Source organism: Talpa occidentalis, unplaced genomic scaffold, assembly GCF_014898055.3.
Source record: "Talpa occidentalis isolate TD23 unplaced genomic scaffold, MPIMG_talOcc4v2.1 talOcc4.10, whole genome shotgun sequence".
Classification (NCBI taxonomy): domain Eukaryota; kingdom Metazoa; phylum Chordata; class Mammalia; order Eulipotyphla; family Talpidae; genus Talpa; species Talpa occidentalis.
In genome coordinates this window covers 53,994,330-54,118,706 of record NW_023600993.1, presented here as the reverse complement: position 1 = coordinate 54,118,706, position 124,377 = coordinate 53,994,330, and the positions used below count along the sequence as shown (strand labels likewise).

The 124,377-nt window shown below is 40.9% G+C and overlaps 1 protein-coding gene and 1 long non-coding RNA gene across 2 annotated transcripts in view; both read left to right on the top strand.

Annotated features, from left to right (window-relative positions):
* Positions 1-8,329: 8,329 nt before the first annotated feature.
* Positions 8,330-92,364, top strand: RYBP (RING1 and YY1 binding protein). Its single transcript, XM_037492770.1, has 5 exons — positions 8,330-8,556; positions 9,263-9,388; positions 87,506-87,682; positions 87,774-87,872; positions 88,319-92,364. Exons 1-5 carry the CDS (start codon positions 8,525-8,527, stop codon positions 88,569-88,571), a joined length of 687 nt encoding a protein of 228 aa, XP_037348667.1. The 5' UTR covers positions 8,330-8,524; the 3' UTR covers positions 88,572-92,364.
* Positions 92,365-122,778: 30,414 nt separating this feature from the next.
* LOC119253092 (uncharacterized) overlaps positions 122,779-124,377 on the top strand; it is a 7,175-nt gene continuing 5,576 nt past the window's right edge. Inside the window, exons 1-2 of the long non-coding RNA XR_005126986.2 lie at positions 122,779-123,034; positions 123,413-123,610. This is a non-coding gene — a long non-coding RNA (uncharacterized LOC119253092). The remainder of the gene's footprint in view (positions 123,035-123,412; positions 123,611-124,377) is intronic.

The window sequence follows — 124,377 nt, the reverse complement described above, 5'->3', positions numbered from 1 at the left end:
GGAGAATAGGCAGAATGGCCCTATGGGGTAGCCAGACATGGCAGGAAACAGCAGAGGTTGTATGCCTGGCGCTGAGTTGGGGGTGGATGAGGTGAGCTGGCCTTGAAGGCTAGGATCAAGACTCTACATTTTAATTTAAGTGTCATGAGAAATCATCAGAAGAGTGATTTTTGTCATTTACATCATAAAAGGATCCTTCTGATTGCTGTTTGGAGAAGAGTTTTTAAAGAATCCTGGTACTCAAAAAACTGATCATTTACCAACGATTTCTTGCTCTCTACCTCCTAGGCACATGGTAGTTGCATTTCCTGTCACTGAGTAGGGCCATGTGGCTAACCAATGACTGAGCAGAAGACACACATGCAACCTCAGGACCAGCAGTTAATCACAAGGCGAGACCCCCCAGAACTCATTTCCCTCTATCTTAGAGATGAACAATGTCCAAGGTAGAGCCTACTCGGCAGCCCAGACTTGCGGGGAGGTGACATGGGACAGAACCACAGCTGACCTGCAGTGGGCATGCTGCTCAGCTAGAGATCACTGATGATCTGGATAAATAACCAAGATTTGGGGATGTTAACCACACCATAACCAAGCAGTAGGAAACAAGAGGGGAACAGGGAGGTCAGTTAGGGGCTAAAGGGTGGTTCAGGCTTGGACAGGGGTGACAGCAATAGAGATAATGAGAAGTAGTCAGATTCAGGGTAGATACTGAAGGTCAAGTGCAAACTGATGAACCGGGTGACATAGGATATAATCTAAAGCAAGGAGGCAGGGATGACTCTGAGGATTATGCTGTAATTGGGTGAACTACTGAAAAGAACATTCAGGAAAGCATAGGATTACCCACAGTGCCAGGTACACAGCAAACTACAGAACGCTAGTTTTGTGGTTATTACGATTAGAGGGCCAGACAATATGAAATGTAGCGGCATAGAGAATTTTTCAATTTAGAATAATCAAAAGTCAGATATGTTAAGGTGTGATTTATATAAGTTTTTCTTTTTGGGGTACAGGCAGGTCTGCATTTTAACAAAAGTGTTTTGTCTTCTAACCACCTTCACAATCAAGATATAAACTCCTTCCATCAACCCCCCAATTCTTTTTTGCTGCCCCTTCCTTTGAGGTCAAATCCTTCCTTTACTCGTAAGCTCCCAATTCATCTGTTACATTCATCCCTATACCTATGCCTTTTATAGAATGTTACATAAATAGAATCACATAGTATGTGCCCTGTGAAACTACTTCTTTCACTTGGGACTACACATCCGAGATTCAGCTGTGCACATGCACCAGCAGTCTGTTCATGCTTGCTGAGTAATACTTGAGGGTACTCCATGGTATGGGTGGATTATGCTTTATCATTTACCAGCTGAAGGGTTGTTTCCAAAAATGGTGACTAAGAATAATGTTTCTATGAATATTTGAGTACAGGTTTTTGTGTAAACATGTGTTTTTATTTTTCTTGATAAATCTTTAGCAGTGGGATTGCTGGCTCTTATGTTTAAGTAAACATTTAGTTTCATAAGATACTGCTAAGTCATTTTCCAGAGGGACTGTACTGCATTGCACTACCACCCATTGTGTGAAGGGCCTCCTGCCCTCCCCAGCACTTGGGATTGTTAGGATTTTTTTATTTAAGCCAGTCTAATGTGCAGTGATATCTCATTGCGGTTTTAATTTACATTTCCTTAATGAATAATGTTGTTGATCATCTTTTATGTGCTTATTAAGCATTCCTATATCTTTTTTGGTGCCATGTTCATTCAAAGTTTTTGCTTGTGTTTTCATTAGGTTATCTTTTTATTTTAGAGCAAAAGTTCTTCATATATTCTGGATGAGTCCTTTATCAGATATGTGCTTTGCAAATATTTTCTCCCAGTCTTGACTTGTGTTTTCATTTTCTTAGTGTCTTTCAAAGAGCAGAGGTCTTAAATTTTGATAAATTCCAAGTTATCAACATTTTCTTTTATAGTTTTTATTTTTTATCAGAGCTCAAAAATATTTGTCTTCCCAGGGCAGTAAAGGATTTCTCCTGTATTTTCTTCTGGAAGTGATATAGTTTTAGTTTTATACTTAGGTCTGGATCTATTTTGAATTAATGCTTGCAAATGGTGTGAGGTATAACCCAGAGCTGTTTTGACTTGTGTTATTTCCTACTGTGCAGGCAGCAGATCAATAAAACTTCACATCTCTGATAAGCACATGTACAGGTGACATTGTAACTGATTGCAAAATCTGGTCAAGGTTCAAACACAGATGATCAGGGAAGCTCCACCTCTCTGACTCTAGGGCTGCTTTTTCAGAAGTTAATCCTTTCTTTAGTGTGACTCCACAGATGTGCCCAGTGAGGCCAGCATAAACCTGTCTTTATGTGAAATAAGCTGGGTTCTTTCTAGTTTCTGAGACACTGCAGAAGTCAGATGCTTCAGGAGACAGTGCTCTCTCTCAAACTACTGAAGGCACATTCAGTACAAAGTAGGGCATTAAATCTTAGCAATTAGAAATCATAATTAGTGCTAGCTCCCATCCTTCTCGGGTACTTTTTTCAATCACCAACTAGCACTGTTTTATGCTTCCTTTTCCCCTCAATAATGCTAGCTTTGAAAGTTTCATTAAAATCATTTCGATCTTGGTGTCCTTAAAACTTCAAGAATAAAACCGGGGAGGAGAGATGGCTGGGCAACCAATACAGAATTGTCAACTTGTGAATTGTGGCCAATTGTGGATATTTTAAGGGAGGCTACTATCTCATACAATTGCCACAACTCTGTGTGAGAGATGGGGCATTTACAAAACTGCCATAAGATATCAGTTCATACCCATGAGAATGGTTATTATAAAAAAGACAAGAGGGGCCTCCCTGGTGATGCAAGTGGTTGAGCGCAGTGCTGTGGAGCTGTCCACAGCCTCTGTAGCGCGAGTTCAATCCCAGCCGGCCGGCGAGAATCCCACATGGCGAAGCAGACCTCTCCTGTCTCGCCCGCTGCTCCCCTCAGCAGTGTGCTTCAGTCAGTCTGCCTGTTCTGTTCCCTGCTCTTTCTCTAGTGAGTCCTTTTACCCTCCTGGGCATCTGGCCTGTACCCCAATTCTAGTATAAAAAAAGTAAATCTTAAAAAAAAAAGACAAGAAACAACAAGCTTTGGTGAGGATGTGGGAAAAAGGAAAGCCTAGTGCTCTGGTGGTGGGAATTTATATTGGTGCATTATCTGGTGCATTAATATGGAAAACATTATGGAGATTCTTCAAAAAACAGAACTACTATATAATCCGGCTATTCCACTCCTAGGGTTGTACCCCCCCAAACAAGAAAATACTAAATTGAAGAAATATATGCGCTCCATGTTCATTGTTATTTAGAAAACTGATGTAATGAATCCAGTGTAGACCAATGTTACTTCAATAAAAATTTAAAAACAAATATTTCGAAGATATTATCAAGTAAAAAACAAATATAAAAAACAACATTAAAGAGAAAGTCCCATGTGTTTTTAAAATTTCTTAATATATAAATATATATTATGAATGAAGGGAGGCAATTAAATAACACTACAACGTGAAAAAAATGGGAAGGACAAAATCTCAGAATAAAAAATAGCCCTTCACAAGAATCAGCTGTTGCTAACTTAATTGAATATAGGAAAGTATTCACATATTTATCCATTATTTTTCTCCCTTGACTTCAGGTGGGTAAAAACTTCACCTTGAACTATACTCAGACCCTGAAGTGCATAACATGGGTGAGACAGGAGGAGGCATTTGGAGAAAGGCTTTTTTCTCTCCCTTGTTTATAATACCTTTCGCAAGTAGTCCTTGCTAGTTCTAGTCTTAGTATTTAGATTTCCCACTGGGAGTAGTGTTTGTAAATTTAAAACTAATAGAAAGCTAATTTGATAATATTCCAGACCCTTCCTTTGTCTGGCACCAGTAGTTATTTTGCTCCTTTTTTAAGCAAAAGAAAGGAGGGAGGCACACTGGAGCTGTCCTTAGGCCAATCTAACTTTTCCACAGCCCCCTTCTCCCTCTACTCCTGCTTTAAATACCCAACCTCCCACCCCCCACCCCCAAGGCTCTGCCTCTCCCAGCATCTCCTTTATTGAGGCTGACTGCAGACAGTCCCAGGTAGACATGTATTCTTGTTAAATTCATCAGTGACTTTTCTGGCATGAGGGATAAAGATCCCACTACCCACCAGCCTGCCCTGCTGCAGAGGGGCTCCCCCAGGGCCACTTCTCCAGGCTGGTTTTTCCTCTCCCACAGAGCTCTGGCCATAGCACAACAGTTTGCCTTCAGCTTCTCTACGGAGTCACACCTGAAACATTCTTCCCTTTTCATCTCCTAGGCAATCTTTACTTTTTTGAGCCCCCACTCCTCCCCACTAGTTGCATCAACCCCTCCCCAACCCCAGTATCCTCTTCCCTTGCATCCTGAACTTTGTCTTCCTAGCAATTGTCACAATCATAATTATCTGGCTTCTCAAGTAGAATATAAATACCAAAAGATTAGGAATCAAGTTTGCTTTGTTTACCAGATCTTCTAGTCCCTGGCACGGGGGCATGGCAATTAGTTGCTGCTCTAGAAATTATTGTTAAATGTGAGAAATTCTCTTTAACACATGCTACCAGGCACTGTTCTGGCACTTGATATGTATTAGTTGGGGGAGGGGGCAAAAAGAGAAAAAAAAAATCCTTGCTATTATGGAGCTTATATTCTACTGGGGCAAAGATCTGTCAAACAAGATACACAAACTGTATGTTAGGTTAGATAAGTACTAAGGACAAACAAACAAAACAGTTAAGGGGGACACAAGGCATCATCACTGTGGTTTGATCTATGCAATTTTTAGATTGGGTAATCAGGGAAAATCTCACTAAAAGATGTGACTTTAGAAAAAAGATCTGAAGGAAGTAAAGCAGTTGAAACTGTAGCTATCTGGGGAAAGCATTCCCAGCAGGCAGAACAGCAAGTGCAAAGGCCCTGTGGTGGGAAGATGATTGTTTCAGAAATAGCAAAGATTCCAGTATGCCTGAAGTGTGTTGAATGAAGGGAAGGAAGTCTGGTCTTTTAATCTGCCCTACATATCTGTGGTATTACCAGACATTTCTTGGGGAGAGGTTCTAAGCAGCAGCTGCTCTAAAAGCATGGATTTCAAATGCTTTTTTAAAGCAGTAGAACCATTCTTTCAAATGAAACATGAAATGGAAGTTCCAGATAAGAAACAGAGTCTCTCTGTCAAACTACCTCTCCTCCTTTCACCTCATGCTATTCCAAAGAAACACCCTGGAATAAAATAAGCTCCCTATCCTGGAGCAATAGAAACCACTACTCTAGAATCATAGTGTGGCTCTGTCTAGACTCACGTTGCACTACAGCCAGAAGTTGTCTCCTCTGGCTCCAGTAAACTACAAGGAGACTTTCAGCAGATATTTACCTCTAATGTGTGAATGAAATTAGAGCCTCTGTAGTTACAACCACATGGTGCTGTGTGGGTCTGATATGTTCCTAGAAATTAGTTCTCCATTTTGGAACTTATTTTTACTTATAAGCATAAAACTTTTCTTTTTGAAAGGTGAAACAGGACAAAGACATAAAAATACTTTTAAAAAAACCAATCTTCCATGGATAAATAAAGCTGTTTTTGCAATGAAATACCATACATGGAAGCAAACAAACAAAAATGAATTAGTAACATAGGTACCAATATGGAGCAATTTTACAGATGATGAGCAAAAGGTACCAGCCATAAACGAGTAAATGCCAGATGACCTGGGTATATGATGTTCATGAACAGCAAAGATAATCTTTGCTGACAGCATTAGCAGACAGACTGAGGGGGTATCCCAGGACCCCCAAACTTGCACACTCTGGTGAGGTTCTGCCATCTGCTGCATAAAGACAAAGCATACTCCTTGTGCGAAAGAATCGTAATAGATCAGTGTGTAGACAGAGGGAAGAAGAGAAAGGATATAGTTTCCCAACGAAACACTCAAAGTTACCCATCCCCTCATAGATAAATGCCCTGCCAAACAAAGTTGGCCTAAAGTGGGGCTGCTGAGGCCTGAAAACTTGCCACAAGACTAAGGTACCTTCTGGCAGGGAACTGCAGGAAAGGAGCAGAAGGGGCCAGGCAAGTCTGGGATGAAAGGAGCAAAATCAAAGTACAAATCAAGGTAACAGCTGCCATTGTCAGCTGCCCCGAGGGTTTTTTACTCACATCTCTTCCAAGAGTCTCTATATGTCTCAACTCCATGTGTCTCTTCCATGTCCCTCAGTCCCTGGTGCAAGTCCAAAGCCAAGAAGCAAGCGTGGCTTCTTCTTCACATGTCTCACTGCTCCATGTGTCTCCTCCAAGTCTCCTCTTCAAGTCTTTTTATCTTTATCATGATTCTCAGATCCAGCCTTCATTGTGGTGAGGAGAGGAGAGAAGGGAACATGGAATCTCCCCTTTCTACAAAGATTACTCTCTGTAACAATTCCTCTCCATAACATTAGGAGTTGGAATAGTGCTTACCTTCAGGGAGGTGGGTATTCTGTATCTTGATCTGGATAGAGGGCACAATGGTGTAGCGTGTGCGTGTATCTGTCTATAAATTCACTGAGCTGCACAGCTCAGAGCATTTGTGCATTTTATTCTAGGTATAATAATGATAATAATAAAAGTCTTTCCACTACCCGTTGCTCCCAGTTACCCTCCTCAGACGACACTCCTCCAGTTGGGAGTTTTTCATGTCCCATTTCTTTCAGTGCCTCCATGCCAGGGGCAGAATCTAAGCAGACACCAGTGGCTGTGGTTGCTGGTTCTGGGCTATGGTTTTCGTGCATGCTCCTTGGTTTTGTCTGGTCCCTTTGGCCCTGTCACCCCAAACCATCCTCTTCCTTTTCCTCCCTCCCTACAAGAGATGGCAGGGTTGGAAGCAAGTCTAGTTTGCTGACCCTACCTCAACAGAGTTGTTCCTCTTGGCCCTCCAGGGTGTGTGCTGATTAAGCTTATCCTATACACATTCCCTCTTGCTTTTATTCTCTCCCTTCTGATTCCTGGACCCCTAGTACTTCCTGCTTCCTGGGCACTCCGTCTCAGTGAGCTTTTCTGGGCTCACCCTCTGGTATGCTTTCTTTCGACAGAACGGTCCTGAGGATACCCCACTTCGTATTTGCATATAAATAAGGCCTATCTTAGTGGATGCTGAGGGCCTGTTTTATCTCCCCTCACCCCTATCCCCCAATTTCAAGTATCATCCTTTGACCCTGTCCCTATCCCCATCCAGGGCTTCAGCACCACCTCGACTTTTATCTTCTCAATCTGGGGTCCTCCCCTACCACGACTCCCTGCTGCCTTTGGGTAGAGGGGCCTGAGTCACTTTCAAGTCAGTTTGGCAAATCTTCAGGTATCTTCTAAAGCGGGGGAGGGGAGGAACAAGCCAGGCTCAGTCCTAACCGTCCTCAACCTGATACTTTGTATTCGTCCTTCCTAAGTGCCAGGCGCTGAGCTGCCTGCTTTTCGAGCTTTGTCTCTAAATTTTCAAAACAACTCTAGGAGGAGAGTTATGTAGCCTCATTTTGGTGATGAAGCAGCCGAAGCACAAGGTTAGGCTGCTGGCATGGGGCCGCCAGGATTTGAACAGCAACTTCCCTAGGGAAACGCCCTATTTAGACTCTGGGGGTGCCCAAGCAGGAGTCGGCGAGTCAACGCCCTGGAGCTCAGGGTCCGGCCTCGGGGGGCCTTTAGCGGTGCCACACCCTTTCTGCACAGCCCCCTTCCGCGTAGGGGGCCTGGGAAGGGGCTTGCGCGGACGTATCGGCCGGGGGCAGGGGCTTTCGGTGGAGCCTTCAGCTCCGCGTGGCGGCGGCGCGGCAGGGCGCGGGGGAAAGGGCCGAAGAGGCGCCGTCAGCCCGGGGGGCACCGCAAGCCTCGAGGCGCTGCGCTCGGCGCGGCAGTTCCGAGCCTCGGCGGAGCGCGCAAACTGCGCGGAACTACTTCCCCGGGGCGGTTTCGGGGCCGGGATTCCGAGGACAGCCCCCCGGGCGGCCGCGCACGGCCCGCAGCCCCCCGCCCTCTCCCGGGCGCGGCCACGTGCGCCCCGCCGAGCTCGCACGCTCCGCCGCTCCGGGCCGCGGGGCCACCGGCAGGCACGCGCGCCCCCAGCGCGCACACACTCCCGGGCACGCACACCGCCGGCCCCGCCCACGTCCGCCACGCCCCGCCCTCCCCCGCGCCCCGCCCCCGCCCTCGCGGCACCGGCCGCCGCCCTCCCATTGGCCGCACGGCCGTGACGCGCGGCGCCGGGCCCCGCCCCTCGTCAGTCACTCGGCGGAGGCGGCGCTGGCGGGGACTAGTCTCGTCCGGAGACTGGCGGCGGCGGCGGCGGCGGCGGCGGCGGCCGGAGCTCGAGCCCCAGCGGCTGAGGGCGGCGGGCGGGCGGGCGCGGGGGAGGGAGGGGGGCCGTTCCGCGACGACTCCCCGGACGGCGTTTCTCCTCCGAGCGGCGCGGGTTTCGGCTGGGGGGGGCGGGGGTACAGCCCATCCATGACCATGGGCGACAAGAAGAGCCCGACCAGGTACCTGCTCCGCGCGAGGGGCGGAAGGGGAGGCGGGCTGGGGGCGGGCGAGCCGGCGGCGACTAGGCCCCGGAGCCACCCGGGGCGGGGGGAGGCGCCGCTAAGATGGAGATCCGGGGGCGGGGGGAGGCGGCGCGGGCGGCGGCGGCGGCGGGAGGCGGTGTCGCTCCCGCTCGGGCCGGCGGCCGTGCGCGCCGCAGCCATGGCGGCTCCTCCTCAGCGCCCTCCGCCGCCGCCGCTCCTCCCAGACAAAGGGAGATTTAACCAGGTGGGGAGGGAGGGCGGGCGGGCGCGAGCCTGCGAGGGGAGCGCGGCGGGGCCGGCCCGCTCCCCGCGCCGGCCGCGGGCGGCCCCTGCGCGCCCTCCGGAGCCCGCACGCGGCGCCCCGCCGGCCCCCCGGCCCGCGCTCCGGCCCCGGGTCCGCCCGCTTCCTGCGCCCGCGCGGCCCTTCCCGGGCGCCGCCGCCGCCTGCGGGCGAGGCGCCCGGCCCGGCCCGGGAGGGGGCCGGGGGCCGGGGGGGGTCCCCCGCGCCCCGCGCCGCCCCCCTCCGGCCCCCCGAAAGGGCCGGCGGGTGGTCGCCCGGGCGAAGTTTCCTGCGCTGGGCTCCGCGGCTTCGCGGCGGCTCACCAGCGCCTGTGTTTTGCTCTCCCCGCTCTCCTGCCCCGTGTCTCTCCCCCCCTCGTCCCCTCGCCTCGCTCCCCCGAAGGCCAAAAAGACAAGCGAAACCTGCCGCAGATGAAGGGTTTTGGGATTGTAGCGTCTGCACCTTCAGAAACAGCGCCGAAGCCTTCAAATGTAGCATCTGCGATGTGAGGAAAGGCACTTCCACCAGGTACTTGGAGATCTGTGTTACCTTTTGTTAAAGGACTTTTTTTTTTTTTTTTAAGGTGGGGGGAGAGGGTGGCTGTACTTTCTGCCTTTCCAACTTGTTGATGGCCGCTTTTTTCTGTCTTTGAGGGGGTGGGAGATGTGTCTGTGTGTGTTTTTTTTTTCCGGTTGTATTTCACATTGGGTGCAAAGCCTCGTGAGCACTAAGTGATTTATGGGAGGGAATTTTTCCAGGTTTTCGTCGTGTTTTAAACAGACATGGGATTTATTATTTGACATTTGTATCTGTTGGCTTACTGGTATTGGCTCAAAAAGAGAGGGAACGGTGCGTTTGCTCCGGGTTGTAGGACATGAGACCTTTTTATTTTTGCCATGTGCAGAATGTTTTTAATTTGCCTGTCCTGAATTATTTTGCTCTTCGAGAAACGTGGTGGTGGTAGTACAGCAACTCTGGTTGTGCTTTTCCTGTCTTGTGCTGCAAATGTCTGTTATTTTCTTGCACTTGAAAATAAACACTGGGGTTTGATAAAGTGCGTTTTTTGGATGGCTGAGCTGTCAGTTTGTGTGTGTGTGTTTTTCCCTTTCTAATTAGTTTATGCAGAGTGGTGACTGGAAGACGATTTTGCAAAATGGTGAAATGAATAGTGCGACTATATTGAAGTTTGTGTTTAAAGCTTTATTGTGTTAAAAAAAAGAATGTTGAAAGAATTCCTTTTCCTTTACATGAAGGTAGTAAACTGCATCTGGTATCAAAACGAGTTGTACTACTCCAGATTTAACATTTAAACGAAATGTCAAAGCTCATTTTGTGGTCTTCTGGTCATCTTTTGACTTTTATCTGGAATTTGTTGCTGTGATGTTAAGAGTTTCAAGTTGAACTATTTTCAGTGTCTCTTAATGGGTAGACACTGAGGGGTGTGTGTGAGAAAGAAAAAGTACCTAGTGGAGTCTTTGAAGACTTTAAAGTTCATTGCCAAAAGTCTCATAGATTGCTGGTTTTTGAGTAGGTGCCATTCTAATAGGACTGTGTGGTAGTACTCCAAAGTTCTGACTGGATGTTCTTGGACTAAATGAATGTGCCTTGTTAGGGCTTCTTTGCTTTATTTACACCTGGTATTAAGTGAGGTATAGGACAGCCTAAAAGAAAATAACTCTGGGATTAATTGGTCCAATTAATGGTGGAACAATACCATGAATTCCACTAATTCTTTAGAGATTTTTGAATAAAAATGCCCAAGAACACTCAATACTGCCTCATAATTAATTTTACTGTCACAGAATGAATTTAGTTTAAAAAAAAAAAAAAAAAACCTCATTGGGAACTTCATAGATTTTGTTTTGCTGTCTCAAACAGGGAAGTCCATCAAATGGCATGAAAATTTAGAAATGTGTGTTATTTGAAGCAATAGTGATTATATTTTATTTATGAGTAATGTTTTTTACATGTAGAATCCCTCAGAGGCCAACCCTCTTTATTGTGGTTTTGGTTTGAGTGTTACCGTAGATGATGTTCAAGTAAATGACTAGGAAACTCCTAAGAACTTGAGAACTGTACTGGTGAAGAGAAACAAACCAAACTCAAAAGTTTGCCACTGATATATTGCTGGGAATAATTATCTCATAATGAAATGCCTTTTAGTTTCTGTATGTATAAGAAAATAATTTTGACTCATCATTTTGGAAGCACGTGCAAGGTCTTAAATTTAAAAACACTGGATGTTTAAAAGTTGTTTCAGAGCCACGGATGATGATGACGGCATACCATTTTTAAGTCAAAATTGTAAAGTTGCCAATAACGAGTATTTTAGAGTCTGTTCCAGTACAGGATCTCACTATCTTTGAAGGGCTGGCTAATTTTGGGATGTGCCCCTTGTTGAGTGGGATTTGAACACAGACTTCAGAGGCCAGAGAACTTAAATCCATCAATTCATGGTACTCTAACTTAGACTAAATTTGTTTCATCTTGCCTAAAATATTCAGTTTTTTGCTGTTTTAGATCCATTCTGGAAGTTGTTAATTGGAAGGAAAGTAACATTTCAACGTTCTTAGCTGTGAATGGGTTTCATGTAATTTCAGTTGTTCATGTTGTCCTATCCAGTGCATTAGTTGGTTGATTTCTCTGTGATACTAGTCACTTCTGTTTATTTTCCTCGGACCTTTTTTTGGTAATTTTCTTGAAACCTCAAAGGTTTGACGTTTTCTGCCTTGAATATTGGTATTGCCATGGTATTGATGGCAGTAGCAAACATGTTGGGTTTTAGACACTTGAGTAATAGACCAAAAAACTGTAAGTTTAAAATCATTCTTAATAAAAGGACTTTTTAAACCTGTTGACTGGTAAAGAAATTGGGTATTAATGCTCTGAACTGTTTTGTATTATAACCTATCTGGTTGCCTGACCATTGGTCAGTTTAACATTTGTTCATTATCCATGTCATTATTATCACTGTCATCCACCATTCAACTAGGAAAAGAGCTTATTAGCGATTGTCCAGTAGGACACGGAATTGTACCCTTTGACGGTAGAATTGATACGCCTCAATTTGAGTAGGATAATAATTGCCACTCATCCAAAGAACATTTATTAAGTTTCTAGAATGTAAAGATACTGCTCATGACATTGGGGAGGGGGTATTAAAAAGATTGGTTAAGACATGTTCCTGAATAACCACAATGTAAGTTCCAAAGATTCTAAGAGAGGTTTACATAAAGTGCTGTGGGGGGTTGTGACTTGGGAAATCAATTACAGGTATCTATCCGTGCCCATTTATGCTGGATAAAGAGGATTGATTTCCACAAAATCACCTGTCAACTTTTCTGCTATTTCCGTGTGTACGAGATATATTTCGTTTCCAGAAGGAATCATAAAAACGATTAGAGGTCTTTTTCTTTCTTGCTAGAGCAGTATAGACCAAATGAAAGGGAGACCAGAAGCTCTTAAGGAACATGTTAGAGAAAGAAGGGACACTTAATAGGCTTCCTAGAGGTTCCGGGGAAGTAGAGCTATATTTTGATTGTGTTATCAGTTATGTGTTGGATGTCTCTGGGTCTTAGATACGTTCCTTTCTGCAGCTCCACTGTCCTACTCTAGGCCTTGCTGGTTATTTTTTCTTAATAGCTTTTTTGAAGTATAAATTACATACCAGAACAATCCATCCATTGTAGTGTACAATTCAGTGATTTTTAGTAATTTTAACAGTTGTGCAGCCAGCATCACAAAGCAGTTTTAGAACATTTCCATCACCTCATACGGTTTCTTTACACCTGTGCTGCGCTATACTTTTTATTTCTGTCTTTAACACAAGAGCATGGAGGAGTTACCACAGGTAGACAGTTTTCCTCTTTTCTTCCTTTGTACCCTAAGCCTTTCACAGTGGAAAGTAAAGGGCCTTGTATTTAAGGTGGTGGTGGGTGTGGAAGAAACACTATCCCATTCCTAGGTGATAGCTAAAGTTGTATTTCCCAACCCACTTTGCCAGTCTCATGAAAGAGTATGCCAGCTTTTCAAAGGAGAAAAAGTGCACATTCACAAGTTTACCTAAATGTTCTGTTAAGTTGAAGTTGTGGATTATTGGACAGAGTTGCTTCCTAGACTTGGTGATAAATCTGTTATTTTTGGTAGTTATTTCTTTGAAGGCAGTGATGACTTTATTGTAAATTTAAAAATTTCCAAGACATTGCTGCAACACTTTCAGCTACTGCTTAAATCACACTTGAAAAATTGGAAATTTTTGCTTTGGGTAATTACATTTAGAACTTTTCTAGTCTTTATCATGTTCACATCGTGTTTGATACCATGTTTTATTTATTTCTTGTTACTTGAATATAGTGTACTGTTTTTAAAGCTTTTGTGGACTTGTGAACCTGAGGATTCACTTTAAATGTGTAATAAGACTGTAGAAATGACTAAGTTATGAAAGTCAGTATTCAGGATGTTGAATTCAAAGTTGGTATTTGGTCGTTTTGTGTATAAAAGGTTTTCCTTGTTCAGGTATTCTTCATTCTTTGCAGTTCTAACTGTACTTTTCCCTCCCCTTAAAATTAGATATCCTGGCAACTAAAATCTCTTGAATAATCATGAAGGACTTTAGAAGTTTTAAGAAAAAACACAACGTAATTAGTGACACATGAAAGTTTTGATCTTGGCTAAAAGCTTCAAAAGCACATTATTCTGTGATTTTTTTTAATCTTCTCAGTATCTTTTTATAAAAACTTTCTCAAGTTTTATTAATTTTTCAGTCTTTCACATGACTATATAACTTTGGGAATACTACTTCACACCTCCTGTGCGCACGTGCTTCACAGCCCCCACCAGACTGCAGTGCTGATGTCCTAGCCCTTTCTTAGCCCTCCCCCCCTTTTTTTCTCCCCCAGTCCCGCTGGTCACCAGTGTATTTTCAAAGTCTAAGAATTATTTTTGCTGTACTTGTTCTGTTTTTTTTTTGTTATTTATATTTCTGTAACAGAATTATTTCACTTAATAAAATCGCCTGACAATCCATCCATTTTGTCCCAAAGGGCACTATTTCATTTTTTAAAAATAGCTGAGTAGTATTCTATTGAGTGTGTGTGTGTGTGTGTGTGTGTGTGTACGTGTATGTGTGTGTATATATATATATGTTTATCCCGTAATTTCTTTATCCAGTCCACTGTTAGTGGACATTTAGGTTGGTTCCATGACTTGGATATTGTGAATTATGCTGCTCTGAACAAAGAGTGCATACATCTTTTCATATTAGTGCTTTAGCTTTAATAATTTTGGGGTAAATACCTAGCCAGAGATAATGCTGGATCATATGGTATGTCTGTTTTCACCTTCTTAAGGAATGTGCATACAGTTTTCCATAGAGGCTGTACCAAATTATATTCCCACCAACCATGGATGAGTGTTCTTTTTCTCCATACCTCAGCAACATGTATTTTTTTTTTTTTTTTAAGATTTGTTTATTTATATAAGCACTCAGTACAGTCAGAAGCGCGGGAGGGTGAGAGAATTCACCAGAGCCAGAGCGGGGAGCAGTGCAGGCAGACTGACGAAGCACACAGCCTAGGGGAGCAGCGGGTGCCAGGAGAGGTCTGCACGCCGTGTGGGACCCTCACCCCGTGGCTGGGGATTGAACTGGCGCTGCAGAGGCTGCTGGCAGCTTCGCAACCCAGAGCTCAACCGCTGCGCCACTGGGGAGGCCCAGCAACATGTATTATTTCCACTCTTTTTGATACAGGCCTTTCTCGGAGGGGTGAGGTAGTTTTGATTTGTATTGCTCTTTTAATAAGTGACACTGAATATATTTTTTCATGTGACTGCATGCCACATGAAATGTTTTTATTGGAGAAGTGTCTATTTAGGTCTTTTTGCCTGTTTGTTTTGTTGTTGAGTTGTATGAGTTCTTTGTATATTTTAGAAATCTAACTCTTTGTCAGATGCATGATGTGCAAATATCTTCTCCCCATACATAGGGTTGCCTTTTTGTGTTGTTTTTTATTTTTGGTGGTGGTTTCTTTTGAAACTCAAAAGCTTTTTTGTTTGATGTAGTCCCATTTGTTTATTTTTGCCTTTATTTCATGTCTTTAATCTTTAACAAGGGAGCTATAACCATATATGAGAGACTCTTTAACAAATCGTATTGGGAAACTTGGATAGCCATATGCAAAAAAATTAAACTAGAGCCATACTTAACTCCATATACAAAAAAAAAGTAATTCAAAGACCTGAGGTCTTATATCCATAAAATATTTACAAGAGAACATAGATGATAACATTAGTGGACATCAGCTGTAGACATGTATTAGAGGATGGGTTGCAGCTGTGATGTTTTTATGATCGGAAGACTCCCAGAAAGCAGAGGGACTACCAACTTGGAGCAGAGTCAGGCCTTTTCTTCTGGTCACACCTCATGGTAGTTTGCTTAGATCACGTTGGTTTTGTACTGTTCATCTTATGTAAAAATTCTCCATAAAATGCATAGAAAAATTACCTCTGTCTTCCAAATCATCAGCCTTATTAAAACTTTCAGCCTCAGAGCTGGAACAAAAGCTGGTATAGTTTTACTTGTTTTAAAGCTCACGTTTACCCAGAAATAGAAGGATTTTGTATTTGCTATTGGGCTTACTGATTTATTGGTACTGACTTGAGCTTTTGTATACTTGGTGATCTTAAAGTAATTTACCTGGGTAGTTGTGGTCATGTGACAAGTTTTTATTGAGCACATAACCATCTGGGCTCTATGTATCCAGTGGTATAAAGATAGAGAAGGTCCCTATTCTCATGGAGCTTAAGACACTTTGAAGAGGAAGAGAAAATAAACAAATAAATAGAAAATAAGAAAAGTTAGTGACAGAAATTAGAGCCAGGAAGAGAATGAGAGAGTGATGAGAACTAAGTGGGGGACTGCTTGCCTGACAGTGTTAGGAGGCACATGGAAAACAGTAATGCTGCTTTCTTTCCTTTTTTTTTTTAAAAAGATTTATTTATTTATGCATTCAAGAGCTGGGATACTGGCCAGAGGTGTGGGGGGGGGTGAGAGGACTCACCGAAGTACACTGCTGAGGGGAGCAGCAGGCAAGTCAGGAGAGATCTGCTGCGCCATGTGAGTTGCTCCCTGGCTGGCCAGCGATTGAACTCGGGGATCGAACTTGTGTTGGAGAGACTGGGGATAGCGTCATAGGTTGCGCCACCAGGGAGGCACAATAATGCTGCCTTCTTCTGGAGCAAGGGGAGAGTTATTTCTGCAGGTTTACCTGAACCATTGAGCTCAGTTGGTTGGGACTATTCAAAGTTGGAGCCTTGGTGCATAGGCTACTCAACTTATCCTAGTTGCATGTCATAAGCTAAAACCAGGCTAGCTAATTTGTGGGTATATCTTACTTGTTACGAAGATTGGGGGAGGGTTGATTGGATTCGGTTAGGTGTTCCATGTGGCCTACATATATTGTGTTGATTCACTACATGCTGAAGAAATTTTAAGATTAATAAAAACTTCCTCAAGTGACTGTCACCAAAATAGCAGCGTTATTTCAGTTCATTAGTACTTCAGGTAATAGTATTTCTTTTAGACTTGGACCAAAATATTCTACAATCTTTCTGGCTCTCATTTTCTCCTTGGCTCATCACCAGGGCCTTTTTGTTTGTGGCATCTTCCTTTATGTTTCCTCCCAATAGTGCTTCCCTCATCTTTTTATCTGTTGGTTTTTAACTGAACTTTTTGAATTTTAGCATACATGTGGAGAAGGGCATGGATTATATGACCTGGAAAAACGAGTACACCTATGTAACCAGCATCCATATTAAGAAACAGCACTAGAACTCCAGAAGCCCTTTGTGCACACTTACAGTCTTTCTCCCCACCTGCCCCCATTCCTAGCCACTGTTCTGACTTTCAGCATTCAATGAGTTTTACCTGTTTTAGAACTTTGTATAGTATATATACCTTCGGGTCTTTCAATTGTTATGTTTGTGAGATTCATACATATTTTTGCGTTTCTTGCACTCTTTGTGGGCACATGTTTACACATTCCAGCTCTTCGGCTTCTGTATATTATCTACACACTTGACACGTCTTCTCCTCCCCCCATTAGAATAAGTTGACATGTCATCCTTTGAAAGACTAAAAGCTGGCTTCTGAAACTTTCGAGTATATAGAGAAATGTTTGCCTCTCATCAGTAGCATTGGTCATAGTCATTTATATTTCAAGGTGTTGGATACAAAAATGAAAATTTTTACTTTTAAGGAACCTAACAAACTTATTGAAAAGATCGCCTCTTTAAAAAGCTAATAATATAAAGCACCCAGTGATGGAACTTCATGGTAGGTATGAAATGAATGAGTGTAGTAGACGCAGTCTATAGGGTGCATTGGGAAAGACCTCACCGAATCTCGAATTTGAACCAGGTCTTTTTATGATAATTGAATGTGGGATTTGTTGTTGTACCATCTGATACAAGCTAATTTTGCCCCTTACCATTGTAACGTTCACTTTCTGCATATATGGCAGCTGCTTCTTTCTATTTCTCCCCACAAACAGGATACTCCCAGATACTGTGCCGTAGCCATCCTGGTGCGTGCATGCACATGATGAGCAAATCTCCACTTGGATGACTTAAGTTGTCTCCTGCTTATCATTGCATTTAGAATAAATTCCAGATCCTAGTATTCTAGGGGCTTCTTATTTGGTCTTACACTGTTTTCTTTGAAATTTCTGGAAGCCACTTCTCACCACCCCATCTTAACCCACCCCATCTCCCCTGGATGTGTATTTAATACCAAACTGCTGGGTGTTTTCCTTTTCATACCTTCACATCTGCCTTTCTTCTGTGTTTTCTTCTGAAAGCCTTTTCTTTCCTTGTGTCCTAGTTGACTCTTAGTTGTCCTTTTAGGGGTCTCATGATGCCTCTCTCCATCCCCTTTCAATCATGTTTACCTTGTCATAACACATAAGCTATATTTTGATTGTCTCTTGAATGTTTTCACCCTTTTTTTGTGAGCAGAAAACTCTTAATAACTTTTCCTACATCTGTTAAAGTACCTAACCCTTGGTCGGGGCTCTGTAAATGTTTATAGAATAAATGAAGACTGGGAGTTTGAATTGGAGTCCCCTTTAAAACTGTTCCAGTTAAGCATTCTAATAACTTTTCTTTTGTATTATGACTGGCATGTTCTGCGCGCAGCGTTAATTGGATTAGCCAAAAGTTGCCTTTATGAAGTGTTGTCTTTAAAAGTAGTATTTCTGTTTTTGTTTTCTGAAACTGTTCTAGAAATGAAACACAGAACTCCAGCCTTAGTATAGGCAGTGCATAATTTCTTGGAGTGGTTTGAGCTTTGGAACATTAGCACACTTAACCTAAATAACAACTGGGACAATTAGTTTTTTTAGATGCCCATTTGTTAATTTCAGTAGCCAAAAGTGATATTGAAAATTCTGGTCATAAAGAACCAGTCATGTCATGCACAACCAATTTTGAGGTGTGATAAGGAACTAGAGGAGCGTGCTTGTAAGCTGTCACGTAGAAGCAGTTTGAAAATGGCGACAGAATATTTTGAGTGTTGTTGGAAGTGTTATGCTATATCCACTTTGTAAATGTTCTGCCATAACTTGATTAATTGTATTTTGTACCTGGTGTACATTACTACTCTGTTGAGTAATTTGGGATTAGTTTCTTCTGTTCAAGACTTGACTCATTCACTTCATTTATTTAGCTAAAATTTCAGTTCCATGAAGTGATTGACACAGACTATGGTGACAGATATGAATTCTCAGGAAAGGTTATGCAAATCAACTACTGTGTTAGGCAGAAATCACATACAGTTGAATCACAATGTAAACAGGTGAAATTTTTACTTTTTAAATTGGATTAGATACTACTCTTTTCCCTTCCTTGCTGTATCATTTTGGGAAATCTATTTAAATTATATGGTGATTGAGGGAAAAAATAGTGGAAGGAATATGTAAAAAAGCATTTTCCTTAAACAGTGTTCACAACATTTTTCTCTACTATTTAAAACAATACAGTTTAAGGTGAAACTTTGATAGCAGAGGGACAAGAAATTAAGGGTGGGTCTCCCTGGTAGGGGTTAAAGACAGGGCTATCAAGCTACTGCCAACCGCTACAGCACAAGTTCAGTCCCTGGCTCGCCAGGGAGCAAACCCACATGGCGCTGCATACCTCTTCTGTCTTGCCTGCTGCTCCCCTCAGCAGTGTATTTTAGTAGATCTGCCTGTTCTGCTGCCCACCCTCTCCGGTGAATCCGGTCAGCCCCCCGTACCGCTGGCTTACACCCCAGCTCTTGTATAAATAAATTAAAAAAAAAAAATTAAGGGTGATGTAGGATGCCAGTTTGATCAGTATATTGGGTCTTATAAACACCTAAATGGCATGGTGCTTTGTCGAAGGGTGGGAAAAAAGACCTGGTGAATGTTTTCTAAGACCAGATCAGATTTCATAAGTTATGAGGTCTCTTCATTGTTCTCTTCATTCTTTTATAAAACTAAAATTTGTCCAGTATTTGAGTAAGTCCTTCAGTAATATTCATGGTTGTAAGAAATAGGAATTCAACTCAAACTATGTTAAGTCAAAACAAAAGAAAACAAGGAATTAACTGGCCCACATAGCCAATAGTTAGAAGGGATACCGTTTGAACTCAGAGGACCAACAGAAGAAATTCTGGAGTCAGAGCCCTCGTCTCTCTCCAGTTCCTCGACCATTCTGTTGGCTGGAAGTTGGGATACTGTGATTGGCCAAGCTTACCACATCTGCAAGATCTGTTACTTGAAGGGAGATAGGATACTAATAGATGGATAGAAAATAATTATCATAGTTTAGCTTATGCATTAATACTCTTTATGTATAGTTCTTATTTTATTTTATTTTTTTAAAAGGTTTATTTTTCATTTATACAATAGCTGGGGTACGGGCCAGAGGCACTGGAGGGTGAGAGGATTCACCAGAGACAGGGCGGGTAGCAGAACAGGCAGACAGACTGAAAGCATTGCTGAGGGGAGCAGCGGCTGTGACAGGAGAGGTCTGCAGTGCCATTTGGGAATCTCCCTGGCCGGCTGAGAATCGAACCCACACTGCAGAGGCTGAGGACAGCTTCACAGCACTGTGCTCAACCCGCTGTGCCACCGGGGAGGCTATGCCTATAGTTCTTAAACATTGAACAAATTTAAAAGTTCTGATGTTCTGTAGGTTAGTCGTTTATCATTGTATTTGGCCACTGTCCTTTATTGTAATCATTGCTTTTTACAAAAAATTTTTACAGAAATTCTGTAAAAATTTTTTACAGAAAAACAAGAAGTCACACATAATCCTGCTAACCAGAATTTTTATTTTTTTGAACAATTTAGTCACAGGCCCCACATATTTGAATAACTAGTTTTCTAAGTGCTCTGTTTTAAAATGCTAGTTCATTGAGTTTTCAAAGTGATGTAGGTGACAGTTCCATGTGAAAATGGGAAAATTGGGCATGTGTGATATGAAACAAATAGTCTTACTTGAAGACATGTATTCTGACCTGCTTATATGGTTCATTTGGATTCTTTTCTTAGGGAAAATTTTTGTGAACACCATAGTTTTAAATTCCTATTTGTAGAAAATAAGGTAAAACCTGTTTCAAGTTTTCTGGATTGTTTTTAATTTGGGGAGGAATGAAAATACATTGTTGAATACTTAATATATGTAGCACAATTAACTTTGCCCCAGTTCTCTTTTATGAGAACAATTATGTATCCAGGGCAACTCAGATATAATGTTTTTACACTTAGTTTTATACTTTAGTGGCTTATACTAAATTTTAGGGTGATGGTCTAATAAGTCCCCAGATAATGTTGATGCTGCTGGTCTGGGCAGTACACTTTTGAAAACTGCTTGTTTAACAGCTTTCCTAATAAAGTTGAAGATAGCTTTGGATGTTTGTTGTGGAAAAATTGTATCTTGGCCTTTCACAGTGATTAAGGGAAATAATCAATATTCTAGGAACCATGTTTTTAATGAGAGCTGGCATTAGAGGTGATTCCTTAATTAAATACATTGTGAATTATGGAAATGCTTATAAATTGGGGAACAACATTAACTAAACTTATGTCTTTCTTACATTCTAAAATCAGCTATTTTGTATTTCTAACACTTGGATTAGATTTCAAATATGTGTATTAAAAAACTTTTTGTAACATACATTAGAGATGGAACCATTATCATTAGAGGTTTTTAATAATCAGTAAACCGACGTTCTAATAAAATGTTGGCAGAGAAAATGAACAGATAACTTACAGAAGACCTACAGAGTAAACAATTAAACATGAGAAATGTATACATTTCCCATTCAAATAACAATTTTTTTTTTAAATCAAAGTTTAAAGGTTCAAGAAAACTAGTGAGATTAGGAAATGTTCATTCTCATTAACCCTTAGTGGATGTGTAAGTTGATTTGAATTTTCTGGAAACATTGTGGCAGTTGGTATAAAATGTTTTTAAAATATTTATACTCTATGACTCAACAACTTGTAGGGATTTATGAGATTTGCATGTAAAAATTCCTGTGTAAATGTATTAATTGTATCATGATTAGCACAGAAAATTGAAAATTACCTATATGGACCAGCAGGGAATTATTGAACTTCATGGAATAGCTATGAATGTTTTAGCTCTTTAAAAATGTTTGGGAATTTCTCATACATTGCTAGTTGGAATATAAATGGTATAACCACTCTGGAAAGATAATTTGACAGTTTCTTACAAAACTAAACATATATACCATATAACCTAGTAGCTTCACTCCTGGACATTTATCCTACAGAAATGAAAATATATTCACCAAAACCTGTTCACAAGTGTTCATGACAACTTTTTTTGTAAACACCTAAAACTGGAGATAACCCAAATGTCCTTTTGTAACTTGATGGGTACATTCATACCATAGAATACTACTCAGCAATTGCCAAGGAATCAGCTATTGATAAATGCAACAGCTTGCATGAATCTCAGTGACATTATGCTGTGAAAAGTCAATCACATTTTGTAAGATACCATTAACATTTTTGAAATGATAAAATTATGGAGCCAATAGGTTAGTGGTTGCCAGGAGTTAGGAGTAGTGGACAAAGAGAGTAGCAGGAGGGACGTCTCTGTGGTGATGTACTAGATCTGTCATGATTGTGGTGGTAGTTGATGGCCTAACTATTTTGAAAAAAAAAGTTAAAAACATTAGAAAGCATTTAATAAAACTGTCATTAGAAAAAAGCAAATTTTAAAATATAAACAATATAGCTTCCATACTTATAATGACTGGTCAAAGTATTACTTCTCTTGGTAGAATGACTTTTTTTTTTTTTTTTGGTGTGTTTCTGTGATTTCTGTATTGTGCTTGGATGAGTTGGTATCACTTTGTGGCTGGAAGAAACAATTTTCATAATAGGAATTTTGAAACATTGATATTTAAGTGGGACCACATGTTTACATTAAGGGATTTAAAATTTTTGTTTAAAATTGGTTACACTAAGTATTAAAACAGCTGTAAAGATTGGAAAGTGTATATACTTAAATTTTTTTCTTATAGATTTAAAAATATTTGGTGCTTTTTTTTTTTTAAAACAAGATATTCCTGTATAATGGTCTAAATCAATACTGTTTGATATAATATGCCTTGTAAGTCATATGTAATTTTAAACTTAGTAATCACATTAAGCAGGTGAAATTAATATTAAGTATATAGTTTATTTAATTCATTGTATTCAAAATGCTATCATTTCAAGATGTAATCAATGTAAAATTGCAGTGAATTATTTTATTTATTTTTCATACTGAATCTTCAAAGTCTGGTGTGTGTTTTACAATTACAACACAATGCAGTATAACTCACTCCAGGCTAGCCATGTTTCAGGTGCTCAGGAGCTGCATGTGGCTACCATATTGAGAGTAGTAGTGGTAATTGAGAGCCAGGGCTTTGGAGGCAAACCTGTTTAGGTAACACTAGCTTTGTCACTTGCCAACTAGCTTTGTCACTTGAACATATGATTTGAACTTAGGCTGTAGTTTTTTTCATTTATAAGATAGGAATAACCTCCCTAGGGGTACTGTAAGAATTGAAGGAGTATGTAGTATACTTGGCATAGGACCTGGCACATAATAGATATTGTAAACAATATATAATTGTTGTAATATTATTGTAATACGTTATGTATTGGATTGAATGACTAGACATTCTAAAGACATGACTGATAATATTGCTGCTTGTGATAATGTGATAAGGGAATACCTATATAAGCAGTATGTAAGCTAATCTTTGTTTTCCAGAGTTAAAGTTTTTTTTTTTTTTTTAAGATTTATTTATTTACTTATTTATACAAGCACTGGGTACAGTCAGAAGTGCGGGAGGGTGAGAGAATTCATCAGAGCCAGAGCGGGGAACGGAACAGGCAGACTAGACTGACGAAGTACTCTGCTGAGGGGAGCAGTGGGCACGGCCTGAGAGGTCTGCGTGCCATGTGGGACCCTTGCCTGCGGCCGGGGATTGAACTGGCGCTACAGAGGCTGCGGGCAGCCTTGCAGCCCACCAGTACTCAACTACTGTGCCACCGGAGAGGCCAAGAGTTAAAGTTTTTGATCTTCACTTTCAAATTATGACTGAATGAATAAGTATTTTGAATACTCATGTGCTCAGAATGCACCAGGCATTTGAATGCTTAGACTGTGGTATTAATATAACGTTCTTAAATTTATTAGCACAGTACCTTACATTTTGTATGTTAGTTTCATGTCTATTTTCCCAGTGTATTATTCACAACAATCCTGAGAAATAATCCAGTTTTCACAGTTGAAATAAATTGAGCTTAGAGTGAAGTAACCCACTCGATTTCATACCCAGTTAGTAGAATAGACGAAATAGAAAGTTGACTCAATTAATGGACAAATGAGTATTACCAAAGTGTTTCAGCAGCATTCTGTTGATTCTTTCCCTTCCAGTTTTGCCGTTGTGGGGAGCATACATCACCCTCTCCCAAGGTCATTTGAGTTAGAAGAGGCAGTAATGTAATGTCACTTGAACAGCTACCTTGGCTCAGAATGATGGGATTGTTAGACTAAACAGATCACCCAGTGATGTAAAAAGTTAACATGAGATTTATTTATTTTGCATGTTGTAATGTTTCTCTTTATAGAGTTGAGTGTTTTTCATTCTGTCCTTTGGTTATATATACCCATAAAAATGGGCCAAGAATATGCAGCATTTAATGACTACTTTAAAATCCGATTCTTTGAAGTGCTGTTTACTATTTGACTTATTCAGAAAAAATCACACAACTCTTGGAAAGAATATTGTATGCGACCATTCAAATCAGAGTTGAGACACAATTATTTTGTGAATGATGATTTTCCCAAGCCAGTGATCCAGTAGAAGGTACTTGTCTACTGGTAGACAAGTTTTGTCTCATTAGATGTTTAGTCTCTTATGTTCTAATATGTAGATTCTGCTTTCACTGTGTATTTTTTTAAGATATATTTATTTATGCATACAAGAACTGGGGTATAGGGCAGAGGTGTGGGGGGTGACCTCTCTAGACCTTCACTAGAGACAGAGGGGGGAATAGAACAGGCGAATCGACTGAAATACACTGCTGAGGGGTGCAGTGGGTGACTCAGGAGAGGTTTGCTGTGCCATGTGGGTCACCTCCCTGTCTGGGCATTGAGCTGCGAACTGCAGTGGCTGTGGATAATTTCATAGTGCTGTATCTTAACCCTTGTGCCACCAGGGAGGCCCTTCACTGTCTATATTGCTGGTTTTTTTCCAGTGTCTTTTCCAGGACAGTGTCCAGTTTGTTGTTGGGTACTCTGGGACACAATGTATGGCAGTAAAACTATCAGCTCATCTTGACAAGTGCTTTTGGTATGCATCATTGAAGTACATTTATAAGAAGGGGAATTCTACTTTGGTACTCGGGATAAGAGTGATGATAGAGGGAGGTTGGTAGAGTGTTCTTTGCCCCTTGTTTTCTAATCTGCCTTTACATACTTGTTTTTTCCTTTGGCTCAGCATAACTTGGCCTGATGCAATGCTTTTCTTCCAGTCTGCCCAATCTCTCCCATAGTATGTGGACTGTAAATCTTATACAAACAACCCATGAGAATCTTACACAGAAAACTCATTATTTTTGATATCTGAGAATTTTAATAATGTGAAATTTGGCATTTTTTTTTCCTTTATTATAGGTTTGTGGAATGTGACTGTCCTGATTGGTTTTAGCGATGAATTTCATGGGATATAATCATGTTTCAAATTCAAAGATTTCTATTTTGGAAGGGGATTCCAGAGATTTAGAAGGGGAATTCTCTAAGAGTTTTATTGTACACAATTTTTATTGTAGTACTATGAATAGAAGTTTTAAAATAGCACATTGTAAGACACTTTATGTGTACAAATAATGTTTGCTAAGGTGGAATTTAAGACTGGGTTACAATTAAAAATTGAAACTCCCTAAAACTCAGAACTAGATGATTTTATGTGTCCTCCAAATACTGTGATTTATGTCAGTTTTGGCAGTTGGTAATACATTGATTCTTAAATCTCACAATGCTACACTATTTGTCTAAAAATATATAGAAAATAATATGCAGTATCTCTCCCACCCCCTCAGGATGTATCCGATAGTATATATTTCAGGTTCTTTGAATAGGAAATCTTTTATTGAAGTCTTTTGGCAGTGTTGAATTTTCATGTGTAGTAGAACAGTTTCCTTTCTTAAATTAGACTTGTTTCTGTTTTGAAGTCCTTCATTTATGAGTTAAGAAATTCATGTCACTGACTTTCCCAATCTGATAAACTCATTTACACACTGATCAAAACACTAGGTTCAGTTAATCTCCTATTAAGGATTTTTAAGGCAAGGTCTTCCTGTCAAGACAGCTGGTGTGAAAAATACGGTTTAAAAATTTTTTTTAAAGATTTATTTATTTATGCATACAAGAACGGGGGTACAGGCCAGAGGTGTGAGGGGTGAGAGGATTTACCAGAGACAGAGTGGGGAGCAGAACAGATTGAAATACACTGCTAAGGGGAGACAGAAGAGGTATGCTGTGCCATTAGGGTCACCTCCCTGGCCAAGGATCGAACTCGTGCTGCACTGGCTGCAGATAGCTTCATAGTGCTGAGTCTTAACCCCTTGTATCACCAGGGAGGCCCGAAAATTGTTTTTTGAAGTACAGACAGGTGTACTACAGCCCTAGGGGTATTCTTTCTTAGTCTTTGTTGTATCATTTAATTAAAAGAACTACTGATTTTTTTTTGGGGGGGGGGCAGGGAATAGCTTGTATTACCTAAATAGTAAATTGAGTTGTCCCCTAAGGCAAAACTTAGTTTTAATAGAACAGGTGTATATTGGACATTTTTGTGCTTAACATTTGTTAAGAACTGTTTTTTGAGTAAACTCAGTGCTTGCTGTAAGTGTGTAGCACACAGCGGGAAGTAGCATCATTAGGTAATGGGATACACCTTATGAAAGGCTTCATTAGATATCTGCACCCATCCCAGTAATAATGCTGATAAGGGCCAACGTTTAATGGGCATTTCACATGAAGCAGGTTAAATCTATTCCATGAAGTCTTATTGAAACCTAACAAGGCTATGATGTATACATAGATGTTTCCCCATTTTACAGTTAACACAAGGAGGCTTAAGGCTCACACTCCTAGCCGCAATTTATACAGCAGAGTTGCACTTGACTTCTGTCTTCCAGCTTCAAAGGTGTGGTCTGTTTCCCTTTAGTCTTTTTCACCGATAGTGACATTACCATCTGTACAGATGCCCATTCTATAGACATCAGTTTAGATATTCATCCATAGCAGTTAGACACCAAATTCTGTTTGTTTATTCCTGTGGTTGATTCCTTGACGTAGATCCATGTTATTTCAGACAAACTTTAACTGCAAGCCTCTGTAGTTCAGATCTGCTCCTGGACTATTGCAGTGGCCTTGAAACTGGTATTCTAGGTCTTTAATGGTATTTCTAGAAAAGACATAGATCATTGTATCTTGTCTGCCTTGTCTTCTTTTTTTTTTTTAAGATTTATTTTTATTTTTTTATTTATACAAGAGCTGGGGTACAGGCCAGAGGCGCAGGAGGGTGAGAGGATTCACCAGAGACAGAGCGGGGAGCAGAACAGGCAGACAGACTGAAAGCACTGCTGAGGGGAGCAGCGGGCGAGACAGGAGAGGTTTGCCTCCCCCTGTGGGATTCTCCCTGGCGGGCCGGGAATTGAACCTGGGCCGCAGAGGCTGTGCACAGCTTCACAGTGCGGCACTTAACCCGTTGTGCCACTGGGGAGGCCCTGCCTTGTCTTCTTAAACATGATGTACATGGTCCAGATGGTCTAGCTCTGTCCAACATGCCAGCTCATCTCTGACATTTCTTGCCATGTGCCTTCCTGTTGAATTTAGTATTCTCCAAGTATGTACTTTCATGCCCCAGTGAATGAAGACTTAACTTACTGTTACCTAGTAGGTAAACATCATCGACTCTTTGGTAAGCCTGCCTTGATTTTTTTCTTAAGTGCTCATTGAAGCATTTTGTGTATAGCTCTAGTATAGCATAACATCATTTTGTATTGGAATTTTTAGTTTTGTTGTTGTCCCAAATTTCCATTTAAAGCCTGCTTAGGCAAGGGGCAGTGACATTGTTAAATCTTGAGTCGGGCATGGTCTTACATTGCTGTTGGTTTCGTATTCTTCAGTGTATCTTTCAAGTTGTAATCTATTCGATCTCATTTTTTTAAATACTTGTGTCATATATTGGTTAATTTTGTCTACAAATGGGTATATCTATTTAAAAAAATCTTGGTAAATGACATGGAAATACTTACACACTAGTTTACTTCCAGTCTTTAGTTTCTAATTTTACTTTTTGCATAATCTGTTGTTACTGTTAAGATGGTTCTTTGATTAGCGCTTTCTCAAGTTTGTGCCTGCAGAAGCTCACAGTTGTGATAACAATTGATTGTGAAATAGAACTCTGTTGAGGCAGTGTCTGTTTAAAAATGTGATCCTTCTCTGGAGAACTCCTAAAGAATACCTTCCTCTTAGATTCCATTCTGTTCTGGGGTTCCCAGTTTGCGGTTTTAAAAACCAGTATCTTGAAAGGTGTATAAAGTTTGTAAAGCCTTTTGTGACTGGAAAGGTCTAGGCTCAGTAGATGAGAGGAACAGGTGAGTTGAGATAATCAAAATCATGAAGTCTGTAGTTTTCTTAGATACTTTGCAGCTGAATAGGGCTCAGAATAGATTTTCAACAGGAGGGCGAGGGAATTTTTCCCACAGATTTCTATAATTTAGATTCTGAAATTATATCTTTTTCAATAGTGAAGTCCTAGATGATCTTTTCCCCTTTCAGCTGGTAGTATTTGTAAATAAAGTCTGAGGGGTTTTTTTTTTTTGTGTGTGTGTGTGCTTTCAAGACCTCTAATAATGAAAGTCATATTTATTTTGATAATTGACATGTTTTGGTAAAAAAAAAAAGAATTTTTTACATTTTAAATCAACCTATTACTGTTGCCGAGAATTTTATCATGATAGCATGAACTTTGAGACTATATTCTCAGTGAAGAGAGACTAATGCTGACCTGCAAAGTTGGTTTCTAAGTAAAATGTTACATGAGAACTTAAGATCAATATCTAGTTTTTAAAAAATTTACAAACATGAAATGTCATATAATAATGAGTAAATACAATTCACAGCAACCAGGATGATCCCTAGATGGAGATACTTGTTAAATTTCATGTTACTTTATCCTAATAATTAAATCAACTAACTAATTATACTCTCTTCTTACAGATTTAAACGGTATATTTTAATTAACTTTATTCATGACATGCTCATATAAATTGGTATAAGTATATTGCTTTCTTTTTCTCAGTGACCATTATCTCTAAAGTGTACTTTTTAGTTGAGTTTTGCTAAAAAGAGTTTTTGTTCTTCACTTTCTTGGTAATAAGCAATATGGTGAAGTGTTAAAAACCTTTCATGCTCTAACATAATGAGAAATGTATCTTGGAAATTTTTCTGTCATAATGAACTTTTCTAACACAAGCACTAATGAATCAGATTATAGAGCAAAGAGGTAAGAGCTAAGCTTAAAACTGAATTGGTGGTGGTGCCTGATACTCAATCTTTGATTTTTAAAGCTCCTTTACCTCTGTATGCAATTTAGTAAACCTATTTGGATTGTGGAAAGTAAGATATATAATATGTGGTTTCCTTGTGTTATTTATATTTTCTTTAAGAAAAAGTCTTTTGGACTAATGAGTGTTTCTTTAGAGTCAAAATATTTATATTTTATTTTTCAACATTGCTTAGTGTGCAGTTAAAACGGACTTTCTGTAATTATGCTCTTGAGCATATAATATGACTTTCAGTTTAGCAATATTTTGCATTAAGTTGTGGAATACTTGTTATTGTATCTGAAGGAGACCCATTTTTAATTCTTGAGTATTCTTAAAATCAGGAAAGCAGTCTTGTTGGCCTTCTCTACTTCTGCTCTATGGCCAAAAACAACTTAAGAGCAATTAGAAGCCAATTTCCAGTTGACTTATATGATTCAGAATTTCAGGTAACCTCCAAATCTATTTTAAACAATAACTTAGATCTTTTATAACAGCATTACCACCAAAAAAAAAAAATAAAGAAAGAAAAGAAAAGAGCGCTTCCCCGGGTTAAACAACACACTATGAAGCCATCTGCAGCCTCTGCAGCACGAGTTTGATCCCCAGCTGGCCAGGGAGCAACCCACATGGCGCAGCAGACCTCTCCTATTTTGCCCGCTGCTCCCCTCTGCAGTGTATTTCAGTCAGTCTGCCTGTTGTGTTCCCCACTCTGTCTGGTGAATCCTCTCACCCCCCACACCTCTGGCCTGTACCCCAGCTCTTGTATGTGTAAGTAAATAAATCTTTAAAAAAAAAAAAAGGAAATAAAAGAAACAAAGGCATAGACAAACCTGAACCCTGGAATTAAACAAACCAAGACTTCTGGCAAGCAAAAATTGACTTTTCTTTCCTTACCTTTGGCTTTTCAAGATTCAGGGACTTAAAACTAATGAAAGAAGTCATACTTCTTTTGTCCAGTCCTGTGAAAACTTCTAGATGATATATGAAGCAAGAAAAAGCTAATTTGATTAACAAGACATTTGAGCAGACTCAGCCTAACTTTATTTCCTTTCTTTCTTTCTTTCTTTTTTCTTGTGCTGGGCATTTTTTTTTTTTGTATTTTTTAATTTTTTTTTTAAGATTTATTTATTTATACAAGCACTGGGTACAGTCAGAAGCGCGGGAGGGTGAGAGAATTCACCAGAGCGGGGAACAGAACAGGCAGACTGATGAAATACACTGCTGAGGGGAGCAGTGGGCAGCAGGAGAGGTCTGCGGGCCATGTGGGACCCTCTCCGGCTGCCAGGGATCTAACTGGCGCTGCAGAGGCTGCGGGCAGCTTTGCAACCCAGCGCTCAACTGCTGTGTCACCAGGGGAGGCCCTGTGCTGGGCATTTTACCTTTAGACCCCATATTAGTGCAGAGATACAGCAGAAGGGTGGGATAAGCTCTACACTAGGGAATATGAGAAATAGCACAGTGATTCCCAAATTACATGAAGATGTAAACAAATTAGATTTATGCTTTCTACTAGGCATCAGGAAAATCACTCATCTCTTGGGGGAACCTTGGTGGAACAGATTGTTTCTGAAGAGATTTAAGTTATAATTTATAGGGGTATTTTGTCGGTATTTAATGGTAATGATGGCGTTGATACTAAATTTATAGGTAAATTGTTAGACTCTATTGCCAATTAAAATTACTCAAGAATTAAGGTAGAGCACTTCAAAAATGCCTATAAGCTAGTGAGGAAATAGTTTTTGCTCTGTAAAAATACATCTGTTTGTAGCATTTCTAGACTACATCTCAAATAGTACTAAACAATCAGATTTTATCTCCTAATTTTAAACGATCGCAAATAGTAAAAACTGTCAGAAATAAATATTTTAAACTAATGTGTAATTTCAACATTGCTTAATCCACAGTATTTAAAAAAAAAAAAGTATCAGACTGTAGGGCCCTCCCCGGTGGGGCAGTGGTTGAGCGCTGGGTTGCGAAGCTGCCCACAGCCTCTGCAGCGCCCGTTTGATCCCCGGCTGCTCCCCGGCCACTGGCGGAGTGTCCCACATGGTGCGCAGACCTCTCCTGCTGCCCGCAGCTCCCCTCAGCAGTGTACTTCAGTTCTTCTGCCTACTCTACTCCCCGCTCTGGCTCTGGTGAATTCTCTTACCCTCCTGCACTTCTGACTGTACCCAGTTCTTGTATGAATAAATAAAAATAAATCTTTTTTTAAAAAAAAAAAAGTATCAGACTGTGAATAGAAAAAAGAAAAAACACCAGTATTTTGTCATCTTGTGTTTAATTTTTCTAGTTGTATTAAAGTTAATTGGCATATAAGAAATTGCATGTTTAAAGAATAACCTGGGAAACCACCACAATCAAGATAATGATTATATCTGTCACCCCTAAAGATTTTATCTTGGCCTTTGGTATTTCCTCCTATACCCCTTTCTGTCCCCAGCAGCCACTAATCTGCGCTCTGTCACTACAGATTAGATTGAAATTTTATATGAACGTCATCATTCCATGTATGCTGGTTTTCTTAGAGCTGGGTCTTGTTTCTTTGAGTTATTATGCTTATTTTGAAATGCGTCTGTGTTTATTCATTTAATAAATGCATATTCTGCTATTTATCCATCTACCTGTTGATGAACATTTGAGTTGCCAGATAAAGCAGCTTTATACATTCCTAAATCTCTCTTTTTGTGCTTTTTTTTTTTTTAAATATTTCTTGGCTAATTATAATTGGTGGCTATGTTTAACGTTATAACAAACTGCTGAACTTTTTCAAAGTGGTTATATACTTTCAATTCCCAAAGCAATATGTGAGAGTTCCAATTGCTCTTCGTCCTTGCCAACCTTGATGTGGTTAGTATTTTTCATTTTAGGCTGGTAGATGGTGTCTAATGACTGATTATGGTTTTAACTTGTAGTTCTCTAACTATTGATATTAAACATGTTTTCTTGCTTGCCATCTGTCTGTTTTCTTTGCATTTTTATTTTTTTTAATATCTTAACCTACTTTAAAATTCTGTTGACTTATTTTTGTTGAGAGTTCTTTATTCTTGACTTGGGTATATGATTTAAAAGTGGTTGTGAAGATCAGACTTCAAATTTGACTTTTTAAAATAACCTTTATTTTGTGTCATATTTAAGAAATCATTGCCAAGCCCAACATATTAAGGTTTTCTTACATCTGTTTTCCTAGAAGTTTTATAGTTTGAACTCATACATTTAGATTATTAGTCTATTTTGAGTTAATACTTGCATATAAATTTGTAAAGGTTTTTTTTTTAATTTTTTTACTTCAAGTTATCCAGTTGTTTCAGTACCATTTATTGAAAAGGTTACTCTTTCCTGAACTAGACACGTATTACTCTGATTCTGAACTCTTACTTTTGTCAAATTAGTAGTTACTCTATTTGTCCTTATCCTGCTACTACTGTCTTAATGTAGCATTATAATATCTTGAAATCAGGGAGTGTAAAATTGTTTTCATAGATATGTTGCCTATTTCTGTGCATTTTCGTATAAAATTTAGACTCGGCTTGTCAGTTTTTACAAGAAAGCCTGTTGGGATTTTTATTGGAATGCATTGAATCGATAGATGAATATTTGAAAAACTTGATATTTTAACAACATTGGGTTCAGTATAGACAGTTCTCAACTTCAGAAATTGCATTTCAAAGTTTGAATTTTGATCTTTTCCCAGGCTCGCAATATGCGGTATAATATAAATACACTTCTGCTGGACAGTGGTGGGAAGCTGCAGCTCACATGACCACAAGAGCAAGTGACCATACTGTATAGTGTATTGTGTTGCCACCGTTTTTGGATTTGGTGTATTTTTGCATGTGTCATGTTTACAGTGGCCATCTGTGTCTGAGGTTTTTTTTAACACTATTATGAAACAGGTTTTGCATTAGATTTTACCCAGTTGTAGGCTCATGTAAGTGTTATGAGGGCATATTTAAGGTAGGATACATTAACCTATACTTTTCAGTAGGTTAAGTGTGTTAGTATTTTCAAGTTAAGATTGGTTTATTGTGACATAATTCCATTGTTGATTGCAGAAGATCTGTGTTCTAATCCCTGAACATGGTATATCTCATTTACTTAGGTTTTGTCTCAGCTGTGTTTTGTGGTTTTCAGTGTACAAGTCTTGTGTATCTTTTGTCAAAGTATCATTTTTGTAGATTCTGTAAGGTTTTTTCCCTAGTTATTAACTGTGGAATTAAGATAGTCTACTTAAGATAGTCTACTAGTAAGATAGTCTAAGACATTAACTGTGAATTAAGATAGTCTACTTCTTTTCTAGTTTGAATGCCTTTTATCTTTTATTGGCTTATTGCACTCATTGAACCTCCAGTACAGTGTTGAATATAAGTTGTAAGAGTAGACATCATTCTACTCATTGTTCCCGATTTTTAATGTAGTAAAGCGTTCGGTCCATTTATCAGTAAGTTCTTAGCTGTAAGGTGTTAGCTGTAGTCTTTTTTTTTTTTTTTTTTTTTTTTTTGGTAGGTTGGCATAATTCCTCACTAATTTGCTTAATTTTTGATTAAGGAATAGATACTGTAGTTTATCAAATACATCCTTATCTATTAAAACAGTCATAAGGGTTTTTCATATTTATTGCTGAAATGATTTATTTAGAATTTTAATGGCTGATTTTAGAATTTTAAACCAACCTTGCATTTCTGGTATAAAATCCCACTTTGTCATGCTATATTTTTATGACAATAATCCATGTTGGATTAATGTGCTAAGAATTACTTGTATCTGTCTTCATGACAGACCACTGTTAATAGTTTTCTTATCTTGTAATACAGTTGTCTGGTTTTAGGTTCAGGCTAATGTGGTCTCATATAAGAAGTTGGAAAATGTTCCCATCTCAATTTTTTGGAGGAGTTTGTTTGAAGAGCATTATTTTTTCCTAAAATGTTTTTTAGAATTCACTAGTGAAACCTTGTGGGCCTAGAGTTTTCTTTATGGGTAGGTTTTAACTGCAAATTAACTTAAAAAAATACTTGGAATATTAAAATTATTTCATTGTACATGAACTTTGTCAGTTTGTGTCTTTTGGGAAATTTAGATATTTGTCCATTTCATTGAAATAAAGTTTATAACCTTTTCATATCATCTGTTTAATATCTGTAGTCTGTAGACCTCTCATTCTTCACTGGTTATTTGTATCCTTCTTGATGAGTTTGACTTAACAGGATTTTATTGATCTCAGCAGGCTTAGATATTGCACAGATTTTATTTGTTTTGTATATTATTGGTTTCTGGTTTCACCTTTAATATTTACCATTGCTTGTTTTGAGTTTCTTTGCTAGTTTCTTAAGATAAATTTAGGTTACTGATTTGAGAGCTTCCTTTTTCAAATATAGGCATTTGATGCTATAAATTTCCTTCTCAAGTACTACTGGATATCCTTGTTTTTAATTTCATTATGTCACCTTTTTATTTGGTGCATGTACATTTAGCAATCCTTTTGTCATTATCAAGAGTCTTTTATCCCTGGTAATAGATTTTGTTTTCATCATCATATATTAATGTAGCCATTGCAGCAGCTTTTTTTTTTTTTAACTAGAGTCAGCATGGCATACATGCATTTGTATTTTTATATCTGAAATTTTTTTGTTTTAATAGGCAGTATATAATTGGGTTTTGTTCTTCTAATCAAATGCCAGCCTTTGCCTTTTAACTGTGGAGTTAGTCACATTCACATTTACTGTGATTATTGACATGATTGGTTTTAATCTACTGTCTTGCTCATTTTCTATTTTTTACAATTTTTTATCTTCTTTTTTGGTTTAGTTATTTTTAAATGCCATTTATGTCCCTTTTTAGCTTCTTAGGCATGACTCTAGTTATTTTAATTGTTTCTTTATTGCACATCTTTAACTTACAGTCCACCTTCAAGATACTATACTTCTCTCTCTATATATAGTGTAAGACTTTTATAGTGGTATACTGCTCCTTTTCTCCACCTACCCTTTTGTGCTACTATTATATCTTTTACATACGTATGTTGTAATCCCCCATAAAAAGTTAAAATTTTTGTTTTAAGTAGTGAATTATCTTTTAAAAGAGATTTAAAAACTTAGTAAAGTAGTCTTTTATATTTTCTCACCTGCTTACATTTCTGTTGTACTTCATTCCTTTGTGTAGGTCCAGATTTCTATCTGGTAATATTTTCTTGCTGTCTGAAGGACTTGTATTTTACATATCTTATAGTGCAAATCTGCTGTTGGTTGATACTCCCCTCTTTCAAATGTCTCTTTTTTAAATATTTCACTTCTGGTAGCAGCTTTATTTAGTTTACTTACTATACAGTTCAACTCTAAGGTGTGCTCTGTAGTGGCGTTTCTTCTATTCAAGGAGTTATGAATCAATGCCATATTTCATTACCCCCAGAAGAAACACCATATGGTGTAGCTTTCAAACTCGAGTGTGCTCCCTACCGCACCCACAACCACCCCCATTTCTATGAAACCTCATATACTTTTGTCTCTTAAAGATTTGCCCAGCCCCAGTTATTTCATATAAATGAAATCATACAGAATGTGGTCTTTCGTCACAGGCTACTTCCACTAGCATAATGTTTCTGCTAAGACTCACTTTAGAAGTGTGTTTGTTATTTAAATGATTAGTTTCTGTTTATAGCCAAGTAACCCATTTTATAGATATACAACAATTGTTTTGCGGTTCATCAATTGATGGGTGCTTGAGTTTTCCTTTTGGTTCTTATGAATATAATGCTGCTGTGAACATTGTGTAAACATTTTTGTGTAGCTAATGTTTTTATTTCTCCTGGGTATATGCCTAGGGTAAGAATTAGTGAGCCAAATGATAACTCTTATGTCTAACCTTTTGAGTTTTTTTTTTTAACTTTGCAAATGTCAAATGTCCCCTCTTTCTTTCCCACCAACTGTGTTATGAGGCTTTCAGTTTCTCCCCTTGTTTGAAAGTTTGTTTTCAATGGATATAGAGTTCTAGATTCAGTCTTTTCATTTAATACCTTAAAGAAGTGGCTGCTGGGCCTCCTGGTGGTGCAAGGGGTTAAGCAGCACACTGTGAAGCAGTCCACAGCCTCTGCAGCACGAGTTCGATCCACAGGCCAGCCTGGGAGAAACCTACATGGCGCAGCAGACCTCTCCTGTCTCGCCTGCTGCTCCCCTCAACAGTGTATTTCAGTCAGTCTGCCTGTTGTGTTCCCCAAGCTGTCTATGGTGGATCCTCTCACCCCCTGCATCTGTGGCCTGTACCCCTGCTCTTGTTGCATAAATAAATAAATCTTAAAGAAGAAAGTGGCTCCATAGTTGCTATGGGATACATGGTTTCTGGTAAGCAGTCTGCTGTCATTCTTAGTTTGTTTCTCCACAATAGTGTCTTCTGCATTTAAAATTTCTTGCTGTCATTTTTTTAAGCAGCATATATTTTACCTAGGTGTGGTTTCTGTGTTTCTTGTGCTTGGGGTTTATTGAGTACCATTTTGCTTTCTATTTACATTTATACTCTTGGGGGGAAACAAGTATGCTGTGAGAATAAGTGACTGGTTAAGGTTAGTAATAGAGTCTAGATTGGACTCCTTGTCCACATCTCCTCCTTAGTCCTCTATTTCTCTAACAAATCAAGCATTAGGAACATAACTGGTGTGTTACTCTGGACTAAGCAATGTAATTACTGTGCTCTATATTTTAGGGTTTGTTTATTATTTCTTGAGATTCAGAACTATGACAATAGCTGTAGTTTTGTGTGATATTTCTCTATCACATCCCTAGCACATTCTTTTCCTTTGAAAGATTTCCTTTGTTTTTAGAATCCTTTCAATTTTTAGAATTCTTATTCTTGACGGCTTTCTTTGTAGATAATAGTGGAGTACCTGGAGTACATTGGCAGAGTTGAAATCTATACATATCTTCATTCTTTTGGTAATTTATCTCATTGGTTGTACATTTGTGTGCATTACAGATTGTCCTGTAGAGTTGAGGTTTGTTGAAGCTGGCTATATATTGAGACTTTTGGAAGACCATTTAGAAGTCCAGGACGAAAAGAGATTTTTTTTGAATGTTCAGCTGAAATGTCACAGTATTTTAGAGTAAAATACTTAAAAAAATTTTAGAATTTTGGGGACCTCCCTGGTGGTGCAAGGGGTTAAGATGCAACCTATGAAGCTATCCGCAGCCATTGCAGCACAAGTTCCATCCCTGGCAGGGAGCAACAACTCACATGGTGCAGCAGACCTCTCCTGACTTGCGAGCTGCTCCCTTCAGCAGTGTATTTCAGTCAATCCTCCTGTTCTGTCCCCCACTCAGTCTCTGGTGAATTCTCTCACCCCCCACACCTCTGGCCTGTACCCCAGTTCTTATATGCATAAATAAATAAATCTTTAAAAAATTTAGAATTTTGAAGATCAGATTTGCAGAATGAGGTGTACTGGGGGGTCCCCCCAAACTAGTATGGTCTAAAAGGGTCTTGACAGCTGCCTCATAGACAAAGCAGTGTGTATGAGCTTTAATAGGATTAGTGTGGTGTGTGTGTATGAGAGAGAGAGAGAGAGAGAGAAGAAAGGATAATAGTTTTGCAATAAAACACCCATTCCCTTGTGGGTAAATGCTAAACCAAATAGTTTGGCGTGCAGCAGGGGCCACTGAGGCCTGAAAGCTTGCCATAAATCTAAGCCACTTTCTGGCAGGGAACCATAGGAAAGAGGTTTTGAAGTAGGTCCCAGAAAGCTAGGACAGAAGGGCAAAACCCAAGTACATTGGATTGCCATCGTCAGCCTCCCTACATATCTTTCAATCATGTTTCTTCATGTCTTGACTCCATGTGTCTTTTACATGACCTGCAGGTCCAAAACTGAGAAACAAGAAACAAGCAGGACTTTTAAAGATTTATTTATACATACAAGAGCTGGGGTACAGGCCAGAGATGTGGGGGGTGAGAGGATCCACCAGAAACGGGGGAACAGAACAGGCTGACTGACTGAAATACACTGCTGAGGGGAGCAGCTGGCAAGACAGGAGAGGTTTGCTGCGCCATGTGGCTTGCTTCCTGGCCGGCCAGGGATCAAACTCGTGCTGCAGAGGCTGCGAATTGCTTCGTAGTGTGGCGCTTAATCTGTTGCGCCACCAGGGTGGCCAGCAAGCAGGACTTTTTCTTCACATGTCTCTGTGTTCCACGTGTCTCCTCCAATTCTCCTCTCCATGTCCTTTAGATCCTCAGCTTGCTTCCCAATCCACCCTTCATTAGGTGGGAGCACGGAACATAGAACTTCCCCTTTTTATGGAAATTCCTCTCTGTAACATTTATATATAGTAAAGTTAACCTTTTTTGGATGAATTTTGATTAGGTTAATCTTGTAATTACAATCAAAGTACTGTATTTCGCATTTTATTTCTTTTCTTTTCTTTTTTTTTTTTTTAAGATTTTAAATGTGTAGGCCAGAGATGCGGGGGAATGAAAGGATTCACCAGAGACAGAGTGGGGGGCAGAACAGGCGGAGCTACTGAAATATACTGCTGAGGGGAGCAGAGGGAGAGGTCTGCTACACCATATTGGGTCAGATCCCTGGGTGAGGGATTGAACTTGTGCCAAGTGGCTGGCGATAGCTTGATAGCGCTGAGACTTAACTCCTTGCACCACCAGGGAGGCCTGTGGTGCCTTTAAATAAACAGTCACTTTAAATTATGAAGTCAATTAGCACCACACTTTCAGCTTGGTATTTTTTCAAAATTATTTTGATTATACTAGGTCATTGTTTTTTTCTTTATAAATTTTAGAATCAGTTTGTCAAAACCTATGAAACTTAATTGGGGCTTTTGATTACATTGAATCTATACATTAGCAGTGTCCAACAGCAATAGAATGTTTCGTAATGATAATTTTTCTATGTCCACTGTCCAATATACGGCAGTCATTAATGACATGTGACTGTTGACTGAATGCTTGAAATGTGGATAGTAAGACCAAAGTAGTGAATTTTACATTTTAATTTAATTTAAATTCAGTTGTAAATAGTCATGGCACTAAGGGTTACCATATTAAGGAGCACAGCTGAAAACATTTTCAAAATACTGACTTCTTAACAATATTAAATTCCAGTCCACAAACATGGTATAACTGTGTTTGTTCTATTAGGTTGTTGACTCTCGGTGTTCTGTAGATTGCAGCATAGATATCTTGTCGTATTTTGTTAGACTTATTCCTGAGTATTTCGTGTTTTTTAAATTCTACTGTAAGTAGTATTTTTTTCTTCTTTAATTTTAATTTCTAATTGTTCACTGCTGGTATGTAGAAATAAAATTGAATTTGGTGTTGATGTATAATGAATGTTTGGTGTTCATTTATTCAACAAAATTTTTCCCTGTGCTGTGGGATTTTCTGCATATAGTCATGTAAAGCATGAAAAAGGCAGTTTTGTACTTCACAGTGTATTTTATATATTGTTTCCCTCTTATTGCATAGGCCAGGAACCACCGTGACTTTAAAAGTATTATTAATATATGTTGAATTTTATTAATGCTTTTATTACTGTATCTAGTAAGATGACCATACAGTTTTTCTCTTATCTGTTTACATGATTATTTTGATTTTTCAAATGAACCATCTTTGCATTCTTGGTTCAAACCCAGCTTAGTCACTGTATCTTATTATTTTTATGTATTCTTGGATTCAGAGGAGTTTGGATCCATATAGTTGATATATATTGATCAATATATTTCTTATATTGTCTTTGTTTAGTCTTCGTATGGTGGTCTTAGAAGGTTGAGTTGATAAGTGTTCCCCTATTTTTTTCTTCTGTATAAAAGATTACATAGAAGTTTTTCTTAAATTTTGTAGAATTCACTAGTGAATCAATCTTTGACTGTGTTTCTTTTTTTAAGTGATTTAAGTGAACTTCGATAATTTGAAAAAATTCCTTGAGATATATTTCCTGTAAGTTGTCAACCTAAGCATAGAATTGCTTGTACTATTCTTTTATTATCCTTTTGCTCCTACTAAGACTTATAGTGTTGTTTATTCTCTCATTCCTGATACAAGTTCCAGATAATTTGTAACTTTTCCCCTTTGACTTAATATACTGTCCCCACTTAAAACTTAATAAAAATACAATTCTTTAATAAAATTGCAAAAAGGTATTACGAACTCACCACTTAACATTAATACACTTTAACATTTTGCTCCACATTTACTTTGGATAGTTTTAATTAAAATGTCTATACAGAGATCATTTAGCAGGGATTTAAATGGTGAGTACTCTCTCACTATTTCTCCCACTCTGCCTTTTCAACCACTACTACTGAAGGTTGGTGTGTATAATTACTATGCATGTTTTCCTATTTACATTACCTATTTGTGTGAATCCACCATCACTATAAACTTTGTTCAGAAAATTTGCATTAATAGTAGACTGTAACTGTCCTTTTTATTATCAGCATTTTTGAGAGACAACCATGTTGATACCGTATCTGGGTTGCATATTTTACTTTTTAGTATTTGGGTAAAAAGAAGTTCATCTATTCTTAAGTAGGTTGTTTTTCTTTATTGCAAATAGCGCTGGTGAACATCTTTGTACACATCTCCTTGTGACAAGTACAGGAATTTCTTCAGGTGAAATTGCTGAATGTTAGGATATAGGTCCCTTCAGTGTTGGAAGCCAGTGGAAAACTATCAAACTGTTCTTCTTTATTTTATTTTTCATAATTTTTTTGCCAACAGCGTAATTCTAGTTTTGCTACATGATACCAACAGAGTTAACAAATTTAAATTTGAGAGTGGATGGATGAAATCTAAAGGGTTGGAAATGGTATTTCACTGTTTCAGTTTACATCGTACTAGGAAGGTTAAACATTTTTTCATACGTATGTCAGCTATTTGATATTCTGTATTTGTGAAAACTGTTAACTGGAATATTGTGAAGTTTTAATCTTCTGGATTTATGTTTCTCTGAGTTAAATTTTGAACCATTCTTTTCTTTTGGTTCCTTTATGGTGTCTCTTCTCATGTTTTCTGTCCATTGTCTTTAGTTATCTTTTGAGTTTATGAAAGGATTACATTATATGCCCGTCTTACTTTTTTTTTTTTTTTTTTTTTACTGTATTGTTATAACTGTCGGGTAATGTTACCATTTTTCAAATGACTTCATTACAACTGCTTTTTTTGAATAGACAGGAGGGCTTCCCCACATCCTCCCCAGTTGTCCTTTATCTAACAACTAACAACTGTCTGTTCCATTTGAAGACTTGCTGGGTCCATTAGTAAGTCGCCAGATTCAGACTTTGTAGGCTTTAGGTGGGGATAAAAGACCAAGATGAAATCTGGCTTCCAACAGATTGAGGTAGAAAGCAGAATGGGAGTTTGTTGTGATAACTTCTTTTCACAAACCAGAATGCTTAGGTATCCTGTGGGAATGACTTTTGTAATATGTAAGGATGCTAAGAACCCAGGGTAGTGATAATAGTGTTCACAAATGAAAGGGTAGTGATAATAGTGTTCACAAATGTTACCATCTGAAAGAGATGACTCTGCATATACCACACTGTAGAAAATACCTTTCTGATTAATGAGACTGTTCTTGTCCTCTATAAAAATTTTAAACCTATATCCAGAGATTGTTTTATGCATCCTGGTGTAGAAGTTTTAACTACTGCATTTTTTTCTACCTTTTTTATCCTCTGATGTTTAGGAATCATAGTTAAATATGGAGTTTGATAACTTTTCTTAGTTCTACTTCCTTTGAAGATTAATGCCCCATAAAAAAGAATATCTTGCAAGATTTAAACAAAATGCAGCTATAGGATATACTGTGTAATGGTATTCTGTAGAAATAGTAGTGTTGTTGCTGTACATTAATTTTTTTTTAAAAAAACCTTAAAAACCATTATTTGGAAACAATTTCGGATTCATACACAACCTTAAGAAATATACAGAGAAATCTCATGAACACTTTACTTACTCTGCTTTTCCCAGTGGTAACATCTTGCATGACTCAGTACAATACCACATTCAGGAAACTGATAATTGACATTGCTATAATCCACAGACTTAACTTGAATTTTACTTAAATTTATGTGTAATGTGTGTGTTTGTGTGTGTATGAGAGGGCATGCATATTTAATTCCGTAGACTGTTATCACATGTTGTTGTTTGAGTACCGTCGGGTTAAGATACAGAAGAATCCTAAAAAGTATCCCTCCTGTTATTTTATAGCCAGTCACTTTCCTTATACCCTATTGTTCATCTATTTTCTCTATTTCTGTAATTTTCTCATCTTAAGTCTGGTATGTAAATGAAATACATATGTAACCTTTTGAGATTAGATTTTGTTCTTTTAAATTCCTTTTAATTTAGGATATCAATAGTTTATTCCTTTTTATTGCTAAATGATATTTCATGTGGTGTGGATGTACTTCAGTTTAACACTCATTTGTTGAAGGACATTTGGGTTATTTCCAGTCTTTGGCTATGAACAAGTAAAGCTGCTATAAACATCTATTGTGTGTGGATTTTTGCGTGAGCGTGAGTGTGCCTTTCCCTAGGATAAATTCCCAAGAATAGAGTTTCTGGGCAATGCATTGTTGTTTTGAACCCTATAGATAAGACTGGAATGTTTGAAATTTTTAAATAATAAGCCTTAAATGGAAAACCGATGCCATTTTGAGTTTTCTTTAATCCTCGTATTTTAAAGCATCTACTGGCTATTGGTGTTGAATAAGGAATAAGATGTGAGAATATTTTGAAAATTTTAATAAATTAGCTCTGTACTAAAATTTTTAGAGGGTTGGGTTGTTAAATTTTTCACTTTTTACAGCTTCATTGCATCATATTTTACATACTATACCATTCACCATTTAAACAGTTTAGTGAGTTATAATGAATTTATGAATGTGTATAGCTATCACCACAGTCAAGTTTAGGAACATATACATCATCTCAAAAAGTGGCCTCCTACCTGTTTGCAGTTACTTACTCTCCAGGACAATGATTGATAGGTACTTAGTCTTGATAGAAATTTTGTGTCAGTGCATAGTCTTTTGTGTCTGGCTTCTTTCACTTAGAATAATGATTTTTGAAATTTGTCAACAACATATTATTATTGTGTAGTATTTTCTTGCATAGATAAAACCACATTATATGCCCCAGTTGATGGATTACAATTTTTCCAATTGTGACTATTATGAATAATGCTACTAATAAACACTTGCTGAGACATGTGAGTAGAAAACCTAGGAAAAAGATTGTTGAGTTGTATGGTAATTGTAAAATTTTTGAACTTCTCAGAAACTTATCAAACTCATTCCAATGGAGTTACACTAAAATATTACTAGCAACAGTGCATGAGGATTCCGGTATCTCCATGTCCTCACTAACACATGAAATTGTCTTATTATAGTCTTTTTAGTGGGTGTGTTGTGGCACCTCAGTGCATTTCTCAATAACTAATTTTGATGAACATCTTTTCTTTTGCTTATTAGCCATGATAACAGATCTGAATAGACAGTTAACCAAAGAGGATATCCTGAAGTTGAGTAGCTACATGGAAGAATACTCATTCATCATGGCTTCTAAATACTTGGGATGCAGATAAGAACCACAATAAGATAACACCTCATTCCCATGAAAATGATGTATATTAAAAAGACACCCAACAAGTGCTGGAGAGGATGCAGAGAAACAGGAACGTTATTACTCTGTTATTGGGAATGTAAACTGGGGCATTCATTTTGGAAAGCTCTCTGGATTTTCTTTAAACACCCAAGCAGTGGAAATACAGTATGACCCAGCAGTTCTTTGGCTGATGCCAAAGAAACTATCAACCCCCTTAGATTATATGCTCTACAGCCTTTATTGCAGCATTATTTAAAAAAACTAGGGCATGGAAACAACCCTTTTATAGAGGGTTGGGTCTAGAAGATACGGTAAATTCACACTATGGAATACTATTCACTCATAAGGAGAAACTACATTGTTGGCCATTTATGGCAAAATGGAAGGAGTTTGAGGCATTTGTGTGTAGTAAAGCAAGCCAGAATGACAAAGACAAATATTGGACATTTTCAAAGCAGATGATTTGACAAACCAAGATAATTATAAATACTAACAGACACTAATTAAATGAAGTGAGGTTTCTGAAGTTAAGAGAACAGTGGCGAAAGAGTCAAGAGATACAGGGATGGTGGGGGTGGGTGGGAAGGGTGAGTGTAAAGAAAACAGGGGTCCTTGACTTAGCCTTTGGTGGTGAGGCTTCAGAATTGAAGGGTGTTGGAAGAGAAGCCAGTGAGTAAAAGGAGAGGCCAGTGGCCTATAATCTAGCAAGGAAGAAAAGTTTTTCATTTTGCTGAGGTCTAATTTATCATTTTCTTCCTCTTGTGGAAATATATTTTTAGAGAACACAGTTTCACCAGTGATACTTCTATGTTATGGGATTCTTACCTTGCTTATTTTCATAGTTTTTAGTTTTACTCAGTATGAAAACCAGATTACTGTATCTGTTTGTGCACCAGAACCTTTGGATATATTACAAATCTGTGTGCAATGTTTGATTTACATCATAATACTTTATACCAAAAAGGCAACGAATACTTTCACTGTAGGCTAGGACATTTTCTTAAAGAGCAAGTAATTGAACTTGATTAAGATACTCTGTGTATGTGTGTTAAAATTTGAACATATGCCATCTGATTAAAGCATGCCATTCGATTATTAGAGATGCTGACAGTGAGGAACCAGTATATTTCCTTGAGGTCTGTTTATTCTCATTCTGTTTAGAACTCAGAGTAGAAGAAACAAAAGGACTTTTTAACTTAATTTGGTACTTTTAAAATGTGGACTTTAATGTAGTAACAAAAAATTTGCCCTCTGGAGATGAGTGAGTTACAGTAGTGTAATTCTGACTTAAGAGGTTCCAGATTTTGTCATCTCTCTTCCTCCATACCTTTGTATCTCAATTTTGTCTTAGTTTGCTATCAACTCACTAGTGATAAATTAATCAAAGTACAAGGAAGATCTGCAGTAATTTTTTTTTTTTTTTTTGGAAGAAAATCTTACAAAGGAATGCAAACTATACTCCAAATTATGTCTTTGGGGTTGGATTTCTTACCCATTCTGACCATCTGCATATGCAAAAGACAGGATAACACTTAATTGAAGTGAACTTCTCAGGTGGATTTGAAAATGGGTAAAACTTAAAAAGATTATTTCCCCAATATGCTTAATACTTAACTCTTTGCATCAGCCATCTTTTATGAATCTCTCTTGTATAAAACAGCTTGGGCTTTGGACTAAAATTGTGTGGTTTGTGTGCCATATAAATGACTCTCCTAATAAACATCAGAAACTTGAGGTGCCTGAAATCACCTCTCAAATGGGATGTAATAGTAAAGAGTGTACACTTCCTAATTCATATCCATATCTTTGCCTGTAAAAGCTGTAAATTTTTTACTGCTAAGAAGTAAATGATATGTAAACTTGATGGTAAGATGGAGAAGTGGTGAATTATTGCATTACTGAAAAGCTTTTTAACAGAAAATTTGGTGAGGGAGAAAGAGTATCTAGAGTTTGCAGGGAAATGTTAAGTTCTTGTGCAAAATTATTCCCGTTGGAGAATTAGCTGTGCCATTTTGGAGGATGTCTTCTTTGTTTTGCCCTGTACACGACTATGTGGAGGTTCATCTTGTAGACATGGAGTACCCTGCTACTACCTTGCTAAAAGACATTTAACTTAACACAATTTTTCCCCTCCAACATAGTTGGCACACAGAATTGAAAATATGGGAAAGGGTTTTAGTTCGCGTGTTATAATATAATCTTTTAAACATTTCTTGTCTGGAGTTTGCCAGAAATGGATTTCAAGTAATGGTTTTCAAAGCCTTCTATGGTGATGGGTCCCGCTGAGTTAATCACAAGCTTTTGGTTAGGCTGCAGTTAGCAAAGTAGCTAACTCTGTAGGCAGTCTGATCCTGTTCTCTAACCAATTGTGTTCTAGTAAACTGAATGGGTAGCGGCCCCACAAGTTCAATTTTATGTTTTCCCTCAATTACAGTCAAGAAGCATGTTTCACAGACAGTTGAGGAATGTGGATAGTTAATGAGCAGGCAGCCGCACTTAACCTACTGTTTTAGTTTTCTTCTCAAGCGTGATGGTGGTGTTCTTTTTGGCTACATTTTGACTGATACAGTTTAATTAGGTTTTCTTTACAACATTTAGATCTGATGATGGATTTTATTCTTGTGTTTTTGAAGTATATCCTCTAAATGCACTTGTGTATCACTGTGCTTGGGAGTAGGTAGGTTTCTGATTTGACCAAGAAACTTGCCCAGATTTCCAGACTGCTCTATTCCATTTAAGCATAATTGTGCATATACAAAGGTATATGCACAATAGAAGGTATATGATGCAATAGAAAAGATTGTTAAATTTTCTCTAGTCTCTTATTTACACCATTAGTATAACTGCATATGGATCTGAATCTTTTGAGTTCAAAGCCAAAAGTGAACCAACCTCACTTTTGCTACTCTGTAGATCTTGATCTTCAAAGCTACCGAGGTATGTCTGTACTTCTAGTCACTTATGAAATGGTTTCATGGGAGATGGAGTAATATCCTTTTTACATTAATTTCTAATGTAATTATAAGTTAGAAACATTTTTAGAGATAAATATTTGACATCACAGATTTACAAATTGAATCACTTAATTTTTGCTATTTATTAGTCTCTAGAATATGTTGTCTGGCCTAAATTGATTGATTACACATTCTCCTTATAAATAAAATAACTTAGTTTTGTGTTCTCAGATGTCTGTATAGTTTAGAATATGTTATAAAGTATCTAAATAGATCATGGTAAAAGGCATAATCACTTAAAATTTGTAGCACAGTGAAAATGAATTACTTTCGCTGAGCCAAGTAAATTCAACCTTTGCTTATTCTGGTAATACAAAGGTTTTGAGAGTAAATGAGACATGTTATTAAAATGGAATTTGTATTTTTTAATTTTTAAAAAATTACTACAGAATTTTTCATGTCTATAAGTTAGATGTTCTTAGTACATTAGCAAATGTTTCTGTTGCTATTCAGTTTCTCGCTGAATAGAACAACAGTGTCAGTAGTATAGTAAATAAATTTAAAAGTATATTTTCTGACTTAAGTTGACTTTATTAGTTGCTAGCTTAGTTATATAATGTGTGCTCAAATGACCATAAATGCTAAGTTTGGCAAGCGTTGTAATGTTTTCTCTTTCCCCATCATTACTATTGCTAGTTACTACTCCATTATAAAATCTTCATTTTTGGAGTGGGGTGTATTGTTGGTTGTAAAGAGAATAAAGAGTGAACCAGAATGGGAGAGTGCCTGGGAAACCTTGAGCCCAGTGCAGCTTCTTAAAACATTTAAATTTTAACGGGCTTTGAAATGGGAGACTTTAACTTATTTGATCTCAGTAGTGCTTTCCAACTCGAAATCTTCTAATTTGTGGGTTGTGATTTATTTCAAAAGTTGTGTTTTAAATAAATACATCGGAGAGGCTAACAAATCAGATTATTTACAGATACTTTACAGAACGGAAAACAAACTTATCTTATTGTCTGTCACTTTCTCCTCTGAAAGGAAATTATATCAATGGAAATTCCTTTCCATTTCTAGCTTTCAGTTAAGGGCATAAACCTCAGGTTCAGTCTCTCTCTCCCTCCTTATCTCTTGCTCTTCCTTCTGTGCTGAGTACTAAATAACTGCAAAACCAAAGTTTTGAAACCCAATGGCCTGCCTTTACCAGTTCTGATAGAATTAAATTCTATTGCTTTGAGGCTCCCATTGTAGATAGTGAATTAACTTGTCCCTGTGCATTCAGAACCAGTATTGGTTACATGTGTGTATCCTTGGGAGAATTGAGACGATCATCGCTGAAATGATACTTTGTGTGTGTGTTCTATGGTTGAGCTTGAAGAAAGGCTGGTGACCCTAGAATACAGTGTGATCCCAATCCTCATGCAGATTTATTTACAAATGAAAACAAAACTGGCCACAAAGATGGTCTTCGTTTTTGAGACACTGCCAGCCTGGCACATGCTTTTAGTTTTCCAATAACTCTAATGGTAAGTACCTGCAGTCCTTTCTGTTACTATTGATAATGTGCTTTGGCTATCCATATTATTTGGAGCTCCCTAAACTTCTGTTTCTCTCTCCTCTCATATTTACAGTAAGTCTTTTAAATCATTAGGTTTTTGGAAATTGCAGCTTAAGTAAAAAAACATAAAGAGGCCCCTAAATAATGTTTTGTTTAGTATCAGCCAGGATTTCTTTTTTTGTCATCCACAGGACCTGCTGTATTTTCTTCTCTTAGGGAGGCTCGCTTTGCTTACCTGCTTCAGTGATAAAAGACTCCCATGTCATTTCCTTTCCCCATCTTCTAGGGCAAAGGTGATATTTCCTCTTTTGCCTCATAATACCTAGCCTCTGGGCCTCCCTAGTTTTGAAGAGGTTAAAGTCTCAGTGCTATCAAGCTATTGCCAGTCACTGAAGCATGAGTCTGACTACCACCACCACCACCACCCCGCCAGGGAGGTGACCCATGTGGTACAGAAGACCTCTCCTGTCTTGCTCCCCTTAGCAGTGCATTTTAGTAAATCTGCCTGTTCTGCTACCCACTCTGTCCGTGGTGAATCTTCTCACTCCCCATACCTCTGTCTACACTCCCAGTTCTTGTATGCATAAAAGATAAAATCTTTAAAAAAAATTACAGTACCTAGCCTCTTAACCACCTTTCACATTTAAAAATAATATTTTGCATTCCTGTCCATCCCCAAATGGCAGGGACTATTAATTTTATCAACACCTAGTGTGTGCTGGTTGAATAGTGAATGATTCATTTAAACTCTTGTGGTGTTAAGGGGGTGTAGGGATTTGTAGTAAGGTTTCGTAGTATACCAGCAGTAGTGTATCTGGGTATCTTGTCCTTACATGGAGATAGAAGTGTAATCTTGGCATCATTAATACCATACCCAAACCAACTGTAAACCTATTACTGCTACTCCTAAAAGCAGCGTATAAACTGTATAAAGCATGTCCTGAATTAAGTCTCTAAGACATCAAATATAGATGTGTAATTAGTGGCAGAGAACAAGCCAGTAAGGTATTTGAAAAATAAATAAATAAATAAATAAAGCTTTAAAAGAGGTATTGCACCCCAGAAGACCTAGGTGAAATTGCCTTCATTGTCACCAGCAAGAAGGTCTTAAAATGTGGGCCTCCCCTGGTGGTGCAGCGGTTGAGCACTGGGCTGCGAAGTTGTCCGCAGCCTCTGCAGCGCCGGTTCGATCCCTGGCCGCCTGTGAGGGTCCCACATGGCGTGACAGACCTCTCCTGTCTTGCCCGCTGCTCCCCTCAGCAGTATATTTCATTGGTTTGCCTGTTCTGTTCCCCGCTCTGGCTCTGATGAATTCTCTCACCCTCCCGTGCTTCTGACTGTACCCAGTGCTTGTATGTATGTATGTATGTATGTATATATGTATGAATAAATAAATAAATATATCTTTAAAAAAAAAAACAAAAACCCAAAGAAGGTCTTAAAATGTCAGTACCATCTGCCTCTTACAGTTTTCTCATTTGTGAAATTGTTGTTTTGAGAGAAATGCCTGAGAATGTATTAATATAAGCAAATGTGTTGACACTGAGAAAGCAACAAAATGATGTTAGCTGTATGAAGTTAACAAAATGCAACTGATTTTAAGTTTAAATTGTTCATAGATTTCTAGTTATCACTTTTGTCATTCAGATTAATAAATAAGACCTTGCAGGCCTCCCCTGATGGTGCAGCGGTTGAGAGCTGGGCTGTGAAGCTGCCTGCGGCCTCTGCAGTGCCGGTTCAATCCCCGGCCTCTGGGCAAGGATCCCACATGGAGCTACAGACCTCTTCTGCTGCGCCCACTGCTCCCCTCAGCAGTGTATTTCGTCGGTCTGCCTGTTCTGTTCCCCACTCCGGCTCTGGTGAATTCTCTCACCCTTCCATGCTGCTGACTGTACCCAGTGCTTGTATGAATAAATAAATAAATCTTTAAAAAAAAAAAGGCAACAAACCACATGGATAAAATTTATATAAATAAATAAATAAATAGATAAGGCCTTGTATATATAGTAGCTGTTCAGTAAATATTTGTTGAGTCAAAGAAAGAAGGTGGACTCCAGAATATAATTAATAAAAAAGGTTATTAATTAAATATTACTATATATTATAATATCATTATCATTAATGTCGTTTGATATTATTAATATCATGTGCCTTTAGACAAAAAAATACCTTTGGAGAATCTCTGCAAGTGTCTGTTAATTGGGACTGTTAAGAATTTATGTCTGAAAACTCATCTGGATACTTTCTAGAATGGAGTTAGTATAATCGCTGACAGTGGAAGAATGAGCTTTGATTCTCTTTATGATAAAGAAATGACAGTGCTAGAGGTGGGAGTTTCGTAGTGAGTAGCAGCAGGAGGTTGGCTAATAACCTTTTATTGAATAACTATTCTATGCCAGGCTTGGTATTAGGCATTTTCTAGATGACTTATCTTTACAGCAGCATGAAGGCACCTGGTATTAGTCAATTTTGAAGATAAGGATAGACATAATCCTTCCAGAAAATACATAAAGAAAAGTATAAAAAGAAAATTATGGGGGTGGGGCAGGTAGCTGTTGTGAAGGATTATCTGTAACCATGGCCTCTTCAGACTTTGCCTTTATAATATTGAAGAACTAAGGCAAAGCTAGTTTTGATTTCTTTGGAAACAGTACTTGTTTTTGTTCATTTATTTACTAATCATTATTTAAACAAAGCAGACCTTCAGACTTGTTCTGGCTACACTAAACATTGGTCTCACTGTGAGGACACTTCTTTAACTGCTACAAGAATGCATGCATTTTAACCTATATTAAAAATGTCATCTGATGAATGGTGGTAATGTATTATAAAGATTTTGAATTTGGAGAGAAAAAAATTACATACTTTTGAAAGTAAAACTAAGAACTCTGTCTAGTAATTAAGTTCCCACTTGAGTAACTTAACCATATTAACCGCCCCAGAGAGAAAGGAAAGTAAAAATGTGTTGCATTTTAAGTATTTGACTGTGCATACTCTGTTGTTTGATATTCCAGAGCCCCCTTTATTAGAGTAGATTACGGTTTTTTTTCTTTTCATTTCTTCACACTTCACTGGCTTCTATAGACCATGTAGATTAATAGACAGCAGTCCTCTTTGTTTTTTATTCCTCTATGCTAGTCTTTCTAACTGCATTTATTTCTGAAATGCCTTATATTAGCTTGTCAGGTTCCTCACCTCAGAAACCCCAGAGATTTGATCAAGTAGATTCCTATAATACCAAGAAGTGTTCATCTCTTCTGCAGAAAGTCTTGATTTATTTTGTCAATGTGCAGTCACTTCTTTAAAAAATATCATTTTTATTGAGATAGATGTGGTTTTTATAACACTGTTTATGATTTAGGGACATAGGTTCACACCTCTTCAGATTATGTTACCATGCCATGCCCACCACCAAAGTACCCATCCTCCTCCACCAGAGTTCACTGGGCTCCTTATTCCCTGTGATCTTCACACCGCCCTTTCTTTCTGTTAACTTGAAATCTATAGCCAGATATCAAGAGCTTGTTTTGGTTTGGTTTTGTCTGTTCCTTTGTTTATTTTTTATAATCCACACCAGTGAAATCATCCGATACTTGTCTTTCTCCTTACCTGTTTTAGTTAGCATAAGCCCTTCCCCCTTCCATCCATGTTGTTGTAAATGGCAAGATTTGATCTTCTTTTCCCCCTAATAGCTGAGTAGTACTCCATTGTGTGTATATACCACCGCTTCTTTATCCACTTGTCTGTTGTTGGGCCACTTAGGTTATTTCCATTACTTGGTTGTTGTAAATTAGTGCTGCAGTGAACATAGGAGTGCATAGATCCTTTCGAATTAGTGTAGCTTCTGAGGAGCAGACTTGCTGGTTCATCTGGCAGGTCTATTTTTAATATTTTTAATATTTTGAGAAAGCTCCATTCTGTTTTCCATAGGGGTTAGACCAGTCTACAGTTTGATCAACGGTGTTTGATATGAGGGCTCCTTTTTCTCCACATAATTGCTGGCATTTCGTTTCTGGTCTTTTTGATATTGGCTGTTCTCACAGGTGAGAAGTTTTGTTTTGTTTTGTTTTTTTCCATTTTGTAGTTTTGATTTCCATTTCCCTGATGATTGGTGATGTCGAACATTTTGTTATACTCCTTTTAGCCATCTGTATGTCTTCAGAGAGTTGTCTAATGTTTAGCTCTTCTGCCCATATTTTGACTGCCCATTTTTGTTGAGATGTAGAGTTCTTTGTAGATTGCATATTAGCCTCTTGGTCAGATAGGTGATTTGCAAATATTTTCTCCAATTGCTAGTGTTTGTTTTCATTTTAGTGATAGTTTCTTTTGCTGTGCAGAAGCTTTTTTGTTTGATGTAGTCCCATTTGGCTACTTGGGGCCTTTTGTAGATCTATATAAATTTCAGTAGTTTTTATTTCTAGGTATGCCATCAAAACTATGATAAGGTATTGTATTGCATTGAATATATATTGCTTTGGATAAGGTAGTTGTTTTAATAATGTTTAATTTTCCAATCTGTGAGCAGGGTATTTCTTCTGTCATTTTCTATTTCTTTTAATAATGTCTTAAAAGTTTTCATTATACAGGACTTTCACCTTCTTTGTTAGGTTTATTCCTAGGTATTTAAATATAGGAATGCTACAGACATTTATACATTCATTTTGTAACCTGCCATTACACTAATTATTTCTAATGTTGCGGTTTTGCTTTGTTTTTTTTGAAGTCTTCAGGGTTTTCTGTGTATATTATGTTTGCAATTAGGATTAGTTTTACTTCTTTTCTAATTTGGATTCTTATTATATCTTCTCTTGCCCTGTTGGTCTACCTAGAACTTCCAATAATATGTTGAATAGTAGAGATGAAAGTGTACATCTCTGTGGTGTTGTACCTTAGAGGAAAAACTGTTTTTCACCATTGATGAAAGTATGAGTCTGATGTTAGCTGCGGGTTCGTCACAAATGGCCTTTTTCTGTATTGAGATAATGTTCCTTATATCACCGTTTATTACTCAGAAACCCCAGAGATTTGAATCCAGTTATGTGCCTGTAATGCCAACAAGGGTGCAACTATTCTATGGGAAACCATAATGATTTATTGGCACATACTGCTGTTACTCCTTTGTGCTTTTTATCCATCAGTCCACTGAATGTACTATTTTGTTTTGGATTTGTTCATAGGTTTAGATCATAATCACAAAGAGAAATTGTAATAGTTTTGCTTTGTTTGGTATTGAGCTTATTAGTTCAATGTAAACAGACCCATTAACTTAAAAAAATTAAGTAGTGGCAGTTTAGGTTAGAGTTTTAAGCTACATTCATTGGATAGAATGGTAAAGGAAGTTAAATACCACATGAAGATAAATTGTATTTTTAAAAGATTCCTGATGCATAATAAAAAAAATTTTCATTATTTCTGCCAATCCTAACATTGATAAGTTAATATTTTTAAACACAGTGACACTATTGCCTTAATGGTGATGCTGGATTTGAACATTTCCCAAGAAGACAGCCATTGTTAGAAGAATTTTATTGGATGACATTTTTAAGTCATCCTGTTTTCAAAGTTTAACAATATTTTGGGAAGAAAGTAGAAATCTATTTAAAACCTTTTAAATTATATGATCAAAAGGTGGAATGGAATGTTCCTGTTCTGAATTTAAAGAAAAACATCTCACCTATGCTTGAAACATTGAAGTTTGGAGGCCAGAGGAATTTGCTGAGCAGGCATTGTTTTTCATTTCATTCATTCAAAACGCCTCTTAACACACCTTATTTTAAGATCAACAGATCCATATGGTCCATAGTTCAGGCACAATTCCTAATATTCAGCCTTTAGCTAACAAGAATTGAAAGCTTTAAACCAAATGATCTCTTTTCACGTAATTCTATCTGCTTTGGTCAGAGTTGCTGGGGAGAGATTGTGGGCATTAGGTAGGATGGGTAATAAAAAGATATTCTGCCATTGATGCGAGCCTCTTTCAATGGAAAATGCCTAAAAATAATTATGCCGGAATGTTGTGATTTATAATTGGCCCACAGGATCACCTTAGAATGGAACATTCTTAGAGCAATATTTTTTTTTTGCATTGTGTCACTTGTAATTGTTTTTAGAATGGGTTTAGTTGTAAAACAAAGGTGAAAATTGCATTTTCAGATAAATTGAGTAAGCGTGATTTTTTCATATGTGAAATTGTCTACTTAATGGTTAAATTCTACTTTATGCTCTTGCACATCAGCCTATTACTGAAGAGCTATGCACAGATAATCCTGAGTAGCCAGTGAAATCTAAAATTCCTCATGTGATGCATTTAATTTTGAATTCTTGCAAACATTTCTATAATCAGTATGAGGGGCAGAATCCTTTTATTACAGAACCATTAGCTATTAATTTTCTTAGATGACAAAACACATGCTATAGCCAGCATTTTTTTCTACTTAAATTCAGGCAATTTTAGTAGGTTATGAATTGATTCTATATTTGAATTGCATTTGAGTTTTATAACTGTTATATGTCTACAACTCGAGGACCAACTTTGAATGCATTTCTCTGCAGTTTCTGAAGGACCCTGCTGTTCATGCCATGCAGAAAGCAGAGAGAAACATATCAAGTTATTGTCGTTAGCTTGTTCTTTTTCTTTTTTAACTGGCATTGGGGGTTGGAAAGAAGCTTCTTACTTGGACAGAAGTCACTCATCTTGTTTGTCTGCTATCTTAAGGATTTTACTTTTTTCTCAAAAACTAAAGTTTTGACTAGATTGTTCAGGACACAGCTAGCTTGCTTTTAGGTTTGTTATTCTAGCTTAACCCCTCACCTCATCCCAATGTCATTTTTAATATTAACTTGCTTATTTGAAAGGGTGTGGAAAGGATGAATTGATGCTCATGGGGTTTAGTTACTCAAATGTGTTGAGTATACTACACCAGCAGTTGGGTTGAATCTCAGAGGAATCAGGTGGGTAATGTCTAGTGTTTAAAGAAGGATTGTGAGAAACATAAAGCTATTTTTGAGAAGCTTACTAGGAGAGCTATTCTAAGATAAACCAGTTTTTGGTCCAGAATTCTCATTAGAGTCTCCTGGGGAGCTATTCAGAATACCTTTGCCATGAGTCCCTCATGGTTGGGGCAGAGTAAACAAACACCCAGGCTTGCCTCCTCCATATGCTCACAACTAGAATGTAGCAGAACAAAGCCAAAATCCCTTGAAGGGAAAATAAAGGACTACAAACACACTAGGAACAACACTTAAGAGTGGGGAAGAGGATAAGGGGTAAAGTGTAGGTGAACTGTGATTATAGTGATAGCAAGATAGTATATAACCCATGAGAAGTAAGGGCTGCTGTTGTGTGGAACTGTGTCACCCCTTCCCTCCCACCAGTCAGTGACTTAGGCACATGCTAACATCAGGGACTTTTCAGAATGCAACAACTGTAATGGAGTGGTATATACAGTTGGTGTCCAGGACAAGAGGATTCAGTGTTGGAGAAATGTGGGAGCAGGGGTGAGGTAATCAGTAAGAATTACCAGTTTGAGCCCAAGCTCCTCAATGTAGACTAATCAGAGCCTTAACCAGTGGGGAGAAACTGATTGCATCACTCATGTCTCTTCAATAAAGGAGACTGCTGTTGAAAGCTGACTGAGATATTCAAAACAGCTACCCTGCCTGCCATGTCTCCTCCCCAAAACTGAGACGACAAATGAACACTTGATAAACTAGGGTTTAAACACCTATTAACAGGAGCAACCACTCAGAATAGAAAGGCGAATAACACTTGGCCTGTGATCCTGTATCAGCTACAGTTTGTGCCCTGTGCTATATCTATTGCTCAAAAATACCCAGGTGGTGAAAGCTCACACAAAACTATATGAAGAGCTGACCTAGAGGAAGGGATCACAGTGGATCCCTACCACACAACTCTGGTACTTATAGCATATTTAGGAAGCTTGAATCCCTGACTGGAGGTGATCTTCAGTGCTCCACTCTCCCTTTTCTTTTCTGTCTACTTCCCCTTGCTGATGCCAGTTCTCCAGTTACTCCTATGGGTGCAAAGACAGTGGTCTGAAAGTCTATCCCTAATACAACCTTACAAAAGCAAAATATCAGGAGACAAGTGAACATATCACAATGCTAGAGCAAAAAAATCCCCGAGAGATGTCTCAGTTCAGTAGACTTGAGGAACTGCAGCCAACTTCAAGTAATACGATGGAGAGTATAAAACAGGAACAGAATAAAGACAGAAATAAATGAGGTGGTTAAATTAGAATTTACAGAGCTAAGAAATAGTGTAACCGAATTGAAAAGTATAACAGCAGACAAAACAAACAGTGGAAAGAATTAAATAGCTCAAAAGCATAATATCAGAGAACACACAGAAAGAATAACAGAGGGAAAAAGGGTATTTTAAAAAATTAAAATAGTGTAAGAGTCCTTGGGATAACCTAAAGAGAAAAAGCATCCATATGATGGGGTTTCCAGAAGGAGAAGGAAAAGAGAAAGGCATAGACAATTTATTTAAAGAAATAATTGATGAAAAATCTCAATCTGGGAAACAAAGCAGATAACATAATCTAAGAGGCCCAAAGAGCTCCAAACAAGATAGTACTAGCAGGGCCTCACCTGGTGGCGCAGGTGGTTGAGCACTGCACTGTGAAGCTGTCCCCGGCTGGCCGGTGAGGGTACCACATGGCGCCGCAGGCCTCTCCTGCCTCCCCGGCTGCTCCCCTCAGCAGTGTATTTCGTCATTCTGCCTGAACAGATCATCCAGTGGGTCCTACAGTTAGTTCATTATACACTGACCTCTGGAATCTTCTAACAAAAGTTGATAGAAGTTACACAGAGGACAGTAGAAATGGAACATTAGACAAATTGAAAAGGAAGCCCTTATTAAAAAATGAAAAGACAAGACAAACCCAAACAAAAACAAATGTAACAATGGAAACCAGCATTTATGTCTCAATAATTAAGTGTAAACGGCCTGAATTATCAGTCAAGAAGGTGTAGAATTACTGAATGGATTTCAAAACAAATTCCAACCTTCTGCTATTTACAAGAAGCCTGTTTTACCAACAAAGATAAGCACAGACTTATAGGCTAGAACACAAGTCTTCCAAGCAAATGACAATCAAAATCAGGAATAGCAGTACTTAGACCAAATAAAATAGACTTACAGTTGAAAAAAGCAGTAAGAAATAGAGATGGACCCTTTATTATGATTATGGTCCTGATTAATGAAACAAGAAGAAATAGCACTCATAAATAAATGATGGAGCACTGAAGATTATTAAGAAAGTATCAGATCTAAAGAGAGATGGACAAGAACACAATTATTCTAGGGAGTTTTAATGCCTCTCTGTTACACCTGTGGTCAGATTAACAAATCAGAATAAATGAGGAAACATTACCCTTAAATGAGGAGCTAGACTAAATAGATCTAACAGACATTTACAGAACACTCCACCCAAAACCCATGTTTAAGTGCACATGGAACAGGTTTTTTTTTTTTTTTTAAAGATTTATTTATTTTGTACAAGAATGGGGGTACAGACCAGATGCACGGGAGGGTGAGAGGATTCATCAGAGACAGAGCGGGAACAGAACAGGCAGACTGATGAAATACACTGCTGAGGGGAGCAGCGGGCAAGACAGGAGATGTCTGCTTCGCCATGTGGGATTCTCACTGGCCCGCCGGGATCGAACCTGTGCTGCAGAGGCTACGGACAGCTTCTGCAGTGTGACGGACAGCTACGGACAGTGTGATGCTCAACCGCCTCTGCCACCAGGGAGGCCCATGTAACTGTTTTAATATACACCATATGCTGGGACAAAGTCATTTGTCAATAAAAGTACAAAGTTCGAAATTACACCAAGTCCCCTCTGATCATACTGTGGTAATGACCATACCGAGGTAAAGTCAGAATAAACTATAAGAACAACAACAAAACAAAACAAAACAAAAAAACCACCAGGAAAAACTATTAGTTCATAGAGTCTAAACAACATTGTATTGGATAAGACAGGAAAATGTAACCGAAGTCAAAAAATGAAGCTACAAACTACCAGAATCCACAGGCTATAACAGAAGCACTCTGTATAAGGAACTTAGCTGCAATACATGTACGCATTAAGAAGCAAGAAAAATCCCAAGCAAGCATCCTAATAATACGTGTGGAAAAGAGCAACAAACAAGGAAATAGTAAAAGTGAGAACTGAAATAGAGATCAAGAGGTATGAATTAAACTAAGTGTTAGTTCTTTGAGAAGATAAACAAAATAGACAAACCCTCTAGCTGAGCTAATAAAGATAAGAGCAGAACCCATCAATGAACAGAATCACAAATGAAACTGGAGATATTACTTCAGATAGCACAGAAATACAAAGCATCATAAGAGATTACTGTGAACAACTACAAGCCAAATTTGATAACTGTAAAGAAATCAAATTTCTTGATTTCTAGACAAATTTCTAGATCAGTATAGTCTACCAAGGAGGAACATATAAGTTGAACAAACAGATTACAAGCATGAACATTGAAACAACAATAAAAAATCTTCCCCAAACAAGTCACGGGCCAGACAACTTTACAGATGAATTTTATCAAACCTTTTCTTTTTTTTTTTTTTTGTTTTCACTTTTTTAAAAAAAATATTTACATCATTGTTCATTTTTAAACAATATTTGCTTCCCCCACTCCCAGGTGTGGTCCCCATAGAATTTCCTTCACCAATGCACCTGTGCACCATCACCACATTCCCCTGTGTTCCTCCTTCCCTCCCTTTGATCCCTTTCCCTCCTCCTGCAGGATGTCTCTGATTTATAATTATCTGTTTTTAGCAAACCTTTAAAGAAGGTTGCTCAATTGTTTTTAAGTGTACAAGAAAAGGGAATGTTCTGTAATACAGTTTAGAATGCCAGCATTACCCTAATACCAAAATCAGTAAAAGACAGGACAAGAAAATTAGCCACTACTATTCTTAATGAACATTAACACAAAAGTTTTCAACAAATTGTTAGCAAATCAAATTAAGCAGTTTATTACCATGAGGATTTTTACCTTACAGTGAAGTGGGATTTATCCCAGGGATGTGAGGATGTTTTAATGTATGTAAATCAGTGTAATACATCATACCAAAGAAAAGTAAATATAAAAGCCATAATAGTGGAGTCAAAGAGTACATTTGATAAAATTCAGTACCCATTTGTGATTTTAAAAATAGCTCTAAAGAAGGTAGGACTTCTAGAAGAAAGCTACTTCAGTTTAATAAATGCCATAATTAAAACCAACAGTCTATATAATACTTAGTGAAAAATTGAAAGCTTTCCCTTTAAGATAGGAACAAAACAAGGGTGCCTACTGGCACTACTTCTCTTTCAACTTAGTGTTAGAACTTGTGACTGGAGCTATCAGACAAAAACAGAAAATACAGAATCTAAGTTGGAAAAGAAATGAAACTATCACTATTCACAGACTATATGATATTATATAGAAAAAATCCTAGGCTCCAACAAAAAAATATTAGAATGAATACAGCAAGGCAGGGCTTATAAAAACAACAGAAAAATCCAAAGATTTTTAATATACAGATATCAAAGATGCAGAGAAATCAACAAAATAACCCCATTTATAATCACTTCTAAAAGAATGAGGTAAAGGACCTGTATACCATAAGAACTACAACACGTTGTTAAAGGATTTTGATGGCATAAGCAATGGAAGGATACACATGCTCTTGTGCATGGATAGAGATCTATATGATCAAAATAACTGTCTTACCCAAAGTGATATAAAATCAACACAATCTCCATAAAAAGGCCAGCAATATTTTTCAAAGAAATAGGACAAAAAGTACTACAATTTATATCTATTACAAAAGGGCTTGAATTGCAAAAGCAATCCTGAGGGAAAGGGAGAGAAATAGAGATAACATGTTATCTAACTCCAAACTTTATTATAAATCAACAGTACTAAAAACTGTATGGTGGTGTCACAAGAATAGGCACATGAATCAAAGAAAGTTCAGAAGTAAATTCACGTGTATATCAGTACCTAATCAATGGTAAGCAGCTGTGGCCATACAGTAGGAGGACAGTCTCTTTAATAAATGATACAGGGGAAATTGGAAGCCACAAATAAAATGAATGAAGTTGAATCACTCTAATTCCATATACAGTAATAAACTCTGTATGGATTAAAGATTTAGATATGACATAATGTCATGGAGACCCCTAATTGCAAGGAAAATAAAAAAACAGCTGGTACTACCTGAAGTTAGAAAGCTTTTACACAAAGAAAATTTAAGAAGATTAAAAAGACATTGAAAGGAGGAAAATAATCACACAATACATAACTAGTAAAAGGTTAATGTTTAAGATGTATAGAGACGTACAATTCAACATGGAAATGACTCAGTAAATGGGCAGAAGATATGAATAGACAATTCATCAAAGAGGTTATCTAGAAGGCCAGTAGACACAAAAACATTACTTCCTGTATGAACGTGTTAAACCCTTAGTAAAATACTATCTCATACCTGTAAGAATGGCACCTATTTAAAACCTCCAACACCAAGAGCTGAAGAGGATGTGGACAAAGAGGAACTTTATTATATTGTTGATGGGAATGTAAACCAGTGCAGCCATTAATGGAAAGCAATCTGGATTTACCTTAAAAAATAAAAGTGGAACTATCCTAAGACCTAGCTGTCCCACTCTTGGGCATCTATGCAAAGAATGAAACCATCAGTGCAAAAAACCTGTTACATGGTGTCTGTAACAGCATCATTTACAATGCTTGCGACATGGAAACAGCCTTAATGTTCACCAGCAGACAGTTTTATCAAGAAGATCTACATTAAGGTGTACTATTTACCCAGAAGGAAAGGTGAAATGCAGCCATTTTCAGCAAAATGGAGTTTGAGAGAATTTGATGTAGTAAAGCAAGTCAGAATCTGAGATAAAGTCAAATATTTGTAATAACTGGTGGACATTACTAAACACTGTAAGGGCTCTGAAATCATGAAGGAAAAGGAAATGGGAAAAAGCATGTGAGGGGTGGTGGTGGAAAAAAATTAAAAATCTTCTGCTTAGGTGAGCCTGTTTCAGACCCTTTAAATCAGGATCTCTAGTAATGGGGCTAGCATCTCATTGTTCTTTGAAGGCTCACTAGTGGATTGTAATATGCAGTCAAATTTGAGAATCGTTGACTTAAGGGCAAACATGGTTGAAAATCAGTTATAAGAATCTGGCTAGATTGTCTACCAGCTTTCTTATTTCTTTAGCAATGTGTTTTGTTTAATATTTTAAAACATTCCTACTGGTGCATTTAATATACCTAGCAGGTGAATTCCCAACTACATGATACTATAGTAGAGGGGATTCAGAGTAGCTTAGTAAATGATCCCTAAATAGTGCTAGTCTGGCTCCATCCTGCTCTTCTGCCTCATTTTGTGGTGCTGGCTTTCTGCCAGAGAGCCATCTTGGTCGTCTTTTAGTGAATATTTAGCATATCTGTTGGAATTTATGAGGAAGGCAACGCTAGAAATGAAAAACCCACTATATCCACTCCTTAGAAGACACTAATGGTAAAGCCTTTGACAATCACTGAGTACCTACATTTAGTTTGTCTGCTGTAAAATAGAAGAAATTGGACAAAAGATTTTCTAAGTGGGAGGAACCAAATAATCATAATTACATACTACACAGCTTAAAAGAAAATATGATACATAAACCAAAAACAAGAGATAAAATAATGGTTGGCCTTTTCCCCTGCCATTATTTGTCCCTCTTTTTAATTGTCCAGGGAATAAAATGCTTGAGGATTTATCAGTGTATTTTACTAATGACTGGCCCTGCAGGAAGCCTAAGCCTATTGAGCAGGTAAGCTCACCAGAAAGCGTTCTGTAAAACCAGAATATCCATTGTAGTATTCTAAAGATCTTCTGTGATCCTGGTGGGCACCTCTTGTGAAAATTTTCCAGGTGAAAGGCACCTTGGCATGTCTGCATGACATGGCATGTAGTAGAACTTCAGGAAGTTAATTTAATGCTTGTGCTTAAGTGGACTCACCAAATAACAAAAAAGGAGACTTTCCCTATAACTGGCTCTGTTGTTCACTCCACAGCTGGGAGGATGGCGGTATTTAAGTGCCTTAATTGTTGCCATGTTTCAGCCTTAACTTGTATCTGCTTGCTGGTTTGTCTTCAGAAAATTCCCCCTTCATGCTGATTCTCTTCAGCTTCTCCAAAAATTTGACAAAATGGATGGTGATGTTAAAGGAAGATTAGATACTACTTAGTCCATTTGCTCTCCTAAGGAGCTTGTCACTGTAACCAGAAGCTGTTGCCCAGTAGTGAGGAGCACGGGGAAACTCAGCAGAAACTAAATTGAAATTCAGCCGTCTTACAGCAGCATTGCATGTTTTTTCCTAGCCTTTATTTTCTGCTTTTGTTATTTGTTAATACTGATTTTTTTTTTACATAGAAATATTTAATCTGTGATTTAAAAAGAATTTGCACACCACTTAATCCTTCCTTGAACACATTGGGGGAGAATAGTAGTTAATAGAGTTTTAAAATTCCAAGTCAAGCCCATTTAAATGTTCATTTCACTTCCACTCTTTACTTTGAAGCTTTAGACTTTTCCTCTTTTCAATTCCCATTAAAGTAATGTATGGAATAGATTTATGGCGAGGAGATGGTTAGGTGCAGCAATAAATATATTAAGAAATATGTTTAAGAAAAACATGTTTCTTAAAAACATTGAGTTTTCCTAAGGTACTTACTATTTTTCAGTTTTTAAACAATTTATTTCAATATGGATTCTAACATGACTTTATGTTAAGTGTGTGTGTAAAATACTGAAGAAATCTAATACTTGGATTCAGACTGGATCCTTACGTGTCCCTAGATATCAAAGGTAGGATAATGAGGTCTCCCATAAATGCTCTCAGGCTCTAGGCAGGAAATTATATAGGCAAGTGGAGTGCAAGACTTTAATGTGTAATTTCACAATGAACACCCGGCTATCCATTTGTGGCAGATGTAGCTTGATCCTGTTATCTTTCCTGTGAGGGGTTTTCAGGGTCATTGATTGGCCCACCAGACTGATTTCAAGTGCATTCAGTAATATTTTCACTTGAGAAAAAGAATATTTAACAGGAAGCTTTTCCTTGGGAAAAAAGAATTCTATAGAGATTAATGATTATGTAATTTTAGAGAGAGACAACACTGTCTTAAGGCAAATTAAACAAGATTAGTATATGGCTTCTTGGAAATAAATTATTCTAATATGAAAACCTAAGCTCATGGAATATTTTTCCAGACCCTAATTTCTTTGTTTTTTCCCTGTCCCCCCCCCCCCCGCTTTTTTGAAAGAATAGGAATACTTGCTTACCACCTAATACTGGTGGTTAATTAGAATTAAATTATTTCAGCTTCTTTGTATTTGTTTTAGACACATTGGAATCATGCCTTTTTGCCATTCAGAGGCTTTAGATACAATAAAATTAAGCTCCATCAGGGGGAACTACTCCAGAGAAAACAAATGACTCTCAAAGGTTGAGCAGCTAGTCCTAGAGTATTGGAACTGAAGTTGGAGGTTGCCTGACCTTTCTGTTATTATAAGGGTTAATTTATATATTAACCTAATCCTTGGCATACCTTGGTCTAAATTAAATCCAGGCATATCTTGGTCTAAATTAATTGTATTTACAGAAGCTCTGTGAGTGTGGGGTTTTTTGTTGTTGTTGTTGTTGTTATTTTAATATGGAAGCTTTGAAACTTGAATTTTAAACCCAGAGGATGTAATAATAGCAACATAATTGAAGATGAATTGTATGGTAGCTTGTTGTATTGATTACACCATACCGTTTGCTACTCAGATCCCTTCCTCGTTTATTGATCATTTTTATTTTACTTCTTGCCTCTACTATCTGGATTATAACACGTTTGTACTTACTCCAGTTTGCCAGAATTGTGTGTGTGTGTTTTTTCTTCTGGTGATCAGATATTGTTAAGTTTGGAATGGCAAGCCTGATTCTTATCTGAAACAGTAGCTGTTCTAGTTTTGACGTAATACTTGAACCTGTGTACATAATATTCTTGACTTGGCCTATAAGCCTAAAACAGTTACTATTTTATATAAAAATTTGGTGAACCTCGCTTTAAAGGAATATGGTAACTATTATTGACATTATTTGATTATCCCAAAAATTGATTATAGGGTCAGTGCTGGATTATTTATATTAAGATTTACTTCTGGCTTCTTCAGATGAACCATTATTCCTTCTTGGGTAGATCTGATCAGAACATATAATCTTAAATGTAGAAAATAGTAGATATCTTGTAACTGGGAACATGAATTCCCTTTTCTGGGCATTTTTAATTTTTTTAATTTTTTTTTTTAATTTTATTTATTTTTTTTGTGTGGGACCCTCGCCGGCAGCCGGGGAATGAAACAGCGCTGCAGAGGCTGCAGGCAGCCTTACAGCCCTGTGCTCAACCGCTGCACCACTGGGGGAGGCCCTGGGCATTTTTTAAATAAAGAATTGTGTGCTAGGAAGATGCAAGAAGTGTAGTTCAGTGTATTATGTGTAACAAGATTCCACCCAAATAGCAACTTAAATATCTCATAAGGTTTTTGAGAATTACAAATCTAATTCCTGATTGGTGGTGGTTCTGATTCAGGGGTCCCTAATGAGGCTGGGAATTAGTGTTGGCTGGGGCTACAGTTAATGGGAAAGCTTGACTGAGATTGGACATCTGCTTTTCAAGATTAAATATTTACATGGTTCTGCTGAATACCTCACTTCCTTGCTGGCTTTTGCAGGGAAAGCAGGATGTCTTAGTTGCTCACCATGTGTACTTTTCCTTAAGGCTTTCTGAATGTCCTCATGACAGTGACATTAGCTTCTCCCAAGGGCCCAAGAGAGAGCAAGAAGGAAGACACAATGCATTTTATGTTCTGACCTCGTCACTTAAGTCATATTCTCTTTGTTAGATGTACATCATCAAGTATAACCCACAGTTAAGAAGAGAACTAGGCTCCCTATAGTTTTGTTTATTTGAGAGGGAGGAGTATCAAAGAATTTGTGCATAAAATTTAAAAGCAGCACATTTTATTTAAGTGGTGTTGCTGGTGTGGTGGCGGTAGGGCTGGGAAGTATGTGCCTTGGGAGATGTGAATGTCTTCTTGTTTTTAATTTCTTCCTCATTCCCATCCCCTGCATCTGGTAAGCTCAGATCTAATTGTTTTTGTATTTTCAAGGGTATGATTGTGTTATATGTGGTATATTAGATGTTGATGACTTTTCTAGGCATGTGACTGAAGGAAGATATATGAATATATCTTTTAGGTGAAATTCAGAGTACTGGTTTGAGTGTTGTATTTGCTTGTGTGTTTTGTTGGTGTCCTGATGTGTGTGTTTAAAGACCATGTGCATTTGGAGGGTATGTGCGCCAGTGGGAGAGATTTGAAGAGTTGCGTAACTGGTCTGGGTGAGTGAGTCTAAAAAAATGTGTTGGTGTGTCTGGGATAGGACTAAGTATGGTTGGGATAAGGTAACACTGGGGTGAGATTTGTTTGGTGGGAAAAGGTAGACTCTCCCACTCTTACCGGGCAGGTTGAGATTTTGTTTGGAAACCTGGAAACCTTGCTACTTTGGGGGACTGACTTTACCGTGAACTGGGATTATATCACAAATTTTACATGGATGGCTTTGTTTGTGGAACTTCTCTCATCAAAGCCCACTCTATTCTATATTCTAGTCTGCCTCTATCAACTCACTCAAGGATCTTCTTAAACTCTTAATTTTTACATTTTCAAGTTGGTACCAGTGTACTCAGCTATGAACAAGATTGGTGAAATTTTTGTTTAAAGACATGTTCCCTCCCATTCATACATACTCTAAAACATGTCTATTCTGAGAAGACTTTAAAGTGGTAAATTTGATCTCTGGGCTATTATTTAAGGTGTTACAGGAAGAAAGAAACATTTTTTTAAAATAATTGAAAAGTAGTTTCTGATCATAATCCTTAAAATTTAGTTGATGGAAATTAGACACACAAGCAAAAACTCATATAAGCAACTTAAAAATACAGACCATTAAAAAGCAATTATGGGACAACAGTGTAGAAAGAAAGATGAAATGGTTCTTGGATATGGATATTAAACTGTACCTTAATATGAGTGTGTATATGTAGAAAAAGGTAGGGGGTGGCATTTATGTATGGCCATTTTCAGTAATTTTAGCTAAGTTTTGGGGTACTCTTCAAGGCATAATTCAACTTAAACGTTGAATTTACAGTTCTAGTGGTTGATAAGAGAAGGAACCAGCCTGAATAGTTAAGATTCTGCAAGTGCGGGGTGGAATCAGGTTTCTCCCAGTTGTTCTTGTTTGTTTTTTTATGAACTGACATTTGTTGGACCAGTTGTAACCATGGGATCCACACATTTTCTGAAGTGGCACGCAAACATTGACTTGTATGTGTACTTTTTCTGAGTAGGTTAGTAGTTGTACATCATAGTCAAAAAAGCTTCCAAGAAAGATCTCACACACCCAGGTTAACAGAAATACTGAAGAGTTTATTGGAGATAAAGATAGTGTTCTTTATCTTGTTTCCTCAACACTGTGAATAAATGTCCCAGCCACAAAGTCTGGTATTTTTCTGGGAAAATTTATCACTGTGGATGTCCCTAACTCTCTCCACTCACCCATGTTCTTGCTTCCTTTTTTTAAGAAGAGCATTTTTCATTTTGAAAATGTTTATTTTATAGGCTTTTTTTAATAGGCAGTTGATAATCACATGGTAACTTCATCCCTGAAGCTTTCTTTAGGTTAAATATTAATAAAGGTTAGCTTTTTTGAATTAAAAATTGGTAGGGGAAAGAAATTCAATTTGACTTTAAAACTTGAATTAGTGTATTTTAAAATTAATTCCGGGCCTCCCTGTTAAGATGCAATCTGTGAAGCTCGCAGCACCAAGTTTGATCCCTGGCCAACCAGGGAGCAACCCACATGGCGCAGCAGACCTCTCCTGACTCGCCCGCTGATCCCCTTAGCAGGGTATTTCAGTCGATATGCCTGTTCTGTTCCCCACTCTGTCTCTGGTGAATCCTCTCACCCCCCACATCTCTGGCCTGTGCCCCAATTCTTGTATGCATAAATAAAAATGAATCTTTAAAAAAAATTAAATTAATTCCATTTTATTTTTAAGCACTGTTATCTTTTTATCACAGTGGTAACCACTCTAGGCAAGTGATAAATTATCCATAGATGTAATCCAGTCATATTCCATTTTGACTATTATGATATATCAGTTTTCCATATTTTAACCTTTTTGAAATAGTGATAAATTTGTTGACGTATCAATTTGTACTGGAAGGTGAAAGTGTAAACATTTCCCTGTGATTAAGAAAACATGGTATCATTTGGGACTTGGAGATAAACAGTGTTTTAGTTATGCTCTCACCATTCTCTTAAAAACTGGAAAAATCTTTAGGAACCTTGATTAGGCACTTAGCTGGTTGTTATGAACATAGATACAAATAAAATTCATATTCTTCAGAAAATAACTGGTTCTGTCTGTTTACTAATCTGTAAAACAGGGAGTATTTTTCAGGATGAGTATCCAGCAACCTCTGTAGGTGTTATAGCTCTGTGCTAATTCCTAGACAGTTGTTGTTACCATGCAACTACAGCAAGATAACTCTGGGAATGAATATGTAAAATACATAATCTTATTACCGTATTGGTTATTCACTTTTATTATCAGAAAGAAGGAAGACAGTGAACCACAACTTCCTTTAGGATAACAGAATGCCACCACCTTCCCACCCATACCCGCTCCCCCCCCAGAATAGCACCAGTTCTCATACTTTAGTTCACTGGCAAGACAGATGGGACCAAAAAAAAAAAAAAAAACCTCTAAAACTTAAAAAATTAATGAATAGTGAAAACAAGCATTACCAAAGAAAGTTCTATGATCAAATAAATTATTTTGGGTAAAAAATGTCACATAGATTCTCAACATGAAACTTTTTAATGTTTACTGTCTATTATGAACCTAAGAGGGGATGCTAAGATGTATGTTTCTCAAATTTATTCCTAAAGTAGTTGAAAAGGTTGAATGAAGCTAATTGTATTATTACAACAAAGTTGAGTTGACAATATTTTGAGTTTTTGTGCTTTTGTAAAGATTAGAAATTTAATATACTTTCTGTAGATTGATTTGATAGGTAAACACCATCTCTTCTATGATTAAGATTTTAATCCTCACCTACATCTCTACCAGTTCTAGCTGATGTTTGAGGGGAAGGATTGGTCTTGCTTTACTAAATTTTCTGTAGATGAATGTCGACTATTAGTGTGTTTGTGTCTTGAAGTTTATTAATTAGTCTAGACGTTCGGAGCATGGATACATACTGAGATGGCACAGCTGTGATTTATTTATTAAGGTTAACTATGGGAGGAAGTTTTAAATGTAATTTATGATTTATAGCTACAATGCAATAATAAGTCACTTAAAACATCTCCTTAAAAGACATTGGGGAGACATTGTATTCTCATTTCTAGCCTGTTGTATTAAGTATGTTTCAGTCTCCTGGAATGGGGACCGCTTGTGGATGTGGGATGGCTCTTATGTTAACAGCAGGAACAATAGATGGCCGTTAGTGTACAGCTAACACAACTGTAGAATGCTGTCATCTACCCATGCGGTGAAAGTGGGGACATGGGCTGAATTAGGACCATAGCAGCTCAGCATTCTTCTCCAGGATTCCCACTGTAATAACCTAAAGTTAGATAGTTGAACAGTTATTTTCCACAGTGTTTAATACTAGAAACATGTAATACAGTTTTTAAAAAGTGGAAAAAAAGGGGGTTTGTTTTGCTGTTTGGCACTTGGTAGATTTATCTGTAAAATTCACCCACTCAAATGTAATATAATGTAATGTGACAATTAGGATTTTTTTATTGGAATATTTATGTAGCGTCAACCCTCTGAAACGTTATTTGTCTGAAACTGGAGAGGGAAATACTTTGTCTTTACAAAAGTCAAAGTTCTTAAAACTTGAATTTGCTTTATGAATATGTATATAGAAAAGTGTATGAATATGAAAAAAATCTCTTCTGTTCACCCTTCTGGAATTATTCTGCTGGTTCCCAGCCTCAACCATATTGAAAAGATTGTGGGACAGTTACTCTATTTCTTTTAAGCAGTTGGGAAAGCTGAGGCTGAAGGCCCAGGGTTTTGTTATAAATAATTCTGCAAGTTGATAAAAGAACCAGGGCTAAAATTCCAAATTCTTAATATCTATTGCTCTTTTCACTAAGTCAGTTACATTTAGATGAAGAAATACAGCAAAGAAAGCATCTCCATAAATACCGCTATTCCATGAAATCTTTTTGTCTGATCTCAAATCTATTAGTCCAGTTCATTAAGCCCCTTCCCCCTTTCAGGTTTTCATTCAGTTACCCAAAGTGCTAGGTATCCCTCCAGCTATCCTGTGCATTGTGCCTGCTTCTAATTCACTAATTTTGCAGATCTTTATATGTGCGTACACTCTTAATCATCTGGGTCAGTTCGTTAATTTTTAAGTTAATTGAAAGTGGGTTCTTGAAAAGCTGTTTGGCTCAAAAATGCTTTATTCTGTTACTCTGTACTAAATGTGTGTGTGTGGAGGGGGGATTAACTCGTTCTCTCCTTTCTGAATTCATGTACCTCAGTTAAGACTTTAAGATAGTCTTTGGGTATGCAACTTGGCAGATTTCTGGGTTTTTTTAAATTAGTTTTTTTTTTTTAATGGACAAAATTTAAAAACAGAAGTAGTGACAGCAGTCTTCTTACCCATCCCCCAGCTTTGACAGTTATCATTTTGGCAAGCTTTTTGATCTTTGCAAATATTGTAAAAACTTACTGTTTCTGTTTAACCATCAACTGCACCTGTATGAAAGTGCAGCATAGACAAAATGTTGGTTTAATGTCTTAAGTCATTGGGAAATTGCAGCTCGAAGCCACATTGAGCTACTACTCTGAAGACTTGCTGGCATGACTGACACAAATACTGGTGAGAATGTTGGGGCAGTTGGAATGCCCATACTTTGTTGGAGGAAATGTAAAATGAGTTTGGCAGTTTCTTACAAAGTTAAATACTTGCCATAGGTATTTAATCCAAGGCAAATGAAAACATGTCTACACAGTGACCTGCACATAAATGTTCGGAGCAATTTTATTCATGATAGCTGAAAAACTGAAGCAGCCATGTCTATGCACAGGAGACTGCATGAACAAAACATGGCAATATGGATGACTCTGAAATAATATGCTCAGAGAAAGTAGTCATCCACAGAATGAAGACTATATGACATATAATTCCTTTTATGTGAATAGGAAAGGCATATTTAATCCATAGTGATAGACAACAAATCAGTGACCTGCCAGATCTGGAAGTGTGGGGATTATATGGAAAAGGACCCAAAGGAACAATGGGAGTGGTGATAACTGTTAAACAACATCTTTTCCCTTTCCTGCCTAGAATGCCAGAAAAATATTTATGTTTTAGAGAACATGGGTCTAACTAGAATCTATCATCTAAAAATTTGGCATTTTTACCTCTCGCCACAAAATGTTTAATGATGATCAAGTATGTCTTCAGAAAACAGCAATTTTCTGTTAATAGAGGCATTGGAGTAGTGAGTACATTCTGAGAAAATGTACTCATTATGGTGTCCACAACTCCACTTGGCTTGGATTATCACCCAACTTTTGTTAATGATTATACTGTCTGGAATATAACTTTAATTGAGATAGGATGTGATGATTTATCATTTTTGCATAACTGGCAAGGTAGAATATTTTCATTCTTCTCTGGCTAGTCTGTAATGGTTTTCTTAGAGTACAGCGCTTAGAAATGTAAAATAGTCAAAAGAACATTTGATCCTAAAAACTTCTGGACTTTAAGGGCTCAACAAAGGATGGGAATTTGTCAGAATAATTCATCTTGAAGGCCGAGCTCCTTGAGGCCAAAGCTGAGAAAAATTTGAGCTATAAAGTAATGTTAGTTTTAGATTTTAGCCTATAAGATAAGTACCCACATTAATTAATACTGATAGGAATAATTGAATGAGTAATGAGTGAGAGGGACAGCTCTTATAGAAGAATTCAATTAACGTAGAAGTGGGAACTAAAACATCATAATTACGCATACACAAAGCAAACAAAAAACAATAGTAAATTTTTGCTGAATCCATGTTTGGATGCTAAAGTTAGTGGTTTTAAAATTTTGAGAAAAACAGCTTGTACTTAAAAAAAGAGTCCAAAATATCTCTTCTGAAGTATTTATTCAAAAGATGGTAACTTTAAAATGGAGGAACCTAACAGACACACCTTGGCCAAGTGATCTTATCAGTGGTACCCGTAGTGTGACATAGTAACATCATGAACCCCTTCATGTGACATACACCTTTGTTGCGCATGGAGAACCTCATTCTAATCATGAGAAAATAACGATAAATCCAATTTGAGAGGCTTTTGTATAAAATGATAAAATGGCCGATCGATAATTTTAAAATGTCAAGGCCTTGAAAGAGAGACTGAGGAGCTGTCATAGCTAGGAGGACATGGCAAATGAGCTATAACAGAATGTGATGTCGAACCCTAGAAAGGATGCTGAAACAAAAAAAGGACATTAGTGGGGAAACTGGTAAGAATAAAAAGAGGAAGTGTCCAAAGATATATATCAGTATTCATTTCTGGTTTTGATATTAACACTGTAGAAGATACAAACATTAGAAGGAAAAAAAAAGATACTAACATTAGGAGAATTTGAGTGAGGGACGCATTTGAGTTATGTACTATTTTTACAACTCAAATTAGTTAAAAAGTGAAATTTTAAATCTTTGCAGACTTCAAAAAATTGGAAAAATTTTATCTATGTAAGTTAACTGAGTCAGATTTTCAACAAATCTTTCTTTGAAGAAAGTGCACTTGCTGCAATTTAGTTTGGGGGAAATTTTGTTTCTTTTCTAACAAAGACATTTCAGAGTCGTTTTGGAACACATACAGAACCCATACTTTGTTAGGAAATTTATTGCAAGCAAGGCATGACGATTGGCTTATCTTGGTGCCAAAACGTTCTTGTATTTAGAATGATGCAGATACTTGGATGCATACACTATACCATCATCCCAGTTTATCCAAATATCCTGTAAGTTAAGGATTTAGATAGCTCCATATAATTGGAGAACTTGCTGGTAGTGTGAGAATCCTGGTTCTACGTACCTACTCTTGTGATACTGTGGTTTTTCTAAGGCTAAGTAAGCTGACTTATTTGTGCCATGCTTTGAGAACTCAGTTGTTACTACCTGTAGATCTTTTCACTTTGATAGAAACAGAAAAGGCCAAGAACAGCTTTCCTAAGAATTTTGTCCTAGTTCCTTGACCCTAGATAGGAAATCTGCTGTTGGCATGCTTTTATGTTGTTTTGAGTGTTGGTGGCATGTGCTGAAAAAGTTGGAATACTGAGGTTGGGGGAAGGGAGAAGGATTAAAGGATATGCATATAATCTAGTGAAGGAGTAGAAGAGAAACTCTTACTTTGAAGGGCTACCTCCTTGATGGGCAGATTCACAAACCTGTTCCAGCCCTTTGGTTCCTTCAAAAACTTTAAAAGGTTGTGAGAATTATGAGGTGATACGTGGAGAAAGCTCAGCAGTGCCTCATTTCAGAAACATTTCATCACCTATTAATTTTCAAAGTCATTTTGGAACATTTTGTTAGATTTTCTTACCTTTAATGTGGTAGGGAGCTGGTCAATCTCTGGAGTAAATATTTACATTCATTGAGATCCTACTGTTCCCTAGGGGTTATTCTTCTGAATGACGGTATTAAAAGGTGAATTATATTTAGCCCCTCAGTTCCAAGGCCCAGAGAGACTTACCTACAGCTTTATAACACCACTCTTGTGTTACATACTGATATAACACCTCTGTACATTCTTAGAGCCGGTGTGATGGGTGGGTGGGTGGATATCTATAGGTAGGTAGGTAGAATCATGATACAATATGGACTGTTAAGTGGTAGTGTTATATGAGAGTAGTTCGGGAACCAAGACTATCTGGCCATAAACTTAGGAGAAATTGGAAGAGCGGTGGCATTGAATTGGATCTTAAAGTAGGTATGAGTTTTGCAAATGGAGAGAAAACATTTCTGAAAGCTCCGGGATCTGTAAATAAGCAGGTACATTGGTAAAAGGTATCTTCTGAAAAAGATAAAGTGCTGTGTGATTTGAGCTCGTAATGAGCAATCTCTGGCATGGTGAGTATAGAGGAATGGCAGGCTGCTAAGGAAATGTTGGAACTAGACTGTGAGAAGCCCTGTGTTAAGGTACGAGGAGTTAACATTTATTTCTGTAAGCTACGTGCAGGGCAGAGGTTTTAAGCTGAAAAATAATTACCAATTTTGGGTTGGATCTTTGATCTCATAGTGTTCATTGTGGAAGAAGACATGGCATGGAAGATACGAAAGCGGAGAGAGAGCTTTTTTGAGGTAGGTGGTTAGTGGAATGGGAAGAACGAGAGAGAGGAGAGAGTACACCCGAGGATTCCCAGCAAGGTGTCCTGAACGTCGGAGCAGTAAATGTTTGATGCTGAAAACATAAGACAGTAGCCTTTGTAATGCATTCATTTGACATCGTTTTCCCACATTTATTTGCTAGGAGAGTTCTTTTGGGAACTTTGCTTAGGTAAGAGAAGTGCTTATAGATGGGTAGGGGCTGTACAGAATTAACTTTTTATTGTAGTAATGTTTGGTACTATTTCCGTTCATCCTTCAGAATTAAAAGGTCTCAGTCTAGGAAGAATTGATTACCAAGATTTTCCAGCATACGTTTCCTTTAGCTTGAGTGGATTTTGATTATCGCATGATGCATTTTTTAGTCACTAAGATAAGGTACATGCACCTTTTAGGATGTAACGTTAACAATATATCTTGAAATGTTCATGTCCTCATTCAAGTTTCTATTCTTATTGGAGTAATTCTAGTTATTTTCTGATTATTTTTTCTCAGAAATATTTGTAACCTATGACCAACATTCAACTCAAAGAGTCACTCTTGTTTAAATTGGTATGTGATTTCCTGTCTTAAACCTTTGCCACACTGACACCGCCCCCCCGCCCCCACTGCCTCAGCAAGACAAAGTTATATTTATTGAGTTGAAGCAATTCTCAGACTGAGTGCTAATGATTATAGCCAGATGACTCCTGGTGGTTTGAGTCCTCACCTTCATTCACACCTAATTTTTCAGTTGTTTGAAATAATTTGATAACCTAAAAATTCCCTTCCCTTATTGGAAATAAAGACCATGATTAACCTGAAATGCCTAAAGTATAAATGGTATTACTGATCAGAGTTGTTGTCTATCAAATATTTTTCCATCTAGCATCTGTTGGTGATTGACTGGACTGGTCTCATGGTATTATAAACAGAAATAGTTTCATATTTACTTTGGATTCTCCCCCTCCCCCCCAGAATAGGTGTTACACATTAAAATAATGTTACTTATCTCTGGGAGATTGATATGTTCCTGTGTGTGATGCTTGACTGTATATAGAATTACCAAAGACATAATGTTTAATCAGCATAAATGGTCTATCTTATGATGGGTAAATCTGTGTGCTCCTATGTAATATAGAACATCACTTAAAATTACTACCGAATGTTTGAAAAGAGTGATTATATAACTATGAAAAAACAACAGTATTGGTTTAGTCAAAATTCTTAGGCTGCTTCTTCCTAAATACTTTTATAACCCCCATCAGTTAGAATGATGAACACAGTACAGATGTTTTCAGTAGATAGCATTTTCATGAACTTTTAATGGGAAAAGTGCTCTTTTTCCCTACTCTGTCTTCCCATGTTAGTAAATGCTCCTATTCCTCCTGATGTTACAGACCAGTGTTTCTCACTTAGGAATGATTTTGCCACCCAGGTAACGCTTGAGAATGTCAGGAGAAATTCTCATTTGTCGTAAGTGGGGGTTGGAGGCGCCATTGGCATCTGGTGGGTAGAGGTCAAACAGGATATTTCTAAATAGACTACACTGCATAACATAGTCCCTACAGTAATGAATGTCACCAGTGCTGAGGTTGAGTAACCCTGCAATAGACATACACCTGAAGTGATGAAAAAAGTTTTGATTACATGTGATTTACTCAAGACATGATAATCTGATCATGAGCTGGCTTGTCAGAACAATTATTTTCAGTCATTAAAATGTGTTGTTGTTTTAATTCAAAAGGGCAGGTTTATTATTTTGAGGGTGGGGGGAGGAGAAGAATAAAGGGCACTTGCAGAGACACAAGTGGGCAGAAAGGGCGGCCTGAAAGAGAGATCTGCCAAAAGAAACACCTGCATAGTCACAGGCGGGCAGAGGGGCTGCTGTTGTGTTTATTTTAAACATCATATTTGAGGGAATCCTTAAAGATTACCTTAATTTAGTCCAACACTTTTATCTACAGTGAGGAAACCAAGACCTGAAAGAGGGTAACTGATTGTTAGACCTTGGGTTTCTTGGAATTATCTGATAGCGTTTTGCTTTGAAAGGATAAATCTGGGCCTCCCCGGTGGCGCAGCGGTTGAGCGTTGGGTTGCGAAGCTGCCCGCAGCCTCTGCGGTGCTGGTTCGATCCCCAGCTGCTCCCCGGCCACAGGAGGAGGATCCCACATGGCGTGCAGACCTCTCCTGCCGCCCGCTGCTCCCCTCAGCAGTGTACTTCGGTCCTTCTGCCTGCTCTGCTCCCCGCTCTGGCTCTGGTGAATTCTCTCACCCTCCCGCGCTTCTGACTGTACCCAGTGCTTGTATAAACAAAACAAACAAACAAATAAACAAATAAATAAATAAAACATGCCTCTATTTTAAAAAAAAAAAAAAAGAAAGGATAAATCTTTGGTTTGTGTGCTTTTCAAGTGCCCAGTTTTGTGACATGGACTGTAATTCTATAATGGTTAAATGAATTTTAAATTTTAATTTTGAAGGCTATAAAGTAATTTGCAGAACAGATTGGCTTGCTTTAGTATAATGTTTCTTGGAGAAAGACTTGATTCATTAAGTTTATATGCTTAGAGATTGTAGTTTTTGTGATTCCTCTTCAATCATTGACATGAAATGTAAGGTGATTTTTGTGTATCTTTTGAGGGGAGAGGGTATGTCAAACTCTAAACCCAACAGTATGGTTTGTTGAGTGTACTTAGTGATGTTATTTCCAGGCAGTTAATTTTTTAAAAGAGTAACTCAATAGCAGGGCCTCCCTGGAGGCACAGGCGGTTGAGCGCCGCACTGTGAAGCTGTCTGCAGCCTCTGCAGTGCGGGTTCTATCCCGGCCAGCCGGTGAGAATCCCACATGGCGAAGCAGACGTCTCCTGTCTCGCCCGCTGCTCCCCTCAGCAGTGTATTTCATCAGTCTGCCTGTTCTGTTCCCCGCTCTGTATCTGGTGAATCCTCTCACCCTTCTGCGCATCTGATCTGTACCCCGGTTCTTGTATGAAAATAAATAAATAAATCTTTGAAGAAAAAAAAAAGAGGAACTCAATAGCATAAACTGCCAGCTTGCTTTTACCTTAAGTCCAAACTCTCTCTTTAGTTGTCTTTATTAAATATTGAATGTCAATGCTAAAAGAACCTTTCTCTAATCTTAGCCAATGAGGAAATGGAAGTTTGGAGAGAGTATGCAACTCATGCATGGTCGCTGAGTTAAGTTCAAAATAAATACAGAAAGAGGGGAAAGCTTAGGCATCCTTATGATCTGATAATCCAGCTTGTGTGACAAGAAATACCCTGTAGAAGACAAAGAACCCTCACCAGAGATTTGGGCAGTTGACATCTATTGTGTGATATCAGCTTCTTGGGAAATGAGCTCAGAATACATAGCACCCTGCCTTGGAATATATAGTAGGCACCAGGAAAAGTCTGTTCAATGAAACATAAGCCAGAATGCCAAAGCTAAAACAGAGGAGACACCACAGGAATGCTGTTAGATTGCTACTCCTTTACCCAGTGGGATTTGAATAGCAGGGGATGCTGGGCCAGAGAGTAGAGATTGGATGCCTATTGTTTTCTTCATAAATGAGGTGGTCTTCACTGGTTCTGCTGTTGGCAGTACCCACACTTAATGTGATCTGCAAGTGTGACAGTGACCCCGAGACATTACCCAACCCGAATCCCCAGCAAAGGACTTTTCCTTTTCAGCCTCAGTTTCCTTTTTAGGCTGAACTCTCAGTTATTTTCCTGTAGAGTAAAATTTATTTCAAAAAATAGGGATTAGGACCTCCCTGGTGACGCAGGCGGTTGAGCTCAGCGCTGTGAAGCTGTCCCGCTCTGCAGCTCCGGTTCAATTCCCAGCCAGCCAGGAAGATACCCACTTAGCACGGCAGACCTCTCCTGTCTCGCCCCCTGCTCCCCACGGCAGTGTATTTCCTCAGTCTGCCTGTTCTGTTCCCTGCTCTGTCTCTGGTGAATCCTCTCACCCTCCCACACATCTGGCCTGTACCCCGGTTCTTGTATGCATGAATAAATTTAAAAAAAGGATTAAAGGCACCCAAGTAAATCAATTCCCCATCTTCAAAAAGTTGAAAACAGGTTAGGAAACATTTTTTCTTTACATAATATCAAGTAGTACATTCTTTATTGGTGGCCTTGCCTTTGGAGAAATGTTGTAGGGGATCTAAAAGGCATGTTTATTATAGGACAATTACTTAAAAAAATTTTTTTGGAAATTTTTTTGTTTTTGTTTTATATATTTTTTACATCATTTTTCATTTTTGCACAATGTATGCATTTTCGTCTCAGTTATATTCCCCATACAATTCCCATCCCCCTTGTTTTAACAATCCCTCCTCCCCTCTCCCCTTTCACCCCCGCTGCTGTAGTGTGTCTCTGGTTTATAGTTGCTTGTTGATTTTGATTTTTACTTTATTATAATTAGTCTTTTTCCTGATCCCTTATTTAGGTTTTCCATATTTTAATAACCACAATAAAATTCTGTTATAGGCACCACAAGGGAGAAAATGGAAGGAAGCCAGGTTTATATAGTTAATGGTTGAAATGTTTTAAGCCCACTTCTTGAAAGTTATTTTGGTGTTTAATGAATTTAAATATTTTTTTATTTTCAAAATGTTAATCTGTGACTGGAAGTGATGCTACTCTTCATGTCTCTTTTTTGAAGTTTTGCTGAGAATTTAAGCTTGAATTGTCTTAGAAGTTGTCTTCTCAAAATCTTTCTTTGCCTGTGATAAAGCAAACTTAACAATAAATTATTTGGTGTTGTCCTGTCACAGTCCTCACGCTCTTTGGCCAGAGGATCATCCCTTACATTCTTAAAAACAAGTAGAGCCCGAGGACCTTTGGTTCATGTTGATTGTATCACTGGATACTTTCCCTGAAAGAACTTAACCCTGAGAAATGTTTAAAACACAAGAATGTACAAGCACGCATTCAGATGCTGTCACAGCAATAATGTTGCATTTTGTGTAGTCTATAGGAAATGAGAGGCAAAGGATATCTTAGATTATTATGAAATAGACTTGACCTGGCATACCCTTCTGAAAAGGTCTTGAAGACTCCCAGGCGTCTCTGGACATTACTTTGAGAACCAGTGATCTAGAAATCTGTCCATTGATGCAAGGATGGTTTATTAAAGGAAAATGTTTTGTTTTCAAGAATCTAAACCACTTGTAGCTCCTTTTACTTAGTAAATATGTGTTCTTGGCTTTCAGAAAAACTAAAGCACCGATGCTTGCTGGTATTCAAGTATTAAACACATTTTCTGGGCATAAGAGACATTTAAATATTCAAAATGGTAGTTTTTTGAACATGTCAGATTCTTTAGTTTAAGTTATGAATGTTCATGTATGTTCTGTGGGAGTCAGATCTGACCCTACTGTATCTGGTAAGAGGTTTTGTAATACTCTGTATATTGTACAGTTGAAGTCTAGTGCACCTCCTCCACCCCAACATCTTCTTTTAAAAGAATTCTCTAAAAGATGCAGAAAAGTTGGCAATCATGTTGATAAGGGTCCTTAGTGCTGCTATTGCTGCTAGACAGCATAATTAACTTTGGAAACTAATATCTGCAAAGGATTTATGTCTCTAAGAATAATTTCCTAGGGCAGGCTTTCCAGCTTTTTTCTCTTGTAAACCTTTCCGTTTGCCTTCCAGTACCTAAGGAAGGATAATAATGTCTGTCTGCAGCTGGAAAAGTAGTGCTTTGAAATGTATACATTATTTTTAAGGGAAATTTTTTTTAACTGTGTGCATGTCCTGTGTACATATACTATGACAAGAACTAAGTGAGCTTTCACCTTATTTAATCTTGGCTTCAGTCCCATTAAATATGTTGGAGCTAGAACCCAATCCCATTTGAAGCAATTTACCCTGAGTTTAGGGCCTGGATAAAATCCAAAGGCTGTCTTAACTCTAAAGTCCACACTCTCACCTGTGAAGATGACAGAGGAAAGACATAGGAGAACAGGAATGACTTTTTTTTTCCTTTAATTTGAAAGTTGGAGTCAGATTTAAGGGGAAATTTTAGTTATATGAGACAAAACAGTAATTCCTATGTCAGAGATGTATACTGGCAGGAAAGAGTAACCTAGAATGTGAACTAACTACTCCTTCAGAGTTACCAAGTGCTAGTTCTGGAAGATAAACCAAAAGATTTGAGAAATTTTAGAAGACAGGCGTTTACACAAGAATGGAAAGGACAGCAAGAAAAAGATACTGTTTGGAGAGCCTTAGGAAATTAAAAATGTCATGCATTGTATGAGCCTAGCAAAGTGAGGTAAGTTGTTTTTTCATATCATATATGTTGTGATGATGGTTCATTTCAATGAGGGTTATTATTATTACCCTAATTGTAGCATGCCTGACCTTATGATGAGAGCAGCCTTGAGGGAAGCTGCAAGTAGTCTGAGTAATGTTGACATGGCCCTGAGCCAGCAAACTGAAAGGGCGCTCGCTCTAGTCACTGGGCGGAATAGTGCTGTTGTACGGCAAAGCCTTAAGTCCCGGCATCAGGGAAGATGTAGGTTGGGGCCGCGGTATGGTTTCACTCTTCCCATAACAGAACAAATACTGAATACTTGTTTAGTGGTCTGTTAAAAGAATTGGTTCTTTGGGCCTCCCCTGGTGGCACAGCGGTTGAGCGCTGGGTTGCGAAGCTGCCCGCAGCTTCTGCAGCGCCGGTTGGATCCCCAGCCGCCAGCCAGGGTCCCACATGGCACACAGACCTCTCCTGCCACCCGCTGCTCCCCTCAGCAGTGTACTTCGGTCCTTCTGCTCCCTGCTCTGGCTCTGGGGAATTCTCTCACCCTCCTGCGCTTCTGACTGTACCCAGTGCTTGTACTAATAAATAAATAAATCTTAAAAAAAAAAAAAGAAAGAATTGGTTCTTTGAATTTACTTCTTTTTTTTTTTTTTTTTTTTTTTTTTTTTATAGAGGCATGCTTTATTTATTTGTTTGCTGGTTTGTTTGTTTGTTTTGTTTATACATGCACTGGGTACAGTCAGAAGCGCGGGAGGGCGAGAGAATTCACCAGAGCCAGAGCGGGGAGCAGAGCAGGCAGAAGGACCGAAGTACACTGCTGAGGGGAGCAGCGGGCGGCAGGAGAGGTCTGCGCGCCATGTGGGACCCTCCTCTGGTGGCCGGGGAGCAGCCGGGGATCGAACCGGCGCCGCAGAGGCCGCGCGCAGCTTCGCAACCCAGCGCTCAACCGCTGCGCCACCGGGGAGGCCCTGAATTTACTTCTAAACCAAATTATCTGCCATATTTCCTCGTTTACTGTTCTTTGTTGGCCTGGATGAGCACATTGGTGATTCTTATTAATTCTGTAGTATTAATAATATTATATACACAAGTATTGTTAATAAATCTTACTGACACTGCAACAAATATGAAAAGGTACAGACATGTTTTAATACAACGCCTACCTGTCATCCTAGCATGGGGAACTGAAAGGATACGAGGCTAATAATGTAGAGATCCTCAGTCTCTTGGATCTAGTGAATTCTCTAGTGAATTCCACAGTAACTCTAATGTAACTGGGAGTATTAGTGACTAACTTACCTTTTAAAATTGTTGTAAAAAAATCAATAAATTAATAAGTACAGGTGGAGGGAAAGAGCCCCACCCATTTACTTCACATCTGTTCTTCACATTTCTAGGTGTTAAAAAAAAAAAAGACATCACCTTCTAAGGTTTTATGGTCATGGATGTTGGAGCTGGAATCCTAATTTCTTTGTTCTGTTAGCAGCATTTCTCCTTTAGGTATGGTTTGCCTGTATTCCCCGAAGTGGTATGAGTACCTTTATCAGAACCATGCAAAAACATGTTTTGTCATGTGCTCATGTTATGCTCCAGCTCTGGAATTTTCCCTTTTAAAATTGAGGCTATCCCTAGATAGATTTGTTTCACTTTTTATTGACTGGACTATTTTCTGAAATATTAAACGTTTAAATGCAAATAGACATGTTCGCCTGGTGGTGTCTATTGAAATTTCACAACAGCTTTTCATTTGTAAACTATTGAAATAGTAACAATAATCCTATAAAATAATTTTAAGAACACTTTTTTTCCCCCATAAAAAACTATAGTATTGAAGAAGATACAAAAACTTGTTTGGTGCCAAACTTACTCATGACAGAAACCAGGACCCCTGTTTACTGTATAGATTTGTCATCAAATACTTCTATTTTGATGATGGTATTTGCATAGATTGTTTGACCTTGAGGCTTAGCAGTAAACCATGTGCTTTGATGTAAATGCTTTTCATTGTATTGTGAAGACTGTTAATTTCTTGCTTAAGGTTTGTTAGTTGGAAAGTTTAAGTAATTTTGGATAATCCAGACTCAGCTCTGTACCAACGAATTGTTTTTCTACATGTTGAAAGTTCTGCCCATTGAACGAGCTATTTACACTTAGAAGACTTCACTAAGCAGTGTAAAATGATTTCTCACCGATCAGTGTTACACACCCGCGTAACAGTTTATTCTTTACAGGGAATGTTTCAGAGGCAGTGGAAAACTTTTCTCTTTCCTTAAGGATGACCAGGTCCCAGGTTGTCTTCCTCTTACAAGAGATGAGGATGGTGAGGCTAGTGTGCCATTGGGGTTCTTGGCAGTGTCTAACCGAACTCTAGCCTGAGTTTTCACCTGAGTCACATCACACACACACACACACACACACACACACACACACACACACACGTTTGGCTCTTCAGAGGTGAGAAGACATATTTGAGGTTTACCTTCTCAAGAGGAGTCCGCAGAGAGTTCAGATGGAACTGAGTTTAAAAAAAAAAAACAACTCTGTTAAGCCATTTAACTGTAAATCTTAAATGACTTTCTTAATCTGTGTGTACTTCAGACTTGTCAGTTTATAAAATAGAGACATTTCCTCTTAGAGGATGTTGTCGTGCTTGATCTTTCTTCATGATGTGCCTGTCCTGTGATGGCTATGAATGGTTCTGCCTCTCCTACTTTCAGACACAATTTGTATTTTCTAGTCTGAAAAACTCTGCATAGCTTCCCTCACCATCAGAGTGGAGATTGGACATTCCCATTCTTTCACATGCAGTCAGGAGCCTACTAACCTCAAAATAAAGAGAGGGGGGCCTCCCTAGTGGTACACGGGGTTAAGCACAGCACTGTGAAGCAATCCACAGCCTCTCCACCATGAGTTCGATCCCCTGCCAGCCAGGGAGCAACCCACATGGCACAGCAGACCTCTCCTGTCTCGCCCGCTGCTCCCCTCAGCAGTGTATTTCAGTCAGTCTGCCTGTTCTGTTCCCTGCTCTGTCTCTGGTGAATCCTCTCACCCCCCACCTCTGGTCTGTACCCCAGCTCTTATATGCATAAGTAAATAAATCTTGAAAGAAAGAGGGGGCACATGACAGGAATGACCAGAACCTAGTTCTGTCAGGGCAGCACCTTTACTTGGGAGGCCTCTTTCGTTTACCTTCCCCTTCCAAAAGGATTGCGTTGCTTTTTGCTGTTCATTTTCCTACCACCATTCCCTCTGATCTTTCGCCTTCCTCCCTCCCTCTTAACTTCAGAAACTTCACTTTCTTTTTATTAGTATCTGCTAGTTAGTGTAATTTGCTTTGTCAAATCATCTACTGTATAAAGTCCAATATTTGCCTTTGTCATTCTAATTTCTTTATTACACTTAATTCCCTTGAACTCCATCCATTTTTCTGTAGATGGCAACATTTTCTATTTCTTAATGTAGGAATAGTATCCCATAGTGTGGATATACTATGTCTTCTTGATCTAGTCCTCTATCAGTGGGTTGTTTCCATGTCCTAGCTATTGTGAATAAATTGCTGCAGTAAGCATTGTAGAGCATATAATTATGGGAATTGATGGTTTCAGGTTCTTTGGATAAATATCCAACAGTGGGGTTGCCAGGTCATAGAGTATTTCCATTTTAGTATTAAAGGTAAATCCAGATTGCTTTCCAGCATGACTACATCAGTTTATGTTCTACCAACAGTGTAGTAAGGTTCCTCAGAGTTGTAAAGTGGAGTATTAAGATCCAGTATTATTGTAGTGTTACCAGGTCCTTAGTTCTACTAATACTTGTCTTATGTATCTTGGTGCTCTATCATTTGGGGGTGGGGGGGGTGTTGCTTCTTGTGCTAGGCCCTTAATTACAATGTTATGTCCATCTGTTTCTCTGTTATTAAGAAGTCTATTTTATCAAATATAATAACTATAGCTGTTGCTGACTTTTCAAATTGCCATTAGCTTATAGGATTTTCTTTTTGTTTTTTAAGTCTGCTTGTCTTTGTTGGTAAAATGGGTTTCCTGGAAACATCAGAAGGTTGGACTTTGTTTTGAAATCCACTCAGCTGCTGTATAACTCTTACTGAATAAAATTATTACTATTTAGATGATTATTGAGATGTGTTTATTGCTATCATGTTACTTAATTTTTGCATTGCATTGTGGTATGTACTTTGTTCAGACATACCATGTATGTTTGGAATTAGTTCGTTGTTTTTCCCAGCCTCATCATCATTCCCAAACCCTAGAAGAACTGTAGGACTTGGTGGGGAGAACTAGTTTGAAAAGTCAGCTATAACTAAACCAATAAAAATAACTCATCAGTTACTCAGTGTTCTCTGTGAGGGACAGGTGATGACTGAAGGGTTAGTTCGTAAATTTCAGACATAGAGTTGACATTTAGAATATAGTAGTACATTTGAACCAAAACAGGTGGTTTTAGCAGATGCCCCATATTTTCTTGGCAATAATCAGTTCTCAAACAGCTGTGGGTCCATTCCATTTGAAATTTTGGTTTAACCATCAGAGAGGAACATATATTTCACCATTCTTGTGAATCATGCATTTCTTAGAAGCAATGAGAGCATTCACACCAAATAACAGTAGAATTGTACCTTTTATGCATGTGGATTTTGGCCTGTAGTAATGGATTGTGGTGCATGTGCTGAAGAATCCTGAGAATGTTTCCTGAAGTGTTAAAGAATAATTCCCAGTGGCAAAGCACACAAGTGCCTTACCTATTGTTCCCAGTATGCCACTGACAAGCAGCCTGGTGAAGGAAGAATCCATTCTACATAAGTATGTCTGGCTAGTTGAGAACTTTCTTTGAGGCAGGCCACACTCATACCATTAATGGCAGTTTGTGAGATCCAAGTAACTTCTTTCTGCTCTGCTCCTCACTAGTTCTCTTTCCTAATGCCAGTGCATGCTACTCACCAACCAGGCACCCTTTCTTATGTCTACAGTTTCTCCTCTGATTTCTCATTTCTGAATTCTACCCACCCCCCCTTTACCTAATATCCTTTTCCTATTTCGGAGGAAAGCATTCACATTCCTTATCTCTTTTGCCCCAAGAGTGAACACACAACCTCTGCTTTAGGGCTTTCTACCTTTTTCAGTGTACCCATCTCCCTTTCCTATAGAAATCTCAAACCCTGTGACCCCTTTGGGCTACCCCACCCCTTACCTCAGCACCACAATTCTCAAACTGCTTTCTATTTCCCACCCCTGTATGTTGGTCTTCCGATGACTTTAGTCTTCTTTACTGCTCTAATCCCGTGTGACCTGCTCCCTAAAAGTCATACTGATCAAACACTAAAAACTTGGACCCTCTTCTCAATCCTCATCCTGCTTTGACTTCTTTAGACATGTTCATTTATTCTTTACTCATCCACTAGATAATTTTATTGAGTACCAGATACTGTGCTGAATACTGTGGTAAGAGATGATTAAGAGATGGTCTTGCTATTGAGGAGTATACAGTTGATTGGCAATTACAGTGCATCGTGGTAAGAGACATCATAGACTTTTTATTTAGGGTGTCCTGGAGAGAGTGAGATGAGGAGATTGAACTAAGGTTGGCTGGGTATCTTGGTGATCGGGTTGGGCATTCTCTGTGGCCAGGCAGCTGGTTCACCTTTGACTGTCTGGTAAGGGTGCTTTGATGGTGATGGTGTCTAAGATGGTGTCCAGGTGTTTTTTGTTGTTGAGTCACATTGCTCATTCGCTTAGTTGAAATTCTCCCTCAAGGTGTAGTTTTTAATAAAGTTTTAGTGATACCTTCACATTAACTGATGTACTTTATTTTGACACCTGAGTATTGGTTGGCTTGTGGCAGTTTGTTTAAACTGTGGTAATCTCTGTAGGCATGCACTATGTTTGTATCTCCACTAGTGAGTGAGTGTGCAGTGTTTTATGGTAGATGTTATCCTCTTGGTGAGTATAAGTACAGTCATACTTCCTCTTTGAATCAGTAGAATGTGTTAGAATAGCGACTGTCGCCTTTGTAAAACCTGTGAAAAGAGAAAGTTACCCATTAGAGGTCCCAGCTTTATTTGGATGGGGCTCAGATAAGTCTGTCCGTCCCTTTTCTAGTGTTACTTCACCTCAGTGTTAGAGACAGTGAGGCGACTGGGTTTCATGGTGTGCTACCTCTTGTGATGAAGACTGTTCCTGGAGGCCCTTAGGAAAGTGAATCAGAGACTGCACCTTTGTCAGTATGCTTCCTGGCAAAGCCACGCTGCCTCTCAACCAGTGTTGACACACTGTGAGCAACCAGCGCTTTTCATGCTCAGGCCCACCTGGATAGGAAGCAAGCATATGTCCTCTTCTGTCTTGCATCCCCTGTCTTGCATCCCTTCTCAGCCACATCCTGCTCCAAAATGTGGTGTTCAGTTACCCTGCTTAATTTGGGGGTTAGCATGTCATCTATCTAGCAACTCTTCTTTTTTGTTTGTTTTCTTTTTCAAAGTAGCAGAAATATCTAAAATGGACTTTTTTTTTTTTTCCTAACTTCGGTTTTGCATTTTTTCTAATCTTCCGTTACTGACTCTGCCATTGATGAGCCAGATCAGACCCTGTCCCCCTTCCTGGGATTGGAGAGGGGACTGTAAGGTCTGAAAGTGACCATTACATTGTGCCAGCCAGTTGTTGCAACTCAATAATGATCCATTGGGGTATTTGTCTGCCACCTTGTACTTGGAGAGTTTACTATATTATAAATTTTTTATGTAGATGGGAATGTCTTTGAAAATTAATGTTTGATAAAAATAATGCATAAGCTTTCTTATTTTCCCATTTAAATCTGAATGGTCATGCATTGTGAAAAGTGTTTGGCACCACTTAGAATTTGTGAACAATAGTTCTAAGAATCAGTGTCAGTTGGAGATTGGTATGGGCATAATGGTTGATGGCACAATGAATGTATCATTTATCTAAGATTTATTTATTTATTTGTCATTTATCTAAGTTTTTTTTTTTTTTATAGTGACTTTCATTCTTTACCCTTGGGAGCTGTATGAACCACAGTTACCTTTTACTGCGCTATATGTCTTGTCCGTGCCAGCCACGATGTTGGAGGAGGGCAGACCAAGTCATAATTACTGAATTGATGAGTGGATGTCACAATTCTAGTTTCCACTCTTTCTTTTGAGGGATTACCAGTGACCATTTAATAAAATGAGTAACCCTCTGTGGCAGGCAGGACTGTTTGAAAGCTGTCTGTCAGTACAATCTTGACAGCTCAGAAGTAATGTTTACGTCGTGTTTTAGTCACTGAAAACCTTCACGGCACAGGGATGTGTATCTTTGTGTGAGCACTTGTAGTATATACGTCATAAAAGTGAATATACAGAAAGGGGATTAGAAAGAGAAGTTCTGTGGACCTGTCCATACTACATAGACATAATAATGGAGAAGTAGTGCAGTCTAATTTCCTATGGAGTTGCCAGATCTCAGTAATAAAATATCTTAAATTATGTGACCAAAATAAAAAACTTAAAGAAATTTTCATAAAACAAATAATGATTTATCTTTTCTTGAATGTTCTAGAAAGCCTCGGATCAATTCTCAGCTGGTGGCACAACAAGTGGCACAACAGTATGCCACCCCACCACCCCCTAAAAAGGAGAAGAAGGAGAAAGTTGAAAAACAAGACAAAGAGAAACCTGAGAAAGATAAGGAAATCAGTCCTAGTGTTACCAAGAAAAACACCAACAAGAAAACAAAGTAAGTTCCTGGGTAACTGAGTATAGTATGTAATCTTTTGCACGTGAATCAAAGCTGTCTTCTAAGTGCCTTTTTGTATTCTCCCCTTTAGACCAAAGTCTGATATTCTGAAAGATCCTCCTAGTGAAGCAAACAGTATACAGTCTGCAAATGCTACGACAAAGACCAGTGAAACGAATCACACCTCAAGGTATTTGAAACTAGAGTAGAATAGTAGTTTCTGCTGCAGCTCTGACTTCCTAAGTCATAAGCAGGAACCCAGTGTTTTGTGCCTGTGGGTTTGTAGTTTGACAAGGATGAAGAGCTAGATGTGAGTCTGCTGACTTTTAATATATGTGTGCTGTATGCCACACACATGTGCACACACGCACGAACACGCTTCTTTTATATCACTTACCAAACAGGAGCGAGACCACTGCTAGTAATTCCGTGGTGGTTCAAACCTTTGCTCACGGTTGGTAGCTTCTGTCATTGCTGAGGCTAATCAGCAGTTTTTGTAGTAATTTTGGGCAGTTTAGATTACTGCCACAGTGTCATGAAGTTTTTGTGTGTATGTGTGTTGGTGACTTTCTGCCAGAAGTTACTTTAATCTGAAGATGATTTAATTGGTGGTTTCCCTGTTGGTGTTGCTTTCAGACCCCGGCTGAAAAATGTGGACAGAAGCACTGCACAGCAGTTGGCAGTGACTGTGGGCAACGTCACCGTCATTATCACAGACTTTAAGGAAAAGACTCGCTCCTCCTCGACCTCTTCCTCCACAGTGACCTCCAGTGCAGGGTCAGAGCAGCAGAACCAGAGCAGCTCCGGCTCGGAGAGCACAGACAAGGGCTCCTCCCGCTCCTCCACGCCAAAGGGCGACATGTCAGCAGTCAATGATGAATCTTTCTGAAATTGCACATGGAATTGTGAAAACTATGAATCAGGGTATGAAATTCAAATCCTCCACCTGCCCATGCTGCTTGCACCCCTGGGGATTCTTCTGTGGACATCGATCTCTTAGTGATGCTGCCAGGATAATTTCTGCTTGCCATGGGCATCTGGCCACCAAGGAATTTCGCACCCTGACGATTACTCTTGACACTTTTATGTATTCCATTGTTTTATATGATTTTCCTAACAATCATTTATAATTGGATGTGCTCCTGAATCTACTTTTTATAAAAAAAAAAAATCTGCTGTGCACAATTTTCCATGTACATTACAACTGGTTTTTGTTTTTGTTTTGTCGAGGGGGGAAGTTGGGAGGGGGGACTTTTATTTATTGTGTTCACAAACCATCCTTTCAGCATATCCTTTTAAGTTTAGTTCTTTCTTCCAGTTATACTATGTACTATCAGTTTTGATATAACTATATATATATATAAAAATATAAAATTATATATAAAGGGTTATTTGAAACCAATTCATGGCAACGCTGGTGCTTGATACACTGTGAAGTGAATACAACATTGAACAGTTTCAGATCTGGGACAGTCCCTTCTATGAAAGTGCTGAAAACAAATTAAAATCAGTCTTACATGAAGTATGTTCCAACCCACGTGGGAACTTGACTCTCTCATCTGTCTAAAGAGTACTGGACGATATAAAAATATATATTTTTTAAACAATGTGATCTCAAATGTAAAGACTGCTCCAGATAGCCTGCATTTGCAATGGAATAACTGACAAATCACAAGTGTTTAGTTGGGAGGGCTTTGATCATTCAAAAGTAACTAGCTCCAGAATGCCAAGTATTCATGTAAATTACGGTTACATGTAACATTGCTGTTCTTACATAAGCACTCATGAAAGTATGGTATTCTATGACTTGAATGCCATCCATTTTCCAGACCTCTACTCATGTCTGAGATAAATCTATAAATTGTCTCTTAGTTTTAGGATTAAGCCGTCTAAACTGTATTTTTGGCCCATTCAAGAAGCAAATCCCTGTTTCCACTTTGCATGTGACATTACAGTGGTGGTTTTTGTAATTGAAGTTGGTTTGCCTCATCACATTTGTCTCCTTGTTTCACAAACCTTTACCTTATCAATTCAGCTGTGAGAATTCATTTTCTTTCTTAAAATCCACTTGTTTGTTTCACTGAACAAAGGTTATCAACCACCAGTCCAATCCCAACATGGAGCTTGTCAGTGTTTGGAGACATTTCTCAGTTCCCTGCCCTGGCAAGGAACTCAAGTGGTGAATGACTTGAGGGCCTACAGCCAGCGTTTCAGGGAAAGCTCGTACTTCCTGCGAGGGAGTCATCTTTATCTTTCTGGGATAGCTTGAGCAAACTCTCTTCAAGTTTCTTTCCATCATTTGTTAGTGAACAAATTGTTGTCTTGCAAAAGCAACACCAAAAAAAGAAAACACAAATAAAATCAGAATAACAAAGACCACTAATATGATTCCACCTCTCCTCATTTTGAAATGTTTTTGATTTGCTTTGTTTGGATTTGGGGGTCTCTTATATTCTTATCCGCAGAGTTCATAGACTCAGTGTCATTTCAAGCATGGGAAGTGATACTACCTTCCTCTATTTGATTATACCTTAGGGACGCACGGGAAGGCAGCCGATTTATAATGAAGTACCACATTTTGTGAGAAACCTGGTTTGCTTAAAAACAAGCAACTTCTGTCTGTGGAGGCAACGAGTAAAAAAAAAAAAACAAATTAACAGCTTGATTTGAGTAGCCAACAGGAAAGGTTCCTTTCACATTTACATTAAAACTATTCTGTAGTCACTATAATTTAAATTCTGTTCTCTTCTCAAAGGCATAGATTATAAAGCAGTGCCATTTGTTGCTGTGGTCTTAAATGCATGGACAATGTTCCCCTCTTTTAAAATAATTCTTGTATCTGGGATGCAAGCTATACTTCCTTTTTAAATACGTTTTTAAAGTGTTTATTAATGAACCAAAGGAAATTCGATGCTTCCTATAAGCATCAGAATATATAATACATAGTGATTTGACTATGAATTTTAAATCCACATTTTAGTATTAGTGGGATATTGCAAAGACATTCCTTCTAAAGTTTTAATATTCCTTTTATTAAGGGTCTCAGGGAGGGTAAATTAGTCAGCCATATTTATTTTCCAGAGATGTAAGGAATTGCTAAGTTTTTAATTAACTTTTTTAAAAAAAATTAAATGCCACCAAACTCATGTGGGTTGCACTGCTTTTTAAACCAATAAGTGTTGGTATGCACTTTGTTCAGAAACACTGTGTACTTTTCAAAATTAGTTTCATGTAAAGTGATTGGACTCCTAGACTAGTGGAAAAAGCTGATTAACCAGCTACTCATAGGCTGCTAATTAATTCATTGCCAATGTCTTGGTTTTTCAGTTTTGCCTCCGAGAAAAATTGAAAGAATAAAGCATGAGGAGGGGTGAAGGAAGAGAGGATTGTTTTAGAACAGGTGGGATGAAATTGCCATTCTGATGGAAAGCGCAGCTAATAGTGGGTTTTCACTCAGTTAACAGACGTCACCGGACCAACCCTTCAGCTGCCGTTGTGTATTCTGGTGAGGTAGTGAGGTGGTAGGTACATTAGACTTTTCATTTCTGAAATTGATGATGTCCCTCAGGCATGTATTCTGGAAATGGAATTCCTATAACTTCCTGCATTTGCAGTTTGCCTTACAATTAGTAGGCAGCGCGTCAAAACACTAGTGTAGATTACGAAGGTGGATATTAAAAAAGGACCAGAAATACTTGGTATTCAGTGGCACAGTAAGCAGGTTATAAAAACAAAACAAAAGCACAGTGTTAATGCTTGCAAGTTTCCATTTGCTTTAATACCACATGATCTTTCACGCTTGTGCGCGCGCGCACACACAGAGCTTACCTGACTTGCTCTGCTTGAGTCATGCATTTAAAAAAAAAAAAAAAGGTAAAGACATCTTGACACCCACAAAATATTTAAATCAAAATCTTTCAGTTTCAATCTGGATATTTAAAAACATTGGCAGAAGCTTCTGTGAGTTTAGTTCCACTAAAATGTTTCACCTGCCTTATCAAGACCATTCTCAGTCTACTTTTTTAAGCTACCATATCTTAAATTATTGAAAATTTATTAATTGCTGGATATATAATAACCTTTGCTTGTATGTAACCGAAAATGGTTTAAGAGCCAACATTTAGAGTATGACAATGGAGCTGAACAGTTTTTAATGCGCAAGCAGTTCTGTTCTTGTGTATGACTTGTAACCTTAATTTACTGTGTAAAGATGGTTACATTATTTCCTTAGCTTTGTTTGTTGGAGACAAATAGAGAATGCTTGTTAAGTATGTCAAAACATAATCTTGTGAATTTTTGTTAATGTATTATACGAGCTATATTTTTCATTTGCCCAGAAAGACAGCTTGTATAACGCTTTTGGAAGTTTCTGCTCTGTAACGTCTTTAGAGCTGACAGTCTGTTAGGTTTGTTTTTTTCCTTCATGCTAAAGTGTCAGTTGGTGGTTTTGTGAACTGGTCAGAAATTCACAGGTCTTAAATGTTTTGGGGAAATTTATATTGGACACTGCTCTTTGTCTAGCAAATAAAAGATGTTAATATATTCCTGTTACTGGCATGTGCACGACTATGTTATTAGAAGCCACTTTATCATTTTCCTGCTTTAAATAGAAATGTCTATTTATGAATTCTGCTTGTAGTTTTTTCACAAATAAAATAGTAAAATTTACATTGAAATCCTTATTTCTGTCTGTGTAGATTTTAGCTCTTAGGAAAATGGTCATTTACCTTTTGTACTCAGATTTGTGGAGTATCTCCTGTGTGAATTGAAGGCTTTTTGATTTTTAAAAAGTTGCTGGAAGCTGAAGTTGATTTGGAGGTCTCCGTGCTTGTGTCAAAGCTGCATCAGAAGATACTTTTCAGCAAAAGGACTGAATTTGGGGCAAAGACTTTGAGACAGGTTGTAGTGACTTAAAGAAGGACATGGAAATGATGGCTAAGTGGTTAATACAGTGTATGACTGGAAAACTTCAAAGATAGCTGCTTCTGCCCTAGGTAAATTGTCACTTGACTGTAGACAAAATGTGATGTCAAGGCTAAGAGCCTTACAAGCAGAGAGAACTTGTCACCCATGCTGAGGTTACAGCCATCACTTTGACCTTTGAAGAATAAGGGAATCACTTAAGACCTGAAGATCCACCCCCATTTACTCTTGTCATGGTTTGCCTTGGAGGTAGAGAAAAGGAAGAAGACCTTTATTTGAAAATGGATTCATCCTGGAAAGCCGCAAACTCCACGCTACTTTGTCCTTATTTTCCAATGTTGACTCCTCAAAGATCTTAGGAAGGATCTGGAAGGCTTGAAGAGCAGGAGTCAGATGTCTCCCATAGGCCATTGTGGATGCAGATAGGTGATCGGTGCCTCCTGTCCCTCAGCTTGACTTGATACCCAAGGGGCCCCTTTATGAGGGTCCTAGCTGAGGTGGCACTGGTATCACCATTTGGGGAATGATGGAAACTGCCTACCAAATGTATCAAGAGGTTGGCTTCTACAGTGAAATTGCAAGGATGGCTTCAGAAAAGTGCATTCTGTCCGGTTGTAATAGGCTTCTAATTGTCGACTAAATCCTGGCACTGACACCACATGTCTGGACTCCCTCTTGAGAAACACTATGCTTGGGTGTGACCTCATAGAGGCTCTTGAACTCATTTTGATTGGTGGGGAGGGTACAGGTAGGGGGGTTGATTTAGCTGGAATATGTCCAGGTTTGTTCTCAGCTGTTAGTCCTGTGACATGGTGAGCAGCCAGCCTCTGCCCAGTCAGAGATGAGAAGACAGGGATGTCAGAGCTCTGGTCTAGTTTGTGCTAAAGAACTGAAACTTTAAAATCCTATCAAGGAGAGGTTCAGAGCCATCTTTGTGTTCCAATCAAGAACTTTTGATCAAGGTCTTTTTTGCTAATCATCAAAAGAAGCCAGGGTCTAGTCTGGCTACCCTTGGTGTGTGCCAGGAAGATATAACATTCTCTCCAGCAGCCTGGATTCTATTAATTGCAATAGAAATGAATAACTGAATACTGCAGAGAAGACTGATTTTTCTAGAAAGGATCATACATAGGATATGTCTGAGAAGATGGGAGGGGCTCAGATTTGGGCAGACTGCAGTGAAAGCTGACATCCAAGTGTTCTGTTCAACCTGGTAAACCTGCTTTCTCTGTTTAACCAGGAGGCTGGGAATGGGTGCTCACTTTAAGGTCTCTAGTGACTAGGCATTTCTGTAGTCTCAAATCATGCACCCAGTATGCCAAAAATGGCAAATGTGAATGAGTATGGGAAAGGGAGGGCATAGACTGAATATGGCCCATTCCTTCAGGGCTTTGGCCTTGGCAAAGAAACTGTGTCCTCTTCCCCCTGAAGCACCTCACCCCCTTCCACTGCCACTGTTCTCACCTGGAGCCTGTGCCAGGCATCACTAACCAGTCACAATACTCTTTTCAGCTGAGTCCAGACTCAGAATCCCCAACATGGCTCTACAAACCTCATAACCACATGTTCTTGGAGGTAAAAGCCACGTGCCAGTCCTGCCTGCACAAGACACTATCAAAGCAATCAGGAGCCCTACGAGACAGTTTTCAAACAACTCTTTCATTGTGGGCCTCTCCGTGGAGTCACAAAAATTCCAAAAGGAAGGCCAGCTGAGAGCTTGGAGGAGTCAGGAAAGAACTAAAATCTTCCTAAGGCTCAGCTTCCTATTCAAAACTGGACCAGGTGCCATCAGTGTTGAGCATGGTAGCTTTAAGTGCAGCTTTCAACCCAGACCCAAAGGCCTGCCTGTCACCACGGCTGTGGCATGTAGGCCAGACATGGGCCTGCTTGGGTTGTCTCACTGCGTCCGTCAACCTCGTGGACTCTCAACAGGACAGAACATCAAACGGATGTGATTCCTGGAAAGAACAGGATATCTACCTTTGGAGTCAGAATGGAGCAAGACTCCCACCTTTGCCTGATTTTGAGCCTATTGGCTTCCTCCAGTTCTTTTTCCTCACCTCTGAAACAAACCCTCTCCTGCCCTGTTCTCAGCTCCCAGGAGCCCTGAGTGTCCCTGTGATGCTTGTATTTTGCCGTGATTTTAATATGGGGAGCAAAAGTTTTTCTAAACATTCATTCTGATTCTTCACTGTAGTCAACCCCCTGAATGAATGAGAAGAGTTTGTTTTGTGATTGTTAGAAATCATTTATTTATTTTCCTGGCCCAGCCATAGAAGAAGTCAGTTGAAGACCACGTGTTAAAGTCCAGTGGTAATTCTGACAGCTGCTCGGTGCGTCTGTGTCTACAGTATTACAATGAATATGGCCTTTCTTCATTAAAAGTTGGATTTTTTAAATGATGTTTATTGCCCTATTATTAAAAAAGTTTGGAGGTCATGGGAGAATCAGACATCTGTAGAGTGCCTGGCCTCATCACACAGCAGAAGACTTAATAAACATTAGTTGCTGGGTTACCTGCACGCACACCTGACCTGTATATATATATACACACATATGTAGTTCTTCATGCTTGAGAATGGAATTTTTTCATTCATGCATAATTGCCACAAGCTCCTAATGCAGAGAAGTTTGAGCTACAAACAACTAGATCAGCTACAAACACATGCATGGAGAGTGAATTCCAGAAGAGAATTGTGTTTTCAGCCTATTCAACCATCACAGCGCTCCCAGAATTAGGAGCGCTCTGCGTATAGGAGCAAGGCAGATATATAAATTGTATTCATTGCCTTTTCTATTTTAAAGGAATCTGTACCCGTTTGGACACGTCTACAGTAGAGTTCTCTCATTGGCTGGAATTATAACAATCTGCCAGAGTGGAAAATGTATGAATTTGAGGCATTCCCAAGAGCCAAGACCCTCTAATAAATTATCCTGTAAAGTTCCAGGCAACTCCTGCTCGCGGAGACATCCTGATAATGCAGACGAAGGCAGCAAACAAATAGGGTAATAAGAGGGAGAATTGCAAGCATCTCCCATTCATCTTGGAACAATCAGCAGCTGCTGGCGCTGTTAATCATGTCACAGAGGACCGGGGGGCTGCTCGCCTGAGCGCCAGCAGAAGAGAAACCACTGCTGGTGGGCTGCTGAGCAGAAGCAGGCCTGCCCACACCAGCCTCCATCCCAAGTGAGAACTTAGGTGCAGGTGAGACTTTGTAAGCTGGGAACCCAGACAGCCTTGGGTGAAGATGGAAAAGATGGTCATTCTGGACCGGCTTTATGTTCCAGCTCTCCGACAGCGCCTTACGTGCTGACTCTGCAAACCACTCGGCCGCCTGCAGCCCACATCCCAAGTCCATTCCACTGCCTGTTTTTGTGTCGCCCAGGAGCTAAGAATGGATTTTTTTTGGTTTGTTTGTTTGTTTTTTGTTTTTTGGATTTTATGTTTTAAAGGAATATTTGTGATGTGAAAATTGTATGAGATTTAAATTTCAGTGTCTATAAAGTCTCATGGAAACAGCCATGCCCACTCAGGTGTTGACTAAGACTACTCCCCACCACAGGGGCAGGGTAGCGACTTCCGACAGAGACCATGGGGCTCTGAATCAGAAAGCTTTACCATCTGGCCCCTTCTAGAAAAAGTGTACCGGTCTCTGGAATATACTCCCATCTAGGGACACCAACAGTTCTCGGCGCCTACAATTGTTCCTGGCATGCTGGCACTTGATACATGGTAGTGGAACGAAGAAATCCCTGCCTTTTTAACAAATGAGGGACAGAGGCATAGAAAGGTTAAGGAACTTGTCCCAGGTCACCCTGGGTATGAACTGCTGGTAAGTGAAATAGTTAGGACTCAAACCAAGGCCATCTAATCAAGTCCTAGCGTTCAGTTTTCAAGAGACCGAATGGGCAGCTTGCTCCAAAGTACGTTCCTTAGAACCCCAGTGAGGCCAGATGAGTAGCTGTGGCCACATAAGCCTGTTAAATACTGTTTAATTACAAGCCCCCTTGGCGTTGCCGTGATCGCTTCCATTTCAAAGGCTCTGTGAAGTCTTGCTAGAAAGAAACCAATTTAACTTCCTTTAACGTGGAGTTTTGAACAGTGTATGTGGTGTATTTTCCACAGCTCTTGTAACTCTGGAGGAAGTGCTAGTGAAAACTCTGGTAGTCGAGACTTTCTAGGTGCGAACTGCTTCTCTGTGACCATGAGCAAATTGCTGAGCAACCCTCAACCCGTCTCTTTCTCTGTAAATGTTGAGGTGGTCGTAAGGGTTAGCAAGCTGATGAGTTCCTGGCTGATTTGGTTAGCTCCCCACTTGCCCTGGGTAACGTGGGCTCCTGCACTCTCCACAGCCCCTCCCCCATGGAGGCCACATTCGTTCAGCACCGGGGCAGCTTCTCAAAGGGAAGCTCATTTCCCCTTCGGGGGCCTATGAGTCATAGAGATAAACCCTTCAGAGCAACACAACAGCCCCTGCTGTAGAAGAGGGCAGGTGCTGGTATCCTGATCGCAGAAAAGGAAAACACTGGAGCCTCCGCATGCCAACAGCAGGACCCTGCGGTGGCTGGAGCTGGCGGGTAGGCATGCTGCTGCCCGGCCCCGAGGGGGTTCCATCCCTCACTTTCCAGGAGCAATTTAATGGTGTACTCTGGCTGTCAGCTGTGCTCTTGAGTCGGCTCTCGTCATAGTCACACTCCTGCTTAAGTGAGTCGTCCTTAGCTCCCTGGACGCCAGAAGCCTTTCTTCCTGACAGCAGGTGAGATGTCGGTGGCCTCTTGACGTGATCATCCGCTTCAGTGCCTGCAAAAGTCCCCACCGCCCCTCCACCAGGGGTAGGTGTGTCAGGGTCAGAGGCCAGTGATGAGAATTGCTGGGCCCCAGTCGCTGATGCCTGGTAAAGGCTGACATTCCTCAAGGGGAGAAGGGGAGAAGGACGGGGGTGCCGCCTGGCACGTGAGATAATTACCAGGAGCAGGGAGTGCGGTGATTATAGCTTCAATGTGCATTTCAAGACCAAAATATAAGACCTTAAAGCAATTTCACATCCTCTGTACAGTCAGCCCTCAGTATCTGGGGTTCTACATCCCCTGATTCCACCGAGCGCAGGTTGATAATAGGTCCACAGGTTGCTGCACAGCCATCACCCCTAGTCCTTACTCCCTAAATAACAGCATGACAACTAATTACACAGCATTTGTGCTGTAGTGGGTATTATAAGTAATCTAGAGATGATTTCAAGTACATGGCGGCTAGAGGGTCCCCGGGGGTAGAGTACCTGGTAGGAAGTAAGGAAGTCATGTGCAAATGCTAAGGCACTTCACACAGGGCCTTGAGCATCTGTAGGGATTGGTTTTTCTGGGGGTCCTGGGGCTAATCTCCTGCTGTATCAGATACTCCTCTGCCTCGATGTCCACTCTGGTTGAAAAGTTTGAGACGCCTGCTGCTTCTCTGCCCTCCCCTCCTCCAGAACCCCCATCCCCGCTGCAAGTTGCCTGGTTTGGGGAGATGTGGACAAGGGACTAAACATGTTCTTGACAAGGTGTGTATTTCAAGGTCCTACAAGAGCATTTTGCTGGCCCGTAGTGGTTGACAGAGCCCATGGCCTCTCTCACACACCTAAGAATCATGGCTCGCTGCCTCCATTCATGTGCTGTGCACGGCCACTTATATCAAGGTGCTTTTCACACATCGTGAGGATGCTTGGCTCAACAAGCCCATATTCCAAAGAATCCTCCAGATTGGCAACGCATGATAAAGGCTATGGATTGATTTGTGTTCCATGAATTGATATGTTGAAGCCCTCACTCCCAATATGACTTTATTTGGAGATAGGACCTTCTAAGAGATAATGAAGATGGATTGATTTGTGTTCCCCAAATTGACATGTTGAAGCCCTGACTCCAATATGACTCTATTCAGAGATAGGGCCTTCAAAGAGATAATGAAGATGAAATGAGGTACAAAGTGTAGGGTCCCTTAAGGGGACTGGTGTCCTTATAAGAAGAGGCAGAGACCTCTTCTTAGTGAGAGATCTCTATTTCTCCGAGTTCAGAGGAGAAGCTCACGTGAGAACACAACCAGAAGGCAACTGTCTGCAATTTGAAGAGAGAGACCTCACCAGAAACCAACCCTTCCAGGTCTTGGTCTTAAGCTTCCAGACTCCAAAACAGAAAAAAATTAATTTTTGCTGTTTTGTCTAGCCACCCAGTCTATAATATTTTGTCCTGAAGCCCTAGCTGACTAATACATTAAGAGGAATGGCAGCGCCAACCTCTAGCCTGCTTCCCTTCCATTTCCCCTTCTCCAAAGCCTTTTTTCAAGATCCTTTAAACTTAGGAGAAATTCTATTTCTTTAGTACTTCTTTCTATACCTCTTAAGAAGTGTGCCCATAGATAAGTGATAACATTCACTCTGGAAAATGAGATATTAACTCTACCTGCTGCCCATGCCTACCCTATAAATGTAGACATCTCCCTCACCACTCCCCAACTCTCTATTTTATTTTATTTTTTAAAGATTTATTTATTTATGTATACAAGAACTGCGGTACAGGCAGGGGTGAGAGGATTCACTAGAGACAGAACGGGGAACAGAACAGACAGATCTTTTGAAATACACTGCTAAGGGAGCAGTGGGTGAGTCAGGAGAGGTCTGCTGTGCCATGTGGGTAGCTCCCCGGCCGGGGATCGAATTCACACTGCAGTGGCTGTGGATAGTTTCATAGGTTGTGTCTTAACACCTTGCGCCACCAAGGAAGCCCCCCAACTTTCTATTTTTATTGTATCATATTTGGTTAGGTCAATATTCAATATTCAAATTACTTGACTATCTAAGTATTCATCACAATGAAGTTTTATGGTAGTACTTGAATCAGTTTTCCTTTCCTACACATTTTTCTTCCTGGAGTTATTATTTTTGTTTGCTTAGTTGTCTATGCATTTGTAAGCAATTCAAACACAATCATGCTCAGGATGAGGCAGGGCCCTGGTTGGGTATAGCGTTAGGCTCAGAGGTTTCAGCGTAAGAGTTGCTGAGAGAGATGTGGGCAAGGATGGAGAGGCACCCTGGGACTTAGGCAATGGTGGGAAGTCATTACCACTGCCAGGTCTGAGGAGCAAGGGGAGGAAATAGAGTTACCGCAGCCCAGGAACTTAGAGCTTTTGAGGAGAGGCTGCCCTACAGGATTTGTGGATGGGGAGGGGTAAAACGTGCCACTTGCCAAAATGGTGGCATTCAAGCGGGGGGGGGGGCATGAAACACACTTGACCTTGCTCTCTTCATTCCCTGTCATCTCCTGCCAGGACCTCCCATTAGACAAAGCCAACAGGAAGCCAAGGGTGAGGCAGCCCAGTACTGTAACCACAGAGACAGCTTCCCGGAGGCTGCTGGTCAGAGGAGGAAATGGGTGGGGGTGGGCCAAATGGAGACAAACTGGCACATTTTAAGTGGCCTGTTGTCTCATTTCTTCTTAAGGACTTGGTGATCTCAGGGCAGTCTCGGGCTCTTGGACACCTCTTTCCCAGAGCCTCCTGACATCACCCCATCCAGGCTGGGGTAAGGCTTTCACAGTGGGACCTCCCTTGCCCATCACTCTGGCCTGCCCTTCTTTCTCGTTTGTATTGTAGCTCCTGGTTGTTTTTTTTTTTTTTTTTAATCTTGGTATTCCTCTTCCTTGCTTTACTCCTTCATTTTGATGGAGCTCATCCTCCAGTAGCTTCTTGAGAATGGATGTATATGTCGAAGGTACATCTTTTGAGACCTTTCGAGACAACAACGTCTTTATTCTTCCTCCACATATGCTTGGCACAATCCCTTGGTTGAAAATAATTTTCTTCTCTCAGAGCTGGTGATGCTGGTGAGAAGCCTAAAGTTCTGTGACGTTTGATCCGTTATACTTTTTCTCCCTCTCCACACACTGAAGGAAATTTTCTGTACTGACAGTCATGACTATACTCTTTGGTGTGAGTCTATTTTCACTACTGTGCTGAATGCCCAGTTGGCCCTTTCAAACCTCTAATGTAACTCAGTCAGTGTTAGGAAATGTCCATGAAATATTTCATTCTTTCTATTGTCTCTGCTTTTTCTTTCTGGAGCACTTGCTATTCAGATATTGTACCTCCTTGGATCTTGTGATTTCTGCTTTGCGTTCTATCATTTTATGCTTTTGTTCCTGGAAGGAGAAATCCTCACACAATTCACTGAATTGTATTCCCCCTAAAAGGACTTGAAGTTCTAATCCTTAGTATCTGTGAATGTGACCTTCTTTGGAGATAGGGTCATTGTGGATAATTGTGTTAAAATGAGTTCAACAGAAAGGACCAGAATTTGATGTGACTGGTTTCCTTGTAAAAGGGAAAATTTGAACACAGGTGAACACCACTGTGAAAATGAAAACAGAGGTCAGGGTGGTGCAGCTACAGGCTAAGGAATGTTGACAAGTGCAAGCAACCTACCAGGAGCTCGAAGGGAGTCCAAGAATAGATTCTCCCCTTAGAGTCCTTGGAAAGAGCCAGCTCTTACCAACATCTTGACTTAGACTTTTTGCCTCCAGAACTGCAACACAGTAAATTTCTGTTATTTTAAATCATTCAGCTAGTAGCCCTTCTGTGCTACTGGAATATACACCAACTTCTAGGAACCAACTTTCTTGCTCAATTCCCCCACTGGTTCTTCATTGGTTCTTCATCTCGTCCCCCTTGTTTCTAATTTCCCTGAGTCATTTTCTTTTTGTTCTCTATACATTTCCCTTTTGTCACAATCTCTTATTTCATGCATATGTTACAATCTGTCATGTCTGAGAAAATTAATGATTTAAAACTTTCTTTTGCTGAACTAGTCTCTTATTAAGTTCCTTGCTTTATATCTGGTCTGTTAAAGGCTTTTTCAGGTGTCTCTAATACACTGATAGAGGGGAGGATGAAAGGCTAAAACACCAAGCCAAGAGTACAACTCTTTCAATGTAGAGGACTGTGATGGGACTCTGTTTTGGGAATTCCCAAGTGTAATTGTCTTGGTGTCTTTCTACCTTGGGCTAGATAGATGCTTCTTGTATCCTGGCTGGAGCTAGAGGTGATGAGGAGTGGTTTGGGACCTGAGTCTTCATCATGCACACTCCTGAAGCCCCTGCATCACCCTCTGGGGTGATCCCTAGTCTAGAGTGGGTAGGGGAGATACAGGTGCTGATATGCTGCAGTGAGGGCTGGGTCCAGGGAGCAGATTTGGGGGTCCATTTACCTCTGTAAAGGCTTTGAAGCAATTCTACCCACCCTTTACCTCCACTTCTAGAATTACTTGAGCAACAAATTCCCCATGTTTTAGAGGTTGCCCCTGTTCCCTAGCTCAATCTATGGTAGTGCTTAAGAGCGAAGAGGTTTCAGTCTTACTCATCATGTCATATTGCGCAAGTTACTTAAACTTTTCATGCCTCAGTTTCCTGCCTCTATAAAATGGGAATGATGATAGAAGTGCCAATCTCAGAGGCCACTTGTGGGGTTTCGGTGAATAACATATGTAATGCACTTAGAACAATGCTGGGCACAGAAAGAAACTAAGTAATTACTTGTTATTATGATCATTATTATTTATTTTGTGATCCATTGGCAACACTCTGCTGGGCAAGAAAGTTGGTTCCTAGAAGTTGGTAAGTTCCTGTAGCATGGAAATTTAAAAATAACATTTTCAAGTATAGGGCTGTCCTTACTCACTAGCTACAAGTCCCATGGAGTTTGGGCCATGTGCTAATTCCTGACCCAGCAGGAAACAGGCCTGTGATTGGTTCCTGATGCCCGGGAGCTGGACCATGATAACAGCAGCCTGGTGAGATCTCATGGAGACACATGGAGAAAAGAGGCAAGATGAAACAAAAAGTGGTCAGGCAGACAAAAGCCAGCACTGCCCCACCTGCTACATGGACATTTCCAAGTGTGGTTGGAGGGAACTAAATTCTGGGAGGGCTGCAATGGGACCATGGCAAGTGAAGGTGGTTGTTGGCAGAGCTAGTGTTGTGGGAGGGGAATGGCCTGGGTGGTTGGGGCATCTCTGCACCAGGCCATTTCAGTTATCATGAGAAAAATGAGTCCTCTCAGGCCTTCTTGAGGCTGAGAAAGGCCATGTGGAATGCATTACCTATCAAGTTAGAGATTATGTACCTTCCCCCAAGTCAGGAGCAAGCAGACCTAATTGTTACAGCCACTGGAATATTCTTTGTCTCTCATTGTGGTCCCAGAGCTTGAGACTCTCCTCCTTTTGCAACTGGGACAACATGTTGAAAAGATGGTGGTCTTCAGTCTAAATGGAAAAGGCAACAAAACCACATTCTAGATGGTTTTGGATGGTTTGAAGTGGTTTCTGGTTAATCCCAGCTTCATCAGGCTGTCTGAGAATTGTGCTGCATCTGGGGGCTGCGAGGATGAGGAAACAATTTTGCTAAGCCTGCCTGAGTCTGCCTTCCCAAATATGGAGCTCAAGATTCATCTTGGAGAAAATGAACCAGAAGCTTCCAACAAAGACTTCTTGGAAGTAGGTTTGTAATTAACCTTTCTGTGTAACATGATATTTCTCAAGTAAATGAAGGGTAAAAAATAGATTTTAATAATTAACAGATTCTTGTAAACAGCAGGTCCAATGTGCTTTCCAGATATTGATTACCATGTGCTGGGGGTATTAGTCGACAGCCATGTCTAAAAGGATCCAATCTACCTCTTCTTTGTCATTCAAATTTTCTCCTCTACTTGACACACAGGCCGAGACTTGTCCAGCTGTGTGTGAAGGCTTGAGCCTGGGGCACAGCATCACAGAGAGGCCCTGGCTCCAGTCTTTGCCCTCATTTAATCTGTGACCTCACAGACTAATCGCTAAACCATAATTGAATCCCTATTTGATTCGTTTGACCTCAGCTTCCCGCATTGCTGAGCCCTCTGTGGACAGCACAGAGTGCACCCTGGGAACTCAGGGGGCTGCCCTCTGTGTTCCTGGGGGCAGGATGTTGCACGGGGACTAGTCTCATTTTGTGAACCAGGGTTGAGGAAAGTTTTTGAGTGTGAGTACCTTTGAATGCTGCATTAGTTTGCTCGGGGCTGCCATAACAACGTGCGCAGACTGGGTGGCCAGAACAATAGCAATGTATGGTCTCAGTTCTGGGGACTTGAAGGAAAAGATCAAGGTGTTGACAGGCTTGGTTTTGTCTGAGGTCTGTAAGGGAGGCATGTGTTCCAGGTCTTTCTCCTGGGTATGCAGATAGCCACATTCTTCGTGTGTCTCTTTACAACACCTTCCCTCAATACGTATCTGTCTTTGTGTCCAAATTTCCCCTCTTCTTAAGGACACCAGTCATACTGGATGAAGGCCAACCTTAGTGACCCCCCTCTTAACCTGCTCATGTGCAAAGACCTCCATCTCCTAATAAAATCGCATTCTGGGGTTGAGGCTTTAACAGGGATTTTCAGAGAATACAATTCTACCCATAGCAGAGGCCATGTACTTCATTTTGCTTGGCTCCATCATCTCTAGTGCCTAAACCAGGCACGCCTCACTAATTCCATTCCCTCCTGGCCTCTGCACACTTTTGGATTGGACTCTCTCCTCATTTAAAAGTTAATTAATTCATTCATGTATTTAATCAATCAAATACAATAATACCTACTTCACAAGATTGCTGAGAAAATGAAAATGAGATAACATATTGGCATTTTAGCTTAATGCCTGGCATATATAGGTAGTCAGCTTCATTTATTCATAGGTTCATTTACCAATATTTATCAAACACTGTGAAATGCCAGGAATAGGGCTGGGCTGAGTGCCAAGCCAGGCAAAGTCTCTGCCCCATGAGTGTAAAATGAGACAGAGGAGGCTGACTTGAGCTGGTGACCACAGCCAAAATGTGTGACCCGGCGTGTGAGCAGTGCTCTGCTAAGCAGGGGCAGGAGCCCAGTAGACACAGAGAGAGAGAGAGGAGCAAGAAAGCAGAAAATGGGGACCAGGGGCAGGCTGTGCAGAGCCGGTGCCCCTGGGAAGGCAATGGATGATGCTATTGATGACTTCTGCAGGGGGTGATATGTTCACAACTGCATTAAAGGGATCAGGTTGGAGGGGACAGGTTCCAGGAGAGCCCCTGGGAAACTGCAGCAAGTGCCCTGGGGAGAAAATTGGGAGGTTGCCCTGGAGGGCATCGCAGAGATGGGGAGAAGTGTTTGGCTTTGAGATCAGCGGTGGAATTGGCAGGACTTGGGGTAGGGTTGAAGGAGGTGACAAAGATCAACTTGTGTTCAGACATACTGGCAGGTGGTTTTCCGCTGACAAGCAAGAAGGTGTAGGGACATGATGAATATGAGGCAGAGGAGTCAAGACCTGATAAAGCACGAACAGTTACTGTCAGCCATTTATTCATCATTCCTCAGGGACTTCCGGAGTACTTGTGCATGGCAAGCACAGGGCCGGGGTTCAGGGAGACGGTAGCCAGCACAGCTAAGTACCAAATGCAATGGAAGTTCTAGTGGGGTGAAAGCAGGCATGTGAGCACATGGATAAGATGGTCCAGGCAATACAGAAATAGAGCCAGGTGAGGGCTTGGGGAGCTGTTACAGAAAGCTGATTTGGACAGAAAGGTCTCTCAGAAGAGAGCTGAAGCCTGAATGAAGAGAACGAGCTGATACAAGAGAGTGCAGGGAAGAGCAGGCAGAGTGTGTGGCACATGCAAAGGCCCAGAGGAGGGAGAGAAAGGCTCAAAATGAGGTTGGAATGGGAACCGGGACCAGGTCACACAGTCTCTTTACAGACTAAAGTCAGGCCTCCCCATTTCCCTGTGGCTGTAGAAAGACATTCGAGAAAGCTTTAGGCATGGGAGTGTCCACTGTGAGAAAAACCAAAGTGGACTTATAGGGACCCTGCCCTTATATTCCTTTTTGCTTAACTTGATTTGAATTGAATCACTTCTGCCCCCAGGGTCTCAATGAACACATTTGGGGAGAAAGAATTTTCTGGGGAGATCATGTGTTAAGAGTCAAGAACTCCAGAATGCACATCTGAGACTTCAGACTGAGTCAGGTGAAAAGGGGTGGGGTGGGGGGCTTGACTGTGGCACCCTTGAGGACTAAGAGGCCCCAAAGTCCAGGTCTCTTCATCTGCAACAGCTGATCTTTCCATGATTTTTCACAATGAGTGCTGTCACCAGGGGGATCCTTGCTTAATACTCTTTGGAAACCACTGAGCCAGTATGAGTCACTTTTTTACAGTCAGGGAAACTGAGGCCCAGGGAGATTAGTGAGTGCCTGAGGTCACACCTCTGGGAAGAAATCCCTTGCAAGTGGAAAACAGCTTACTCGTTCAGAAATAGAGCTAAAGGCAGTAGAAGAAGAGGGCTAAGATCAGACCTGCCACTCAGAGCTGAGCCTCACCTGTCAAACGGGAACAGAAGTGTCTTCTTTGATGGTCGCCGGGCGGGTCAGCCATAAGAAAACAGGCTGACTGGGTTTGGCAAAGTGTTCAGTGTCCGCGAATGGTTGGCGTGGATTATAACCACGGGATTCCGAAACAGGTTTCCTGTCCTCCCTGGGCAAGTGGCCAGACTCACAGCTTGTTTGCCCACAGATCCCACAAGTCACACGACACCCCTTCCTGTTGCCCGGAGGAGGATGGGCTGGCACAGGCCCCTGGTTCTGACAGATTCTATCTTCTCTCCCAGGACCTCGCTCTTGCTGGTCCTCCCAGGACAATTTTAGGGGCCATGCCAGTGAATGTCTTTCTTTTTAACAGTTGTGTATTTATCTCACTACAAATCTCCGGCCCCTCCAGGGATTTACCTCTGCTTTGTCCCTGCCTTTCCAGAGCATGCAGGAGTGCCCAGTACACAGTTGGTACTGCCTAAATGTTTCGTTAGTTGAATACATGAAAAAGGGGGTGGAAAAGGCCAGAGGTACTGGTTGTCTCTGTCGCAGTGAGATCAGGTTCTCTCTGGAAATGCATTTGAGTAGGAGAAGTAAGTGTGGTTCAAAGATAAATACTAAGGTGAGGAAAGGGGTGGTGTGTGGAAGCGGGAACACTGGTCAGAGGGACCTGGGCGCTGGATTTAGGAAGTGCCAGGTGACTTGGCCCGGGAGTCCCTTCCTGCAGAAACTGATTCTCTGAAGCTTGTCCCTTGTGGGCCGAGGCAAGTCAGCCTGTCCTTCCCAGGTGTATTAGTTTCCTGTAGCTGTCAGAAGAAATTAGCCACAAACTGGGTGGCTTACAACTACAGAAAGGTATTCTTTCACAGCTCTGGAAGCCAGACGTCGGAAGTTCAGAGCTGGCTGGGCCACACTGTGAGGCTCCAGGGGAGGATACTTCCCTGCCTCTTTCAACTTTTATTGGTCCCAGCATCAGGGGTATGTCGCTCCAGTCTCTGCCTCCATCTTCATCCACACGACTTCCTCGGTGTCCGCGTCCTCTTGTCAACTTCTTAAAAGGACACTTGTCATTGGATTTAGGACCCACGCCAGTCATCCAGGGTGATCTCATTTTGAGGCCCTTAACTTAATTCATTGGCTAAGGTCTCTTTGCCAGGTAAAAGTCACTTTTCTAGGTTCTGGGGTTAGGACTTTTTGGGGGTAACCACTAGACCCACTAAACCTCGGGGCTGGTCCCAGTTTTTACCAACCCCAGTTCCTCAGTGTCACCTTCTCTAGGGAAACCCAGCTGTGTTCCAAAGCCTCATGGGGCAAGGGAGTTTTGGGGAACATTTGGTAGGTCCTGAGAGGACCCAAAGAGTCCATCATGGGGAGAGGGCATTTCCAGGTGGCCGTCACAGGGGCCTCTCTTCACTAGCTACCATTTCAAGGCAAGAAGGAAAGGGGTTGAGCTGGAGAGAAATGGGCCCGGAAGAGTTCCTAGAGGGCAGCGGCCTAGTGGGTCTAGTGGCCCTGCACTCTGGAGCTATCTGGCTCCTCTGCAGACTTTTGTGGAGACTGCTTTGGGCACTTGTGGGAAGGAAGTGACAACATGGGGAATGTGGCTTAGAGTAGGGGCAAGCCGTAGGCGGGGAGCTCAACATGTTTACGCTGCAGTCACTCAACCAGTAGTCATCAGTCACCTACTACATGCCAGACAGTGGATATGGCATGAACGACACACAGACACTCTCTGTCCTCATGGGGCTGCAGTTTAGGGCAAAAGAGGGGTTGAAGATAAACTTAAAACAATTACAAGCTGGGTATGGAGAAGAACAACAGGAATGGTCTCTTGGAGAAGATGTTATTTGACCTGAGACCCCAAAGTGAGAAAAAGCATTCCAGATACAAGAACAGCATGTGCAAAGGTCCTGAGGTTAGAAAGCAGCCAGCACATTAGATACACAAAAACATGTCCAGTATGATGGAATTTGGTTGCTGGGGGTGAAAGTGGGAATGCCTGGCAGGTGTGGGATCCTTCTGGCCCTGTGGGTTGTGGGAAGAAATTTGGATTTTATTCAAATGATTTTAAACAGGTTGTGTCATGATTTGAGGTAGCTTTTTAAAGTATTCCTTTGGGGAATAGGCAGAGATTATAGGACAGGGGTTGGCAACATTCCTTTGTAAAGGTCAGATAATGAATATTTTTGGCTTTGGAGATAAAGTGTTGAGCACAGAGCCCTGACTCGTGTAAGGCTGGATCTGGGGAAGTCACACAGCAGTGGCAGCTGTATTATTACACTGAGCCAGGAAGAGCATATTTGTAAAGCAAAGGCTTTACACCCTGGGGTCAGTAGAGTCAACCAATGCTGGTTCTCACGGTGCCTTAGTGGCTAGACTATTTGTGTGTGGAAGGGAATGAGGCAGCAGTGACATGGATCTGTGCCTCCTTGCTAAGTCCACAGCCCTTCTGTAAGTCTCCTCCCTTTCCCTTGCGTGGCACCGGTCAACCCCTGCAAGGCCAGGGCTATCGCTTCTCCCAGTTGGAAGCTCTCTTTGCCGCTGCAGCCGCCCCTATGGGCTGCACATAGGGTTTGATTCATGCTGATTTATACCTTCCTGTTGCTTCCAATGTGGGAGGTTTCTAGAATTCTCTTTCTGGTAATGTGGTATGAAGGAAATTACACAGAAGGGTAAAAAGTCTGTTTTTCTTGAAAATCCTGGCTGGGGAAGGTAGAGCTAGGTGTATAGAAAAGCGTTTGGGGGGAATCAAAGAAAGCAGGTTTGCCTACACCTCTGGCCAATCCTGAGGGAAGAGCTTAGGCAGAGAAGCAGGGAGATAATGTGGGGCCATCCGTTGCATTCTGGGGCCACTTTCACGAGCACTGACACCTCACAGCAGATAATTTGGGGAACCTGCTGAGGTCCTGCGGTCCTGCTGGTGGGGCCTCGTCACAAAAGCATAGAGGCAGAGGTGAGAGGGATGTACAGAAGAAGCAGGGAGTGTGGCCAGGAGGTCGGGGCAGAAAATGGGTAGTCCCCAAAACCCAGAGGGGTGGGGAGAGAGATGGATGAGATACAGAGATACAGAGATACAGAGCAGGTCTCTATGCAATCAAGTGACAGCCATTTGTTCATTTGTCAACAAAGATTTCATGAGCATCAACTATGTGCCAAGCATTTGTCTGGCACTGATCACACTATGCCAAGTGAAACAGGCATACTCCCTGCTCTCACGGTGCCCTCGGTGTGTTGTGAAATCAAGTGCCCTGGGACAACAGAGACTATTTTTATTCCTCTGGTTATTTCTTAGGGTGAGTCACACAGTAGCCCACAGCACCCTATCACCAATCAGGAGAGCAGAGGGCAGGGTCTGAGCCCTGGTACCCAGATAAGTTGATGTTAAAAGGTTAACAGGTATTATTGAGCTAGGCAATTAAAGTATGGAAGCAGACCCTCTTGATTCAAAGCTTTGCCACTTATTAGCTGTGTGGCCTTAGGCAAGTCACTCTACTTCTCTGAACTGTCATCTCATTTGTTCATCTGTTGTTTATTTTGATTTCTTGCTAAGTACTAGGCAATGTTCTAAGTGCTGAAGAAACAGCAGTGCACGTGGTTAATAAAATCCTAGGCTTTGTGCAGTTCCCATTTGAGTTAGGGGAGGTAGACAATAAGGAAATAGGTGAATCTCTAATATACTAGTTGAAGATGGTATTGGAATGGGGGAAAGTCAAGCTGGATCCGAGAAATGACAATACGGTCAGAGGATTCACTTGAGCAGACTCTTGAAGGGTGAAGAGGAATGAGCCTCTCACCGCCTGGAGGAAAAGCATTTGAGGCAGAGGGAAGAACAGGAACAAAAGCCCTGAGGCAGGAGGGACTTTGCAGATGGGAAGATTACCCTGGTGGGTCCAGTGTAATCACAAGGTTCCTAGCAAGAAAGTCAAGGGAGTAGAATGACAGCAGAAACGTAAAATGGAAACATGAATGGAAGCGAGAGGTCGGAATGATACAAGGAAGAGGCCGCACACAAGGAAGGTGCCTGGGCCCTGAGCTGTCCAGGCAAGGAAACGCTTTCTTCCTGGAGGCCTTCAGCTGGAGCATGGACATGTTGATACCTTGATCTTAAATTCCAGTCCTCCAGAACTATAAGAGAATAAATTTGTGTTTTTCAAGCCACTGAGTTTTTAATAATCTCTAACAACAAAAACAACAACAAGAAGAAGAAACAAAGAGAGGTAATTCATTTTTTCTTTGGTAATTTGTGCCATCACTGTTAGAAACCCTGCCTGGGGCCTCTGAGCCTACCCAAAATCATCACTCCCCTAGGCTCCTGGGGGCCTGGAATGAGGGCCCCCATCCTCCCAGCCTCATCCCCTGGACTCCAGCTTCAGCCCCAGCAGCTGGCTGTGTGCCCATACCTGCTTCCTGAGCTCTAGCCTCCAGGCCTTTGCACAGGCATTGCCCTTTGCCAGAAGAATCCCCGCTGCTCCCTCTGTCCCTTGGCTTAACCTCACAAGTCCCCATCACTCAGCTAAGTGAAGGCCCCTCTTCTGCATTCTCACCACATCTGAACTCAGCCCTCAACACACTCTTGGTATTTAAATACTTGCTTCTTTCTTTGCTCTCCCTTCTAAGAGTAAGGCAAGTGACTCTTATTTATGGAGCCCTTACTCTCTGCCAGAAGGGATGGCTGATCAGTCAGGATGGGAATAGCACCCTCTGAGGCTGTGACAGGGGCTCATTAACTTCTCACAGTGATCCTGTGTGTGTGTGGTGGGGGGAGGGCATAGTTCTGCCTAGCTCTCAATGAGGACCTCTTGGTGGGGCAGAGGGGACACACTTTCAGCTTCATAATTTTTAAGCCTTTTGCCAAATCCTTGCTGTGACCCTATGTGATTGGTGCTGTAGTCACCTCCCCCTGCCCTTTTTACAGATGGGAAAACTGAGACTCAGAGGGGAGAAGCCACTGGCCCAAGACACAGATCTAGTAATTGGTTTGCCTGGGATTCAAATACGCATGGGTGGCCTACCTGGCTCCAGATTCTAACATCTTTTTGAGAAGGATGAGTCAGGAGATGACCTTGCTGCTCCTTGGCCATGACCTTGGGGATACTTCATTATTTGGTTTGTTGTCATTTGCAGCTACGGGTGGTCATAAATATCAAACAGCTCAGCTCCTTGACAGCCTTTGAGAGAGGGCCACAGTGTTTCTGCAGGAGGAATTTTTCTGGACTCACACTAAGTTTCTCTTGGGGATACTCCATCCCTCAACTCGCTCCAAGCTCAGAGGAGATCCTGACCTTTGCTTCTGGCCTTGGTGGGCCTGAGATCCTGCTCCTTCCTGAAGGGTGCCCCGGCCATCAGGGCCTACTTGTGACAACTGAGCCCTTAGCACTTTTCCCAGAGGACCCCAGAGAATTTCCTCCTGCTTTTTCCTCCCAGTTACTGGGGACCAGCGCCCCGTGGCTATAGTGTTGGGAGCAACTGGTGTCCCCAAAGAGTCTGTTGGACACTATGGGGGGATAAGTAACATTTGGGGGCAGTCTGGGGAGATCCTATCTGGGCTAAATGAAGGAGCTGCTGCCAGGCTGCACAGCTCCCTCTCTCCATGTTTGGCCTGAACTGTGGCTTCTCAGGTACATTCACAATGAAAATCTTGACGAATCCTAATATATCCCCCGTGACATAAGTGTTAACAATCACAAAATTTCACATTTCTCTGTCGTATACCAGGTGCCAGGCATTGAGCTAAAGTCTATCTGGATTGTATTTTGAAACTCTCCTGACAAGCTCATGAGGTAAGAGTCATTATTGGTATTAGTCCCACTTGTAGGTGAGCAAACCACACATTCAGCAAGTGGCAGAAGCGTATGCGAACAAAATCGGAATTCTACAGACAGTCCCCTCTTTAAGAGATGATGCTCAGAGAGATGAGGTGCCTAGCTCAAGCCCATCCACTCTGCCCCTGGAAACCTACTGTTCAGCACCTTTTGGAAGAGTGAGGAGGGCTACAGTTCACCATTTTCCTGGAATCTGGAGAGGTGGCCCCAGGAAGGCTGAGTTTGGGGAAATGCCTGCGGGCGTGAGGGTGCTGGGCCTCTTTCCTCAGCTATAAAATGCTGGAGGTAGCAGAGGGCTGCCTGAGGAACGCATTGCTCCTTCCTGAGTCTTCCCAGCCCTGCACTCAGGTCTGGGTTTCCTAGGACCGCATTTGGCTTCAATCCAAGCCCCATAACTGGTAGGTAATGGGCCAACCCCTCCCCCACCCTGTAAGCCCTATGATTGGGAGTCCTGTCAGTGAGTTTTTGGCTCACTGTTTTTATAGGTTCCCTTAGCTCCCCTTCCCCCACCCCTCCACCCGCCCTCTGCTCCAATAAAGGAGCTATAAAACTCAAGTCAAAAATACAGCTCAGAGAATATGTGCCAGGGACCCACCCCTGTAAGGGTGAGGTGAAGAACTTTCCTTCTGGGCCAGCCCTGGGAGGGCCTGTTCCTGCCTCCCTTTCCTGCTCTAGCCACTTCACAGAAGCTGCTCTGTCCCAGGGCAGGCCAGCTCCCCACAGGCCTCTAATGGTTCTTGGATGCTAGGAACTGTGTTTACTGGAGGTGGTCAGCCAGGAAAGTCTGTCAGCCTGTCCTGGCCTCACAGTCAGGCTCTGATACACAGTCAGGGCCACACAGCGAGTGTGGCCACTCAGCACGAGTCACAGCAGTGGTCAGCCAGTCTCTGCCCCTCCGCTCAATCTGTGAGCCTGCCAGGCAGTCAAGCATCTCTCACCCTTGGACTCGACTACATGAGTGAGTTTCATCCATGCACACCGGGGGTCAGGGTCACAGTCGGCTGGCCAGTCAGCCAGCCAGCCAGTCAGTCAATCAGTCAGACTTAGTAACCCAGTCAGGGCTATGCGGTCAGATGTGGAAGCACAGCTGCGGTCAGTAGGTCTCCCTCCTGGCCCATCTCAGTCAGCCAGCAGTCAACTCAGTCAGTCAATCAGCCGGCAGGCAGCATTAGTCAGCCCATGTCAAACAGCCAGTCAATCACCAAGAAGTCACCTGTCACCTGGATGCCAATCAAAACCAGCCTGCCAGTCAGCACATTCCAGTCAGTCAGTACTTTACCCAGGCAGTCGGTTGGTTGGTCAGTTGGTCAGTCAGTAGGTTGTTGTCTCACATCAATGACTTTTTAGATTCAGTGACACTGCCACACCCACCAGTCAATGCAGCTGAGTAGCCAGTCCATTAGAGTCATCAGGCAGCCACCTGTCAGCAAGACCCCCCCCCCAGGCCATATGGAGCTGTCGAGGCAGATGAATTGTCAATAATTAAGACAGCTGTTTGGTCACACAGGCTGCTGGGCACAATCAGTTTCTGTCAGTTGATCTGTCAGTGACAGGCGGTCACACAGCCACATTCTGTGACTAACCTTAAGGAAACACCAGCCAGTCAGCCAGTCAGGCTCGAAGAATCAGGTGTGCAGTTGAGGCAGTCAACAGTCAGTCATCCAGCCAGCTAATCATCCAGGTGAGATGGTCACTCAAGGCTTTCAGGTAGGATCATAGTCAACAGGTTATTTATCTAGTCAGGTATAAGCCACCTACCTCACTAAATTAGGCAGGCAGGCTTGTAGGCAGGTAGTCAAAGCACTAAATGCCAGTAAATGCCTAGTTGACTGGTCAGTTTGATTTAGTCAGGCAATCTGCCAGTCACATACCCACCAAGCCCATTGTCATTAACCAGCAGGTCAACCATGTAGCCAGTGAGCCGGTCTCCCCTGGCCAGTCACCAATCAGCCAGGCTCAATCCACCAGCCAAGTGCCATCGCCTCAGTCAGTCCCCATTAGTCACAGACTCCCACAGGGTGGCCTGGTCAGACCCAATCACGGCTGCCTTGCCATAACGAAACACTCTGCCAGCCACCATTAACCAGTCATCTAACCTTGTGCCTTAACCCCATTAGCAATGTCCAGAGCTAGTGCTCCCCAGTGCACCTCCTCTCCTGATTCATCAGGAAGGCTGGGATGGTGGGGGAGTAAGCTGTGACATGTGACCCAATGGAACCACTTATCATCAGGGAAGCTAATGCCCATAGAGATAGGACTGGAGACCTTTGGGGCAGCTTTTTGCCACTGCCTCTTAGGTGTTCCTCAAGGGCTTCTTCAGAGCAGGGAGCCCCATTCCTACTTCATCTCTTCCCAGTGGAAGGGGTGAGGGGGGGCAATGAGAGCATGAGATGACTCTGACATCCCTGGGCTTCCTTTTGCTTCCTCCCCTCCCCCACTCCCTCTCCTTGCCTTGCTCCTCCATCATTACCTCCTACCTGCTCTGCCAAATAAATGCCTAACTCTCCTCTCCATCCCATCCCACTGTGCCACTCACCTCCCCTGTGCATATGCATGCATGCACGCAGGCATGCATGCCCTGCTTCTAGGCTTGCCTCCTCTTTTCAGAACATCCTGTTCCAGGCAGCCTGGGAGGAAACACTCTGGCCCCTTTGTGCTCCCTCTCACCCTCACGGTGCTTTCCGCTGCCCAGTGTGGTGTGCCCTCGAAGGACCCCCTCCTGAAGTGGGCATCAGTGACCTGGACGCGGGCTTTCCTGTAGCTAATCTTCCTCCTCCAAATCGTGTGGAGGAGAGGCGGAGGCGCCATGGCTGGCCTGGGGAGGAGGTGTCTTGCTAAGGTCTCCGTGTGGGCTGGGCAGTCCCTGGAGCAGGCAGGGCTCCCCATGGTGTGCTGGTTACCCTGCAAACACTGGCTGGAGTCCAGCTCCAGTCAGCCAGGATTTCTAGGGCTGCGGGGAAAAAACGTTCATGTCAGAAGGAGGAGGCTGCTTTCTGCCTGGATGATGTGTGCTCTTGGCGGAGGGGGCCCTGGATGCCTGCTAGGCTCTGAGCTCAGCTGCTCATTAGCCTTGTGACAACACTGGGCACATTAGTCAGCTTGGTAGAGTGCAGGTGCCTCCTCGTTGAAATGGAGATGAAAAGAGACCTAGCTTCTAGGGTCTGGGTGAGGATTTAATTAGTTCAGTTTGAAAAGGACTTAGGGCAGGGTTCCATTACTGCTAATCTGGAACTGTTTTCCAGGCAGGTAAATTGATGGCCCTGAAAAAAGGAGCTTCTAGAAGCTTCTCCCCATACCGCTTCTATCAATCTGGTTCTGAAACCCTCCATCCCATCATAGCTTCTAGGCACTGAGGTTCCCTGTGTGCCCAGTGCAGCCTGGTGTGCTGTTGATGTGTCTCCTTGCACCCCACAACAACCCCGTGCAGTCAACGCTGATGCTACCCCCATATATAGAGGGAGAAACTGAGGTTCTCGGAGTTGGACCAGTTTGCCTAAAGCTACAGGGAGTGAGTACACACCTCCCCTTGTATTGAAAGCCTCCTGTCTCTGCCCCCCAAACCCCCCATCTTTCCTCTCCAGGAGGACTTCTACCTTTAGCCTCCCTTACTTCCCTCCTCCCCTATCAACGGTGACTTCTTGCTCCCATTTGTTCCCACACTCTGGGGCTCTGCTCTTTGCTTCGTGTCCTTCAATATTTAGTCTTCCTTCTTTAGAAATTGAACTTCTAATTGCTGGGTGGGCATGTGCCCCTGGAATCAAGATGGTATTCCTCAGTCCTCCTTTCTGCCAAGTGAGCATGTGTGCCCAAGTCACAGCCAAGAAGCTGAGAGGCTGGATGGGGGGCCGGCTCCTCTTCACCTCCAGGCTGACAAAGGTGCCCGTGACTGACAAAGGCGCCTGCTCTGAGTGGTGAACTCCTAACCCCGGGACTGGCAAATGGCTGGCAGGGGACCTGTGGGGGTGCAGCTTGTGCCAGGGCAGCAGTGGGGTTCTGAGCATGGGCGGGGGTTTCAGTTTCCACTCGCCCCGGGGGAAACCAGTGCTGGCGCTGGGGTGGGAGGCCTGGCTAGAGGGCTCTGCCCTGAGAGGGGGGCAGGAAGTGGCCTGGGAAGCCACTTGCTGAGAGCAGGATCCCAGGGCGTCCTGAGACCTAAGGCTGTCCTCACCCAACGTCACTTTCCCCCAGTTCCCTCCGTTTCTCCCTCCCCTCCCCTCCCCCCCAACTCATCTCTCACCTTCCTTCTCCCTTGTCTGCCAGCTTCCCCGCTTCCCCTTTTCCTTCCTCTCTACCCAGTCCTCCCCCTTCGCTCCCCTGCTCTGCCCTTTCCCCACATCCTTCTCCTTTTCTGGGTCTCTTTCTCTGAGGTCCTTCATCTCCTTTCCTTTCACGTCTCCCTCCTCTCCCCTGTTTCAGGCCATTTGTCAGTTTTTGTCCCTCTGCCTGTTTCTCCCTCCCTCCCTTGCTCCTTTGCCTCCCCCTTTCTCCTCCTTTGCTCCTCCTCCTCCTTTAGAGACAGCCTCTTTTCTGGATGCTCATGCTGGGTTCCCAGAAGGACAATCCTGGGGCGGACTCCCTAGGAAGGGATGGAGTCTGAAAGTGCACCCCCCGCCCCCGGGTGGCCTGGCCTGGAGTGGGCAGCTGTAGACCACCCGCTACAGCTTTCTTCTTCCTCCTACAGCCTTGCTTGTTCACTCTCCAGCCTAACGCTGCCTCCAAGCCCTGCGTGCTGGTGGGACGGGACATGACATCTCTATGTTCCCTCACAGGGCCTTCTCCCCATCTTCTCTCGGGAGTTTGCGCGCAGAATCGAATTTACAGGGCTCCCTCCAGCCTCTGCCCACACTGACCACTCAGTAGATTCCAGCTCAAGTCTCCCAGGGTTACTTTCTCTAAGCCCCAGCCGGGCTGGTATTCTGTCTGTATCAGAGGGGAAGGCGGGGGCAGCCTCCTTAGGGACTCACATGGTGGTCTACAGCTGCCCACCCCAGGCCAGGCCAACTGGAGTGGGGGGTGCATTTTCAGACTCCATCCCTTCCTAGGGAGTCCTCCCCAGATTTTCCTTCTGGGAACCCAGCATGATCATCTAGATTTCATAGCATCCAGAAAAGAGGCTTTCTCTAAGACTTGTGGCAGCCCCGAAGGGCCTGGCTCCCTCCTGGGACACACTGAGAACAAGCCACAAACAGTTCACCTTCCTTCTGGTTCTTTCCTTGCAGCAGACAAAACGAGCGTTCACATAACATGGGAGGTCTTGGTTAAAAATGTCTACCTCTGCCTTCCTCTGCTCTCCTGCTGTGTCCTGGGTGAGGTGTGACACAGGAAGTGGGAGTACCCACCCACATGCTGGCTCCTGTTAGGATGATCACCTGGTTTCCTGGATTCTTCCTGGGATGCTTCCATTTGGAGACTCTTAGAGTTTTAGGATTTTTGGGAAACAGTGCCAGGGCTTTTGGGGAGGGTTGGGGTAAAGTGCTTTCTTTGCTTCAGATACACCCCTGTGTGAACCCTACCCCAGCTTTTACTCTCTCTGGTAGATATGTTAGGGGGGAAAGGATGTCCTAAAGCTAATTCCATACAGGTTTTGTGGACTCCACCCCCACCCCAGGCCAAAGCCAAAGACACTGGGAACTCCCAATCCCATCACCACCAAAGGGAAGGTGGCTGGGACCTGAGGGTGGGGTTAAGCAGACAGGTTGGTATAAAGCCAGACACATGGGCTTTGGGGGTCCCCCCATTTTGGCTCTCCGCCAGCTCACAGCGGTCCGGCCAGCTCGGAGAGTGACTTTGGGTTTCCAGGTCGGCGGATCGGGTAGGACGCATTAAAGACTTTATTTCCCTATTTTCTCCCTGAGTTGTACATTTTCCTTATTTCCTTTTCCCTTGTAAATAAACCTTTTATTAACCTTTTGTGTGTGTCTGTAGTGGAGTATTCATAAGTCCCTTGTGAGCACGTGGGTGAGGACCCACAGCCAGGCAACCCGTTCAATATCAGGGCTGTCCTATAACAGATACATGGGTGAAGTTTGTTGACAACATTAGTTGGTCAAGGATCAGGGTACAGTCCAGGCAGTGGCTATCAGTGGTGGCAGGAGCCACTCAGGAGTCTGGGGTGGGGATGTTGACCCAGGGATACTTCAGAACTCTGACTTGGCTGAGGAATTTGGATCTAGAAGGAATGTAGGGAGACATAGAAGCAACCTTTTGGGGGCTGGGGAGGTGGTAGGAGAAAGTCTTCTGACATCATGGGGCCTTGCTCAGAGAGAATAAGAGTAAAAGAACAACTCTTTACAGGCCCGGAATCCATGGGGATGGCGAGCTGTTAATCTAGAAACCTTCCCATTTACAGGAAGAACCTGAGGAGTCCACCTAGTGCCTCCTAAGGGGGTCTTCCCGGGGAAAGAATCTTGTAAGGGAACTTCTGCCCCCTCCCCCAAGCTCAGTGGAAGCCTTTCTTTATTTGGATTCACACTTGGCAGTGATGTGACTTTGTGGGGCGCCTGCAGGGTGGAAGCCAGCAGCAGAAGCCCTTAATTCCCAGACCTAAGGGGGCTTTGCAAAGATAGTACCTCTCCTGCTGAGCACAAACCCACCATTTTCCTCACTTCCAGGCTCCAAGGAGGAGGGTGTGAAATGTTCTTAGAGAAATCCTGCTGGGGTGACAAGACACAGAAGAAAAAGGCAGATGGCTCCCCACTGACCTCTGGACATCATCCAAGCAGCCTGCCTGCTGGATTAACAAAGGCCATCCTCATCCTGCCTCCAGGCACTGCTCTAGCCTGTGCCCTCACCACAGGCAGCCTGTTCCAGCCACTGGCGCTTCTTCAGTCCTCCAGCTGGTCTCCTGGCACTCTAAGCTGCCCCCTGCTACAGAGAACACTTTTCCCTTCCATCACCTCTAAGTCAACTCCTATACATACCTCAGGACTTAAGTGTCACTTCCTCCAGGAAGCCTTCCAGAATGCCTATGGATACAGGCAGTAGAACATAATTGTTAGGAGTTTAGGTGCACTCTGTTAGACTCTGATTTACTAGCTGAGTTTATTTCCTAGGGCTGCTGAAACAAAATGCCAGACGGGGGTGACTTAAATGAAATTTATTGTCTGGAGGTCTGAAATCCATGTCAGCAGAGTTGACTCTGTGGCTTGGAGATGACATACTCTTTATGCCTTTAGATCCTCGGTGCCGTGTCTCTGTGTTCAGATTTCCCATTTTTATAAGGACTTCAACCATACTAGGGCCTAATGGCCTCATCTTAATTTGATTACCTCTGTAAAAACCTGATCTCCAAATGAGGTCACAATTTGAAGTACTGGAGGTTAGTATTTTAACATATATTTTGGGGGTAACACAATTCAACCTGTAACATTTGCTATGTGACTTTGAGTGTGCTATTTAGCTTCTCTGAGCCCTCATCTGTTAAATAAGTATTGTTAAAGTGAGCAAAACTGCCCCAGGATGCTAAGGACTTTGGTTCAAGGCTTAGTCCCACTGGCCATCTGTGTGATCCTGAGCAAGTCCCTTTGTGTCTCTGAATCAGTTATCCAGTGCTACTAACTACTACTAACAGAGCACTGTAGGCGTAGCTACTTAAAAGGATAGCCATCTATATTTTGCTCATAAGTCTGTAGTTTGGGTGGGGTTCAGTGGGAAAACTTTTCTGAATTCCATGTGGTGAAGGTGGAGGCAGCTTAACTGGGGTTGGAAGAAGGACTTTGAAGATGACTCACACCAGTGGTCGGCGGTAGGTGCTGGTTGTGAGCTGGGAGCACAGCAAGAGCTGAGGTGAGTCCCGTGGTGATGCCACTTGGGCTTCCTCACAGCATGGTGGCTGGGTTCTAAGAGCAATTGTCCCAGGAGAACTAAGTGATGGGCGTATAGCCTTTTATGACCCAGACTTGGAAGGCTTCCTAGATTCCAGGGGAAGGGAACACGGGTACACACATGGAGTGGGGAATTGACTGAGCCTGAGTTCCTTTGGTATAAACATGTCCATTGCAGATGAAATAATGGCAGTGGCCACTTGCCTGGTGAAGGGAGTCTGCTGGGTGGTGGAGAGGATAACCCACCTAACAGCTAAGCCAAGATCCGGCAGACTCAAGATTTTCACAGACCTTGCAGGAATCCTGGTGTTGCATCGCACTTGCTGTGTCACCTTGGAAAACCCCTTCAATTCCCTGAGAGTTCAGCTCCCTCTCTGAAAAGGAGGCTAATAATAGCAATTTCATTGCCCATGTAAAGGAAGACTCTGCCCTGGGCTGGGTGCCTGGGGCACTCTCCACAGAAGAGTGTGTGCTTTTTCCTGTTCATCGCCTCCGAGAGGTCTAAGATGGAGGCCCACATAGGTGCTCCAAAAATGCTGACTAAGTGATCTGTTCATACAATGGCAGAAATGTACAGAGGACCTGTGGCATGAAAGAATGAAAGAGTAAGTGAATGTTTTCTGTGTTAGTCTGGGTTTCCTCAGAAGCAGATTCTGAGGTAAAAATTTGAGAGGACCTAAAAAACCCTGGTAGGTGTGGGATGAGACAGGAAGGGGAAGCTGCCAAAGTGGGGTATGTTAATAAGCAAGTTAATGCTACTGGGTCTCCTGGGAGAAATCGTGGAACATGCCTTGGAATTATCTCACTTGAGATGTGAGGAAGGTGGGTATTTGATCTCTATCTCCCATTTGTCATTGCTTGAGGCTACTCCTGGGGTGTTCACTGTGATTCTCTGCATGGGCACTTGCTCCTGAGGCCAGGAGTTCCCATGGACAGAGGGTTGGGGTGCTTGCTTAAGAAGCCTTTGGGTATTGGGCTTAGGTGAGGCACTTCAGGCTCAATATGGGCTCTGAGTCCTGGACATCAAAGGCAAAGATATGATTCTGCACATGACCTCCAGGCATCCATTGGCCTTCACCCTGAAAACCTGCATCATTCCTAATGAAGGGCAAATCTCTGACTGGAGTAAGCCTTCCTCATGTCAGCACCTTCTCTAGCTTTTCCTCCCCAATTTTCCTAGCAGGGCATGCCACCTGAAACTGAAGAGTTCAGCCTAGTTGGGGAATTGTGGGCAGGTCTGCCAGGAGTTGGTTTTCAGATATTTAAAGCATTTGGCCAAAGGCAGGGCTTCCCTACACTGTTGTCTGCTGGGTGGATACAAGGATCTTGGCCTGTTTGTCCAGGTGGGGCTCTGAGTTGGCTGGAGGAAGGGGCAACAGTGAAAGCTGGAGTCACCCTTTCCTGTGGGATGAGGGAATGGGCCTTCTGCTTAGCATAAGGCAGACATGATATTCACACTGGACTTAGAGTGAGGCTTGATTTCTGATCCTGGCGGTACCACTTTCTGGCAGGGCCCTTGGGCAAGTTGCTTTCTTTGCCATACTCATTCTTCTGCATTTGTAAAATGGGCACCATTCTTCATACCTACCTCACAGGGCTAGTATGAGTAGGACATTAGATCTGGATGGCTTTGATAATAATGGGATGGGGCTAAGAATGCCTCCTCAAGTCAGCTGGAACCCAGGGCTTCTTGGGACTTGGAGGATTCAAGTCCTTGATGATGGTGATTCACATACACTCTTGGTCTTGATGTTGGGGTCCACACAGCAGTCTTAGCACTGGGGGCACAACTGAAGTTGCCCTCAAGAGAGTCCAGCCAATGAACATTGATGGAGGGAGGCTGCAAAAGAGAATACCTCCGTGGCCAATGCCTCAGGCAGATTCAGAAGGCCATGCCACACCCCCTTGGAGAACTCAACACAGAGAGACTGGGCAGAGCAGGAAAGGCCCTGTGTCTGCAGGCAGGGCAAAGCCACAAAATGATGACTGTCTTTCCTCACAGCAATAACGAGCCTTCAGTGAGGATCTGCTGCATACCCGGCACCCAGCGGGTGCTCGCCACAAAGTTATATTTCATCTTTGTGGTAAAGAAATGAGGAAGGAACTATTATTGTCTTCATTTTACAGATGAAGAAATCGAGGCTCAGAATGGAGCAGCAGGCCTCAGTGGCACAGAGCTATGAAGAGCAGAGCTGGGATAAGAACCCATGTCTGTGTGACTGGATCTTCTTCACGAACATCTTGAAATAAAAAATAAACTGAGAAGGTCGTATAGGATGCAGATAGAATAGCTGGCACAGAGGGCCAGAGAATTCTCCAGCGTGACCTGCTGCACAATTTGTTGGACACTGTACAAAACAAAAATACGACCCCTTGTTAAACAATGACTGAGAATTTCAAGATGGTGGCAATAGTGCATTAAACTGAGTGTGGGGCCCTGCTAAGTGTGGGCCCAGGGGCTGCTTGGGTCATGTGCACACGAGGTGGTCCTGTTCCTGCTTCAAACAGCTAGTGGGTAGAGATGGGGGTCCCTCTGGCAGGGTCAGGGGACCTGGTTTGAATCCTGGATTCCCAGCTCCTCCTGATCACCTAGAACATGATCTTTAAGCCGTGTGAGCCTCAATTTCCTTATCTGCAAAACGGGATGGTGTTAGTTTTTGTTTTCTAGTACCGTGATGTGGAAATAAAAGTCATACAGGTAACACCTCAAGCACAGTGCCCGACCTATAGAAGGAAACAGCAATACCAGGTCAGGGAGTCCTCAGTCTCTGCCCCCACCTGCTCCCCTGGGTTCAGACCCCAGGGAAGGGCCAGCTCACAGCTGTCCTTACCTCTGAGCTGCAGCACAGCAGGGACTGAATCTTGGAGGCTGCAGCCTCCCAGCTCTGGCAGCCCCTCCTCCCTCCCCATCCCCCAGGCTTTAATGAGTTTAGTATTTTCATCAAATCATTCTTCCTACAACACAGGGCCAGGGAGGCTAAAAATAGCTTCCAGTGTCACATGACTGCTCCAAATGCGGAGGCTCCCAGCAAAGGTACCATTGCAACTCCCTGTTTCCTAGGAAATGAGAATCATTGTGATGCCTGACGCCAGGCCTCCACCCACGCAGCCAGGGCGGCTAGCAAAGGCACATTGTTTCCTGTGACATCCGTGTGTGACAAGCGGAGGCTGGGGACATGGGGGCGGCCGAGCCCCAGAACTGGCAGCTCCCTGGCTTGGTACCCTCGGCTCTGTTCCAGAAGCTCCCCCTTGTCTTCCGGAGGCCAGGGTTTCACAGCAAGCCTTCCTCACCTGGACCTCTGTCCCCAACCCTTCCATGGGACCTGGCGGGAGAGCTGGATTTTCGTCTCGGCTACCTACACTCCTGGCTCCCTGTTCCCCTGTCAACAACTTGCAACTAATGGTATTTTATTATTTGGTCAGGAAAACAAATCTGTTGACAAACAACTCTTCGTGGAAACCTGGCTGGGTCCCTCCCACCCTCCTCCCTGCAATATAACTCCCAGAGACCAGTCTCAAGACACCCAAACTTGGGTGTATCACAGTCACCTGGAGCACTTGTGAACATTGCAGGTTACTCATCCTATAGGGCTGGGATTGGGCCCAAGAGTTTCCCTTTCCAGATAGTTCCCACTCTATTCTGGTCTGTGCTCCTCGACCCATATTTTCCCCAGTTCCTTCCTTCTCTCACTGCTTCTTGAAGCAACCTTATGTTCCTTTTAGTCGCCATGCCCTACTCTGTGCTCAATAAGACTTTCTGGCTTCTGGGTCTTGGCTCCAGGTCTTTCCTGCTTCTTCTTGGCTAAGGAGAAGCCATGCTTTAACTGTAAGGAGCAAGAACAACACTTTGATCAATAACCAACCACATATGCCTCGCTCTTCACAATTCTATGTGGCAATCACTATTTTCTCCAGAAAACTGACATTCAGATGGAATTCACAGAGCTAGAAGACAGCTGGGATTTAAGGTGACCCACAGGTGAGTTAGAGCTCATGTGACTCCTTCAGGAAGCCTTCCTAAAACTTCCAGGCTGGATTTTGTATGCCTTCTTAGAGCCCATCCACATTTCATGGGTATCTTCAGTGATGTCCTGTTTCCTGCAGAAACAGTGATATATTGATGAGTCTGTTTTCTTGATTAGACTGTTGCTTAAAGATATGCAATTTATCCTAATCATCACAGTGCCCCGAGTGCCTAGAACAATGATCATGATCATTAGTAGTGCTCAATCAACTCTAACTTGCTGGCTGACTGAGTAGTAGTTGTACAAATGTTTGTTGAATGAATGAATAAATGATGGCTGCCCAACCACTATTAAGTGAATGCATAAACAGAAGGTACTCATTGCTGCACAAATGAATGAGATATTAAATTCTCTACATATGTTGGTTTCTTGAACCAATTAATAGTAGCAGCTAATAGATGCTTGCTGGATAAATGAATGAATACATGAATGACTAGTAGATTCCTATTAAATGTCTATTGCCTGATTAAGAAGATGAATGGTATGATGGGTAGAAAGGGTTGGGCTGGTAAATGGATGGATAGTTGGTTGGATGTTGGAATGGGTGGACAGGGAGGTTGGTGTATAGATGGATGGATGGGCAAATAGATGAAAGAATGAGTGGGTGGGTGGCTACATGGATAGATGAGTAGATGGATAGATGGGTAGATGAATGGATGGGTGAATAATTGGAGAACTAGGTGGCTGGATTGGTGGATGGCTGGGTAGATAAGCAGGTTGG

Excerpts from the sequence above, each read along its gene's own strand:
- RYBP (XM_037492770.1), top strand. The coding sequence starts at position 8,525 with ATGACCATGGGCGACAAGAAGAGCCCGACCAG. Across the intron at positions 87,683-87,773 it reads AACACCAACAAGAAAACAAA|ACCAAAGTCTGATATTCTGA; the intron begins GTAAGTTCCTGG and ends TCTCCCCTTTAG. Across the intron at positions 87,873-88,318 it reads GAAACGAATCACACCTCAAG|ACCCCGGCTGAAAAATGTGG; the intron begins GTATTTGAAACT and ends TGTTGCTTTCAG.